Source organism: Taudactylus pleione, unplaced genomic scaffold, assembly GCF_031769625.1.
Source record: "Taudactylus pleione unplaced genomic scaffold, aTauple2 ptg000314l, whole genome shotgun sequence".
NCBI lineage: Eukaryota > Metazoa > Chordata > Amphibia > Anura > Myobatrachidae > Taudactylus > Taudactylus pleione.
Window position 1 is genome coordinate 17,992,435 of NW_028284715.1, and position 135,296 is coordinate 18,127,730.

The following is a 135,296-nucleotide window of genomic DNA, read 5'->3' on the forward strand; positions in this document are numbered from 1 at the left end:
AGGGTGCTCAGACCCCTAGAGCCAGCCCTGGACAGCACTACCAAAAGCAGAAGACCGGACTGCATCACTGGATACTGGATCGCATCACAGGATAGGTTAGTATACGTGAATTGTCCTTATCTAAGCTATAGATCACAATAAACTGATAAGTAACATTTCACCACTGCTGATCTGGAATGGGTATGTAATGCCAGCTGTCGGGTTGCCTCCTCCAACAGCGGCATCCCCATGGTTGATATCCCAACAGGGGTCGGATAAGTATACTTACCCTTCCCTCCCTAACCCTCCCTTCTTGTACCCTAAACCTAACCCCCCCCCTTCGTGCCTAAACCTAACTCTCCCCCTTGGTGCCTAACCGTAGTCCCCCCCCCCAGTGGTCCCTAACCCTAACCTCCCCCCCAAAAAAACTAACCCTAACCCCGCTACGCTCCCTAAACCTAACCCCCCCCCTCCGCGGCTAAGGGCACCCCGGACTTACCTTGTTTGGTCTGGCGCCCTTTGGCATTCCGGCGTTAGGATTAAGATAGGTGTCAGTGTATCGACACCTAATTTAAGTTACTTGCCGGGATTTCAGTGTAGGTATTAAGACCGGCGGCATCGCGGCCGCCGGTCTCAGAACTACATCCCCGCAGATCTACATAAATAGACCCTTTAATGCAGAGATGTATCAAATCTTGGATAGAAATAAAGTGGACGTAGATAAACTACCAACCAATCAGCTCCTAACTGTCAGTTTACAGGCTCTGTTTGAAAAATAACAGGAGCTAATTGGTTTGTACTTTATCTTTCTCCACTTTATCTCTCTCCAAGGCTTAGTACATCTCCCCCTTTTGGTCTTTAAAAAATAAATAAGAAAATTATTTGATTATATTGAAATTTACAGTTGGATAATTTACTGTCTTGAACATAAAAGTTTTCAACATTTGTTTTAAAGCTGGACATGAAGAAAATAAAATAATAACTATTGTAGTGTTGGAAGTCCTAGGTTTAGTCAACTTTTAAGTTTGAGAAGTTACAAAGAAGATTTCTGCTTGTAAATCTGACTACAAATTATGCTGTTTTCAAAAGACTGTTATAGTGCAATTTATAGGACACTTACATCTTAAATGCACAAAACACTACCACATTATTATTCTATTTTAATTTGAAATAAATTTTAAAACATAACCCTAAACATTACCGTTTGCCCAAAGACTAGTTTCTATATTATTTCTTTGTATCTACAATTATGTTAGCATTTCTTTAGCGTTATTTCAAGCATTCTGTTCACAAGGCTGAATGATGAAATTCTAATGGCTCACTTATGTCAATTATCATGCAAACCAAACACCAACTTCAGCCATACTCACAGGATCATTCCATTAACCTTGTGCCCCATCATGATCTCTGTTTTCTTACCTTACAATGCGATTCTGCCGGCAGAGGTTTACAAGTAACTCTCTACACGTAATTACACTCCAGAAAGAAAAATGAGAAGCACACTAACTATAAGAGCGCTATTATTTTTAAACGCTGCTCGCTCCACAGCATTGTGGTCACAATATCACAGCTTTGTCTTCACACTAGGTCATCGTCACTTCACAGCAGTACAAGGGCTGTGCCTGAGTATCAATTTATAAAGATATTTAATTATGATCTTTATTTTAGTGGAAATGACAGAAAATCGAGCCTGATGTCATTAATTGTTATTTAATACATATTAAGGACTCAATACAGCCTACTAAGAAAGCAGATTTGAAATAAACAGATAAAAAGTTTCTATTCCAGGTAATTTAAGGGAACTAAGCTAGTCCGATATGCACAACTACAATATTGTTATGAATCCCTAAGTAGATTCACTGTGTATGAATGGTTTAAGACAAGTAATCAGAAAAGAGGAACACAAAGGAGCTGAAGAAGACAGGGTCAGAAAGAAGCCTAAAGGCCTGCAGTAGTCAGAAAGGTCAGAAAATAACAAGGTAGGAGATGCGGACCTATGGCCAAGTAGTAGGCTCGAGTGCTGATGTGTACAAGGTTTGAGATGTGAGAAAACGATAATTATAGCCCAGAGGTTGATATATACTTGGTTGAGGTGTGGCCTTGTGGCCAAGTTGCAACCTTGAGAGCTGATAAGTACTTGGCTGGGTTGCAGCCTTGAGGGCTGATGTGTATTTGGCTGGGATGCGGCCTTGAGGCCGAGTTGCAGCCTTGAGGGCTGATGTGTACTTGGCTGAGGTGCGACCTTGTGGCCGAGTTGCAGCCTTGAGGGCCCTTATACAGAGCCCCCAGTATTGGTCCCCCCTATTCAGTGCTCCCTGTAGTGATAAGGTATCCCCTATACAGTGCCCCCAGCCAGTAGTGCCCCTTACATATATAACACACACACAGACATACATACTCAAAACACTTACCTGAATCCCATCTCCTGCCGCACCCTCCGCTGTCTGCTCCTCCGTCCTCCCGCTCGGTACTATGGGAGAGACGTCATGACGTCTCTCCCATTACCCACTGCAGGAGCCGGAAGGCAGAGCTCATGAGTGAGCTCCAGCCCAGCTCTGGCAGTGGGTGCAGCAACAGCAGCCAATGAGAGTATGTCTGACTCCCATTGGCTGCTGAAACACACACACCGCCACCAGGTAGTACGAGTGTACTAGCCAGCGGCGGCGGCGGTGTGTGTGTTACTGTGTAGTGCGGACCGCCCCCACGCATGCGCAGGTCCGACGGTGCCTGCCTGGAAGGAGTATTGCATCCCAAGATCATGAACTGCAAGAACTACTGCCTCCATTGTTGCTCATCACAGATGTATTCCCTTGTGTTTGACTCCTGAAAGTGGAGGAAGAATTGGAGTGTGGCAATGCCAGGCTGGCAGAGGGAGAAGTGGAGTTCCTAAGATCCCTTAGGAGTGCAGGAACCCTCATGGGTGACCTGTCTGACTGCGGGGAAGTGGTGCATATATATTGCTGTACATACACCGCTTCTGTGTTCTTGGGATAGAGTAAGCACTACATGGAGAAGAGGACTAACCAGTGCCAGAGAGTAGGTAAGTATGTAGTGTGAGTTCAGGTGAGTGAAAGTAATAAAAGACTACAACATTCAGTGTGTCATGTCATTCTTTTATATTTTCTTCACAGTGGGGTTCAGGTGCCAGCGGTCCGCTGGCATTTGTGGTTCTACAAATGCTGTAGGGCAGGCTGGCTGGGATCTGTAGTCCAACTGTGAAGAATATTATTATTACCAAATGTAACCCATTACCTCTGCACCCACGGACACCAGGTGTGCAGGGTAGAGCCCTGGGATCTTCTCTGCACCCATTTTTTGAGGGGTCCAACTTTCTGAAGATTGCCAGTCCTGGGCTGACCAGTTTGGAGCTGGTTTACATTATGGCAGGGGGAGCCCACGCTTTATGTCTCCTTTTTAAAGTGTAAGCCCTCCGGCCGGTTATAGGAAGACAGGGGGAACACCACATCTGTTTTCCCCCTGATTTTCCTGTACCAGAATGGGCTCAGAGGTCCAGGGCTGGTTACGGTTTGGGGAGGGGGAATCCCACACTATTTTTTTTATGTTATTTTTTTTACTCTTTCATTAACTTTAACACACAGAGCACTGCACAGATCACACTGATCTGTGCATGCTTCTGCTGAACACGCTGCTCATTAGGCAGTTTATTTTAAACTTTTATTATGACCCAAGTTCGCTCCATTCACGATCATGTTTGCAAACACAATTCATGGTAAATCCCTGTGTTGTATCCCTGTGTATGGAAAGTACTTGCGAGTTGTTTGGATGGTATATTTACTTGTATTCGTGTGTTTGTACATGTTTTGCAGATCCAATTGTGTTGCTACACCCATGTTTGCCTTTGGTAAATTTCCGTGTTTGAAAATCAGGTGGCGCTACCGGACAACCGGAAAAGTAGTCAAGTCTCCCGCACTGCCCGGACCCTCCTGCGGCCTCCATCCATCTGCTCGCACCCACCCCCCGCGGCAGCACAAGTGGGCAGTCCCCTTGCGTCATTGTAGGCCCGCCCCCGCTATACAATGCCTATTTCCTCGGCACTGACGCATTCATGCCGTCACGCCCCCAGCACCGCCCAGTATGAAAAGTGAAGTATGAACACCAACGCATGATTTTCTCCACAAAGCACTCGTGTAAATTCAGTTGTTTTATAAAAATACTTTGAGCCCTCTGCCAATGAAAGTAATAAGCAGAAAATGTATTTGCAAAATGTACTCTGAATATCTGCTCCTGAAATGTCCACCCTGCGTTATCCTTGAGGTAAATACTTTCAGCAAAGAACCCATGCAGTGCACATTGAAAGAAATCAGTAATCCGTGTGTTTGTACTGTATTGATTACTTTGCAGCATACTGGACATATACCTAGACTGCATTGGAAATATATATGTATAGCGCATACCCTCCAACATTTTCCAGTAAGAACCTGGTAGATGGGGGGGTGGCCACAGATAAAGGGGCGTCATCATGGATAAAGGGGCATGTCCATGGGGGCTGCAGGTATCGGGCGCTGGCTGGTTTTGAACTTGCAGTAAGTGTTATACTGCATGTTCTGTATGCCGTCACTGGCGACGGTCAGGGCAGAGAAGCACGAAGGTCGGAGAAGATCCGGCTGTCACTCAGCAGCGCTGCGGGAGTTCTGTGTCCCAGCAGCGCTGCTTAACTGCTTAAGAAATCTGGTGAGTGTACCAACATGGTACAAAATGGTACAGCCCTGTTTGCCGGTACAGAGCATTAAAAAAATGGTACTGTACCGGCTAAAACGGTGTAGTTGGATGGTATGATACCGGACATGTCTCACAAATGAGAAAGGTGAAATGTCTGCGTAGGTGAGAAGTTGGGTTCTGATAACCATCGGTCAGAGTGCTATAAGAAAAAGGTAGCATTAAAGCAGAAAGAAGCCATAAACAAAGATATTACATTTAAGGGAGGCTGACTATAGTAAAATCAGAAATAATTAACGTGTTTCTCTGTCAGGCTGGGAATTGAGTCGCTGAGTGCAGGAAGAGTGGAATAAACTAAAAAAAATGCATTATTAAATGCAAAAGAGCTTTGTGCCAGATATGTAACACAAATTGAAGACAAGTTAATATGGTTCTCCAAGGAAGCGGAAGTTGTTGTAACTGCTAAGAAAAGTGTGATTAAGAGATATAGGGGACTATTTACTATGCCTTGGATAGAGATAAAGTGAACGGAGATAAAGTACCAGCCAATCAGCTACTAACTGCCATGTCACAGGCTGTGTTTGAAAAATTGCAGTTAGGAGCTGGTTGGTTGGTACTTTTACTCCATCCACTTTATCTCCATCCTAGGCTTAGTAAATAGAGCCCTTAGTGGGAGATGCACTAAGCCTTGGAGAGAGATAAAGTGGAGAGAGATAAAGTACCAACCAATTAGCTGCTGTCATGTTATGTTATGTTATGTCATGTGCTTGAAAAATGACAGTTAGGACCTTTATCTCTCTCCACTTTATCACACTCCAAGGCTTAGTACATCTCCCCCATAGGGGCCTATTCATCATGATAAAAAATTATCATGTGATATGCATGTTTTGAACTCGCAGCGAGTTCAATGTAGTATTGGAGGCATTCATCTTGTCTTCTTTACTTCATAATCATTTCCGAAAAGCTGGTCTTTTTGCGGAGACAGCTTTACTTTGCTCCTGCTTCTCCTGTGCTCTATTACAATGAACCAACGCTGATCTCTCCCCTGTATGCAGGGAAAGTTCCCTCTTATGCTGCTTCTCCCAGATGACATTGTTCGCCCCCACTGTGGCTACGGTCACAGCGTCTCCAATGTCCCCAGTCCTTCCCCACATCTTCTGCGCCCAGTGTCTGCTGTCTCCCGGTGTCTGCTCCCTCTCACACCCTATCATTGTTCACCCCTGCGGCAGCTCCAGTCACAGCATCCCCAATGCCCCCTATCCTTCCCCACATCCTCTGCCACCAGTGTCTGCTGTCCCCCGGTGTCTGCTCCCTCTCGCACCCTAACATTATTCACCCTCGCGGCAGCTCTCCCTCTCCTTCTCAACATTCTCTTCCCCAGTGTCTGCTTTCACCCGGTGTCTGCTCCCTCTCGCACCGTAACATTATTCACCCTCGCGGCAGCTCTCCCTCTCCTTCTCAACATTCTCTGCCCCCAGTGTCTGCTGTCCCCCGGTGTCTGCTCCCTCTCGCATCCTAACATTGTTCACCATCGCAGCAGCTCTCCCTCTCCTTCTCAACATCCTCTGCCCCCAGTGTCTGCTATCCCCTGGTGTCTGCTCCCTCTCGCATCCTAACATTGTTCACCATCACAGCAGCTCTCCCTCTCTTTCTCAACATTCTCTGCCATCAGTGTCTGCTGTCCCCCGATGTCTGCTCCCTCCCGTATCCAGTCGCCAGAATCTCGCTGCCATTTAAGGCAAATTTTAAACTCGATGGAAATTTGCAAACTGCTATATTAACCCTTTTGCTTTTTTTAATAAGCAAATGAGACTCTATACCTTCATCATGGGAAGTGACTTAAATCAGTTTCAGGAAAACTAAAAAGTGACAATGAAAGGAAGTAGAGATAAAAACGAAAGAGATAGTACAGAACAAAGTTACAGGAAAGTAACAGTTAAGGTGAGTACACACTGCACAGCTATATCTGCAGATGATCGTCGTTCATTCATACACACTGAATAACCGCCCACCCCACGGCCTCTGCTGCATGCGTATGGGCAGTCGGCAAACCGCCCATACACACTGTCCGATGGACAGAAATTTTTGCCATCGGCTGTGCAGCAGAGCCGACACGATATGTCTGTGAACAATGTAACTCACAGACACATCGCTGGTACACACTGGCCGACGGGCACCAGATATATTGGCCTTATCAACTGATCGACCAATATATCTGTCAGTGTGCACCCAGCTTTAGTGGAAGTGGAAAGATATAATAGAGTGCGACATGGAAGTCAGAAAATAAAAAGAGATAAGGGAAGCAATTGAAAAGCACAACTGTAACAGGAATTAGACGCAGGCATGAGTCTACAGTAATGGAAATAAGGTGAATGTAAATATAAAAAAATAAAGCACCTTCTTATTTACAACTGACATTCACAAAGCAATGACTTAATTACATGTAAATACATTAACACAAGCAATTAAATAGAGGAAGAAATCATGTATTTTCTATTCCCCCGTGCTACTCAAAAATAAAATGGGCTATTGGTTGTATAAATTAAGACATAAAACGTATTTGTTAATCCACTCATATTATTCAATATAGTTGATGCAAGTACAGGGACCTTGTAGCTTATATGACTGCTAATCTCAATTTCAGGTTAGTTAAATTGATAATATATTATACAAAAGACATCTATTAAATTAATTCAATAAAATTGTAATTTAATATATTTAAAATGTATTTACTAAGTTTAAAATAGTTATCCTCTGTATATTGCTTAATGTTAATTCATATCTATTAGGGTGGTTAAATAATTGCTGGCACAAGCCAATGTATGTTTTGCTAATATAGTTCTCATTTATATCTGGTGGGTTACACTATGGGGTCAATTCAATTAGACAAGAGGGAGGCGAGTTGCCATTGCAAAGACACAAACACTGGCAACGGTAGCTGCACTCACCTCCCTCGTGGCCTGATCTCGTGGATTTTTGTACACAGCACTAAATTCTGCAAGTCCAGTGGCACTGTAAGTGCAGCATATAGCTGCACTAATGCTGGGTATTCACTTGCATTTGTCCTGTCAATACTCTGATGGTGTTCGAGTCTCCGCTCTTTGTTTAGACAGTGGCAATGTATGCTGGTTGAGCCACGTCATGAAGGAGGCGCAGCCCAATGACGTCAGTCAGTGGGCCCCTTGTGTTCTGCTATGGTAGTGTACAGATCCCTTTCAGTATTTGTACCTGGAAGTGACGCGGAGTGAGGGCGGAAGTGCAGCTCCATGACCATAAAGGCCACCACAATAAGAAACTTGTCCCCTCGCAGGCACGCTGCGCTCGCCATGCTTCGGGCTCGGTTGCTCGCTACAGGATTATATTCTCCCTCTATGTCCACGTGGATAGTAGGGAATGACGTTCCACAGTAAATGATAACGTCAGGGTACATCTACGGAAGGGGATCTATCCACTACCGTTCTGCTATAAAGGTAAACTGATTTTGGTTATTTCTTTGTCCCTGAGGAAAGATTATTAAATCTGAAACATCAGACATAACATTGCTGTGACAAGCATTTTTTTCAAGATCTAAAAGTCCAAAGAGTGCCACCTTAATTTGCAGATTTCATATACATATATCTCAAAAGTATTAATATAAATAAGCGGGCAATATTTTTAAAAAATAAGAGGATTTTTAGAACTTGTAAAATCAGGCTGAAAGAAGAATATTTTCACAGGACGTTATACAGTCATGGAATAGCCTCTCAACAGTTTCTGGAATGCATAGGTCAAACATATTGCTATGGTTAAGACTTGCATAGAAAATAATTAAAACAAAATTTACAATAAATAAAAAAAAAAACTTACAAAAAACCTCAATCCCCTCCCCTCTTCAAATAAATAAATAAATAAATGGAGCAAATGACACAGAGAAAAGTGCAGACTAGATGATGTATCTGTGGGTTATTTTCTGTCATCACATTTTATGTTTCTTTTGTTGGGGCATAAAACCGTGTTATATAACAGCACTCGCTATCTGAGCACTCCCACACACTCACAGACACTTCCTTGTATTTGAAGAACTGGGTTGTCACATTTTAACTCTTCAGCTTCCAAACAGAAGTATAATGTGTTGTTTAACCTGATTATTAAATACATGCTGTACCAATTTGTAGCTTTGAACCATATTTGCTATAAACTAGCATTAATTAGGAGAAAAAAAAAAGAAGTTGGTAGCGGTCAAGTTGCAGGTTTGGTCTGCCATATAACTGGCTGCACTTGAAGCAGAAGCAACACTAATCTTTTAGAAAGTGCTCATGGTTCTGTGAGTAACAGCAAGGAATGGTTCTAAAAGAAACATTAATTTCTTATTACAGATTAATGTCTCTAATTCAAAGCCTTGAATTGTTAACTAGTTGGATACCATAAGGATGTATGAACATTTTGGATAAAAAATACTTTTTGTTTATATTAAAAAAAAATTGAAAAAAATAACAATGATCAAATTATTACTTTGTTTTTAATTTTCATAGGTGGCAAATTGCAATTTTAACGTTATCTAAAAATCATAACATTAACATGATAAAGACATTGTTATCCTACAAATAAAGTATGACATTAAGCAAATTTTAATTCATTATACAAGATGGAAAACAGCAGAACCTGACTATGTTTTGCTGATTATATTATAATAGCGATCCACCCCATCTTCGCACAAGAGAAATTTTGAGTTTACGACGATAGACTTTTTTTAACAGATGTCTTATAAGATTGCCTTGTAGACGACATTAGTCATTTTTCCTCCTGACGTCAACACGAAAAAGATTTTGCTTTGATGTGACATGCAGAATCGCTACGTAAAGTTGTCCGTGAGAAGACAGTCTCCACTTAGGTCACATTAAGTATTTGTCCCTGTGCTTTATTTATTGTCATGCCAAAGTAGACTCTTACCGTGAATTGAACTATTTTGAAATTAAAGAATCGTTTTTCAAATAAATGAAGTAGGAACGGTTAAAGAAAGAAAAAAAATAATTTTTGGATCAGTAAACAGGGCTTTCATCAATTTTCCTGGAGAAACCGGATAATACCCTTCAATCTCTACATGGTATAAAATAAAGTCCATCATTATGATCGGTCTATTGGTATATAACAGTTTAGGCAGCGTAAGCCAAAAACACGCTCAGGCATCTATTTTTTCATTGACTTGCTTCTTTAAAATCGTCACTGCTCGGCTCCTTTTTGTCACACATAAATGTTTCATACACCTAAACCTTCCTCAACAATTGCTCTTTAGAATAGTCAAAATGACATCAAAATCTGTCCAGTGGTTCTCGTGATTAGACCGTACAGACAGACACCTACCAGGGACTGTATTTTATACTATGGATTGATATATGGTAGATATTTTATTTATTTTTATTGAAGCATCATATGAATTGTATAAAGATAACACAATATTGATGTAAAATCAATACAGTTGAAACACAGAATATAAAAAAGTTACCACATACAAAAAAATAAAAAAAATGCATGGCTGAATATTATATCTAGAAGTCATAATCACAGACATATATATATATATAAAAAAATATATTCTTGGGTCCATCACAGAGTAAATAAAATAAATTCACACCAATACAATTAAATAAATAAAGAATTGAATAAATAACACAAAAAACAAAAAAAACAAAGTCTCTCTCCTCCACCCTCCTTCCCTGGGAGAACACCACACCCACCACTTCTTTAAACAACATTTGAATCAAGATCAATAGGCAGATCATTATCAATATTATGTAATAAATACCAGGAGGTATTATGGAGACCATGATGGATTTGGTAGATATTTTAATATAATAGTGATCAGTCTTTGGGGTCTAATAACAACTTAACTGACAATTTTTATTCCTACAAAATGGCTCAAAAATTGTAGAGGTTTTTTTATTATTTAATAAAGTTTAAAAGGTATTTTCAATAATATATTGAAATATTTTATTTAAAAAAATATATCCAGGTAGTGTTTTACATGGAATCGGTATGCAATACCACCGGCTGCAAGGCCGGCAGTTTGAATCCCGGCAGCGTCAGGCCGACAAAGGAAGAGATCCCGGCAGCGGCAGCCCGACAGCGCTGGAAATCTTGATCGTCCCCAGGTAAGTACTAGCTAACCTAACCTACCCCCCTAACCATCCCTTAGGGGTGCCTACCCCTAACCTGCCCCCCAAGTGCCTAACCCTAATCCCCCCTCTAAGTGTCTAAACCTAACCCCCACCTTCCCCGCTGCCTAACCCTCCAGGGGGGGGCGCCTAACCCTAAGTCCCCCCCGGGAGCCCTAAACCTAACCCTCCCTCCCCCCCGCGGCTGTACGCTCACGGCGCCCGGCATCCCTTCGATCGGATGCCGGGGATTTCCCTAAAAGCTACCTTAACCTTCAGTGGTAAAGTCTATATTTGCTGCTAAATTATCAATCTGGGGACAGATAAAAGATATAATTTTCCTTCCAACCAATCAATTGTTACAGGAGTGGACTACATGGTGTCTTTTATGCATGCTTTTAATTTTTTTATATTTTTTCTAATATGTGTATTTTTGAGATGCATCTATACTGTCATATTCTCAATATATGATATGATAGATTATATGAAGTCTTTTATGTCTTATTAAATATTTGTTTATTCATTTTAAAATCGTCCATCATCCTTTAACTGTTCTCTAGCGCTGGTTATACACTTTAGTTTTCCTATTTGATATGCTTAGGGACTGCCAACCCTTTACTTTTATTTATTTATTAAGTTTCTTATATAGCGCAGCAAATTCTGTTGCACTTTACAATTTGAATCAACATTAACATTATACTGGGTTGTAAAAGACATACATACATACATACATACATGACATACATAAGGGTAAGAGGGCCCTGCTCGCAAGCTTACAATCTATAGGGAAATAGGTGTTGATACACAAGGATAGGTGCTACATATTGCAAATAGGTCCAGCCCGATTGCAGATGTTCTTGGTGGGCTGTATAATCCAATCACACTGGAAAGTTGGCCTAGGGTTAGGAGGATGTTAAATTGAAGAAAGAGAAGATGTGATAGGTGTTTACTATAAGAAGAGAGTTAGATAAAGAGCTATAAAAGGTTAGGTGGGCGGTCCTGGAATCTGATAAGCTTGTCTGAAGAGGTGAGTTTTCAGAGAACGCATGACTGTCTGGAAACTAGTGGAAAGGCTTATTGTGCATGGGAGGGCATTCCACAGGGTGGGTGCAGCCCGAAAAAAGTCCTGTAACCGTGCATGGGAACAAGTAATGCGCGGGGATGAGAGACGCAGATCTTGTGCAGAGCGGAGATGTCAGGTTTGAAGATATTTTGAGATAAGTGAAGAGATGTATGTTGGTGTGGTTTGGTTAATAGTGTTATGTGTGAGTGTAAGTATTTTAAATTGAATATGGTAGAAGACCGGCAGCCAATGGAGGGACTGACAGAGTGGATCAGCAGACACTTAACGTTTGGTGAGAAAGATCAACCTCGCAGCTGCATTCAAAATGGATTGTAGTGGGGAGAGGCTGATTTTGGAAAGACCAATAAGGAGACTATTGCAATAGTCAATGCGTGAAATTATGAGTGCGTGTATTAGAGTTTTTGCAGTGTCTTGCGTAAGATATGGTCGAATTTTGGCTATGTTTTTTAGATGTATGTAACGGGATTTAGAGACAGATTGAATGTGGGGAATATAAGACAGTTCAGAGTCAAGGATGACACCTAGGCAGCGAGCTTGTGGGGTGGGGTTGATTGTCGAGTTGTCAACAGTAATAGAGATATCAGGTTGGTAACTGCTATTGGCCAGTGGAAATATAATTAATCTGTTTTGGATATATTAAGTTTGAGGTGGCGAGATGACATGCAAGATGAAATGGCAGAGAGACATTCAGTGACACGGACCAGCACAGAAGGTGACAAATCTGGGGAGGATAGGTAAATTTGAGTATCATCCATGTACAGATGATACTGAAAACCAAAAGAGCTGATTAGCTTGCCAAGAGAGGTGGTATATATTGAGAAAAGCAGAGGACCTAATACTGAACCTTGTGGTACTCCAACTGATAGAGGTAACAAAGTGGAGGTAGAATCAGAAAAGCGAACAGTGAAAGAGCGATTAGATAGGTAGGATGAGAACCAAGAAAGGGCTGTGTCTTGAAGACCTATGGATTGTAGTGTTTGTATGAGAAGAGAGTGGTCAACAGTGTCAAAGGCAGCTGAGAGATCTAGAAAAATTAGAAGTGGATAATGGCCTTTAGCCTTGGCAGTGACCAGATCATTTACTACCTTAGTCAGTGCTGTCTCAGTGGAGTGTTGGGAACGAAAGCCTGACTGAAGTGGATCCAATAAGTTGTGGGTGTTAAGAAAGTGTGTGAGGCGAGTGTAGGCAAGTCTCTCCAGTAGCTAGGAGGGGCAAAGTAGCTGGGAGATAGGGTCAGAATTTTGTTTTTTCAAAATGGGAGTCATCACTGCATGCTTGAACAGTGATGGAAAGATACCAGTAGAGAAAGAGAGGTTACAGATTGTGGAATGAGCACAGGAGACAGAGCTTTACTGATTTGTGAGGGTATAGGATCAAGAGGAGAGGTAGTAGAGTAGGAGGATGAGAAGAGTGTAGCTACATCATCTTCATTAGTGAGGTCAAATGATGAGAACGTGCCACTGGGTTCAGGTAGGGAATTGAACAAGACCCTGGCTGAGGAAGTGCATACCATTTCATTTCAGATATTATCAATCTTGTTTTTGAAATAGGAAGCAAGATCTTGTGCACTGATAGTAGCAGGTGGGTTGGGTGACGGAGGGGTAAGAAGTGATTTAAGTGTATTAAAAAGTTGCTTTGGTTAGAGGCTTGGGCAGAGATAACAGATTGGAAATATGTCTGTTTGGCATTATCCAGTGCATTACGATAAGAGTGGTGGATAGTCTTATATGTGAGGAAGTCACTTGGAGTATGAGACTTTCGCCACTGACGTTCTACTTTACGTGAAGTTTTTATAGGTGTCTTGTGAATTTGGAATGCCACGGTTGACGTCTAAGTCTACGCGGAATGTGATTGGTAGCTGGAGCTAGTTCATCAAGGGCTAGTTCTAGGGTCTGGTTCAGGTGTGATACAGCAGTCTCAGGAGAAGTGAAATTAGAAATAGGTAAGAGTGATTGTTGTAGAGAGGTGGATAGTTGTTCAAAATTAATAGCATTAATATCTCTGCGGGTTTGAGTAGGTTTGCTTGATTTGCTTGGCATTGAGGTTGATGTAATGGAGGAGAGTGTGCAGGTGATAAGGTTATGATCTGAGAGAAGGAAAGGAGAATTAGTGAAATCAGAGACTGAGCATAGTCTGGTAAATACAAGATCAAGGCAGTGGCCATCTTGATGAGTAGAGGAGTCAGTCCATTGGGAGTTGAAAAGAGAGGATGTTAAGGAGAGAAGTTTGGAGGCATGAGGGGATTGTGGACTGTCAATGGGATATTAAAATCACCCATAATAATGGTGGAGATGTCAGAGGATAGGAAGTTTGGGAGCCAGGCAGAAAAATGTTCCAGAAATTGATTGGGTGGTCCAGGTGGACGATAGATAGCAGCAATGCGCAGACAGAAAGGAGTGAAAGTCCTAATAGAATGTACTTCAAATGATGTAAATGTAAGGGATGGTACCTGTGGAATAACTGTGTATGTAAAAGATTGGGACAGCAGTATTCCTACTCCACCTCCTTTACTATTACCAGGCCTGGATGTGTGTGAAGTGTAGGCCACCATGTGAGAGCGCTGCAGGGGAGGAAGTGTCTGTTTGTGTGAGCCATGTTTCTGTTAATGCCAGAAGATTGAGGTTATTTGAAATAAAGAGGTCATGGGTGGATGTTAGTTTGTTGCAGACAGAACGTACATTCTATAAGGCACATTTCAGTGTTTTGGAGGGTGATGGGAGGTATTTGATGTGTCTGAGGTTTGCTGGATTTATATTCCATTGTGAGTAGGACATGTGTGTAGGGCCTGGATTTGGTGATATGTCACCAGCTAATAGAAGTAGGAGAGAGATATAAATATAGTTCTGGGTTTTGTATGAAAGTTTTTTATGGCGACAGGTTGTGGATGTTATGGTCAATTTAGAAAGATAAGTAAATAACTCATGTGTGTTCACAAGAGGGGAGCAGATTATTGAGGCTGCAATGTGTACAGAGAGAGTAAAGGATGTAATAGCCTTAGAGAACATGCCATGGAGTGAAATAAGAATGAATAATATTTGGTACATGATTATTTAGAATAAAAAGAGAAAATCCTTAGAAAACAAATACTTATAGTTTGCATTTAGATATTACCTGCTTTATGATGTTGTTCAATGTTTGTTCAACTGTTTTTTAACTGTTCATTTTTGATACTTCATGCATGGGATGCCCAGCTCAATCGAGCCCAGCTCTCTTAGATCTGACTAGTAAGATATACTGTGGCTGATTAACAGAGGCATCTGAGACATGTCCAGCTGACCTAAGGTGTTAAATTGCCTTATGTTTGACTATGTAAACAACAGCCCAGTATGCCATCATAAACTATGCTTCACTAACAACATCACAAAAATAGGGAATGACTATTGCAACAATTTAAGAGATCACATACATTTAAATAAGTTGAATGAATAAAGTTCAGAGTATGATTGCAGGAGGGTGGAGATCACATACCTGAGAGATGAGAAAATTTTATCCAGCAGCTTTTGTGACAGCGGGTATTCTTTTCTTCTAGTGCAGATCAGTTAAGTAGTGCACGGAGGGCAACTAAGTTGCCCTCCGAGCACTACTTGTCTGCACTTGGATCTCCAGCTCTTGGATCTCCAGCGCATGCGCCCTGGAGTGCTGTTCGCACGGCATTCTGTAGCACAATTCCGGCAGTGATATCAGCAGTCAAAGAGTGCCGCATCACTGCCGGTGGGTCTGGGGAGTCAGAGGAGATCCGTTCTGCTCTTGTGCAGAACAGATCTCCTCTTCTTAAGCCGGGGGACACAGCAGTATGGCGCAGTCGCATATGGTACAACCTTGCCAGCTGAAGCACTTCTGGCTGTGGTTGCATCACATGCAACGTCGCCAGTTAAGTGGTTAAAGAATTTTCTCTTTTTTTGTATGTAAAGGGGAATTTTTCCTCCCTTGAAGTTCCTTGCGCACACGGTATGCGTACAAGACAGTCTAGCCAATCATGGAAGGCTCATGCGTGGTCTTACCTACTCGCACATGTGCAAAAACCCAAAATATACATAAAAATATATTTAAAAAAAATATTTCAAAAATGTTTACCATTGAAAAAAATAGTTTATTCAAACATATAAAGCATTTTTTTCCATACATTTTCTTGGCAAATCTGACCGCTGGTGGGTTTTATCTCTGGCTATGGAACAGCTATCATCCTGTCCTTTAGATGAATGTGAAGAAAACTTATATCCAGCATAAACACCTGTTTTGGAATTAATAATACTAATCTAATCAATTGTGTACTAAACTATAATCAATCTCTAGATAAACACACATGACTGAGGACAAAAATAAAGTTATATAAAACATATTTATATGTATAAATATATAAATATAAAATACGTAGGAGGAGTTTCAATTGTTTCTTTGCACATCTAAAACCAAAAATAATGGGCGGCAGCTATTCAATTGTTCTCCGAACAGGAGCTAGTACCACAGACACCCAGTTTTCTGCTAGCACCCTTCTGAGTTGGCGAGCAAAATGTGCAAAAAAAGTCAGCCATTTGTGCTCCCAAACAGCCGTTTCAGCAGTGTGCCCAATGGTTTAGAAAGGTTTAACCGCTTTACGCAGCCAAACACCGTGCATTTGAGCACAACAAGAGTGATAGGTAATGGGCGTCCCCCGGCACTCTCACCCGCCGGAACAACAATTGAATAGCTCCGTTGGGTGCCAATTACTTTTGAACGTGCAAAAACAATGAAATCTCCCCCATATATTTATAAAGGGATGTAGTTATGAGACCGGCGGCCGCGATGCCGCCCGTCTCAATACTGACAGCTGAATCCCGACAAGGAACTTAAGATAGGCGTCGAAATACTGATGCCTATCTTATTCCCGATGCCGGAACGCCAAAGGATTCCAGCCCAAACGAGGTAAGTCCAGGGCACCCTTAGCATTAGCCACGGGGGGGAGGGTTAGGTTTATGAAGCATAGCGGGTTTAGGGTTAGGTTTTTTGGGGGGAGGTTAGGGTTAGGCACCTCTAGGGGGGAGGGTCAGGCACCACTGTGGGGGGGCCATGGTTAGGCGCTAAGGGGGGAGGGTTAGGTTTAGGCACGAAGGGGGGAGGGTTAGGTTTAGGCACTAACGGGGAGGGTTAGGGTGCGGGGTGGGGAGGGTTAGGCTACAAAAAGGGAGGGTTATGGTTAGGGGGGAAGGGTAAGTATACTTACCTGACCATTGTCAGCATACCAACCATTGGGATGCCGTTATCGGTATTCTCACAGGAGGCATTCCGACAGCCGGCATTACATACCCATTCCTTTATAAATACTGTTACTTTTAAATTACAGTTCCTGGATGAAAGCAACACTCGCTTTTCTCACAATGATTTGCATTGTTTAATCAACTTTAGCCTGAGAACATTTAATACAAATAATGGAAAAAATTACACAAAATTCTATGATCCTCAAATTGTTTTCATGCATTCTCTTCACATCTATGAGAATAAACTTCTTCTTGACAAAGCTGCTTGTCAAATGCCTTTCACAATACCCACGTGTATACTATGCTCCTTTATTTCCCAGAGAGGCAATGATGAAGAGCTGTAGGTTGCAGCAATGATGCAGTTAGAGAAGTCATTTTTGGAGAATACAAATGTATCAATTATCTCATCATAGATTAAATCTCCTGTACTGCTCCTCTCAGTATTAGGCAGCAGAAGCTAGAAGCTATTGTAAACACTGCTTAACCGATTACAGGTTGAGTCTCCCATATCCAAAATGCTTGGGACCAGGGGTATTTTGGATAACGGAATATTCCGTATTTTGGAATAATTACATACCATAAAGAAATATCTTGGGTATAGGACCCAAATATACACACAGAATGCATTTATGTTCTATATACACCTTATACACACAGCCTGCAGGTCATTTTATACAATATTTTTAATAATTTTGAGCATCAAAAAAAGTTTGTGTACATACATGAAATTCATTTATGTTTCATATACACCTTATACACACAGCCTGAATGTTATTGTATACTGTATTTTAATGATTTTGTGCTTTAAAAAAAAGTTTGTGTACATTGAACCATCAGAAAGCAAAGGTTTCACATTCTCAGTCATACTAAAAATATTCCGTAATTCGGAATATTCCGTATTTCGGAATATTTGGATATGGGAGACTCAACCTGTATTACTCTCACGTGATTTCTTCTAGTCACCTGAGTACAAGCTAATGTGAGTATAGTTTTGCACACTGCCAACAGATTAGTACAAGCAAATGTTATAGAAATAGGAGAAGAACAAGATTTAGAAATCCTGCTTAAGGGATATAAAGCCATAAAATTTCGTACACCATACCGTAAATGGAGCGGTGAAAAAAATGGAGTTCGCCATATGGTTGCGAAAACAATAAATGGGTTAATCCTAGAACGTATCCGAAATATCACCAGGATATACCAAGACATAATATAAGAAACAGAGATGATGATGTAAATAAACGAAGAGGGGTGAAACATGATATACTAAAACCGAATACCATCAGCAAGACAGATGGAAAAATGTAGGGGGTAGGAATAGATGGAACAAAAGAAATGATTATAGAAACAAAATGATAAGACGACACACACCCGAGAGGTTTTTAATAAAAGGTTTTTATGGAAAAGACGAATAATATATTAACCAACATTCCCCTACACAGGATTTTATCACAAGACATAGATGTAAAATCCTCAATGAGGATCATTTTTAGACAGGTTCTGGAGAAAGAGAACCAGAAATTGAAATTTAAGGGAAAAAAAAGGAAATACGAAAAGAGGAAAAGAGGGAAGGGAAATACAAAAAAAAAAATCACACACTACACAAATCCCCTTAAGCTGGCCATACCCATACACCAGACCAACGTTCCTCCAACTTGTCTATCTAACTAAAACTTTACCCCACACACCTAACCAACTTTTTCATCAGACCAGTCAACTTCTCTCCAACTCGTGGTGTCACAGAAGTAGGCGGACAGTGTCTGACTACTTCTGTAAGTTTTGATAACATGGAGAAGGCTCTGCTCATCCACTGTCTGCAACTCTGCTACAGGTGAAAGCAGGAGGGGAGGTGGGTGAGGCTGGGGCACAGACAGAGAGAGAGAGAGACAGAGAGGTCAGGAGGAGGTAGGTGAGTCTGGGGCACAAAGAGAGGTCAGGAGGAGATGGGTGAGGCTGGGGCATAGAGAGAGGTCAGGAGGAGGTGGGTGAGGCTGGGGCACAGAGAGTGAGAGGTCAGGATGAGGTGGGTGAGGCTGGGGCACAGAGAGAGAGAGAGGTCAGGAGGAGATGGGTGAGGCTGGGGCACAAAGAGAGAGGTCAGGAGGAGATGGGTGAGGCTGGGACACAGAGAGAGGTCAGGAGGAGGTGGGTGAGGCTGGGGCAGAGAGAGATAGAGGTCAGGAGGATGTGGGTGAGGCTGGGGCAGAGAGAGAGAGGTCAGGAGGAGGTGGGTGAGGCTGGGGCAGAGAGAGAGAGGTCAGGAGGAGGTGGGTGAGGCTGGGGCAGAGAGAGAGAGGTCAGGAGGAGGTGGGTGAGGCTGGGGCACAGAGAGAGAGAGGTCAGGAGGAGATGGGTGAGGCTGGGACACAGAGAGAGGTCAGGAGGAGGTGGGTGAGGCTGGGGCACAGAGAGAGAGAAGTCAGGAGGAGGTGGGTGAGGCTGGGGCACAGAGAGAGAGAGGTCAGGAGATGGGTGAGGCTGGGGCACAGAGAGAGAGAGAGGTCAGGAGGAGGTGGGTGAGGCTGGGGCAGAGAGAGAGAGAGGTCAGGAGGAGGTAGGTGAGGTTGGAGCACAGAGAGAGAGAGAGAGAGGTCAGGAGGAGGTTGTTGAGGCTGGGGCACAAAGAGAGAGAGGTCAGGAGGAGGTTGTGAGGTTAAGTTGCAGTGAAAGGGATCAGGAGGAGGTGGGTTAGGTTAGGGTGCAGTCACTGAGAGGTCAGGGGAGGTGCAGTACCGCTTGTACTGGGTCTGAGGTGCAGTGCAGACTGTGCTGCTGTTCTGAGGGTGGGGAGGTGCAGGCAGAGGAGACTGTGCTGCTGTTCTGGGGGAGGGGGTGCGGGCAGAGGAGACTGTGCTGCTGTTCTGGGGGGTGGGGAGGTGCAGGCAGGGGAGACTGTGCTGCTGTTCTGGGGGGTGGGGAGGTGCAGGCAGGGGAGACTGTGCTGCTGTTCTGGGGGGAGGGGGGTACAGGCAGGGGAGACTGCTGCTGTTCTGGGGGAGGGGTGCGGGCAGGGGAGACTGTACTACTGTACTGGGGGGTTCTGCTGCTGTTCACTTGGTGTAGAAACAATGTATCAAATTATGTATCTAAATGGTATAGTTCAGCATGGCAAAGTATTGCTGCTCTTTGTAATACTGGTATTAACTTAATACAAATATCTATGCCCGTCTCTATAATCCAGTTTAATGCTAGATCTCTGTATTCTGTATGTCAAGTTTCTTTTCACACTATCAAATTATAAATCCCAAGTAACTACAGTAACCCCCCCCCCCCCCTCCCCCTTTATCTGGCAGGAGAAGAGCAGATCCCCATCCAGTGCTGAGCTTGTAGCTGGGACTCCAGGGAAGGGAAGAAGTGGGACATCACATACCATAAACTCCCCTCACATCCAGCCTGCACCCCTCTTGTGCCCTGCTGCTGCTGGGGAAACACCGGTCATTATTATGCAGGATACGGTGGGTGCAGTATTAGGGACCTGGGACTTACAGCCATAGGGACATAATTCAGCAGACAGGGGCCTACTCTCCCCACAGCAGCATCCTGCCCCCTAAACTCAGCTGCTCAGTCCACACTTACAGGAGGTTCATCATGTCCCTGCCTGACACCCTTTCCTGCAGCTGCTGCACGCTACAGTCAGGCTTCAGAATACATGCTGCTAATCCATGGCAAGAGGGAGGGCACCAGAGCGTCACATGCAGGCTGGCTGGAGCTTGTTCGGGTCTGTTGGGTGTCCAGAATGCCGGACCATACTGGTGCTATCACAGTGCTGCTCTCTCTGTCCGTAAGCATCAGCAGTGAGTTAGGAGGCTGTCATGTCTCCCTGCACAGGGCTGACAGTCTGCTTTCAGTTCAGCAGCAGCAACTTTGTACAGGGTGGCTGTAATCTCTCCTTCTGCAGGTGACAGCAGCCACAAACCTCCCCCTCAGGTTTTATTTTCCCAACTAGTTGGAACAACCGTTTTTGCCCGTTTTTCTGCATGTGGGAGCAAACCAGGGGAGCATTTATAATGGGTGCAGCGTGTGCGGTGCACACGGGCCCCCTGGTTCAGGGGGGGCCCGCATGGCACACCTCTGCGGAGTCCCAAGTCGGCGCCGGTGTCAGCTCTGTAAAAATGCCTGAAATTTGTCTATCAGTGCGCTGCCGGCCTCTGGACTGAGAGGAGGGGTCCCCCACCTCTCTGTAAACGCCACAGGAGCAAACAAATGTTTAGCGTTTGCTCCCATACCCTACACCAGTAGTTCTCAAACTTGGTCCTCAGGACCCCACACAGGTCACGTTTTGCAGGTCACCCAGCAGGTGCAGAGGTGTATTCATTACTCACATATTCATTTGACACATTTTAGAAAGATCCACAGGAGGAGCTGATTATTTCTCTTGTGATTCTGTGAGGAGACCTGGAAAACATGCACTGTTTGGGGTCCTGAGGACCGAGTTTGAGAACCTGTGCACTAGACGATTATCATTCCAACCAGCCAACTAGTTGGCTGGTTGGAATAATATCGTTCTGGTGTATGGACAGCATTAAGCTGGCCACACATCAGACCAACTTTCCTCGAGCCATCCAACTAAACAACCGTCCAACGTGTATGTCCAAGTAAAACTGTTCCCCACACATCTAACCAAATGTTCATCCAACCAGCAAACATTTTATCATCAGACCAGGCACTACTTCTGCATGTTTTGAATAAATAAAAATATTGAACACCTGCACATACATATATATATATATATATATACATATAGATATACATATTAATATATATATGTATACGTGTAAATATATATATATATATATATATATATATATATCTCATCATGGCAGACCCCTGAGGAAGGTGGTAGTACACCGAAACAGCTGTCGGGTTGGGACCAGCAATCATGCATCCCCCCATTGCCTGTGCTATGTTAAGTACCTTTTTCATGCGCTATTTTTGCACTTTACATGGATTACTGCATTTGATGCATTTTTGTTGCTTCATTAAAATGCATTAAGAATTGACTTTTCAATAATGCGGATCTATCTTTCTTCATGCCTCAATATGTTGAGCTGGAAAAGAGACACTATTATAAATATAATATATATATATATATATATATATATATATATATATATTTATATATATACATACATATACAGTCAGGTGCATAAATATTGGGACATTGACAGAATTTTCATGTTTTGACCTCTATTCACTACCACAATGGCTTTGAAATGAAACAAACAAGATGTGCTTTAACTGCAGACTTTCAGATTTAATTTGAGGGTAATTACATCCAAATCAGGTGAACGGTGTAGGAATTACAACGGTTTCTATAGGTGCCTCCCACTTTTTAAGGGGACAAACTAAACAATCCTAAATCTAACTTTCACTTTTTAATACTTTGTTGCAAATCCTTTGCAGGCAATTACAGCCTGAAGTCTGGAACGCATAGACATCACCAGACACTGGATTTCATCCCTAGTGATGCTCTGCCAGGCCTCTACTGCAAATGTCTTCAGTTCCTGCTTGTTCTTGGGGCATTTTCCCTTCAGTTTTTTCTTCATCAAGTGAAATGCATGCTCAATCGGATTCAGGTCAGGGGATTGACTTGGCCATTGCATAACATTCCACTTTTTAGCCTTAAAAAACTCTTTGGTTGCTTTTGCAGTATGCTTCGGGTCATTGTCCATCTGCACTTTGAAGTGCCGTCCAATGAGTTCTGAAGCATTTGACTGAATATGAGCATATAATATTGCCCGAAACACTTCAGAATTCATTCTGCTGCTTTTGTCAGCAGTCACATCATCAATAAATACAAGGGAACCAGTTCCATTGGCAGCCAGACATGCCCACGCCATGACACTACCACCACCATGCTTCACTGATGAGGTGGTATGTTTTGGATCATGAGCAGTTCCTTTCCTTCTCCATACTCTTCTCTTCCCATCACTCTGGTACAAGTTGATCTTTGTCTCATCTGTCCATAGGATGTTGTTCCAGAACTGTAATGGCTTATTTAGATGTTGTTTGGCAAACTCGAATCTGGTCTTCCTGTTTTTGTGGCTCAACAATGGTTTACATCTTGTGGTGAACCCTCTATATTCACTCTTGTGAAGTTTTCTCTTGATTGTTGACTTTGACACATATACACCTACCTCCTGAAGAGTGTTCTTGATATGGCCAACTGTTGTGAAGGGGTTTTTCTTCACAGGGAAATAATTCTTCTGTCATCCACCATAGTTGTTTTCCGTAGTCTTCCGAGTCTTTTGGTATTGCTGAGCTCTCCGGTGCGTTCTTTCTTTTTAAGAATGTTCCAAACAGCTGATTTGGCCACACCTAATGTTTTTGCTATCTCTCTGATGTGTTTGTTTTGATTTTTCAGCCTAATGATGGCTTGCTTCACTGATAGTGACAGCTCTTTGGATCTCATATTGAGAGTCGACAGCAACTGATTCCAAATGCAAATGTCACACCTAGAATCAACTCCAGACCTTTTACCTGCTTAATTGATAATGAAATAACAAGGGAATAGCCCACACCTGTCCATGAAATAGGTTTTGAGTTGATAGTCCCATTACTTTTGGCCCCTTAAAAAGTGGGAGGCACATATAGACACCGTTGTAATTCCTACACCGTTCACCTGATTTGGATGTAAGTACCCTCAAATTAAATCTGAAAGTCTGCAGTTAAAGCACATCTTGTTTATTCCATTTCAAAGCCATTATGGTGGTGAATAGAGGCCAAAATATGACATTTCTGTCAATGTCCCAATATTTATGCACCTGACTGTATATGTATACTGTATGTATATATATTTTAGGGAATTTTTTTTAACTATAAGAAGTTTTTTTCCAAAATGTACCCAAAGTGGTTGTTTTTTGTCATTATCACATTATGTAAATAATGGCTATTTAAACTTGATTTAGCATTTTTGTTAAACAAAAAAATATATATATATTGAATCAGGTTTAAATAGCTATTATGTACATAATTTGTTAATAATACAAAAAAAAAAAATTTGGGGGAAAAAAATTAGCTGCGATATAAGCTATCTAGCTCAGCATCAGGTTTAAGAGGCCGTTGTTGGTACCCTGACCCTGTTTCATCTGCTGAAACTGCCTCCGGTCAAAGTCTTTTATATCCTGAATGAGACTTATTTTTTGAAAACCTTTGGTCACTTTCTGCTTAACCTTAATACAGCACAGTGCAACTGAATTTCAAAAGCTATTAGAAGAAATCCTGTCGGTTTATATATAGAGCTAACAATCAGGTATACACAGTATTTCCTTTCGCCTTTTTTTCTGGTAGAAATTTGGAGTTTTTAGATCTTCAAGAGAACTATCAACATTTTTTTTTCATTCATTCATGAAGCCAATAAGCTTTGAAAATGAAGATCCGATCTTCCGAAGAAGACCCCTAGCAATGCCAACCATAAGCCATACCTGCTGTTATATATTCACACCATCAGTTTGCAAAAAACATGAATCTGGAGTTGCAGTTTAAAAAACTTGAATAAGCAGAAAGCATGTGCAGCATTGCAGACCGGTACCAAACTGGTATCCATCCATAAAGCTGCATACATACCTGGACAACCAGGTATTGCATTGACGTACACACTGCACGATCCGCTGTACAACAGTGCAATATATCTTTACATTAATGTAACTTCACCACTTCATTTGGTGCATCCTCCCATCTGATGTGCAACACAATTCATATGATGAATTGGGTGGTTTTAAGGGTACACACTATATGTAGGTCGTTCCTATACATCGCATGACATATCGTATAGTGTGTACTAGCAGCGGCTTCCAGGGTCTGAAATGTGCACATGTGCAGGATCACGTACCCTCACATGCACACAAATCAACAAGCAGGCTTCTAGGGACTGCATCAGCTGTAGCTCCTAGAAGCAGGGCTGTATCTACAATGGGTGCAGGGTGTGTGGGGAACACGGGCCCCTGGGTCCAGGGGGGCCCCGCACCACACACCCTGCACCCATAATATAACTTACCTCTCTGGAGTCTCACGCAGGTACAGGGGCCCGGCGCTGTAAAACGACTGGAAAATGGCCGCGACGGCCATTTTCCCATCATTTGCGCATGCGCAGTACAGGGAAAAAGACCGCCGCGGCCATTTTCCCGGTGACCTGTGCATACACTATAGACTCTGGGCACACTCTAGTGCCCAGAGTCTATAACTCCTGCGCTGGCCGCGCACAGCTCAGTGTGCTGCCGGGCGGAGAGGAGGGGGCCCATGTCGGAGACTGCACACGGGCCCCCTCCTCTCTAGAAACGCCCCTGCCTAGAAGACAGATAGGACTGCTGTTATAGTACGGGAGTGGCTTCCCACTGGAAGTGCTCTCTCTGCTAATTGCAGCCCGGGATGGCAGTCCAAGGAGGAGAAAACACCAATTCAGCTGTGAATAGCAGGGAGCGCTTTCAATGGGAAGTCACTACCACTGATAGACAGTCCCTGCAGGTGTCAGATTTTACTGGAGGGCTGCAGTCTCTAGGTATAATCTGCCATTGGAGTGTACTCAGCTCTGGGCCTCAGAGGCGGAACGTGGAAGGGGTATTCCCACATTGGCAAAGTAAGGGTGGATCCACGAAAGCACATATACGCCTATTAGGGGACATATCTTTTGCATGTGCTATAGGTCAGAGAGGTACATGTCTCCACATATGTGCAGAAATACATTATATTTTCAATTAATTTTTCTTTTGAGTAATTGTTGCCCATTTTACTTCCTACTCTGCCTCATTCCCATAGTCTATACTCACCAGCCAATATTTTCCACAAAGCAACCTTACCGGAGTAACACGTTGGGTCGGTTTCAATTAATGGTGGAAGCCGCTGAAATCCCTGTTAATTCTCAAATGGCTGATTCTGCTCGTCGCCTATGGGAGGTACAAGCGGATGCAGCCTACCGTAACTGGAGGGAAAAACAGCAACACTATTATTGTTTATTTGTAAACAAGTGGAGCCATTTTCAATATCGTCAGAGTGTGTAAGGAGAGTCCTGTACATGGATGTGATTTTTACAGTGACTGGCTTTCAGGCCCGCCAAGAGCCGCGGCAGACCCAGGTAACTGGGGGCATGACCTAATCGCGGGAGGCGTGGCAGCGCCCCCTTTGGGGAAAAAAAGATTTTGCGCGCTGGCGACGGGAGTGCTCTGAGCCCCCTCAGCCCGGTGCAAAGCCAGAGGGGGCGCGATCAGTGTGATCGCTCCTCCCCCACAGGCATAGGAGACTGCTGGCTGCTGCTCAGCAGCCACAAGCAGTCTCCCACTGCAGCTCAGCACACGCTGTGTGCTGGGATGCTGTGAGGGAGGGGGGGCAGCGTCGGACCCGGGCCCCCGCCGGGCCCCTCAGGAAGCCCAGGCCCGGGTAATTTGTACCAGCTCCCCCCCCCTCTCGGCGCCCCTGCTGGCTTTAAGGTACAGTATACTGTATTTGCAACTAACTTATGTGCACGATTGTCACAAATATAGAATTTAATTTTGGAAAAGTCCAACTAAAGTTTGGCCTGGTGATTTTTTTGGGGTCATGTTTGAGCCAGGTCCCACATATGCAAAGTGGCTCCAACATGTTCAAAAAGTGTTTGAGCTTAGATTTATACATTTAACCTGTTTTTAATGTCAAACGATGAACCTTGAACTGCGAGACTCAAACGTGACCACAGAAATGTAAATACATTAAATGAATCAGGGTCATCAAGCCAGTTTGTAATTTTCAAGCATAATTTGCGACCAGCATCCTAATTAATGTCTGGGTCGTAAAGATCCACCACGGCATTACCAAAAACTATTGAAAAATTATAATATATATTTTCGCTATACTTATTAATGTTCATAGAATCTGTTGCTTCAAAAATTATGGACAAAGCCAAATCAACTATCAATTCAAACTGGGGGGCCTATTCATTAACACAAAATTTGATGGAGGTAATTAGGTTTAGAACTCGCATGGAGTTCTAGCTAATTATAGGTGGAATTCATCATTCCTCCTCTCCATAACTATCTATTCCGAAAAGCTGTCATTTCTGCGATGACAACTTTTCGGGAAATAGACAGTTTTTCCTCACTACACTGCATTACCGCAGCTGGAATCCGTGCTGCACATGCGCTGTTACATTCATAAACCCAGCGCATGCGCAGCACTACTTAGAGCTGCGGTAATTTTGTGTACCCCCAACCCCTTCCTCCACCCTCCGCTCACCTCCCCCCCGTCCCGCACTTACCTGTCCGCGCAGCAGCCTCCGGCTCCATCCTGCTGGTCTGTCATGTGGTCTCCCAGCAGACCACAATACAGATTAGAAGAAAAATATATATATATTTTTTTTCTAATCTTTGTGTTCTGCTGGGAGAACACAGTGGGTCTCGCGCAGGACGCTCGCAAGCGGGTCGATGGTCCCCAAATGCGCAAGCGCACAACAGAGGGAGCTCCGTCGTGCGCATGCGCGAGACCCAGCGAGCGACGGGGTAGCCGTCGCTCGGGGTCTCGCTCCAAAGGGGGCGTGCTGTCGATGGTGAGTGACAGCACGCCCCCTGTGGTGGGCGTGCTGGGGGCGTGGCTGCCAGACGGAGGCGTTCCCATGGGAACGCCTACCGTCTGGGTCCGGCCCCACTGACATCACTAGTGATGTCAGTGGGAGTGATTTTGGCTCTGATAGAGCCAAAATCACTCCAGGGCTTGCGGCAGCGAGACCCTACCGCAGGGTCTCGTCGCAAGCCCGATGGTCGCGATGGTCTTGACCATCGCGACCATCATCATGGACGCTCGCATAAGCTGTGGGTGGTAACCCACAGCTATGCGAGCGTCCAAGAGGCCGCTCCATTTTTAGGTAGGAGGGCCCTGATTCAGAGCGAGTGCTCTGGTCAGAGCGTCCGGCTTTGAATCAGGCCCAGTGTCCGACCAGTCTCCGGAGCCAGAGGACGCACCAGAGCGCCGGAGGGAGATGTCGGGGGACCTGTCAAGCTGTAAGCAGGTAAGTTTCACCTGCTATTCGCTATCTCACAGTGGCGGATAGTACCTCCATCAAATTCCGAAAAATACATAATTTTCGTAATTTGATAAATACCATAATTTCCACATCCCCATACTAATGTATGGGGAGTGTGGAAATTAATGCAGGGGAACTTAACCAGGAGATATCAGTGATATCTCCTGTGTTAAGATACTTGATGAATACTAAAATAACATTATTTAAGGAAAATGTCCTTAAACACGTTCATTTAGTGTTGATGAATAGGCCCCTGGATCAGCTGTGTCTTCTGAAATGACGAAAAATTGATGTGGTGCCGAAAAATTAAATATCCACTTTCTCCAAAGACTATGGGGGAGATTTATCAAAGCTTGGAGCGGGATAAAGTGGACAGAGATAAAGTACCAACCAATCAGCTTCTAATTGCCATTTTACTAGCTGTGCTAGAAAAATTACAGAAGCTGAATGGTTGCTATGAGCAACTTCTCTACTTTATTTTTCTCCAAGATTTGATAAATCTCCCCCTATGAGAGCCACAGCGAACACTTCATGGCTTTTCATCTGTCAATGTAAAAGATTCAGAAGTATACAGGAACTCAGGTTGTTAACAAAAAGCTTCTACCTGATGGGGAACGAGAAAGTCTTGAGAAATTACCATGGGCACTAAGAGGGTAAGGACTGTGGCCCTGATTCAGACCCGCTCGCTGCCGGGAGCAGCTCGCAGGTCTGAAGGGCGTTTTTTTTTTTGGCCCGGCCTTCTGGTTGCTTGCTAAGCTGTGGGTGACCACCCACAGCCTTAGCGAGCGGCCAGGTGATGATCGCGATGGTCCCGACCATCGGGTTTGCAACGAGACCCTTGTGGTAGGGTGTCGTCTGCCACAAGCCCCAGTGAGCTTCCGGCTTTAATAGAGCCGGAAGCTCACTACTGACATCACTAGTGATGTCAGTAGGGCCGCCCCCAACGGGCAGGTGTTCCTTCGGGAACGCCTCCGTTTGGCAAGCCACCCCCCCTGACCCGCCTACAAAACGGGGCGAGCTGTCGATCAACCGCCCCATTTGTAGCGAGCCCCGGAGCGAGTGAATTTCTCACTCGCTCCGGGGCTCGCGCGCACTGCCCGGCCTTCGACCCGCTTGTGAGCGGACCCAGGCCTGCAAGGCTAGGCCCTCTTCAGCATGCAAAGGGGACAGGCCACCCCCTTCCTCCAGTACCGGGGCCTGAAAGATCTCCTGGTGTCACTGATCGGGTGAGCTGTTGGGCTAACTGCAGTAGTTTCATGCCTCCAATGACACTTCCACAGGGGGAAGCAGTGTGGGAAGATTGTTGTGTTAAAGACACCTGAATAAGACACAAGGTTCATATATACAACTTCACAGCAGCAATGTATGTTCAATTTTAATGTGCTGCAAATTTACCAGCAATTGTTAAAAAAAAGAAAAAAAGAAGGTGCTACTATACAGTTAGTCAATATTACCAAACAGGGACATTACCAGGGATACAAATCTATGGAGAGATATTTCAAAAACTATTGCTGTAAATAAAATCAACAGTAACTAAAGAAAGAATATCTGTTGGCATTTTCTTCTCCATTATAAATGTTGTCATCCACTTTGAGGGCAGCACATTTCCTTCCCCTCAGCCTGGTTTAATATTATGCTGCCTTATTACCAAGGTGACCTGAAAGATAGAAGAAGCTTGCCTCAAGGATGTTCCTGTGGTAGGATAAAACTAATGGGCATGCATCGCCTAAGACAGATAAGTGTGTCACATTGTAATCAAGCCGCAGGAACCTACAGGGAAGATCACACGAGGACAGGCATCACCGACAACATTTTGAGCTTTTAGGATTCCATAGAACATTATTTAATATAATTGAATAACTATGAGACCAGAGCAGGGGTGGTACAAGTATTTCTAACTGTAAAACAATTATACATTTTCATGATTATACTCAATATTTTCAGGTAACTCGTGCGCCCCCATAAATGTATCTACTTTTTCTCCTATTGGTTTTAATGGGATGTAGTAGGCATCCCGGTTTTAACACCTTTTCGGTGTAGTTTCCTTTAGCTAACAGAATGCGCCCGACTGTCTTGTAAACACGTTCAGACGGGATGTAGTCAGAATTTCGGCGGTCGAAATGCCGACCGCCAGAATCCCGACACTGAAAGCCCGGCATGGGACTAAAGATAGGTGTCTAAATACCGACGCCTATCATTAGCCATCCTGACGCCCGGCACTCCGAACATAGGTTAGCCGGGAGTCGTGACGTGTTAGCCGCGGGATGGGGCGGGTTAGGCTTAGGCACTCCCGGGGGGACTTAGGGTTAGTCACCCCCCCGGGAGGGTTAGGTTTAGGCTAGGAGAACGGGGGGTTAGGGTTAGTCACTACCGGGGGGAGGATACAGCAGAGGTGGATCATCCATAAGGCCCCTTAGGGCAGCGGTGACCCATACATACACACACTAATGGGCCATACTACTGCAGGAGCCAGCAGCATCTGCTATGGATACTGTGTTTTGGAGCAGAAGGTAAAGTGGGAGAGAACACTCTCCAGAGTCTCCAGATTAGGGTGGTGATCACAATAGGTGTCAGGCGGAATGTGGAAGTGGCTGTTATGCCACACAGAGCACCTGTAACCAGGATGCGGGGGCTTATTGATATCAACAGAATTACAGATAACAGTGGTATCAGAGGTAACACAGCAGTGTCAGTGGTAAGCAGAATAGCGATATTGCAGGGGTAAACAGCGGTGTTTAGGTGTCTCACCTTAGGAGCTATGTACTGTGCATCCGCACAGCAGTGTGACACAGGAAAGGTGGCGCCAGCAGCACATGCGGTCATCAGGTCAGAGGTTGCGCCTCCCTCTGACTCTGGATCCTAGTGCCCAGCATGTATAGTACATAGCAGAGACACTGCCAGAGCGCACTGCTCTCTATCATCTTCCTCTGCTGATTTAATGGGCAGAAACTCCAGCCCTTGTTAGGAGCATCAGGTTTGTGGCTACAAACAGTGGAGCTACTGATTGGACCCAGTTTTTTTTTTGTGTCCCACTGGCGCTCTCATTTTCGGAGAAAAGACACACTATAGCAGAGTTCCGGACAGCAGACTGCGGCACTCCCCCTGGTAAAGTCCCTTTATCATACTCCATCACCACTTGTGTAAAGTTGTGAAACTTCAAGCCACGCATGAATCCAGAGTTACCTTTTACCTTTCAGTCTGAGATTCCCCAGTGGCACATCTATAGTGGGTGAAGGGTGTGATCATGCACTCTTGCCCCTGGTGAAGGGGGGCTCCGCACTGCACATCCTTTTCCTAGAATAGACAAAACCTCCCTATACATATGGATATCTTATCCCAAAACAGCAATGGAGAGAAGTGGACTACATCAATGTACTGTCTATACATACAAATTGTCTGCAACAATGAATAACCCTGAGAAAGTCAGAATTATTCATTGTTACAGATAATTAATTGTTCTGGGCAGGGCTGTAGAGCGCCGGGCCTGGGTAATGAAAAGGGAGCACGACCTAATGTAAGGAGGCATGGCCACGCCTCCTTACAAAAAAATGGATCTGCGGCATTGCGAAGTGGTGCTGCGAGCTCCACAGGGGTGGCACGTTGCAATCGCTCTCCTCCTTCCTATCTGGTGCAGGCAGAGGAGACAGCAGCACCTCCCCGTACTCACTGCACTGCTGCCACTGACAAGACTAGGAAGGGAGAAGGGGGAGTTGCGGAACCAGGCCCCACTGAGCCTCTCCAGCAAGCCCTCCCTCTCAGCGCCCCTGGATCTGAGTAGAGGATGTGCAGTGTAGAGCCCCCCCTTGATCATTAGGCCTATGGAATTGTGCCCTAATTAATCTGCCAGGAATGCCATCTTCCAGGTGACATCTTCAGAATTATGGTGCCACCAAAGAAAGTAGGGTGGTAGGGCTCTATATGGAGGTTGGGGAAATGGGGTGGAGGTGAAGCCTCCTGACATTAATATGTCTCCCAGATCCCCAGATTTCTTAAGACACAGCAACCAAATGTGTGTTATGGGATATTTTGATGTCCTGGGAAGGAAACATACTCTAGGAAGAAAGGGCCATCTTGGTTATCTAGCTGTCGGGCTCCCGGCGTAGGTCTAATGAAAGGCGTCGGGATTTCGACGCCTGTCATTAGTGCCTTGCCGTGATTAGACAGCCCTGTATCCCACTAAAACTGCTCTTGCAAATCATCTGGCTGCTGAATCCAAACTTCTGGATTTATGACTATTCAACAATGTCCATTCTACACTGTTCTTCACATGGCAATAGCAATGAATGGTTAATAAGTAAATAGCTCATGAAATGTTTAGAACTACAATAAACAGTTTAGGATTTGAAGGTAGGCTAATGGTTATATTGCCTCTCACTTTCAGTGCACGGCAAATCAATATTTATCTAACCTAATGTATGGCCTATGTTGATATAACTGCACATACTTGAGCTGAGGTTTTCTAACCCAAACCCTAACATCATAAGAACGTTCTGCTGCTACCCTGTGAAAATCAGGGTGTTAATAATCTCAAATTTGTTTTTTTACTTACATTTTTATGTTTTCATAAAATACAGAAGACAACATTTTTAGAAAGTCTGTATGAAAACTCTTCAAGAGATTATTATTATTGTCAGTTATTTATATAGCACACACATATTCCGCAGCGCTTTATAGAGAACATTTGGCCATTCACATCAGTCCCTGCCCCAGTGGAGCTTACAATCTACATTCCCTACCACATGCTCACACACATACAAACTAGGGTTCATTTTTATTTAGGAGCCAATTAACCTACCAATATATTTTTGGAGAGATCTGCGAAAGATATTGTTTTAGTGAAGCACTTAAAGTTTATGCACGTTCACACAATTCTGTCTGTTCAATTCTAATAGTCATTTTTTTTTTACCTCAAGTCAGCAAGATTCAGGGTAAAATTATAAACTGAACTTTATCAGCCTGTACCAACCTGATAGTGACAGGCTAGCAATTTTCTAACACACAAACGGCTGCTGTATACTGTAAGGAGCATATCACAGTGCCGGCTTATAATTTCATGTATTTTCCCCTGATTATAGTTTACGTGACATTTTTTAGAACTTTCATAAATCAGACATTAACTTATGTTAAATAAAAAGCTACTGTACTTCAATAAGAGTCCACCTTAAGAAAAAGTAATCCTATAGTCCTGAAAAAAAGTCTATACAGTGATTTCCAAAAGTATTCAAGCCTCCCAAAAAGTCAACAGATTGGTCTGAATTATAAATGACAATTAAACTAAGTACACGCTATAAAATGATCTCTGCAATCTGGCAATGTATGGGAGCAAATGACAATCGACCATTTGTTCCCAAACAATGGAAAACAGACAAAAATGGTTGTTCAGACAAAGTGATTAAATCCGTCAGGAAATCATGGAAATTCTTCATGTTAAAAATCCCAGATTTGCCGAACCCGTTCATATTTTGGTTGGGATCAACAAATCAGGGAAATCCAGCATGTTGGTTTTCACCAATCCCCATAAACCGCCTTCTTTGGAATGGGGAATGGTGACAATCTACTGCTAATGTATGGAGGCCTTCATTTGTAATATTGACAAATCTGTTGACTTGGTATCATCCAGGGTAGCACATCTGAATTGAAACTGGCTTCCTGGGAAGGATGTTTTGTATCTTGGTAGCGTTGTTGTATTGGATGATAGTCACAGTGGAGTCCTTCATAATATCAAATCATGAAAGTGTATGGCCAAATGCTACCATGTCACGGGAATTGCCCCTGCTGGCATTATTAGGACATGCCTTCCACTGCTCACGGCTGGGATTATACGTGAAAAGTCAGTAATACGAGTCTCCTCCTGAGACATAGAAGTTTCCTCCACAGTCTGCAACGTCATGTGCTACAGCAAATGAGCCTTTTGAAAGGGAAGCTGCAAAGTTCCATTTGTTTGGCTTTGAATCATAACTTAATTGTATGCAAGCCCTTTCCTCCAATGGCATACAGGTAGCCCTCAATTGGGAGGAGCTTCAAGTGGCACCTTGGTTATATCATTGGTGCAAGTTGGCTCCATATACCATTATAAGGATCGTAACAGTATAATTGGTTGGATCATACTGAGCCTTCATGGGTGTTCTGGATGCCACTTGCAATTAATATGTAGTTGTACATAGAACAGATGAAGCACCCTATAAGATAGGCTTCCTTTGGGATACTGGTCACTCTCTTCCACAGATTTGTTTCCATGTCTAGTGAGTAGAGCTGAGCCTTGCATTGAGCTTGATCTGTCTTCATTGAATACCTCCCTAACTGGTATTACTGTCCCATTTACAACTAGGTTTTACGTTTGAGATCCTCAGGGCCTCTCGTCACCAAACCACGCTGATCCACTACATTTTTAATTGAGTTTATTTGTAGAATGTTTTTTTTTCAAAATTTACACATCACACACAAATAGAAGAAAAAAATAAAAATTGGCACAGCACATGTATCAATATGGAATCACATCATGTAAAGAAACAGTAGAATAACATTAAACAGTAATACTGTCAAAATACATTGTAAAAAAATTAGACCCAACGATGCAATGATCCCTCAGCTAGTACCAAACCAGCAGGCATCTGAACAGGAATCATAATAGTCTATGAGGATAGAATACAACCATATGAAATAGAAGCAAGCAAAGGAAGGACGTATCTGGTAAAATGTGCAAAACCCTTATGACCCGCAGTCGTGAAATCCAGAAAATTACAACCGATAAGGCAAGGGCCCGAAGGCCCCATTCCAACTCACGCCACTCAACATGGGTCTAAGAATAAATACAAATAAGCTAAAAGTACAAAAGGAGGATCGCACCAAAATAACACAAGAAACAAGGAAAAACTTAGGGAAAGGACTACCATCCCATCCCTAGCGGAAAATCAATATTGAAACACACATCCAACGTCAGGCTACACTACAAGGAGAAACCTAAATCCTAATCTAAAACAGTGCAAGTGCTGTGCAAGAAACAGAAAAATAAACCAAAAATACAAGGATAGACGCAACCAAACCGTAACTAACGAAAGACCCACCCTGTATACCTATACCCAACTGCAGTATACCTTAAAAAGCCCAAACTGCCAACCACACACTGCTACCTAGGCAAACCGTCCCCCCACCCCCTCCTCACCCCCTTCCTTTCAAAAACAGAAAAAAATAAAAACAAGACAAAAAAATAAAACCGAGAAGACAAAAACACATACACACAGGAGCAGACAAAAACACATACACACAGGAGCAAACAAAAACACATACACACAGGAGTAAATGACCTGTATAACTACAGGTCTACTAATAAGGAGAATAGTGCAGACAGGAGCGTACAACTGAAGCGGAATATGATAAGGGACCCTCCAACCAAACAGGAGCCCGATAAAAAACATTTCGGATATATAACAAATACTAAAAAAAACAGCACAATGGAGCACAGAACCGCAATACACAGAGACAAGCTGATGAGAGTGGTCCTAAGAAAAAACACACAAAGGGTACAAATTACCTGTAGAACATGTCAAATATTGTAGTATAATGGACCCTTCAGCCAAACAGTAGCCTAAGAAAAAATACACAATAAAGTGGAGCCAACAACCTTGGAAAATAATGAGAAGCTGGTGGGAACCATCATACATATGGCACAATGGCAAGGAGATCTGCAGGAGCCTAACTCCTCTACATAAAGGCAATTACAATAACAATCGCATCGGCCTGTCCAGAAATAGATAGAACTTTGCAGAGCTCTAGTAATTTTTAACTGTAGTCAGGAGATTTTGTTTAAACAATCTAAAATGCACATTCCATAAACATACTGCATAATGTAGTAAAATGAATATATAACAGTAAACTCAGTAGTTAGCTGGAGAACAGCAAAACAAGACCAGATTCAGTCGGGAGGGCGAGTCCACCTGAAAGCCAAATGTTCCAGCCAGTTGTCACGGTCTGCGATGACTCTTCGTTTGGACGGAGACAATGTAGCATAGGGTGAATTGAGGTCTCGAAGGAATCGTTGAACAAGGAGGAACTGAGCACTAGTTGTCTGGACCTTCATAACAAAATCCAAAAACATGTAAACATAAATAGGACGGTCCTGAAAGCCCCTAATGCGGACAAGTCTAAGAACAACGTCATGGTCTACACAGTGGAGCAGGTCGACAAAGAGTGTGCAGCGGAGGATACCAGGAAATAGGATCCTAGTGGGCACACGGAAAGCACGTGCAGCCACAAAGTGGGATAACCAATGTATAAGAGACTCCAAAGGGTTGACACCGTCACCCTTGTCAGACAATTGCACAAGGTTTACATTATTACTGCATATTATGCCCCTCTCCACATCCAACGACTTTTGCTGCATATTGGACACCTGGGACCCCAAAGTCTCAACTTGAAGGATAAGTGGAGAAAAAGTGTCCCCTAGGGTGGTAAGGTGAGGCATAGCTCCATCAGAACGTTCACGGATTACTTGCAAATCATGACACAGAAGTGACAAATCCGCCTGCAACTCCCTTATTTTCACCGTAATCCTTCTCTCGCTGCCATAAACTGCATCAAGTACCTGTTGCAGGGTGACTGCAGGTGAAGGCAGTGGACTCCAATCATGTAGTGCTTGTGAAGAAGACTAAGGAGGACCCAGGGTATCAGCATCCACAGGCGCCAGGGGAGCATAAGTAGAGGAACAACACTCTAGTCCAGCAGTGGCTGCAGCGTGGGATGTTGTCCCCATAATGCAGGATATGAACATTAGAATGCACGGGTGCACAGCCTCTTACAGATTCCAAATACAAATGAGGAAGGCAAAAGAGAAATAGGACTCAGCAGTGCAGAGATTAATATAAGCAGGAGCTGTGGCTGTGCGAGAAACTTATCTATCAGTAGGATGCTGATAAGCTAGTAACGAATCATTCCAGCAGTCATGGAGAGAGAGGGAGAGAAGGAGCCGGAGAGATAAGAGGACTGGAAGGAGGTAAGTGTGGTGCTCAGGCGAATCCCCCACCACAGATGGCCTCGTCAGTGCAGACTGCCAGCACTGGGACTGCTCGGTGTCACACGTAGTATGTAGAGTATACAGACCGCTGAAAATTTTTGGCTGTACAGGAGACTCCATGACTTCTAAAACCGGATCTAAGGACACCTCCGCAGTCACCGCACGTTCCCACACTGGATGACTGCAGCGATCACCGCGGGGCAGTACTCAGGATGAGGAAACAGGATTTGACTGAGAGCTTGCCACCGTGCGTGTTACTCCAAGTCCGCCCCTGATACACTACATTTAATCTGCAGCCACATGCCAGATTGCTGCAGATTGGAAGAAACCCTATGTCCCCACTCTGCCTTTCCCAAGATCTAACAAGTCTAGAAAATGGAATTTATGTCAAGCATTATCCACAATACATCATTTTATTTTAATTTTAAATGTGGGAGCCCATGACCTAATTCTTTTGTGTCCAAACTCCCTTTACTTAATTACTTGCCCTCCCTATGGTTCTTCCCTTCTGGATCTATATCCCTATTGCCCTACCCCTCTTTTGCTCCCCTCCTCCCCTGTGGATTGCCACTTCACCCCTTTGTGAACTCATATTGCAAACTTGGTACGTCATTGTCTTGTAACTGAAACGGTTTGTCATAAACTATTTAAACTTTGTCAGTTCATATGTTTGACTACTTAATGATCTTTCTTGTACTTTATTGATGATTACACCACCTCAGTGGTGTCACTATGGGGGTGCAGACCTCAACGGGTGGCGCTCTCCAAGGAGGTGATGCCAAAATACTGGCTCCTCCTCAGTGACCGAGAGCCGGGAACTGAACTCTGGGGGAGGGAGAGAGTCTCTGGGGGCAGCATGCAACATGGCGTCTCTGGGGGTGCCAGGCATGCCCCCCAAAGTGATATAACACTGGGTGTGCCGTGTGGCCAAACACCTCCTCTGAGATGCAACACCGCCTTTTTGGGTGCACGCAGGGGGACCATTTGGTGTCACCAACCCAGTGACGCCACTCAAACTCTGCTGCCATAGACAGTTCTATTATTTTGGTGTGTTGGTCCTTGGTTTTTGGTCAGTTTTGATTGTTTCTGCAACATGATGCTTAGTAAATCTGCGGTTTGCAAAATTGTCTAAGTAAAATAATTGATAGTTGGTCTGATGTTCTAAAATCAGTCATTTGGTCACTTTTTCGTCGGACTTTGTAAATGGGCAGATTGCAAAACTGACGGAAAAACGACCTTTAGTAAATATACCCCTTAAGAATCTACTCTCTTCTGAGCTTCCTACTCTACCTCTCCAGTTGATCTTATACCCTCACAAATTAGTAAATTCCTATCCACACCAAACATAAAACTCTAAGCACTCTCTGCCACTCTCTCAATGGCGTAGCGTGAGTGAAGCAGGTGGAGCTTGTGTCCAGACAACAGTGCCGGTACGGGGTATATTTATTGTTACTACACCACTGGGAAAGAAGCCGGCTTAGTAGTTCCCTATCAGACTACTCCCTGCTGTTAATGATATTATGTCATGTTACTACAGCAATCACATGGTGCACCATACTTACCTACACTTTCCATCTTCTCTTTGGGAGAAACACGCAGAGGAGACGCAGCTCTCTATTTCGGGGGGCGGGGCAGACTCAGATGCCATTAAGCCCCGCCTCTGCGGCAAAATGCCACAATTTGAGAGTCGATGGAGAGGTGGGGCTAAATGACGCAACTTTTCATTTTAGCCTCGCCCCCTCCCTGACCAGAGATTCCTTTTTTATCTCCCCTTTCTGCAATCACATGGTGCACCATACTTACCTACACTTTCCATCCTCTTTGGGAGAAACACGCAGAGGAGACGCAGCTCTCTATTTCGGGGGGCGGGGCAGACTCAGATGCCATTAAGCCCCGCCTCTCTGCGGCAAAATGCCACAATTTGAGGGTCGATGGAGAGGAGGTGGGGCTAAATGACGCAACTTTTAATTTTAGCCTCACCCCCTCCCTGACCAGAGATTCTTTTTTTATCTCCCCATTCTGCCCTCTTCACTAGGAAGTGGGCGGTATGCAGGAGATCTGGGCACTCTTCTGGGCATGCGAGGGGCTACCTGAAAAATCGGGAGCCTCCTGCAACTTCTGGGAGAGTAGGGAAGTATTTGGTACACACTGCATGGATCTGCCTCAGAGTGACTGTGCATCAATTACAGCAGCTCTCACCATATTTAGCTTGGTCATATCCGGCAGGCTCTTAGGTCCCAACTTGCGGATCTCCAAGTGCTGACATGCCCTTTATTGGGGGGGGTCCCCACTTCCTGAGGAATCCCCAGCCTAGGCTGACTAGTTGGGCCAGGGGACACAGTGAAGCATGTCCACCCCACTGTGGAATTACCCCCTGCTAGAATGAGCCCGATGCTGGTTGATGGAAATCCGGGTGAACCCTAAGCATTTTCTTCCTTGTATTTCCTGAGCAAGGACCGGCTCAGGAGCCCAGTGCTGGTTGACTAAAATAAGGGGACCCCCAAGCCGTTTCCCACTCATATTTCCTGAACCAAGGCCAGCTTAAAAAACCCAGTGCTGGCTATGCTTTTTTTTTTTTGGGGGGGGGGAACCCCACACCATTTTGTTTATTATTTTATTTACACTATACACATACAGAAGTTTGCACAGAACTCACTGATCTGTGCAGGCTTCATGTTCGGGAGTGTTTGTCTGCGGTCAGACACAGGGAACACGGGGGAGAAACATGATCTCGTACACCATTGGAAAAAACATGATTCTTGGTAAATTTGAGTGTTTTAGCTGACAAAACTCCCCCGTGTCTCTGCAATGCCGAACGTGTTTAAATTCGGGCCAGACAAAATTATTAGTAAATTTATCCCGAAGTCTGCAAAATAATACACTTATTCCTAAAGCAATCCCCACTGTGCGATAATGATAATAATTAAAAAAAACAAAGTTTGAAACTCAATGCAAAAGAATATCAAACAAAAAAATACAAAACATTTTGTACTGGAACAAAAGTTGATCACTGTGCTGTAGTCTTGAGTAAAATATGCTAAATTGGGCTTATTGTATTGCTTTTACTTTGTTCACAAAATAAAGAAAAATACATACGGTCTATTCATTGTCTAGATACAGTATGGTTATTTTCTACCCTGTTGAGTTATTTGGTGCTACAATTCCATTTGTGTTCAGTATGTGGTTGCTGAATGTGAGCTATTTAAAGTATAATTAAATCTATTAAATCTTTCAATGCTTATAAAAACAGGATTTTTTTTACCAGTAAATCAATTTTTTTGATTTCATTGGGGACACTGGAGTATAGATGGTGGTGTGCGGAGCCTGGCTCTTTAAATCTTAGTTGATATGATAGTAGCGTCTCCCCCTCCAACCCCACCTCATCTTAGTTAAATTTAACGAAGCGCAAGTAGAGATGAGAGGAGAAAAATATAGAAACATAGGAGGGAAAAAAGTCCAACTAAGTGACAGAACACGTCACAACAACAAACAGCCGGAACCCAAACAGAAGACAACTAAACACAGCAGCGCCAGGAGGGCTTCCAGTGTCCCCAATGGAATAAAATAAATAATTTTTACTCTTTTGACAAAAATCCTGTTTTCTCCCTCATCCACTGGGGGTCACTGGAGTACACTGGGAATGTCTCAAAGGTATTTAAAGTCCACTGAGCCAAGCGGTTCAAACAGATCTGACAGCAAAAATCTAAGACAAGATTCAAGTCCCACGGAGTTGTGGGAGGAAGAAAATGGGGTTTGGAGACGGTGGAACCCTTGCATACACATCTGCCGTTCAGGAACCAAGGCCAAGCAGCAATGGAAACAGGTGGACAGTGCCAAAACCAGTGCCCTCAAGGATCCTAGCTGGAGACCCACATCCCATCCAAATCTGCCTGAAGAAACATAAGATGGGAGATACAGAAGGAAGGAAGAGGTACCTCGTTCAGCTCAAACAGCGCTGCATAAGTCTGCGGTGGTAATGAGTTGTGAAGAGGCCAAGACTGGTTGTGAGCCTCCAGCATAATCAGAAAGACAGCCTCCGGAATACCCTTCACCCTTAGAATGGAGGCCTCAATAGCCATACTGTTAAATGCAGCCGAGGTAAAGCGGGATGAACGAACAACCCTTGTTGCAGCAGGCCTGGACAAAGTGAAAGATGCCACAGTTCATCTAACAGAAGATCTCGGAGGTCCAAATACAACGACTGACATGGCCAATCCGAAGCCACCAGGATCAGTCGCTTGTTCCCAAATGATGTGTTTCAGGACCAGAGAAAGAAACGGAAACAATGTGAAAAGGTAGCTCAGACGAAAGGACTATGGCAGAGTTAGAGCATCTGTTGCCAAAGCAGACAGGTCTCTCGTTCTGGGAACAGTAAAGAGGTACCTTGTGATTGAGACTGTATGCCATTATATTGACATCTGCCATGCCCCATTATGCTACCAGAGTCTGGAAAATGTCCGGGTGAAGATCCGGATAGTTGAGGTACAACACCCCTGCAGATTGTACTGACAGTGATGGGCAGCAACACTTCCTCCGAGACCAAAATCCATGAAACCAGAGCACCACTGCGTCCCTGCCTGAGAAACTGGCATCTGTGGTGACTAACGTCCAATCCCAGATTGTGTAAATGGGCTACCATCGCGAAGATGTTTGGAGGGACCCAGAGGCCTGAGGGGAAAGGTAAATTACTCTGGACAGGTGATGGTGTGAGCATCCTACTTGGAAAGCAGGTCCAATTGGAGTTCCCGGAAGTGGAACCTGCCAAACAGGACAGTCTCGAAGGAGGAGACAAGCTTCCCCAAGAGTCGCATGCACAAGTGGATGGAAAACAACCCGTTACTGATAACCAGCCTCACTAGCGACTGGATGGCCAGAATCTTTTCTGGATCAAGAAAAATCCTCTACAAGGATATGCCGAACAATATCCCTAGGAATAGCAGTCTCAGACAGGGTCAGATTGTACTTTTTGAATTTCACAATCCATCCATGAAATGAGCGTGTGATGCACCAGACAGACATAAGAGTGAAGGATGTCCGCAGTCAGAGCCTGTAACAGTAGATCATCAAAATAAGGGACGATCATTACACCCAAAGACCAAAGGTGAGCCACCATTCCCGCCATCACTTTGGTAAATAACCGTGGGGTGGAGGAGAGGCTGAAGGGAAGGGTGTCACAAGCCGCCGCGGAGTATTGTTGGACAATGGTGCTCCCGGCGATTCTCTTCGGCCTGTTGCCGGGAGACGGAGATGCCAAGCTGCCAACTCATGAAGTCCTCCCATCCGGCTGTACGTCATCCCTGCCGGGACTGGATTGGTTCTTCCTCCTTTTTCTGTCTTGCTGGTGCATTTCTCGAATGCCGGTGATAGCGTCTTACACGTGCTTCCGGTTCCATAGAGTTGGTATCTCTCATTGCGATTGTCAGAATCTCCAGTCCTGAGTCTATCGTGTCTCCTGTCGAATAACATATCAGGAGCATTATCCGCACTGCAGCGTGTGACGTTCCGGCATTACACTGTGGCTATCTCCACTGCAGAGTGCTTCCAGCCTTCCAAGTGATGTGTCATATTCCGGCAGTACAGTGCGCACTGCTGCGTCCGAGGGTCTCCAGCCTTACACCACAACCATCTCCGCAGCGAATGTACACATCCCTCCCAGTTGTTGCATCACTTACTGGCGGCATTAACAGCACTGCAGCGTGAGGTTGCAGCATAGCATCGCCACTATCTCCGCTGCAGAGTGCTTCCAGCCTTCCAAGTGCTGTGTCATATTCTGGTGACACAGTGTGCACTGCTGCTTCCGAGTCTCCAGCCTTACATGGCAACAACCTCCACAGTATGTGTACACCTCATCTCTTCACTGCCGCACCATCCTGGCGGCATTAACCGCAGTACAGTGTCTTCAGCAATCACTATTACTGCATCATTCCGGTGGCATTTACCACAGTGCCGCATCTTCAGCCAACACATTCCTGCACCATTCCGGCGGCAATAACCGCAGTGCAGCGTCTGAAGTGGACTATATTGTTTACCTTGGATATCTCCGCTGCCCTGCCTCTCGGGATACCTCCAGCCCTCAAGGCTGCTCTGTGACCATTAGGACTGGGGAGACAGATCGCAAACTATTCCTATTTTACGGTCTCTAAACCTTTTATCTCACTTCCGGCCCTTGTGGCACAGTTTTTGAGATTTATGCCAGGTACACACTAGACGATATGTAATCCGATCCTGCGGATCAGGTCGACATATTGGGCACATAGTCTAGTGTGTACCCACTATGCGCACCCCCGCCTGACATTGGGGTTGATTCTATCGTCCGCGTATGGACAAACGACGGATCGACCTAGCTGCCGACGCCGGCAAGTTCAATGGTGTTGGTGAAAGACATATCTGACGGGCGGTCGCTGGATCGTCCAGTGTGCACCGCCTGCCTGATAGGTTGTTCATTGACCACAATGTTTAGATAGAAATCACAGGGGCTCTGCACTCACCATAATAATAATAATAAACAGTGGGATTTTGGTTCATTAATTGATCAATGCATTTAAGCTTGCAGCCCCCGACAAGGGACCTCACTTAACTGCCAGTCCCTACTCTGTTGCTCAGAATTATAACATGGAAATAGCTATCACATTAGCTATTTCCATGTTATAATTCTGAGCAATAGAGTAGGGACTTGCAGTAAAGTGTGGTCCCTTGTCGAGGGCTGCAAGCTTAAATGCATTGATCAATTCATGAACCAAAACCCCACTGTTTATTATTATTATTATGGTGAGTGCAGAGCCCCTGTGATTTCTATCTAAACAATGTGGTCACATACCATGTTGCACCCCAAATCTAGGAATGGTGAGTGCCGTGGATCAGTGCTTTTTGTTTGATTCATTTTTTTAATTAATCATTTTGTGATCACATTTTCTCATGCACCCCTTTTATCCTGTTTAATCTAGCTTGTGTCAGCTGTTCTCCTAGGTGCTTTGCAACAGGTGTGCTAGGTGCCTCTCATACGTTTAAAAGCAAAGTTATCGTTCACTTTTATTCAGTGAACGACCAACGATGCGCGTTCCCGCATGAACGATAACGATATCTATGATCGTCCCTACATGCAGGCCAATCTGGACGATATCGTCAACTTTGCATGTTCAGAGATGTGGCAGGATGACTCACTGAAAGATATTTTTCATGTTCGTTGGTGGTACAGATTGTCCCATGCGTATGCACCTTTACTGTGAGCTTTAAACCTCGATAGCACACCATGAGTTTAACACTAATGTGATAGTTATTTCCATGTTATAACTCTGAGCAATAGAGTAGGGACTTACAGTAAAGTGGGGTCCCTTGTCGGGGGCAGCAAGCTTAAATGCATTGATCAATTCATGAACCAAAACCCCACTGTTTATTATTATTATTGTTATTATGGTGAGTGCAGAGCCCCTGTGATTTATATATATATATATATATATATATATATACACACATACACACACATATATATACACATATATATATATATATATACATACACACACACACACACATATATATTATATATATATATATATATATAAACACTGGTAAAAAGCTCTGGGGATGTTTTGAATTGCTGAACAATGCAGCTGACGTGTGACACAACTCAAGGCTATTTGGTTCTTTAGTCACAGCTCAATCTGTGCTCTAATGCTGGCAAAGTGTAATCTTTCAAAACGGAGGAAGATAAAGTACTTTGCCAACATTTCATAAATCTTTATCGGAGCATTCAGACCACAAGACTGAAAAGTCAAATAAATGAAGAAAAAATAAATAAAGGCCATTTTTTTTTTAGAAAAATATATTTTAATAGTTTTTTCTCCAGGACTGAATATATAATGACCATGGAAGCCAGGGATTTCGCCTCTGTAGGCTTGGGTGAAAGATGTTGAAGTCTACCTTACGGAGCCTTTTCAGATAACTGTCCAAAGGAACCTGGGGGGAAAAAAATTATAATCATCATTTTGGAAAGGATACACAATGTAATAATCTGGAGACATTTATGAAAACTATAGCAATGGAAAACTATCCTGTAACTCACAGCAAATAGATCAGCAATTGTATTTTCTTTAAACAGCTAAATGAAAAAAAGACAACATAAAACCTGATTGGTTCTAGCATCTTTTTATTGTTCATCGGTATTTAAATGATCCCCAAAGAAAGGTATTAAATATAATAGCATAAGGGGACTATAGAATAAATAAGATGCAGTTGTTATTAAATTAAAATCCCCTAATTCTTAAGAAGGTGAAGCAGTGTTACTTTCAGCTGCCTCATTATTATCATGGTCATTGATTTGTACGGCATGAAAGTGCTACACAGCACGTACAGTGGGAAAAAAAGGACATGCATAAAACAGGGACATATAGATGGAGAAAAAATACACACCTGAAAAGAAAAGGTAGGGGGATTGTCCTGCCCAAGATGGGGTTACAATTCAGTGGGAAAAGGAGATGTACGGTGTCAAAAGTATATTTTAATCATCATTTTTGCAGCTGTAGTTCTAATTGTTTTACAGACAGCTGCAACACTGCCCAAGCGAGAGACAAAAGGGAATATTCATTGCTGCCACCTACCATGAATTATTTCAGGGAGCAAGGAGGTGTGAGAGCGAGGATAATGGCTAAACATCCAGTGGCGTTCCTCCACTGGTGACACCCGGTGCACTGAGTAGTGCAGTTCGCGCTGCCCCCGGGGACCGGTGTATTTGCAGTGCCGGATCCCTCAGTGTCAGGAGCTGAGTGTTGCATGTAATGCTACAGTGCAGCACCCGGCTCCTGTCACTGAGGGGGAGTTGGCACTTTGGTGTCACCCCTCGGCGGGTAACACCCGAGTGCGGCCCACACCCCCCTTCTGACGCCACTGTAAGCATCTTCATGACTTTATATCATATTCTCTGCTTACACAGTACACCTTTGAATTGGCTGCCATTCTTTTCATCTTATAATGCTTCTCTCTCCACTTAGAACTCTCCTGACAATCTTAAGCTGGGTACACATTAAACGATGTGTGTATCCCACGAATCAATGGGCGACCCCCCGCACCGACGGGCCATCATATTGGTCGGCTGCTACACATTAGATGATCTGGTGCCCCACCAATATGTCAGGTTGAGCTGCATGTTGGGCCGAACCTGACGATGCGGCTGAAGACCCCGCGGAAGCGCGCACCGCCCGTCATAGTGGGTACACACTGCACGATTTGAATGACTTGTCGCTCCGATCTGTCGGAAATGGTCAAATCGTCCGAAATATCGACTAGTGTGTACCGAGCTTTATTCTTAAGTGAAGACAATACACAGAGTGGCCTTGGGGCAAGGGGTGGACATGACATCACTGGGGCAGAGTCAGTTACTAGAGTCTCACAAATATGACAAAGAACAGGGCAAAGCAATGACACAATCTAAGGACCTCATTCTGAGTCAGATGCATCTGCATGCTACCTTATGCTAACGCCCATCTATGCTGATTATCCATCCATCTTTGTGCAGATGGCCGGCTCATTGTTTTTCCGTCTGCAGCTGCAATCGTTAGTATTGGGACTTACACCCACTCCCTGCTGTCTGAAATAGGCGTCCCATCAGCGCCCACATGCTGCGAACGAGCACAGAAGTCATCCTACACGCACACAACACTCCCATGAGACAGAGAAGTTCAGCGCAATCACATGGTAGTTGCTCAGTTGCTGCCCAAAAACGCTCATTGCATGAAAAGAGTGATCTGTAGATGGAAGGATCAATCCATCCCCAATTTAAGTCCCTGTCCGTGTACGGGCACCTGCGCATGTGCGACGCTATCAGCCATTTAGTAATATTATGATGACACATGGGCATCCATTGGCAAATGTCTTTGGTACTTGTTTAGATTTTGCAGTAATTTAGGTTTTAGCTTATCGAACCGACTTTATTCTTTTAATTTACCATTTGTTCACTTTCACATTTTGAACTCTGGGCCTGATTCAGACCCGCTTCCAAGCGGGTCGATGTTGCCCTAGTGCGCATGCGCACGACGGAGGGAGCTCCGTCGTGCGCATGCGCGAGACCCGAATAGCGACGGCCAAGCTGTCGATATGAGTCTCGCACCAAAGGGGGCGTGCGGTCGATGGTGAGTGACAGTACGCCCCCTTTGGTGGGCGTGGCTGCCCAGACGGAGGCGTTCCCATGGGAACGCCTACCATCTGAGGCCGGCCCCACTGACATCACTAGTGATATCAGTGGGAGTGCTTTTGGCTCTGATAGAGCCAAAAGCACTCCTGGGCTTGCGGCAGCGAGACCCTACCACAGGGTCTCGTCACAAACCCGATGGTCTGGACCATCGCGACCATCTTCTTGGCCACGCGCATAAGCTGCGGGTGGTCGCCCACAGCTATGCGAGCGGCCAGGAGGCCGCTCCAATGTTAGGTAGGACGGCCCTGATTCAGAGCGAGCTCTCTGGTCAGAGCGTCCGGCTCTGAATCAGGCCCTCTATCTTTTCACTTTTAGTTCATATATATGCTATATTTTCAGCGTATAATTAGGATAGTTAAAAAAAGTTTCAATTGCGGGAGTGTTGCCTCCATATTTTTTAATATATATAAAGGTTCTTAAGCATTGTGTTGAGGGGCACTGCTCATCAGTAAAGCAAGGCATACATTATGCAATTATTGGCCAGATATAGATTGTAAGCAGGGCCTTCCTACCTCAATGTCTGTCTGTTATTACCCAGTTTTGTTCTATTAATGTTTCCAATTGTGAAGCACAATGGAATATTTTGCGTTATATAACAATATGTTAATAAATAAATTACTGGAGTGTTTGGCTGCGACCGATCTTCGATGATCAGACAGTCGGGCATGAAATATCTTACAACATGCCCAAATGATGCGATCACTGGTTGGCCCCACGTGGCAGTGTATGCGCTGCCGCTGTCTGACATTTTCCCTGTTACATGGGAACATCGGTATTGTATGGGCATACACGGTCACGTATGGCCACGGTAACTGCTGGGTTTCAGGCTGCCAGGTAAAATTAGCGTTCCCGCTAGGCTGCTTCAGCATGGTGCTGGGCCCTGCCCGATTTTAAAATGCGCCCTGCCCTTATGGAGGCAGCATCAAAAAGCTAGAATGAACACTATTAAATGTATTCCCATTATAAACTATTTTATTGGTCACCTTTCTCCTGCACAAATGCTATATACAGTGTTATGACACGATTATCCTCAAACATAGCAGCCGTTGGTCAATGACTATAGGCCTGATTCAGAGTTGCATCCAAGTCCGTTTTGTGACTGGATCTTGCAGTTTTCTCACCGCGCAGGCACCAGAGCCCAGAACGTGCAACTATGAGCAACTGCACCAGCGATTCAGAACCGCATCTACACTTGTGGCTAAATGGGTGTGACTGGCAGCAGCTGGGCACATAAACTAGCCGTCCTGAGGGTGCATCGTAGGTGTGTGCGGAATTGATGGCTATTGCTGACTTGTGTGTATGCAGAAATCCATCCACAATGTTATAGAGCTGGTGCAAATGTGCGCCCCTATTGATGATGGATAATCTCACATGCAGGAAGGGTCCATAGATGCATGCAATTTTCTAAGTACACCAGGTAATAGTTTGAAACATAAATTAACATTGGCTTAAAACATTTTTTAAAAAATCAATCACTTAATCCCCCATTGAGACTGGTGGTGGCCTTCTTCAGCCATCTATTAAGCAGGCGGCTAGGCCGCATACCATTTCCACTGCATAACTGAGGAATACACAGTCCTGGCATCTCTGAGGTTCACTTCTCGGCCAGCCTCTGCAGTCACTTGGTGTGATTCCAGCTCTGTCTCCGAATGGCCACAGCAGTAGTCCTCTGTTTCCCGCACGCAAACACAGGACCCTCCTGAGCTCCAATATGGTGGTATCCATAGGACAAGACACTATCTCCAAAGGGTCATATATATGGGCCTGCAACCTCCCTTATCTATCATAAAGAAGGCTTCCTTGTCTGTCGGAATCCAGCTCTTAGTAAATAGAGGCCTAGTTGGAGACTGCCAATCTGTTACAGGGCTCTCCTACCTCCAAGTACAGTAGGACTCTCAGTAGCGTCACACCGAGCACAATACTGACCAATTCAGTGTGGTCACACACCTTTCCAATCGTTGGGGTGGATCCTAAACTCCAGGGCACAAATTGTCCAATACTCAAACGGGAACAAAGTCATTCATTTCTGCTGTCCTATGAAAATGTCAGTCACCCAAATCATGACCATACAGTGTCCTTGTACAAGCACTGTGAGAAGCACTGCTAAACAATGTGATAGGGGAGTGTGGAGAAAAACGAAGAGGATTTATAAACGTAATATTTTAAGCAATGTACCCTAAAATACATCAAAACCCCTCAAAGCCAGTTACTGTACACGTTGGCAATACGAAAACATCAGTGATAGTGCAACTTTCTACTTTTTACATGCAGTATGTAATCAGAGTTCCCCCCTGTGGTTGGTGGCGTGTCAGCTCTGCTCCAGCCAACAGGCAAACGGTGTATGGGGTCATCAGAACCAATAGGGCCCATCTTTATACCCGTTGACTGCCTTTAAAAAAACTATCAAACGTGTTTTAATACCAGTGGATGAAAGTGTTACATTTTCCTACACGCGAATGTTCTCAAGAATGTTATTCAAGGCTTGGTAAGAGGATCCAGGTATTACCGTGAAGTGGGATTACATATTTTCCATAGATTGCACGATACACCTGACCTCCAGCTAAATGTAATGTTTACAGTATCATTTCCTGACAGAAGGCCAATAAGGCAGCGGAGGATCTATGTGGGATGTGTGCTGGAGCAGAGACATGCTGGAAATGTGTGCAGAGCCCCAGATAATCGGCGACTACAGTTACTTACTGTGATATTAAAGGCAGAAAAAGCTTTCGCTAGAACTTTGTTCTGAAAGGATCGAGCCTAAATAACAGAGAGATAGATAAGAATTAAGTGTCTTCTAATGGGTTTGTTATTAGTCAGATTAGAAATGTATCTTAATTATTTAAATGACCATTATAACATAAAATAATCACACACAGATCCTAATATAATATCACACACAGTTCATAATATCACAAACAGATCATGGTATAATATCACACAAAGATCATAATATAATATCATCACACACAGATCCGGATATATCACCATACACAGATCATGATATAATCACACACATATCATAATATAATACCACATACATATTATATTATAGCATCACACTAAGATCATAATATAATATCATCACACACAGATCCGGATATATCACCATACACAGATCATGATATAATCACACACATATCATAATATAATACCACATACATATTATATTATAGCACCACACTAAGATCATAATATAATATCATCACACACAGATCCGGATATATCACCATACACAGATCATGATATAATCACACACATATCATAATATAATACCACATACATATTATATTATAGCATCACACTAAGATCATAATATAATATCATCACACACAGATCCGGATATATCACCATACACAGATCATGATATAATCACACACACATATCATAATATAATACCACATACATATTATATTATAGCATCACACTAAGATCAAACTGTAATATCACAAATATCATAATATGAAATTATCACACACACAAATGAAAGCATGGATTATTTCCACACTAATGACAGTTTAGTTAAAATACTTTATTTTAAAATGTAAGATGAAAAATAGTAAAATCAATCAATTCCTTCGGAAGTGGGGAGCTCCCCAATCCCACACCTCTAAGGAAGGAGCCATGTCCTAGACAGCTGTCTCCCTGTTGGCCGCCTTTAGTAGTCATTAGAGAAGGTCTCCAGATTGCACAAATTAATTAATTAATATTTACATCTGCCTTCCCTTTCTCATGTCATCTCCCAGAGCCAGTTAAGATTCTGTCATATAAAATGACATTATATCTTTCTTTCAAGAATTAACTCTTATTTCTTGCAAAAAAACTAAATGACATTCAACAGAGAAACAAAATATGGGTGTAATCTATAACAAGTGGAGTACATTTCTTAGACCAGTGTTGGCTAACCTTGACACTCCAGCTGTTGTGGAACTATATATCCCAGCATGCCCTGCCACAGTTTTAGCATGCCCTAATAGCAAAACTGTAGCAGTGCATGCTGGGTTATGTAGTTCCATAACAGCTGGAGTGTCAAGGTTAGCCAACACTGTCTTAGACACTCAAAATTCAGACATTCAAAACATAGACACCATAACGTCGCCAGGTACAATATTTAGACAACCAAAATGACGACCTGGACCATATGTAGACAGTCTAAATGTTGATAGATACATAAAAATAGACATGGACATAATTTAGACATTCAATATATAGACAATTTGAAATGTCGACATTTAAAATACAGACAAATACATAAGGTCGACAGTCAAAATGTTGACATAACTAGAATAAGAACTTAAAGCGACCAGTAAACAGTAAGCCTGTCATGTCAGACTGATTGCAATTAGCACATCACATGATACGCTATATAAATAACTGGTAATAATAAATAAATAAATACTAGTTTGTATTGCACATTGCAAAGAAACTGTTGTAACAAGGCATGCTGGCATGTGTAGTTCAACAGCAGCATACACTAATTGCCGCGGATGCTAAAACCCATCAATGTAGTGCTGCTGTTAGGGCCTGCTCAAACGGTCGCAGGGCATGCTGGCATGTGTAGTTCCACAGTAGCATTACATTAAGTGCCATGGTCGTAATTGCAACAGCCGCTAATGCCATTCATAGTAACACTAAATAAATGGCAAAAAAGTAACGCTGATCCCCTGCTTAGTTGCACTAAGCAAATGACAAGCAAAGCGTGTACACCTGCCTATACTGCGACTGCTGGTTACAGTATGTACAGAGACCTAAAGCATATTGTCCATGTTGACTTTTTGACTGTCTATATTTTGAAAAGGTTAAAATGTCAACATGAAAAACATACACATGCCTATATTATAAATGCAGGGTAAGCCACCATATGTGCAATTAACTATATTGTTACTGGCACTATCTAACTGTAATGTTAACTTAATATTAATTTAATATATATATCTATTAATGCCAATCTATGTGTTTAAAAGCATGTCCGCTAATAATAAAAGTTGCTATATGTTTTTTTTTGGTGCGTGATCATTTTTTTTTCCCTTGAGACCTTAATGCAATAGGCGGTAAATAGCATAAGCTTTGTTCTAAATGTAAATAAGACGTGGGTGGCATAATCTGGGCTGTTTGATGATGAACAATGTAAAATGCTACTGTCAGTTTGTTATTGTATCCTAATAAAATAAGTGAAACATTGTTTTCATGTTCCTGCAACCTTACAACATGATTTAAAGCAACAGAACGATACTGATAAATCAGCATAAACTTGAAAAAGGCTAAAATGCATTGGGACTCACTCCTAAAAGGACAGGTCACCTACAGCACCCCACGGTACAATGTACTATCTGCCCACCCGACCAGGCGCGGTCATTATGGAGAGACACATCAACCATGCGGCACCCAGAGACTGTCTTCACCTTCGTGCCATAAGGTAACCGCCTCTCACACCGGCCAGGACATGGCCTTACTGCAGCCTGCGCCAATGATTAATCATTAAGCCAATAGACCAAACGCATGAACCGACCCACCGCAATCTCCCGGACCCATCAGCTGGTGCAGGCGGCGCTCCCTCCCATTAATGTCCCTGTCTACACACCCTCCCTCACACCTGAGTCTGTGCACAGTACTGTCACATGTTCACTGTATATCCTTTGTCCTATACCCTGGCAAGGTCACCTGTGCATCACACTGTTCTATCAGAATTACCATACCTTCATCTGACTCCATTATTCATCATCTCAAGTCCAACATATCTAACTGTAATATACTGCACTTCAGTATTATTAATAAAAGCCCACCTAATTCACCCCATCATATTAGTCAGTGTGTTCTCTCCCACTCAATGTACTGAATATTTATCACAATATTACATCCACTTCAAATGGTATTTATCTACAACCAACACTGCCTTTGTGCATCCAATTAGCCACTTTATTTTAGTTACTGTGTTCATCATCAATCAACCCACATAATGTCACCCAGTGTTAGGATCAAGATACCACAGGTGAGCGCTCGGAGCATACTTGTCTTCTCTTACATTTAGAACAAAGCCTATACTATTTACCGGCTATAACTTTTAGGTCTTGAGAAAAAAAATTGCAAAAAAAAATAATATACAGTACCAGTCAAAAGTTTGGACACACCTTTTCATTTAATGGTTTTTGTTTATTTAAATTATTTTTAGTAGAGTAATACTGAAGACAACAAAACTATGAAAGAACACATATGGAATTATGTTGCAAACAAAAAAAGTGTTTAACAGATCAAAATGTTTTATATTTTAGATTCCTCAAAGTAACCCCCTTTTGCTTGGATGACAGCTTTGCACACTCTTGGCATTCTCTCAATCAGCTTCATAAGGTAGTCTCCTGGAATGGTTTTGAATTAACAGTTGTGCCTTGTCAAGAGTCAATCTGTGGAATTACTTGCCTTCTTAATGTGTTTGAGACCATCAGTTGTGTTGTGCAGAGTTAGGGTTAGTACACAGTGGACACCACTATTTGACTACTGTTGTAATCCTTATTATAGCACCAACCACTCAACTCAGTAAAGAGAAACGACAGTCCATCATTACTTTAAGACATGAAGGTCAGTAGATATGGAAAATTTCAAGAACTTTGAATTTATCCTCAAGTGCAGTTGCAAAAACCATCAAACGCTATGATGAAACTGGCTCTCATGAGGACCGCCCCAGGAAAGGAAGACCAAGAGTTACCTCTGCTGCTGAGGATAAGTTCATTAGAGTTACCAGCCTAAAAACCGCTACTTAACAGCATCTTAGATTAGAGACCACATAAAGTCTTCACAGAGTTCAAGTAGCAGACAAATCTCAACATCAAATGTTCAGAGGAGACTACGTGAATCAGGCCTTCATGGTCATATTGCTGCGAAGAAGCCACTACTGAGGATGAACAACAAGAAGAGGAGAATTGTTTGGAACAAGAAACACAAGGAATGGACATTAGACCAGTGGAAATCTGAACTTTGGTCTGATGAGTCCAAATTTGAGATTTTTGGTTCCAAGTGCCGTCCGTGTCTTTGTGAGACGCAGAGAAGGTGAGCGGATGGTTTCTGCATGTGTGGTTCCCACTGTGAAGCATGGAGGAGGAGGTGTGATGGTGTGGGGGTGCTTTGCTGGTGACACTGTTGGTGATTTATTCAAAATTCAAGGCACACTTAACCAGCATGGCTACCACAGCATCATGCCATTCCATCTGGTTTGCGCTTACTGGGACCATCATTTGTTTTTCAACAAGACAATGACCCCAAACACACCTCCAGGCAATGTAAGGGCTACATGACCAAGAAGGAAAGTGATGGAGTGTTGCATCAGATGACCTGGCCTCCACAATCACCTGACCTAAACCCAATTGAGCTGGTTTGGGATGAGTTGGACCGCAGAGTGAAGGAGAAGCAGCCAACAAGTGCTCAGCGCCTCTGGGAACTCCTTCAAGACTGTTGGAAAACCATTCCAGGAGATACCTCATGAAGGTGTCTGAGAGAATGCCAAGAGTGTGCAAAGGTCTCATCCAAGCAAAAGGGGGCTACTTTGAGGAATCTAAAATATAAAACATATTTTGATTTGTTTAACACTTTTTTGTTTACAACATAATTCCATAGTAGATTAATGTCTTCAGTATTAATCTTGTCAAAGCTGGATAATTGGCTGAGACAAGATCAGTTTAAAATTGAAGCATGCGCGACGCCATCTTACAAATGGCAGCTAGACTCCATTTTAGAAACAAGAATCTGCAAGACGCCATTTTGTGACAAGCGTCAATTCAAGTTACAACTCAGGAGCTAAGAACAGATGGCAATGTTTTTGTTAATCTACCAAGGGCAACTGGAAGAACAAGCTTTCTGAGTAAAAGTAAATAGAATAGACAATGGGTATTTTTACATACAAATTGGGAATCCCTGGATGCAGATAAAGTATAGTTGTGGCAATTGTAATATAATCCAGGCATTGATCTACACAATTGGATTTGTCTGACTCCTAAACAGGTCTTAGCCCCACACACAGACAGGATGGCCCCAACTTCACAGCTTGATTCACAGTTCACACAAGAGTCTGGGAGAACAAAAGAGGTTTTTTCCTTTGAACACAGGACAGGTGGGGGCCTGCTGACAGAGGGCATGTGGAACTACAACCCTCAGCAATCCACACTGCTGGATGTTCACTTCGTGTATGAGAAATTATGCACTTAAATCTCACCCATTAATAACTAGCGTCCTTATATCAAACCCCGAATACCCACACATTACATATTCACACATAAGGTTCAATAAGCTCTAAAGTGTATGATTTAAGTTGGTCCAGTTAGTTAAATGCTGAGAAATAAAGATATTTGATAACTAAGGTATTATACATGCTAAACAAGTCGTGTTTGGAGTTGTACTGATGCGTATTCTTTTTACAGTATTCCGGTGTTATCGGTGAGGAGATCGCATCATGCATTCTCGAGTTATGGATCGCAGAGCCTACAAGCAACAAAATGTATATTTTAGGAACAGCTGTTAGGATGCTGCAGGGGGCGTGAAGAGGAAGATCCCCAGCTGTTAGAGGCAGGGAGAGTCTGTTTGAACCAGCCTGTTAAATGTGCTGTAACAGATGCTTCTCCCCTGGGAACCAATGATATCAGCAACAGACTTCCCTATTGTCCTGTTTATTCTGGGGGGTATAAATATGAGTGCACGAACGCTGGTTCTCACTCTTCATGCTGAACGCTGTATGACTAGGGGTCTCTTGCTGATGCCTATCTCCGGGTCCGGAAGTGCCTGCGTACGTATACTGTACTTGGGGTCTGTATAATTTCCTTTTGCGCCTAAATTGTGTCTTGATCAATTGCGTGTAACTGTCTGAACTTTTACCTGAATATCACTTGTGCTTTGGAACCACAGATTCCACGTCTAAGTCTTTATTTATGTATGACTGCTTACGCAAATTAGCGTTATCCTTAGAGGTTTATAGGAAGGGTTTTAGAAGGTACAGGCAGGGGTATAGAGAGGTTCATTTTAATATCAACAGATGGGGGCTCATCGAGTGAAGTCACTTACCTACTCACGCGGCACATACGTCTAGCGAGATCTGAGAAAAGGGTGGAGTGGCCACATACAGGGTTTTCCTGCAACCGCTTTGTGCTGAAAAATCGCTATCTGTTTTCGTGTGAGCAAAGGAAGCTGACTAGAATCCAGGGACAAGAAAGGAAAAAGTTTGTTTTCCTTTGTTGATAGAACCTAGCGTTTAAAGGGGTGCCGTAATATTATTGAGTATGCGGCTGAGTGGCAGTTTTGCGCACAGAAAAGACGCACTTTTGCGTACGCAGTTAAAAAGTCATTATACGGTTGTGTGGTAGTCGCATTATTTTTTATGTGGCTGGTCGCACAATAGCGTATACGTACTTCCGGTTGTGCTGCCATGGTGTTTAAACAAAGCCATTGAGGTTTAAATTTTTTTCCATTATCAATATCTGGGTTAACGTGTATTTTTCTGTGCAGGAAAAAAGTGTGTAACAGTGAATATTTGTTGAACAAAGTTAAGGGTATCGTATGATCCTTAAGGGCTAGGTGCAAGGGTTAGTCTAGCCGCTCGGTAAGCAGCTTTACCATTCTATACACAGTAGCAGGTGTACATGTTGTCTTTGTTGTAGAGAGGTGCGTGAGAGTAGCCGACATATAAACTCTCATAGGTGTGGAAGTTGCCTTACTAAATGTTATCCGGGTGTGGAAGTTGCCTTTTTCAAATCTTATCCAGCTGTGGAAGTTGCCTTACTAAATCTTATCCAGGTGTGTGGGCGCCGCCGACTTAAATCGTCCACAGGTAAGTGAAAGTATCTTGATTGATTGTCTTTCACCGGTTTAAATTTTTATTGAAAAGCGTAGGAGTTGTCTCAGAATGGGAGCCATGCAAACAGTAGAGATGTTAGGCAATGATGTGCTGCTAACGGAGGCGCCGATTGGATCGTCCTGTTGTATCATGCATACTAAGTACGGTACTTATGCAATAAGGTATTGTGATTTATGGTTTAATATGACGAGGAAGAGTGTTAGACCGTTTCCCAGAATTGGTAGTTTTGATAAAATGTCCAGGATCACATCAGTTTGATGCGCTCCCAAGAGAAAAAGGTTAAATATTTTGAATGTTTAAAATTGTGGCAGCATGAAGGGGATGCGTGGCTTAAAAATGTGCAAGCGACGCTAACTAGCGTCGTGAGCGCATTGCCAGAAAATACATCCACGACGCTAAATTGCAATACAGGTAAGCCGCAAATTGGCTCGCACGTGCGGCAAGGTAGCATTGTGGAGAGTATTGCCAGCAGTTCACGCTCACCTCCCCCACCTTATGTGGATGGAGGTGCAAGTACAGTTACCAAAAATACCCATAACAATGTAACAAGCAATTTTCTACCCTATCTTAAGCAACCATAAAGAAAATGTTTATGATGTGGATGATAAGCCTATTGTAATGTCTGCCATTTCCCATGCTGTGCAGATGATAGATGCTGCATCACCACAATCACGAGTGGTGCCGCCATCTCCATCGGTAACAGCAAGGGAAGTGTTAGTGCCCTCTGCACCCGTAGAGGAAGTTGTTCATACCATACGTAGCAGCAGCAGACTAAACCCCCAGCCAGGTAACCAGGTCAAAGGTAGCAGTGCTACCGGTCTGCATCCCATTCGGACAATAACTGTTTCAAATGGAAATGCAGATGCGAACGGTATAGTGCCCACGAGGGAAGTAGTAATGCATTGTCCTTGGACAAGAGCAGAACTAAATTCCATCATAAATGATTTCCCCGATCCCAAAAAGGAACTAGCCAAATGTCACAGATTTTTGAGAAATTTGGGTAGTTCTCATGAGCCAACTAATAAAGATTGGCGTGTGGTGTTAAGGGCCTGTCTGTCACGCAATACCAACGTGACAAAATTTATCACGGATTGTGTATTGGATGGCGACGTTCCCGTAACAGACCAAGTAAACCAAGGTAACATTTCCCGTATTGTAATTCAATTGGGTATATATTTTCCAGTAGTAGTTAACTGGAACAAAATTTTCACAATTAAGCAAAAGGAAAGTGAAACTACAGAAGACTATTGCGACCGGACTCTGCAGGCTATCACCCAGTACACTGGGATAGAAGATATTAAAGATAGCACTCACCACAGGGGAATGATAGTCACGGTACTCATGGACGGTCTGAAGGACGATTTAAAGATTCGGGTTCAGACCTCACAACCTGGCTGGAGGGGACTCACAATAGATAACCTCAGAGTCTGCCATAGAACATGATAAAAATATCACAAAAGTAGAGAGAGACTCAGAGCGAAAAACTAATGGCTGTCAGTATCCAAGCTCTGGAAGGAATGACAATAACATCACAGCCAACCGACACACCTGCACCCACACACACACCTGCACCTGAACAATTACACGTCCTCACCAATCCCACACCACAGCAAACACATCCTTACCCCACATATCATACACAACCACAGGTCCCATACTCATATCCCCCACAATATCCTTACCCATACCCACCACCTTTCCCTCTTGCTCAAATCCCACAACAATCTTTTCATCCACCCCGCTCAAAATTATGTTTTAACTGTCACCAAGTGGGACACGTAAGTAAGAACTGCAAAGTGAAGAACACCACACATGAACACGAGTTTCCCATGGGTTCATAGGTAACCCCAGTATCTTCTCCCAGGCCTTATATGACTGTTTACAATCTTTTCAACCTATCAATGGATCTGTTCTATTGTAAAATGTGGATGATTTATTGTTGTATTTTAGGTCATGTTTAAATGATATTAAACTGTTGTGCTTTATCTCCCACTCATAGGACACAAGGTTGATAAGGATAAACGGCAGCCATGCCAGGCTAAGGTCGACTACTCGGAATACTATCCAACCCAGTGGCACAGACATTATTTAGAGCAGTAGCTATTAATAACAAGATTTAATTGCAGGAACCTGTATGTAGATACTATATCCCTAGAATTATTAAAAATGATAGGGGGACTTATTTTACAGGTGACGTTTCCAAGAACATGTGTAAGATGATGGGTAACAACACTAAGATTATCCCAGACTGTCTTTTCCTTTATTTGCCCCCCTTTGAGATACTGTTCAAACAGGCAGCCTCGTGAAAATATGATAATGAGGTTACTGTGCAGGGTCTCACGAAGATGAATGAGAATAACCGAAATTGAAAGTGTTATTAACTAACATATTTAATGCAAACTGTCATGATGTCAAATCTGGAAGAATTTGTTATGATCCAAATTTTTTTTAGCTCAGGTCGTTTGACTGATCGGTGGAAAGGTCCGTATCTGACGATACAGCATCCTCAAAGGGTGGCCGGGGAAGATACGTGAGTCCATTCCACTCACTATAGGGAGGTTAACCAACAGGTGGAGATACAAGGCAGAGACAAGGCCGATAACGTGGACCTGTCGATTGCAAGCTTGTGCCGGAAGGATTAAAAAGGTGACGGTGAGATATCTGAGCTAAAGAAATGTGTAGATCAGTGCTTCCAGCAATGGAGTGGTCTGCTGTGGTCATCCTAGTTCTTTTTCTTTCCAGAGTTTTGTCGTGATGATCTGTTTGGGGATACTCAGTGTCTGTGATGGGGGACCGATAAAGGAAATGTGAGCTGACGGCAGAGCTGATGGAGTGGAGTCAGGAGGAGGAGTGCAATGCCAATCAGGGGAGTGTCTGACTAATTTTAGTATTGTAATTGTTATATTATTTGGGAAGAATAGTCCCAGAAGTTATGACCCTCACACATGTTGAAATGCTTGGTATACATAAAAACACACCATCACCATATCTTCACACACAGTATGAACACAGAGGCAAGAGAAATATGATACCTGGTGATGTGCATAAAGCCGTTCAGTTAGTGACACAACTGGCTTTCGAGTTTTAGTCGTACTGGATCCCACCAGAATTGCTCGGGGTACATTAAATTTTAGATATATAGTCAGGAACTTGCTAATTTGATAGATAATATCACCGAGATGTACGATGACACATTCAGGTATACAGGGAGAGAATTGCAAGCGTACAAGAAAGAACTGGTGCAACTCAGGCTAGTGTTGAATTATTTAACTGCTGTTACTGGAGGGTATTGCGTAACATTAGCCACTCAATTTGGAGTAAAATGTTGCACCTATGTCACCAATGATACCAGCGACCCTAAGGAGGTGATAGACCGGAAGATGGATGAAATTCTACAGCTAAAATGGGAATTTCGTAAGAACCATAACACTTCAGTGGCTGAAGTAGGGGAAAAGATAGAAGGATGGGTGTCATGGCTGAACCCAGTGAAATGGTTCTCAGGTCTAGGGGAATGGGTCCAGGAAGTGATCGCCAGCATAGGCAAATTCTTGATCCTTATACTGATTGTCATCATAATAATTGGCATATGCGTCCGGTGTGTTCCTATTGTGCTGAAGTGTGGAAAATGTAAAAACAGAGTGAAACGAAAGAATGAAACTATGATGGTGGTCAGAAATGACAATATGTATACCGAGGTAGACACAGAACTGCATTACAACCCTGAGCTAGGAAATACCATCATTTAATGTATTATATTTAGACATGCATAGAATGTATTATTGAAATGTTATTTTTAAAACACCTCAGATAATGTAAAGTCTAAATTCCCCCTCAAGACTGCTTTTATAAGACTGGTGCATCCCCACACCTTTCACATGATCTTCCAAGATCCTCGGTGTGCGTATAATAGTAGTTTTATGTCCCCACTCAGAGACACATTATCGATGGATTAAGAACCACCTTGTGCCATCCCATAATAACACTAAATAATATATAAATGTAAGCCTAAATTAAAAATTCTAATAGCAGACTGTGATAGCATGTTGTTCGCTATCAAAGGGTGGACTGTCAAATCTGGATAATTGGCTGAGACAAGATCAGTTTAAAATTGAAGCGTGCGTGACGCCATCTTACAAATGGCAGCTAGACTCCATTTTAGAAACAAGAATCTGCAAGACGCCATTTTGGGACCAGCGTCAATTCAAGTTACAACTCAGGAGCTAAGAACAGATGGCAATGTTTTTGTTAATCTACCAGGGGCAACTGGAAGAACAAGCTCCCTGAGTAAAAGTAAATAGAATAGACAATGGGTATTTTTACATACAAATTGGGAATCCCTGGATGCAGATAAAGTATAGTTGTGGCAATTGTAATATAATCCAGGCATTGATCTACATAATTGGATTTATCTGACTCCTAAACAGGTCTTAGCCCCACACACAGACAGGATGGCCCCAACTTCACAGCTTGATTCACAGTTCACACAAGAGTCTGGGAGAACAAAAGAGGTTTTTTCCTTTGAACACAGGACAGGTGGGGGCCTGCTGACAGAGGGCATGTGGAACTACAACCCTCAGCAATCCACACAGCTGGATGTTCACTTCGTGTATGAGAAATTATGCACTTAAATCTCACCCATTAATAACTAGCGTCCTTATATCAAACCCCGAATACCCACACATTACATATTCACACATAAGGTTCAATAAGCTCTAAAGTGTATGATTTAAGTAGGTCCAGTTAGTTATCAAATATCTTTATTTCTCAGCATTTAACTAAGGTATTATACATGCTAAACAAGTACTGATGCGTATTCTTTTTACAGTATTCCGGTGTTATCAGTGAGGAGATCGCATCATGCATTCTCGAGTTATGGATCGCAGAGCCTACAAGCAACAAAATGTATATTTTAGGAACAGCTGTTATGATGTTGCAGGGGGCGTGAAGAGGAAGATCCCCAGCTGTTAGAGGCAGGGAGAGTCTGTTTGAACCAGCCTGTTAAATGTGCTGTAACCGATGCTTCTCCCCTGGGAACCAATGATATCAGCAACAGACTTCCCTATTGTCCTGTTTATTCTGGGGGGGTATAAATTTGAGTGCACGAACGCTGGTTCTCAGTCTTCATGCTGAACGCTGTATGACTAGGGGTCTCTTGCTGATGCCTATCTCCGGGTCCGGAAGCGCCCGCGTATGTATACTGTACTTGGGGTCTGTATAATTTCCTTTTGCGCCTAAATTGTGTCTTGATCAATTGCGTGTAACTGTCTGAACTTTACCTGAATATCACTTGTGCTTTGGAACCACAGATTCCACGTCTAAGTCTTTATTTACGGTATGACTGCGTACGCAAATTAGCGTCATCCCTAGAGGTTTATAGGAAGGGTTTTAGAAGGTACAGGCAGGGGTATATAGAGGTTCTTTTTAATATCAACAATCTACTATGGTGAAAATAATTTAAATAAACAAAAACCACTGAATGAGAAGGTGTGTCCAAACTTTTGACTGGTACTGTATATATATAGCGAGTTATTATATTAACGGACATATAATTAAACACAGAATAGCATATATAGGCATATATTAACCTAATGTAGGTGTGATTTAATTAGCCATTGAAGTATTAAAATTTTTTTTATAACAAAGTGATTTAAACAAATACATCACCTACCACCACCATCTGACAATGCTTAGATTATTCTATTGACCAATAAACAATGCAGAAACCATTATAATGATCGATATACAATGCAGGGACCATTTTACTCTATGAGGTGGTATCCAATTAGCCCCGAACATTGTTCGTGCGCTAAAGGATAATAATAATAATGGATCCCCCAGGGTTATAAAATTATCCCCGAAGTCCCCCCGTCGCCGGCACTTATCGGGGCTTCTTTTTCAAGACCTAATGTGTCTCGAGAAAAAATCCACGAAAAGTGCAGTTTTTTCGCCCCCGAAATGGTTAAAACACATAGGTCCGTGAATTTATCCTATCTGTTTTTGCCCAAATTACCCTATTATTTCAGATGAAATAATAGAATAGGGAGAAAAAAAACATCTGCGAAAAATGGGGACAACCTGCGAAAAATCCCCGTTTTTCTCTTAAAAAATATATATTACTGACTTGACGTAAAAGCATTTATTTTCACCTTAAAAACAACAATCTACTAGATATAGAGCAAAAATTTCAGCATAAATTAGTTACAACCTTACATAGGTGTAATAAATACTAAGGCCGGTATCCCTTTAGCTGCAAAAAAATTTCGGACGCAAAAAACTTTTTTTTGATGATTTTCGTGTCTTTTTGGCCAATGTTTTTCTCATGGTATCCAATTAAACCCCATTTTTTACGACCAAAACTTTCTGTTTTTATCACGAAAACACATAGGATCCGTGAAAATTTGCAGACCTATGTATTTTCACTGCCGTGATAGGGAGAAAAATGGCTTCATATCACAAAATCCCAGTTGAGTGCCAGCATCGGGGCTAATTCATCATTACCACTAGTTTTCTTCTAATTGTTTGAAATTAGACTCCAAATCTGCATCCGCCCCCCTTACGCATTTAAAATTAAATGCCAGATCTATAGTATGTAATCTTGCAAGCAGGGCCCTCTTTCCTTTATGCCTATCTGTTATTGCCCAGTCTTGTTCTATTACTGTTTGTTTCCAATTGTAGAGTGCAATGGAATATGCTGCGCTATATAAATAACTAATAAATAAAAGACGCTAGGTCTGATCCTCTCCTGCCTCAAGAAATATCATAGTCCAGATATGAGTTCCCCACACACCCTGTTAAAAATATCCTATACCCCAGATCTGGCCAAACTAAAAATATAAACAAATGAAGAATCTAGAAGTGGAAAATCCCTCTTATAGACAAACTGTTGCCTGCTTCCACTACACATGAATATATATTATACCTATACTCACATATGTACACACACTATAACATAATATTAATATTTTAGAAATAGTCACCACTGCAGAAGGTTACAAATATTTGAAAAAGAGCAAGGGTTGGGCCCGGGGCGCACTGAGGCTATACCTTTACTAGTGTGTGTGTATATATATATATATATATATATATATATATATATATGACACACACATATTATAAACTAAACCCCACATGGTTGTTGGTCATCACATACACACACACACACACACTGGGAGCCAGGAGAGGAGGGGCCAATCTGTAATGGAGCTCAGCTCATTGGCTGCTGGACTCAGGGGAGGGTCCAGCCACTGTAAAGCACAGTACTTGCTAATAGGGGCTGGCTCCAGTAATCCCGGACTGCTACACCCCCCAAAACTCTGCATCTGCGGCCCCACTCAGCATGAGTGTGGGTCTTAAGGTGCACGTCCACTAGGCGATATTAATGTGCGATTACACATCGTTCAGTGTAGGTACTGCAGGGAATGGGGATCAACGGTACGATTATGATGTTGTAATCGTACTATCTTTCCTTAGTCGCCTAGTGATGTGCGGCTTTGTGACATATACTGATTGAATGAAAGCACCATCAGAGCGGCCCGGAGCACACTCTGCATGTCTCCTAGCCACAATCTCAGAGCAAGCACAGCGCGTCTGTGACCTGAATAGCAACATTCTACCGGCACGGGGGCTGATGGCACCTTGCACCCCTGACCCAGTCCGCCCCTGTTTACCCTGCATTTATAATATACTGTAGACATGTCATCATTTTGACCTTTTCAAATTATATACAAATTGTCGACATAGACAATTAGGTCACTGCACATACTGCAACCTGCAGTCGCAATATAGGCAGGTGTACAACCTTTGCTTACCATTTAGTGCAACTAAGCAGGGGATTAGCGCTACTGTTATTGTCATTTGTTTAACGTTACTATGAATGGCATTAGCGCCCACGGCAATTCATGTTTGCTGCTGTGGAACTACACATGCCAGCATGCCCTACTACAGTTTGAGCAGGCCCTAACAGCAGCGCTACAGTGATGGGGTTTAGTGGCCGTGGCAATTAGTGAATGCTGCTGTGGAACTGCACATACCAGCATGCCCTGTTCCAACAGTTTAAATGAAAATACAGTCAGGTGCATAAATATTGGGACATTGACAGAATTTTCATATTTTGGCCTCTAGTCACCACCACAATGGCTTTGAGATGAAACAAACAAGATGTGCTTTAATTACAGACTTTCAGATTTAATTTGAGGGTAATTACATCCAAATCAGGTAAACGGTGTAGGAATTACAACGGTTTCTATATGTACCTCCAACTTTTTAAGGGGCCAAAAGTAATGGGACTATAAATGCAAAAGCTATTTCATGGACAGGTGTGGGCTATTCCCTCGTTATTTAATTATCAATTAAGCAGGTAAAAGGTCTGGAGTTGATTCTAGGTATGACATTTGCATTTGGAATCAGTTGCTGTCGACTCTCAATATGAGATCCAAAGAGCTGTCACTATCAGAGAGGCAAGCCATCATTAGGCTGAAATATCAAAACAAACCCATCAGAGAGATAGCAAAAACATTAGGTGTGGCCAAATCAACTGTTTGGAACATTCTTAAAAAGAAAGAATGCACCGGAGAGCTCAGCAACACCAAAAGACCTGGAAGACCACGGAAAACAACTGTGGTGGATGACAGAAGAATTATTTCCCTGGTGAAGAAAAACCCCTTCACAACAGTTGGCCAAATCAAGAACACTCTCCAGGAGGTACGTGTATATGTGTCAAAGTCAACAATCAAGAGAATACTTCACAAGAGTGAATATAGAGGGTTCACCACAAGATGTAAACCATTGGTGAGCCACAAAAACAGGAAGACCAGATTAGAGTTTGCCAAACAACATCTAAAAAAGCCATTACAGTTCTGGAACAACATCCTATGGACAGATGAGACAAAGATCAACTTGTACCAAAGTGATGGGAAGAGAAGAGTATGGAGAAGGAAAGGAACTGCTCATGATCCTAAACATACCACCTCATCAGTGAAGCATGGTGGTGGTAGTGGCATGGTGTGGGCATGTATGGCTGCCAATGGAACTGGTTCCCTTGTATTTATTGATGATGTGACTGCTGACAAAAGCAGCAGAATGAATTCTGAAGTGTTTCGGGCAATATTATATACTCAAATTCAGTCAAATACTTCAGAACTCATTGGACGGCGCTTCACAGTAGATGGACAATAACCCAAAGCATACTGCAAAAGCAACCAAAGAGTTTTTTAAGGCTAAAAAGTGGAATGTTATGCAATGGCCAAGTCAATCCCCTGACCTGAATCCAATTGAGCATGCATTTCACTTGACGAAGACAAAACTGAAGGGAAAATTCCCCAAGAACAAGCAGGAACTGAAGACATTTGCAGTAGAGGCCTGGCAGAGCATCACCAGGGATGAAACCCAGCGTCTGGTGATGTCTATGCGTTCCAGACTTCAGGCTGTAATTGCCTGCAAAGGATTTGCAACAAAGTATTAAAAAGTGAAAGTTAGATTTAGGATTGTTTAGTTTGTCCCATTACTTTTGGCCCCTTAAAAAGTGGGAGGCACATATAGAAACCGTTGTAATTCCTACACAGTTCACCTGATTTGGATGTAATTACCCTCAAATTAAATCTCAAAGTCTGCAGTTAAATCACACTGTTTGTTTCATTTCAAAGCCATTGTGGTGGTGAATAGAGAACAAAATATGAAAATTCTGTCAATGTCCCAATATTTATGGACCTGACTGTAGCATTACAATGGAGGGTAGTATCATCTGAGTTGCTAACTGCAATCAGTCTGACATGACAGGCTCACTACGTACCGGTCACCAATAGTTCTTATTTTTGCAATGTCGACATTCTGTCTATATTTTGGTTGTCGACCTTGTGATTTGTCTATATTTGGCTGTCAACTTTTTGACCCTGTTCACAACTAATTTTTTCACTGTCAAACTGCTGACATGTTGGGGTATATTTACTAAAGTGAGAGTTTTTAGAAGTGATGTTACCCATAGCAACCAATCAGATTCTAGCTATTATCTTCTAGAAGGTGCTAGAGAAATTGTAAGTAGAATTTGATTGGTTGCTATGTGCAACAATTACACTTCTAAAAACCCGCACCTTAGTAAATATACCCCGTTGATTGTCGACCTTATGCCTGTGTCGACCTTTTGATAGTCTAAGTTTTGACTGTCTGAATTTTGGCTGCATCCAATGACTCTGATATAACCATAGAATAGCTGATCACAGGATGTATAGATATAGACAGCAAGCAACCACTTTTGTGGTACAAACCTATGTGCCTTACTAGCAAAAATATTGACTTATTTCTGGGCAAACTGTGTCATATAGTCATGAGATTATGTTAAAGGTAACTGCGGCTAGACGCTAACATACAGAATAGTAAACATGTGTATTATTTGTTTCAATGACCATTCAGTCATTTGTCATCAAAAGACATTGAAGTGCCAAAAGTCATAGGATGGCAGTATGTAAAAGGTAATGGTAGGTGTGACATCTTGGTAGGTAATGGTAGGCCCAGACCCACATCAGTCTATACACTGGCTAGGCTGCTCATGGCAAGGAGATGTGAATTATTGGAGTTCAAACGGGGCACGATAGTGGGTTCCCAATGGATGGGACATTCCTTTCTGAAGCTCACATTCGACATTCTTCGATCTACAGAGCCACGTGTGTACCGGGAATACCTCATGAAAGGCATTACCACCCACCGTGGAAGTTGCAGTGGCCGAACACGGGTACTTAATGATCGTGACCAGCGGTGGCTGGCCAGAATTGTCTGTGGTAACAGACAAGCGACACTGGCTCAAGTCACATCCACATTCAACGTGGGACGTACCAGACGCACTGGACACAGCACCTCACCTGAGCTTCTGACATCGCTAATTGGACCCTGGAGGACTGGCAATTTGTGGCGCGATCCTATGAGTCACAGTTCCAGTTGTTTTGGGCTGATGGTAAGTGTCAGATTTGGCGCAGACCCCTTGAGGCAATGTACCCCAGTTGGCAACAAGGCACCGTACAGGCTGGTGGTGGTTCCATAATGGTGTGGAGTGTGGTCACGTGACATGGATTGGGTCGGCTGGTCTGCCTGAACACGTCATTGACCGGTAACCGCTGCGTTTATTTGCTTGATTATCATTTTCAGCCCTTCGTGGACTTCATTTACCCCCACAACGGTGGAATGTTCCAGCAGGATGATAGACCGAGTCATAGATCCCAAGTTGTCCAGATTTGGTTCTAGGAGCATTCTTTTGCCCAACATGAACCCAATAGAGCATTTATGGGACGTGGTAGAGAGGTCCATTCGCACCCAAGATCCTGCACCTACAAATATCACAGAGCTGTGTGAAGCTATCCAGACGGCATGGGTAACCAACTCTCCAGAGGTCTAGAATCGATGCCAAGTCAAGTTACTGCACTTCGCCAGGCTAGAGTGGGTGCTACACGATACTAGGCATCTATCCCATGACTTTTGGCACTTCAGTGTATATCAGTGTGTGTATATTATGTAGCCAAAAAATATATATGACATAACAGGAGTTTATACTTAAATACATAAATCTGTCATGTGCTTTTCACTCCTCTGCAGCAGATTGCCAAGATAGAAGGAAGGTGGTTATTTTTTCTTTTAACACAGTAGGCACACAATGGCTGATACTGTAGCTTTGCAGACTAACTTTGCAGAAATACAAATTGTGGATTGGTTGATTCATACACAGAGGGAGATGGCAAGTAATGGAAGAGCAAATCATTCTCAGTATTTTTACATGTACTGTTACATATCCCACCAGGACACAGTTCTATCGATGTGGGAGGGGTGGTAGACATCTGTAATGGGTTGGGAATGTAATACTTTACTGGAAGATCAGATTAACACCAAGCAATGTACTCTAAATGAACAGGTTATATCCGCATATTGTATTTTAGTTTCATGGTTAACATTCCGTCGAGAGTGGTGACAGGCCCGGGTTACGTCGGAGGGCGGGGGCGTGGCCATGTTCTCTACAAAAAAAATGTTTTCAAAAAACTTTACGCAACGCCGTATGCTGCACAGGGGGGCGCCAGTCCAGCACATGCTGCTGGTAGAAGAGAGGCTGCTTCTTGGCTTCTTGGATAGTGGGACATCTGTACTTCGACATGTAAGCTGCTGAGTAAATACTAAACTGCACTAGCCCATGGCTGGTTATATATAGATCATTATCCTGCTGTTCACATCAGATAACAGCACAAGAAGGTTTTGTACAAATTATCTAACCCTTACAGCCACTTTATAAAACTTTGAGTAAATAAACAGATAAAGGTGAGGTTCTCATGTATGAAATGCTCCAGGCTCGGGAGCAGGTTCAGGGTGTAGGCGATTCCCACAGAATTACATCGCAAAGCAGCGATTAAGTTCTATTATGGTACGAAGGCTGAATGAGTCACTGAATGTTTCTTTAATGGAGAACTCAGCAGCAGCCTTGAACATGTTATAGTGTATTCAGTATAACACAGCCATGTTCTCTAATGAGCGTGCCAAAGAAAAACTGTCTACATATTGTGATTTTCATCTCCCAAACCTAGCTATGAATGTGTGCTATGATGTATACTACTGTATGCTGCTCGGCTTGGGGAGATGTTTTTGAAAGTATTCTATGTACAGTATAATCAAACCTCAAAATTCTCTCACCTGAACAAGGTTCAAGATCTGTGATATACCTGCATGCACTGCACATTGAGGATACAGCACACAATAACAAATATATACAAGTTTCACAAGCATAGCTACTACAGTTCCTTTGTTTTGCTATTGGTCACTGTATACTTTGGTCCTCTTGTGTGTACTTGTACCAAACATTTGCATATTATATTCTGTACATTATGGACTAAGGGCCTGATTCAGACCCACTCGCGAGCGGACAGCCGCTCGCAAGTGGGTCGATGGTGCGCATGCGCGAGACGCGACGAGCGAAGGACTTTCCTTCGCTCGTTGTGTCTGATCAAAGGGGGCGTGCTGTCGATGTTGATTGACAGCACGCCCCCTTTGGTGGGCGTGCCGGGGGCGTGCCTGCCAGACGTCAGAAACCGGCCCCACTGACATCACTAGTGATGTCAGTGGGAGTGATTTTTTCTCTGATAGAGCCAAAATCACTCCTGGCCTTGCGGTTGAGAAACTCAACCGCAGGCTTCTACTCGCACTGGCAATGGTCAAGACCATCGCGACCATCATCCTGCACGCTCGTATAGGCTGTGGGTGGTGACCCACAGCTATACGAGCGTCCAGGAGGACGCTCCATATTTATGGAGGTGGGCCCTGATTCAGAGCGAGCGCTCTGGTCAGAGCGTCCGGCTCTGAATCAGGGCCTAACTGTGTAAGCAGGAATCCCACCTAGGGGCGGAGCAAGTACTCTGGGCACCGGCAGTGGGCGGAGACACTCATTGACAAAGGGCCGCTATTAGTGGTGATAACTAAATGTTACGTATCGCCATAACAGGGGCTGATCATGATAAATAGGTCCCTATATCACAGCACAGCAGGTCCTGTCAGAGAGCAACCTTGAGCTTACAATTACAAAATAGTTGAGGAGCCGTAGGTTACATTAGTATACGGCCAGCCACAGAAAATACTGGAACGGCTATTCTATGCATGGTACCTAAAACCATCTTAAGAGTAAGGCTACCGCTCATGCAGTGCTTCACCTACAAATCTGACAGTATCTTGTGGTAGGTGCACTATAGTTGCCTAAATACTGCCGGCTCTGCTCAATTATATGTGCTCTCAGCCAGCTGCTCTTCCCCCTTCACCAGCATTGCTTCATGGGCATTGCCCTAGTAGACCATTCACGCCTCAGTCCGACACTGTGAAAGATGAGGTTTTTTCACTTGAACTTTCACCCTCATGCTGGCTTTGACTCCTCCCCATGTGCACTTCTATATCGGGAAGGAAGGGGAATTAGGGTGCAGTAGCCAGCACTTGTCCCAGGCTCCACGCTACACCTTTGATCCCACCATTGTAAAACTAAAATCCAGGACAGTACTGGGGTCCAAGCAGAGGAATTAATAATTCTGATTATACACAATGAAATCATACTTCCTTGCCCTGTCTGGAATATCTGCATGCCCATATACCCAGAGTCATTACACTTTGGCCCCAGAGTCCTCTCTAACTGCCAAGCTATAACATTATTTCATACCTTTAGTTTAGCACTTGCATGTCTGGTCAGTCTGGGACCACACTCTGCCTTTGCCCTTCTTACTTCCCCCTCCCTGCATTGAATTGTCTCCTGCTCCCCCTCATTTAAAGCGCTAACACTGCACAGTCCTCACGTCATGAACCTTGTATTTTTTACTTATGCGGATGAATGGTTCCATATGTTTCGCACAGTATGTAATTTAGATCAGTTTTTTTTCCCTGGAATATTGTTTTCAATCACACCTAAATCCTTTTCCCAAAATCTAAAGCTATACCAAATCTAGAATTTGGCACAAACGTCAATCATTCTGCAGGCCATAGACCTGGATGGATAAATGGGATAATATACAATCAGTCATTTATTAAGTTGCACCAAAAAGCCCCTCTTGGCTCGTTAGGTCCCATGGGGAGTCTGCTAGCCTGGGGGGGGGGAGAGGGGCTTATTGCCAGAAATGAGTTTTAAGTCGCAATGTGATGTACTAGGATACACCAGCAGACAGTGCTAATTAAATTGATATGTGACACTTGTATATCTGTGTGCGACTGAGTCTCTAGATCTGTGTAGGAAGTGCTGCAATGTAGCGGTCGCTGCTTTTTTCATTCCAAGTTCTGTTGTGCGTCATATACGGACTGTGGTGCACACAGATATACAAGTGTCTCATATCAAATTAATCAGCTCAGTCTGCTGGTGTGTCCCAGTCGCACCACATTGCCACTTACACGTGTTTCATGCAAGAAGAGACGCCCAAGCAGAGTTGTGAGGGACCTGGCGGCTCACTCACACCAGGCAAGTCGCGCTTCATGGCCTTTAGGCAGAACTCCACCTTTCGGTCCGTAGCATCCTTCACAGGGAAGACATGGAGGGCATGGGCAATGTGGCACTACGGACTAGGCGTGTCACATGAGAATCCACCGGAGGATCTTCGTCCTCAATCACTAAAGCTGTGCGGACTGCCCGAATAAGTCCAGGAATATATACCTTGGACCTAGCGTCCGACTCTTTAGTACGGAGAGGTTCCTGGTCCGAAAGATCCAGAATCTCCCCATCATCAGACGTCACGTCATCATCCTCATAAGGAGCAGACAGAGACGCCACTGGCCGCTTATGAGGACGCAACACAGACTCCCCTTGTAAAACGTCCGACAAGTGCTGTACAGAACTTGTCAGCGAATTAACCCACGCAGGCTCCTGAGAGACTGTGGGGTACCATCAATTGTCTCGGGAAACCCTGCATGGGTGACAACACCACTGACTGCTGGGACAATCCCATCTGTGAGAACGCAGGTTGCAGAGTTAACTGGCCCACCAGGGTTGTAAGCGCTTTGGCGAAACAAGCCCAGGGCGGCTTCTATACCGGTGCCGTGACAGTAATTGGCAGCGCCAATAAATAACACTGCCAACATAGCACCTCCGCGTTACCCTCCCCCTCCGCTATTGGTACCTTGCACGTAGTACACAGAAGCTGGAGAGGAAAGTCACTCTCAGACATGATGGTAAGTATGTGACCCCTCTCACTGATACTTGTTAGTATAGTGTGAGACCACCCTGCAATCACCGCACCGCAAGGGCTTTAGCAGAAAAGATCAGGGACAGTGAAAAGGCTGACAGAAGAAAATGAAAGTACAGGCAGCAGCGCTAGCAGAAGTCACATACAATGCAAAGAAAATAATTCCTGCACTATCAGCGCTGATTATCAACTACGCAGACACAGAGCCTGGTAGGACACAGTGCTGCATACACAGACCTGACCAAGCGGAGGAGAGGTATGCCAGGGGACCCAGACCGCGATGCCTCCATTCCAAGCATCCAGCAGCGTTCACCATGTGTTTCTCAAAGATGGCCACTGAGGAGCATAGAGGAGGCTGGCCTGGGGGAGAAGCGCTGCCACAGGGCCAGTCAGCGTGTGCAGATAGGGCTGTGTGCAGCGGGGGAGGCGCCGGCTGTGAGACAGGGAAGGCGCGCTCCCCTGGCATGCATTTAACCCCTGGGACGCCGCAGCGCTACCGCTCAGCCGCGGTCCGCTGTCCCAGGGGGGTAGTGGAAGCGCAGGTTAGTACCTGGCCCCACGCTGCAGCCAGTCCCCAGGGAGCCCCCTGCCTGGGGACTCTGAACCATGTTCTGCAGGGTCCCACCGCGGGACCCCGCTGCTTACCTTGTCCCCCTTAGATCCGGCCATGGTCCCAAACATCTGGGGTCACCGCTAGCTGTGACCCCAGATGCTTACCAGCATCCCCGGATCGGTACCGGCGTTCTGGTACCGGCGGGGGTGTAGGGAAGACAGCATGGACGTCAGTACTGACTGTCCATGCTATACTTCTAGATGTGCAACAGCTGCATAGAAGAAAACTTCAGGGGCTCTTCTTTAGCTCCCCTCTAACAGGTGCATCCGACTCCGGCCGGGCACCAGACGAAACTGAGATGCCTTGGCTCGGGGGCGAGGTATAGGAGGGAGACCCTAGTGCATCCTGGGAGGCTGAAAACTTTAACTCTATGGTGCCCGATGCTTGACGTCATCACCTATACCCCAAGGTATCCTGTGGATACCCTATGGACCCTGATGTAGAAAGAGGAGCATACTCTTGGAAAAAACAGACCCCACTGGAAGGGACCGCTGCCGGAAGAAAAGTGTTTTCTCAACCTGTGGGGAACACGGTATCCAGTACTGGCAAAAAAAAGAACGTTCCTACCAAACCGAAAATATTGTAAGGAACATTCTGGTATAAGTGCCAAAAGGCCCTTCGAGCCCAAACAGCCATAGCTGAAGTCCCTCAGCTATCTGTCTTGCATGGCTTCCCACACAGAGTCTACCGCGAAATTGCCCACCAAACCGGCAGGCAATTCCTGGGTGTACTATTGTAAATTCCTTGGACAAGTCTGTCAGCCGAAGTGACCATAGTAGACGCCAATTATGCCAAGGCTCGCCAAGCCTGGGTCTTGTCCCCCGAGCATATGAAAATAGACAGGAGACAACCCTCCAAGGGTTAGCTAGCAGATCCCTAAAAAGATGTTGCATGCGTTGAGCCAAAGGTCTGTCGCAGCGAGAACAGTGGGATGTGCTTCCACCTGGGTACATAATTAGTTGGAAGCAAATGTGCAAGGAATGATGACCTCGTAATCTGACATCTCCTCGGCCTCAGGACGCAGATGCCTGCGCGTCACCGGGCCCTATGCCCCATAGGCTCCTGAGGGCCACTGCCCGTTACCTGTGCATGAGGCCAACTAGCAATATCCCTGCCAACGAACCCCGGATAATTAGGGTGGTGGCGGGAATAGAACCCACAATGCGGTGAGGCAACAATGCTAACCACTACACCGTCCATGCCGCACCTTGTAACAGAAGACAGTCGTCTGATTTACTTAGTGCACATTAGCATGTGACCTAATACATAGGCAGCTAATAGTGTGACATGGGCAGTCAATATGACTAAGCAACACAAGACATGTAAATTTTGTGACAGTGTACATACTTAGGCTCCACAAGTATAGGGTACATACAGAGGCCCCACACGTATAGTGTACATACAGAGGCCCCACACGTATAGTGTACATACAGAGGCCCCACACGTATAGGGTACATACAGAGGCCCCACACGTATAGGGTACATACAGAGGCCCCACAAGTACAGTATACACACATAGGCCCCACCAGTATAATGTACATACATAGGCCCCACAAGTATAGTGTACATACATAGGCCCCACCAGTATAATGTACATACATAGGCCCCACCAGTATAATGTACATACATAGGCCCCACAAGTATACTGTACATACATAGGCCCCACAAGTATAATGTACATACATAGGTCTAACAAGTATAGTGCAGGCTTGCCTACCCTCCCGATTTGGCCGGGAGCCTCCCGATTTTCGGGTGCTGCTCCCGGGCCCCCCGGAGAGGCAGGCAAGCCTCCCGGAAGCCTCCGACCCTCCCGTCCTCCCCCCTGAAAAGATTAGAAACCCCCGCAGCTGGGGAGCCGGTGACGCGATTCGCGCTGAATCGCGTCATCGCGGCCCCACCCCCTGCTTCACACTGCCGAAAATAACGGCATTGTGAAGAGGGGCGGAGCCACGATGACGCGATCATGCGGCTCCGCCCCCAGCTCCAACCCCAATATACCACCTTCTGGCTGGCCCGCCCCCCGCTGTTAGCCGACAATCAGCTCCCTCCCGGAAGGCTGGAGCTGATTGTCGGCAAGTATGGTATAGTGTACATACAAAGGCCCCAATAGTGTACTTGCATAGGTGTCCAGTACTTAGCTTTATTGAAGCTGCAGGGGAGAAGTGGAGCCATCCTGTGAAGGGCAGGAGAAATGCCAATGGATGACGCACTGTGCATCCCCTGCTGAAGGCAGGGCGCGTCGGATATGCTGCTCCTGGAGAGAGAGTGCAGCACTGTAAGCTCCGCCCCCTCCATGTCCACGCTCCCCAGACCTAGAGTAATTCTCTTGAGGAAAACTCTGGTCAAGCCCGCTGCACCCAGGCAGCCTGTCAGCGTGCGCGCACCCCCTGCATGCATGGGAGCCGCCATTAAAGCCCCGAAAAATGGCTGCTGCCATCCAGGACCGCTCCCTCCGCCGGCACCCTCTAACAGGGTGACCGCGAGTGCCGGTCCCCGGGCCCAGGTGGTTTCAAACGGAGACCAGAGTGCTGTGGGGGCGGTCACTGCTAAACGCGCCCGCCCCCCCCCCCCCCCCCTGACATCGAGCAGCGGCCGCACTCAGGCGCACAGCTCACCTAATTGAAAAGAAAAATAAATATTACAAATCGAATGAAAAACTAAGTTACAATAAAGAGCTGCGTAGTAGCCCCATAAAATCGTGCCCTTACTCCTCAGGCACTTAAAGAACACTGAAATTGTGGGATTGCAGGGGAAAGGAGCGTAGGATTTAAAGCTACAGTTTTATTAAGTGCCAGCTCCAGCCCCAACCTACAATCCCATGGTCCAGTGTTCCCCAGCCTTGCTGCAAGAGAAAATGTTATTACCCCTTATAACATTTCATTTTACTTTCAAACCGGAAATAATATGCATTTAGAATGCAAGTTAAGCGCATGTAATGACAAAACGGACGGATTAAGAGCTTAATGCAAAGAAAGTTCCCATTGGTGCAACAAGCCACAGCTAGATTTATTATTACAATTATTATTATCTATTATGACATAGGCAGATTAGGACTCCCTATTACAAAACATATGTATTTATGTATATTTTAAAGACATAAAATCAGCTCTGCTTTATATTTAAACTTCTCTCTAAAATGATAATGCTGAAGAGCCATTATCGTAGGAAAGGATGCACTCTACACAACATAATTGAACAATGTAGATTTCCTACAAGGAATAATATATATATATATATATATATATATATATATATATATATATAGATATATATATACACACACATATACTGTACATACACACACACACACACACATATATATATATATATATATATATATATATATATAAAATGTAATATTGTATAAAAGAAGAATTTTGTTTGTTTCTTTGTTGGCGAATATCTTCCACAGCTCTCGAGGTACATCTGACAAATCTGACATAATATAAAAAAAGTAAGCTATTAGACCACATAGCGACAACGCGACAAATCTTATATGTAAAATTAATTGGTCTGTTTGTCTGTCTGTCCGGTTATGCATTGGGACAGCCCTACACTGATTGGGATGAAACCAATGCGAGGTGATCTAGTTGGATTCTGGCCAGCTTTTAGGGGGGTTACGGTCCTGGGACGCTGGGCAGAACTTTGAGCCAGGGAGCCTGTTCGGACCCGGGCAGCCTGTTCTGAGCCTTCCACTGGATGGATTTGGATGACATCACATAATAAAACTTAATTACTTGAAGATTTAAACCCGGGAAACATTGGATACTTTAGCTAGTGATGAGAAGAAAAGATAAATAAAATAAAAAGGAAACTTACATGTTCCAGGTGTACGTGGCCCTGACTAGCAATATCGAATATAACATCTTTGACATTTCTCTCCTGGCTGCCTCTGATGAAATCCTCCTGTGAAGCCCCGTGCTGCGGAGGAAAGTAAATTCACTGTAAATAAAATCAAACATCTCAATCCACCAGGGAGAACAATAAATTTTCCCCTAACATCTCTTTATTTGTTAAGAATGAAAACATTGCACAATAAACAACACATAAATGTGGAAGAGGACATGGACCATCAGTATTGCTATGGCAATGAGATCACTTCACACTCCAAAACCCAGAGTGAAAAGGACAGGAATAATAACTGCTATGGAGCTATAAATACAATAGAAGTCTAAAAAAAGGGATTTTATGTTACACCATAGAAAAGATGTGTTTGAAGCTACAGTACCTATATGGCCACATTCCCTGCATCACCGGTTGGACGTGGCAGGGTAGATTATGTATAGTGCTCCGGGACCAGATACCATCTGGTAAGATTTACGTAGAAATTTTCTTTATGGCATTTTCTATATGGTATCTCATCCTGTAGGGGATTTCTGTTTCCCAAGTTAACATGTGAGCATTGGAGTCACACTGCAGTGTGCAAGAATAGTGTCATATAGTGTAAGACAGGAGGGTGATGGCAGCCTTGCAGGTGGGATTGTAGGTGCATGTCGGCTCTATTTGGGTGACCTGTCTCATTCATCATCGAGTGATATTCTTGTTATCACTCGTTACTAACCTTAAATGGTGCTTCAGCCAATCAGCTCCTGTCATTTTTCAAACACTGGCTGTTAGGAGCTGATTGGCTGGAGCACTATTTAAAAATAGTAATGAGTGATAACAAGACTATCACTCGTTGATAAATGAGGCCCTGAGTCGGATGCACTGCCGATGTTGGCTGCAGTTCAGCGATTCATTTTAACTGCACATATGTCTAGAGCAGTGGCGGAACTATAGAGTGGTGGGCCCAGGTGCAAGTATATGCTTTGGGCCACCCTATGCAGTGCCGCCAGCATTGCCCCTCATACTGGGCCACCCTATGCAGTGCCTCCAGCATTGCCCCTCATACAGTGCCCCCAGTAGTTGTCACCCTATGCAGTGCCTCCAGCAATGCCCCTCAATCAGTGCCCCCAGAAGTGGTCCCCCTATGCAGTGCCTAGAGTAGTAGTCCCCCCTATGCAGTGCCCCCCAGTAGTAGTCCCCCCTATACAGTGCCCCAGTAGCGACCACCCCCTCTATACAGCTCCCCCTGTAGCAGCCCCTCCATACAGTGCCCCTAGTAGCGGCCAACCCCCTATACACTGCCCCCAGTAGCGCCCCGCCAATGCAGTGCCCCTTACACACACGAAAAAAAAACACACAGTGCCCCTTACACACACGAAAAAAAACCACACAACTTACCTGAATCCCCACTCCTGCCGCGACCGCCGCTGTCCGCTCCTCCCGGCCTGCTCTCCACTATGGGAGAGATGTCATGACGTCTCTCCCATCACCCACTGCGGGGGCAGCCAGAAGGCGGAGCTCATGAGTGAGCTCAAGCCGGCTCCCTCCGTGGACTCAGCAGCCAAAGACAGTCTGACTCTCATTGGCTGCTATAACAAACCCACTGCTTGTTACTGTGGTCTGCACTACACTTAAATATTGTGGGGCCTGGGGGACACTGGCGGTGGCTGCACCGCCGCTAGTTACGCCATTGGTCTAGAGCCCGTGCGCACAGAATCGCAGTTGTGATTAAGACATACAGAATAAGAAATTAATTGAAAATGTAATGGGCGCTCCTGGGCGGTGGCTATTCAGAGGCACAGAGACAGTCCGTCTTCTGGGTACGCAATGGAAAGTGTTCCAGGCGTGTCGCAGAAGTGGCTGTAGGCTCATAAGCGCAATTGTGTACACTGGAGGCCATGCTCTGACAGATTCTGCACCTTGCATGGGACTGGTGCAAGGTTTGATAATGCGATCGATGGTTGCGTCTCAAGATTCTAGAAGTGGGCGTGTCAGTCCTTGCACGGGCAGACGTACACCAGGGAAGGGCTTGTAAAGGTATTCGCATAGAGTCGCACAATTCTGACCTCCAAAAGACACAGACACGGATTCCTCCATCTAAGGGGCCTATTTATTAAGCCATGGATGGAGATAAAGTGAATGGAGATAAAGTGCCAGCCAATCAGCTCCTAACGGCCATGTCACAGGCTGTGTTTGAAAAATAACAGTTAGGAGCCGGTTGGTACTTTATCTCTGTCCACTTTATCTCCATCCAAGGCTTAGCAAATAGACCCCTAAGAATCAGGTCCTAAGAGATGTTCGTACGAAATGGCAAATCTAAAGAAATTTTAAACTTGTGGAGATGTGACATCGTTCCTGTGTTTCTGCAGGAGACTGTGGAGCAAACTTTCCTATTGTCTGGTGGAAGAAAACAGTATTTTGCTGGTAAATAACATTCCAGTGTATAATAAAGGACATTACACTGCAGAATACATTCCAGTGTGTAGAGAACACAATGTTTGCTTTCAAGCAGTCTATGGGTAACTAGATTCCTAGAAAAGGTACCACCTACACCCCCATATGACCACACACTTATTCACCCCCCCCCCCCCCCCCCAACCCACCACATCAATTTTTTTCTTTCATGATTTATAATGTTATAAAGAAAACATTACAGGAGATGGAACAGTGGCAGCCTCTATACTGGAAGTTATTCTATGGTTTGAATTGTTTGTACCTAGTTTAGTGAATCGACATGCTGGACCTGTGTTTGTTTTCTTATGTTGAAATAATAAAAATCGTTGTTTGAAAAACATTTTTTTCCTTTTCCCAGGGCATATTGTGGGAAATGGCTTATTGCTGCTCGGTGAGGTTTCTATATACTGTGCACTCCATGGCTTTTATCCACACAATAGGGTGAATACATAACCTGAACAGAAAAAGAGTGCAATCAGCACGTGGTAAATACCAACAGGCAGAAGCCATCACATACAGACTCCTTTATGTTACACAAGGTGCATATTATAAACATCTTTTCATCTATAAAGGAACAAAATATAACCACAATATAGAAGATATTGAAAGTACACTGTCCTCTCATGGGACCCTGACATAAGGGAAGCAGGGGTACAGCAGGGTTTAGATTTGTACCAAGATTGTGGTTTAACACAACACAAATCATTGCCCGTCAGAGTCACAGATGCACAAAAGTCCCTTTAGCGGGTGGATCTTGCAGACCCCTGCGCATGCTATGTAGTAGAGTGCACCCATTTACGGGTGATCCAGAGTACATTTAATCTGTGTCTCACCTGGTGAAAGAGGGATGTAGTTATGTGACCCTGTTAGCAGCACAGTGAATTCACTTACAGGATCGGAAGTGGCCAAACTGGATGAGATCCAGCCTGCTTGTGCTCGGGCTGAGAAGCCGGTTATCTTTCAATGTCAGAGGCGCTTCTTAGTACGAATAGAGGAGTACACACAGGCCTATAGAGATAGTCAGTCGTCATCTTCAGCCGCAGTTACTAACAGGTCCACTAATAATATCATGCATTTTTTATGTCTCCTGAATATTAGGACTGTGCGTGGATGTGCTGTGTCTGCCCAAGTGTTACCGTATAAAGCTGGGTACACAATATAAGATACATCATACAATATACGGGGTAGTAACAATATATTGTGCGGATCGTATACAGTGTGTGCGCCCGATTTTGCACGCATGGCGGGGTGTTCATCGCATCGTCCCACTACTGTGTTGCACAGCAGATGGGACGATGCAAGGAAAGACGCCGTGCTGCTACATGCAGCATGTAACGATATATCACACCGTCGTTCACCGGATCGTGTAGTGTGTACTGCGCACGATATATCGTCACATCCCTCGCTCGGTACACACAACGTATAGTGTGTACTCAGCAGAAGCAGACAGCGGGATGTTGCAATTTCCTATTCAATAGAACAGAGGTTCTCAAACTCGGCCCAGCAGGTGCACAGGTGCAGTCATTACTCACTGACGCATTTTAAAAGATCCACTGCTGGAGCTAATTGTTTCACTTGTGATTCTCTGAGAAGACCTGGAAAACATGCACTGTTTGGGGTCCTGAGGACTGAGTTTGAGAACCTGTGTATTAGAGCCAACAAACAGAAAATTCCCCCAGCACACTGCTGAGAGGCAGTAAGTAAGCTGTGATTTTATCTGGACATAGAGAGGCCTGATGCAGAATTAAACACACGTTTACCATAATTGCCAACAGGGCCGGCCCAAGCCCAATTTTTTTGGTATGCGAATATATATTTCTGCACCCCCTGGCGCACTTTTGAGCTTGCCGAAGGTGCATGCCTAAAAAAAAAAATGAAGGGGGCGTGGTCTTGTAGGAAAAGCTGTACCCACGAGCCACACCCCTTCTGTCACGGTGGAGGAATGCCCAGCACCCAAGGAGAGAGAAGGAAGCCAAAAAGGGCCAACAAAGTGGTTCCCAAACGGTGTGCTGTGGTACCATGGGGTGTCTCGGGGCAGGGCCATAACTAGGGTGGTGTGATATGTGCCATGGCACAGGGCACTGCAGGGCAAAGGGCGCTGTTTGGGCCTGTCAATTTTCTGTCTATGACCATTCTTACCTCCACTTTTTTTTGTTCCCCGGCATCTCCTGGTTGCCCCAATCCCCTCCCTGACCGACTCCCCCTCCACCTGGCCATCTCCCCAAGCACCCTCAGCCACATCCTCTTTTATTTAACACGCACATTTCAAAATACGGTTATATTTGCTGCATATACACTACAAGCAGCGCTCTCTCAGTACCTTCAGTCAGTGATGTACACTGCCGGCTCCAGGCTTGTGCACGGCTGTTCTCATGGGCAAATCCTGCTGCAGGTCCAGCTTCCCCAGCGCTCTCCAATATCTACAGCTGGTGAGTTATACTGCATAATTATTGTGTATCATCACTGCAGCCATTGGATTCACATCCCGGATAACAGTGGTACAACGAAATTGGTACGCCTTTATCATTGTACAGGACCTATCAGATTTGTCATGGCCCTACTTGTCACTGATGCAAAAGGTTGGTGCAGAGCCTGCAATTCTGTTGATACGCCCTCACGGACCGTTGCCTACATGAGCAGCCCCTGTTTCGCATCCTCCATGGCTGTGGTCTCAGAACAAACCTTCAGCTCTGACGCTTCTTTTTGTATTAACTACAGTCCGTCTCCATACATGGCAAATGTATAGATTGACCATTTCTGCCCACAAGTAATTGATTACTTATTAGTTACTGGAGAGTATAAGAAAGTAATGTAAATAAATGCAATAAATGCCTTCACTGCCATGTATTCTACAGTAACGAATGTACAATGCTGCTAATCCTCACCCCTGCTGTGCCAACATTTAGTTCTCCTCGCCAATGGTGTTGGCAGCTCTGTATCAGCCCCAAAATATATCAGTCTTTCAAACACATCTGAAAATTATAATAAGCCCCTGGCTACCTTCAGGTGCTTTTCCTTAGGGAGGGTCAATACATTTGGTCACATATTAATGCATTTTTAAAATGAGAGCCAACTAACCTCGGAGGTATCCCGAAGCCCTCTAACAGGACAATAGAAGGAATCATGTCAGCTGATGAGCTCACAAAATAAATGCTGCAAATACATAAGTCGTGGAAAAAACATTTCTAGTACTAAAAAGAAAGCAATGTTCTTATATAAGAAAGTATTGGAAGTAATAGGGCAGAAGAGAGTGTTCCATTTTTTACAATCTATCAGGGCATAGCCAATCATTAAGGGATAGAGCAAGACATATAACAAGGAAATCACGCTAGCAAAGAAGCCGAGATTAAGGACTGTAAGAGATGGCTGACCCCAAAGCATTTACAGAGAAGCAGGCAGAAATATAAAACTGACAACATTTGGCTGATAGAGGATAATGTAAAACATACATTTAAATGTTTTTTTTTCCCCCATCTTTATTACGAAAGCATACATAATCCTAAACATGCATATAAATACATACACACACACTGTTCTCCCCAGGCTGCTTTTTTTCTGGCGGTCCGCCTGGCAAGAAACGCAGTCGCCCAGCTTCTCCTTGTCCGGCCCCCTCAATAACGCACCCCCTGCAGCCGGCACTCAGACTCACCCAGCGGACCCTCACCAATGTGTCCTTGTTGCCAGCAGTCAGCTAACGGAGGGGATTGAAGATGGCACTGTGATGTCGGTGCAGCTCAACTTTTGGCTGTGTCACAGCGCAGGGCGGCGTCAGGCTTGAGGGCAGAGAGCCCGCCCCCTAAGTAAAAGCAAAGGCTCACTATACGGCGGGAACAGTCACCTGTGTACAATGAATAGAGTGGTCCTATTGCGTCCACTCTCTCACGTCTGTGTAGCCAGCAATTGGGGGACGGTATCTGGGAGCTGTTAAAAAATCTTTGTAGCCAGCAAGTGGGGACAGTATTTGGAAGCTGTTAAAATATAAATAATAACATCCACAAAGCAATTGGGCAGTATCTGGGCACTTAAAAAAACGTATTTGTGCCCGTGACACACACACACAAAAAAAAAAAATATATATATATAAAAAAATATATATATTTTAAAACACAATTTTTTTATATATTTGGGCAATTTTTATCTACAGACCTGCGGGACTGCAATGGGGACAGTCTTTGCACCTAGCTTTGCTAATTTACACATGGGCAGTTGGGAAAATCGATTTATCTATGGTGTAACTCCTTTTAGTGCAAATATTGTTCTTTACAAAAGGTATATAGACGACATTTTAATTGTCTGGAGGGGGCCAAAATGTACTTTTTGAAGACAATATAATGAGTTACAAACAAAGAGTTTTGTCAAACCAGTCGATACTATTTCTTATGTGCACTACAAGAGTGGCCATGCTAAAAAATGGAAAACTAATATACCATATTCTCAATTCTGCAGGGTAAAAAGGAACTGTAGTATTCAAGAACATTGTGAAGTTTAATTGGAAGAATATATGAATAAATTCAGGGACAGGGGCTATCCAGAAGATCTTATTAGGGATTCCGTTATCAAAACAAGGAATACGGAACGTATAGATCTGTTGCAATACAAGACTAAAACTAAAGATAAGAGTGAGGAGGTATTATTTATTACTCCCTTTAATAGGGATTTAAATTAAAAAAAAAAAAAAAAAGAGTACGAAAGGTGCTAAGTAAACATTGGAGTATTCTACAGATGGATACAGTACTTAACACTATCCTACCAGAGAAACCAAAGGTAGTTTATAGAAGGGCTAAAAATTTAAAGGATATTCTGGCCCCTAGCCAATTGCGACAGATTGTCCCCAAAAATAAGGTCCCTTGGGAGAACCAATGTAAAGGTTTCCATAAATGTGGTCATTGTACCATCTGTAAATACACTCATCCCAATAGTCGTGTTTTTGGGAATTACAATGATTCTAAAAGTTATGAAATAAAAGAATTCATTAATTGTACGACCACATGGGTCATTTATGTTCTTGAATGTCCATGTACTTAAATATATTGGTAAAACTAAACGTGTACTGAAAATAAGGATACAGGAGCATGTTCTGAGTATTAAGAATAGATTAGAAACACATAGTGTCCTGAGACACTTTAATCTGTTCCATAACTCTAATGTAGAAAGCCTCATATTTAATGCCAATGAACATGTGATATTAGGTGAACGAGGGGGGGGATCATGATAATAAGCTGTAAAAACGAGAAATGTCTTGGATTTATGAGCTAAATACCCTTGTCCCTCTAGGTCTTAATGATAACTATGAAATTGACCGATTTTTATGATTTTTTTATGAATTTATAGATTTTTCTTTTAAAAATAATTTTTACATTTTATGTTAATTTACTGATCTTATACTGTTATTGTAGTCATGTTGTTTTAAGATTTTTAGAGATCATATTATCTTTGCAATTTTTTACACAACCTTCTCTTATGTTTTTAGTATTTAGTAGTAGTAGTAGTTAGTATTTCTTTTATATAATTATGATGATTCATTATTCTAAAGTATGCATTAGCACTTTATCTCTGTTTAATCTTATAGTAAATGTGTAGGATTTACTATGTATCATGCGTTATAGGAACCAGAAAAAGGGTTACATTTGAGATATTGGAGACAATAATAACAACAAAATGGCCGCAGTAATGGAAATGTAACCACTAGGAGTATGAGACTCTGAAAAAATGGCCACCGGGATTCTCGCGTGAACTGAGCCTGGATACCCGTGACCAGTGGAGCTGGCGGCAGTGTGACCGCTCCATACAGATCCACTTGGCGCGGGTATAATGGGTGCAGGACGCTGTGTATTCACTGTGATATTTAATTATGATGCGGATGTTAGCCGCGAGTATTGAAAGGTTCTTTGGGTCCCAGGAAGTGAGATCACTTTCGGGACACTTCCGGTATATGGAACGCAAACCGCGTTTTCGCGGCACACACGCCTATCAATTAGGCTGATAGATAATGGTATGCTTATGCACCTAGAAATACCCTTAAGTCATTCCTCCTGATGAAGTCCAAGGGTTACGACACAAGGACGAAACACGTTGAGGTAGCAAAGTCATATATTATATCCTCTACCGATTGGGAGACGATAAACTTCAGATAAGATTTTATTGAATTTATTTCATGTACGGGCATTTGATATTGGATGTGATTTGTGAATAAATTTGTGTGTGTGGAATTACACTATGTTGTTCTACATTTCTTTCGTGCTTGATCTGAAACCTATTGGATGATTAATCACAGCACTGTGCCAAAGGGATAAGGATCTGATGATTTGCTCCTGGAGTCATTACATGTGAATTATCAAGTGGTGTAGTCCTCCATATAAGGTACACTTCCAGCACATAGAGGGTGATAAGTCTTGGTGAAGGATTTTTACTTGTACCTAAAAATTACTGCACCAGGAGGCGCTGTTTTCCACATTTTTTCAGATTACTATTGGAACTGGTTGAACTACAACCGTTTGGGAAGAAGAGCAGCCACCCCTTTTATACAGGGGAGTGCATTTAAAGTGGGCTGAAATATTGAACAGACTATTGTCTAAACAGACATTTGAAAACAACTGATCTAGGATAAGACTAGCGCTGTATACCACCATTTTGTGTGTATATATATATATATATATATATATATATATTATATACACACACATATACATATGCACAGTGGTGGCCAAAATTGTGGACACTTTTTGAAATGTGAATGTTTTTCGACTTCGAATGCTTATAAAAATGGTTACACTTCATGCAATGCAATGATTCATATATCAAATGAAAGGAAATTTTATGTTGAATTCAACACAATAAACAGAGGTCAAATATTTGCATTACAAGGGATGTTATGCAGTGAAAACAACACTTAGGGTGAAAATCCCTGTGTACTTATGATGTTACTGTCCTATCAGTATGTCGTTGGGTATCTTTTATTTTTCAAGACAGCAGCACAGCGACGTGGCATTGAACCAACCAATGTCTGGAGCTCTTCCTTCTTTATTATGTGGTGCCATGAGACAATTATAGCCTCAATTAATTGTCTTTTATTGGATGGACGCCTCATATGTACCAGTTTTTTCAAACAAAACCACAAATGTTCTATGGGGTTCAGGTCTGGGCGGTTTCCTGGCCATCCCAGCACCTATATGTCATTCTCTGTGAACCACTGTTTGCATATCCATGCAGTGTGGCAGGGAGCTGAATCCTGATGGGAAAAAAAGATCTGGGAAAAGATCCCTAATAGAAGGTAGAAGTTTTGGTAGTAGGATGTGTCAATGTACTTTCTGCTGTTCAGTGTGCCATCTATGACATAATGGCGGCCTACAGCATCTGCTGTCATACATGCCCAGATCATAACACGTGTAGGATTCTTTGTTGGCGCTTGAATGCAATCTGGATGTACCTCTTCCCCGATGCGATGTCTCCGATATTTTCTCCCATCACTGCCTAATATCGATATCTTAGTTTCATCACTCTATATCACTTGTTTCCACTGACCTTCTGTCCATGTAATGTGTTCTTTTGCCCACTGTATTCATTTCTGCCGCTGCTTTTTATTCAGCAATGGCTTTTTTCTGATAATCCTACCTTTTAGGCCAACCTCCGTTAGTCTTCTCCGTACCGTTCTTGCACTGACAAAAACACTAGTTGCACTCAAGTCACTGCTAATGGCCGCAGATGACATCCATCTGTCCCTGACGTAAATTTGTTTTATTCTCCTATCATCAACAGCTGTTGTGCACTTTTTCCGACCTTTTCCTTCTTTGTTTTGTATCGATTGTGTTACCTGATGGCGTAAACAAAACTTTGGTACTCCTGATGTTGTCACATTCCCACCAACTTCTCTCGCAATTGCTGCGTACGAAAGACCATTTTCACGTAACACCACAATCCTGGATCTCTTCCTGGGTGACCAGTCACCACTTTGCCTGGACGACATTGTTGTATTTATTTTTTACACCGTCGTTAGCACTAAACAATGCACACAAACATCCAACCGTAATTGCACTTCAGTAACCAACTTTATTCTGCAAAATGAAACCGGCAAACTGACCTTTCCCACCTTTGAACATGACCTTGCACCTGCTCATAAACAACTGCTGATTGGTCCTCAGAACAACGATTCCGATTGGCTGGTAGTAGCTGTTACTACAATCCGCTTATTGAATCTCACGCATCTGTGCTTCTTTGTCTGACTGAAAGTAGCATAACTTCCCTTGTTGTAATGCAAATATTTGACCTCCTTTTTATTGTGTTGAATTCAGCATTAAATTTCCTCTCATTTGATATATGAATCATTGCACTGCGTGAAGTGAAACAGTTCTTATAAGCATTCAAAGTTGAAAAACATTCAAATTTCAAAAAGTGTCCGTAATTTTGGCCACCAGTGTGTTTGTGGTGGAGGGAGAGGGAGAGGGAGGGGGAGAGGGAGAGGGAGAGGGAGAGGGGGAGAGAGAGAGGGAGAGGGAGAGAGAGAGAGAGAGAGCGAGCTGCGGCACTCATCCGGATTTCACAGTGGAAATAACGATAGAAACATATTTGTCTTCAAAGTTTCTTCCTGATGATGGAATAAATCCCGAAACGTTGAAGACAAATATGTTTCTATCGTTATTTCCACTGTGAAATCCAGATGAGTGCCGCAGATCCTGTTCTCTACATACCTGTTTGTTGCTGTGCACCACGGTGTTCATGCTTCTCTTTAGGAGTGCTATTCTTATGGACTATATATATATATACACACACGTATCCACAAAAACAGGATTTTGGTACTTACCGTTAAATCCATTTCTCCGATTCCACAGGGGACACTGGAGCTTCATGACAGTGGGGTATAGACGGTGGGTTGAGTTGAGCCTGGCACTTTAAAAATCTACAAGTGTGACTGGCTCCTCCCCCTCTATGCCCCATCAACCCCAGTTTTAAAGAACTGAGCCCGAGAGGAGACGGAGAACAGACTGAAGAACAGAGAAGGAGAACAGGAAAAGAAACATCCAACATACTGACACACTGCAAAAACACAGCAGGCTGCAGTGATAAACAGTCACACAATAAAAACAGACAAAACTGCAACAGAACTGAAGCAGAACAAGCAACTGAGAACAGGCAAGAAGCACTGGGTGGGCGTCCAGTGTCCCCTGTGGAATCGGAGAAATGGATTTAACGGTAAGTACCAAAATCCTGTTTTCTCCTTCATCCACTAGGGGACACTGGAGCTTCATGACAGTGGGGACGTCCCAAAGCTACCCTCCTGGGAGGGAGAGAGCTGAACGCCCTGCAAGACACTACGACCAAAATTTGAAGCAGAAGCCGCAAAAGTGTCAAATCTGTAGAAACGTACAAAAGTATGAACCGAAGACCACGTCGCTGCCCTACAAAGCTGTGAAGCCGAGACACCTCTACGTGCCGCCCAAGAAGTACCCACAGAGCGCGTAGAATGCGCAGAAATGGATACCGGCGGTGGTCGAGCAGAAGCAACATATGCCTGACGAATAGTCAGACGAATCCACCTGGCCAAAGTTTGTTTAGACGCAGGCCAGCCACGCCGATTAGCATCATAAAGGACGAATAGAGCCTCTGGTTTACGTAGCCCCTCAGTACGGGACACATAAATGCGAAGTGCCCAAACCACATCCAAGGAGTGAGAATCCCCAGAAGAGTCCGACAACGCTGGCACTACAATCGGCTGATTCAGATGAAAACCCGAGACCACCTTGGGCAAAAAGGAAGGCCGGGTACGAAGTTCCGCCCGATCTTCGTGAAAAATCAAGTAAGGGGAACGGCAGGACAAGGCTCCAAGTTCAGACACACGTCTGGCCGAAGCCAGGGCCAATAAAAGGATCATCTTCCAAGTCAAATACTTCAATTCTACCTCCTGCAAAGGCTCAAAGGTGGATGACTGAAGAAAAGATAAAACAAGATTCAGGTCCCAAGGAGCCGTGGGTGGCACAAAGGGGGTCTGAATTCTAAGTACCCCTTGAAAAAAGGTCTGAACCTCCGGAATCAGAGCTAGGCGATGCTGGAAAAAAATAGAAAGAGCAGAAATCTGCACTTTAAGCGATCCCAAGCGTAACCCCGCATCGAGGCCTTTTTGAAGAAAAAGAAGAAGACGTGGTAAATGAAAAGAGGAAGTGGAGGATCCACGACCTTCACACCAGGAGATATAAGCCCTCCAAATGCGATGATAATGCACTGATGTTACCGGTTTTCTAGCCCTAAGCATGGTAGGAATGACCGACCTAGGAACTCCATGGCTTCTTAAGATGGCGGTCTCAATAGCCACGCCGTTAAACGAAGCCGCCGTAAATCCGGGTACACACATGGACCCTGTTGTAGAAGGTCCGATCGTAGCGGAAGAGGCCAAGGTTCGTCTGCCAGAAGGAATAAAAGATCGGAGTACCAAACCCGACGAGGCCAATCCGGAGCCACTAGGATGACTGTGGACGACTCTCGTTTGATCCGCTTGAGAATCCGAGGGAGGAGCGGAAACGGTGGGAACAGGTACACAAGGCTGTACGGCCAAGGGATCAGTAAAGCATCCGCTCCCACCGCTGCCGGATCCATGGTCCTGGAGCAGTAAAGGGGTAGTTGATGATTTATCCGAGATGCCATCAGGTCTATCTGTGGCTTCCCCCATCTGCAAACCAGTTGATGAAAGACCTCGGGATGAAGGGACCACTCCCCGGGATGAAGATCCTGACGACTGAGGTAGTCCGCTTCCCAGTTGTCGACCCCCGGAATAAACACTGCGGAAATGACCTCTACGTGTCTTTCTGCCCACAGAAGGATGCGACTGGCTTCTCTCATTGCCATCCGACTGCGGGTTCCCCCTTGGCGATTTATGTATGCCACTGCCGTGGCGTTGTCGGATTGTATCCGAACCGGAAGTCCTCGTAACAGAGGAGCAGCCTGTATCAAAGCTCTGTAGACTGCCCGCAGTTCGAGAACATTGATTGGTAAGAGGGACTCCTGCTGCGACCAAAGCCCCTGGAAGTGATTGTCCAGAACCACCGCTCCCCATCCGCGGAGGCTGGCGTCCGTGGTGACCAAGGTCCAATTCCAAATTCCGAAGCGCCGACCCGCTAACAGATGCTCCGTCCGAAGCCACCAGAGCAAGGATATGCGGGTCCGGGGAGACAGACGCACCAGCCGATGCATCTGTAGGTGGGACCCGGACCACTGAGACAGAAGATCCAGTTGAAATATTCTGGAGTGAAATCTGCCGAATTGGATGGCCTCGAAGGAAGCAACCATTTTCCCCAGGAGACGGATGCAAAGATGCACAGATACTTTCCTGGGTCTGAGCACTAGACGAACCAGCTCCTGTATGGCTAGGGCCTTGTCCCTTGGCAAGAATATACGAAGCAGAACAGTGTCTAGAATCAAGTCTCTGGGACGGCATCAACTGAGACTTCTGGAAGTTCACAATCCATCCATGTTGAATGAGAATCTGATGTGTAAGGGACACTTGGTGTAAAAGGACTTCTGCCGTCGGAGCCTTGATGAGTAAATCGTCTAGGTACGGAACTATCGTCACCCCCCGAGAGCGCAAGTGACGGCCATCACTTTGGTGAATACCCTGGGAGCTGACGAGAGACCGAATGGCAGGGCCTGAAACTGGAAATGAGCTTCCCTGATGGCAAATCTGAGGAAAGCCTGGTGAGGAACCCAAATTGGGACATGCAGATAGGCGTCCTTGATATCTATCGACACCAGAAACTCTTCTGCCTCTAGTCCCGCAATGACAGAATGGAGAGATTCCATCTTGAACCTGTGAAATGAAAGATACTGGTTCAAGGATTTCAGATTCAGAATGGGTCTGACTGACCCATCTGGTTTCGGAACCACAAAAAGGTTTGAGTAAAACCCTTGTTGTCTTTGTGCAGTGGGAACCGCCACAAGGACCTCGGCCAGCAAAAGTTTCTCGATCGCTTGACGCAAAATTAGTTGCTTCAAGGGATCGACGGGCAAACCTGTTGTAAAATAACGCCCAGGAGGAGTGAAAGCGAACTCGATCTTGTACCCTTGAGATACCAGATTTCGAACCCAAGTGTCTGGAGAAGTCCGTCTCCAAACCTCCGAGAAACGCTGGAGGCGAGCCCCCACCTTCGGATTTCCGAGATGGGATGGGAGCCCGTCATGCCACAGGCTTGTCTGCTGGCTTGGGATCTGGACGGCGGCCAATATTTGCTTGACGTCCTCTAGCACGGCCTCCTTGCCCCGCTGAAGACGAACCTCGCGATCGTCCCTGAAATCTTGCCGATGCTCGAAAGGAACGAAAGGAAGGTCCCCTAAACGAGCGACGCGGAGGAGGTGCTGATGAAGGTAGAAAAGTACTCTTACCTCCAGTGGCCAGCGAGATCCATTTGTCCAGCTCTGGACCAAATAAAATATCGCCTGTGAAAGGAAGAGCTTCCACTGCTCTTTTTGACTCCGTATCCGCTTGCCAGGCACGAAGCCAAAGTGCCCGGCGAGCAGAGACCGCCGAAGCAGAAATCCTAGCGCCTACCTGGCCGATATCTCTGGAGGCGTCTCCTAAGTATACAGCAGACTCCTGAATATGTTCTGCCAAGGTAATCAGATCTGCCCGCGGAGTGCTGGATCTAAGACCCTCAGTCAATTGTTCCGCCCACTTTTCCACAGCCTTGTTGACCCAAGATCCTACCAAGGCCGGCCGGAGAAGTGCACCTGCGGCCGTATAAATGGATTTCAAAGTGGTTTCTAATCTCCGCTCTGAGGTTTCCTTCAATGTAGTAGCTCCTGGAACAGGTAACGTGGTCTTCTTTGACAACCGAGAAACCGAAGAATCCACAGGTGGCGGGGTCTCCCACCTCTTCCTATTTTCCGCAGGAAATGGGTAAAGAGAGAAAAAGCGCTTAGGAATCTGGAATTTACGGTCCGGATTCTGCCAGGCTGCCGTCATCTGTTCGTCCAACTGGAGAGAAACAGGGAATGTGACGGCCATCTTCTGTGACCTGGCAAATAAGGAGTCTTCTAACGATTCTGGAGCTTCCTGGCCAGAAATCTTAAGAACTTCTCTTACCGCTAGAATGAGTGCGTCAATACCTTGCAATGCCTCAGGTTCTTGTGAGTAAGTCTCTACGTCTGATTCGTCCAGCATCTCCCCTTCCTCCTGAGACGAGTGATCCGCTGCCGAATCCTCATCCGACTGGAGAACCGCCGGAAGAGCCCTCTTTTTAGATGAGCGACTTACCGTAGCTTCAGACGCAGAACCCATCGCTTGAGCAAGGCTATTCACCGAGCGGACTAAATTCTGAGCCCACGCTGGTTCTGCTAGAAAAGAAGGGTGAGATGTGCCAGGTAGATCTCTGGCAGACTCCCGTTCCCTACGGGAAGCGGCTAATTCAGAAGAAAGGTCCGCCATGACCCCGGCCAAACTATTTATGAAGGAGGGAGTGACAGACTGCGTGTTAGCACTGTCTGCTTCACACGTCTCGCACAGGGAAGACCCTTCGGAGCGAGCATGGGTAAATTTCTTCCTGCACTTAGTGCAGGCAAACAGCTTTTGTGATGCAGTTTTTTCTGCCCTGGATGTCATCATGTACTCACAGACAAGCACCACATACAATTCAGGAATGCAGAAGAAGTATAGGGAGAAGCAGAATTACAATAATAATGCTACACAAGTATGGGAGCAGACAGAGCAATAAGGGAGGAGCAGAATTTCAATAATAATGCTACTCAAATTGCAGGCAGAGCAGTATAGGAGGAGCAGAATTTCAAGAATAATGCAACTCAGTAACAGGGGCAGACAGGCATATAAGGGAGGAGCAGTCAATAGTACCAGAAAGCAGTTAAAAACACCCTCTGTATTTACAGACCCCTGTAGAAGCTGTCCACTGCTCTCAGTTTTCTCCTCTCCCCCTCCGCTCAGTGCCTTCTGTCTCTCTGAGGCGCCACTCCCGTTCAGAGCGCGCCAAACTAGCCCAGGCAGTGAAGGAGGAAGAGGAGGGACCCATAAGCTCCTCCTCCTAATGGCCGCCGCTTTGTATGCGCGCGGCATACACTTATACAGTGGGGACGTTCTCACCTCTGTGTCCCCGCACTGACAGCGGGGGCCAGCGGCACGACCGCCGCCAGTGATAACCGTGCCGGTGCCTTTTACACAAGCACCGGCACGCAGAGGTAGGAATGCTGCTCCGAGCCTACCTAACAGCCAGCGCCGGTGTTCTATCACAACACCAGCGTGGCACTGACAGCCGCGCGCTGTTACCAGACCCAGCCGTTATTTTCACCTCTCCTGCTAGTCAGGAGAGGTGTGCTACTCACCGGGCTGCTGCGGCCAGAGCGCTGGGCAGTGAGGGGAGAGCGGGGACCCGGACACAAGCCAGTGGTAGCTGTGGCGGGCCCCGCTGAGTCTGATGACTCCTAACTGCCTAAAGCAGCCTCCCCTCCATAGGGTGACCGGACACAGGCTGCAGTAGCCGTGTGGTCCCCTCTCTGGCGGCTCCCACGATGCAGGCAGACTGTCACAGCTAACAGTCTGCCTGTCCTCTTGCTGATGACTCTTTGGTTCTTTTACATTTATATAAAAATTAATATAAGGGCTGGAGACAGCCCCTGTGCACCGGCTCTACTCGGGCACATTCTAAAAACTGGGGTTGATGGGGCATAGAGGGGGAGGAGCCAGTCACACTTGTAGATTTTTAAAGTGCCAGGCTCAACTCAACCCACCGTCTATACCCCACTGTCATGAAGCTCCAGTGTCCCCTATTGGATGAAGGAGAAATATACCTTTACCCTGCGCCTATACTTACAAGTCAGCTGTTCCACTCTATTAGACCGTTAGTTAGGGCCTACCATAATGACATTCACAAACAACCACTGGAGGGCGCTTAACAATAGGACTGGTATTCTCTGTTCCTAGCTGATTATCTGAAGATTTTCAGGTGACTGACAAGGATGAAATTGTTCTAGGGGGCATCTAGTGTTTAGAAGTTACAAATCTGCCCCAACAAACAATATACCAATGATGCTATACCCAAAATACAGTAGATAATACCATAGGGCTTTAAACCCCAATTAGATTTTTTTTTGTAACATTTGTATAAAACACTTCTCGCAATACAAATTACATCACAGTTAGTTGCAAACGTTCCACTCTCAAGGTATAAGATTCTCCCCCCCCCCCTATTCTAGGGTTCAGAAATCGATTGTGCATCCATATAGTGGATCTCAAGAGTCTCTTTACCATACGTGTTTCTTCTCCTTATGAGAGTTCATCAGGGGGTGTCTCAATTCTCAGTACATTATTGAAATAGGGTGATATAAATCACCAATCATTGTCCACAGATTGGAGTGTTATACAAAAGATTAGCAGAAATAAATCCCATCTCTATATAGGTGTGTTTGCAACTTGAACCCGTCCAATGTAATGACAGAGAAAAGGATCTTACACCTGGTAACTTTACCATTTGCCACTGTGATCCAAGTTGTGACTCCGTAAGCTCTAGGAAAAAGTGTTTATTGAAACATAAAGAAAAAGCTTTGTCGGTCCCACCTGGTCAATTACTAGAGTCTTACGGAAAGTCAGAGAATAAAACAGAGTCACAATTCCTTGGATTAATCATTATAATCCATTAAGCACACATTTCAATAAGCAAATAAAAAAAGTACTGGCCCATTATTACCACAGACCCAGAATTAAATTTAAGACTAAATCCATCATGCAAACCTTTATTAGAGGGAAGAATCTTAAAGATCTATTAGTGAGAGCAGACATCACTGATCCCGCCAATGTAAAATCTAATTAACTACGTCCAAAAAAGGCAGGTTGCTTTACATGTGCATACTGTTTAACATGTAGATAATTGACTAGTGGTGATAGTTTCCCTCATCCTCAAACAGGCAGGAAATATAAGTTAAACACTTTGTTACTTTCTCTACATGATCACCTGCCCTTACAGCCTGAATTAAATTGGTAAGACTACCCATATGTTCAAGGAACAAATGCTCTCCATCGAAGCACCATATGAGCAGCACTGCAGAAATGCAGCAGTGATAAGCCAGTGGCTAAACATTTTGTACAAGTGGGTCATGGTTTAGCCCAGGGATGGGGAACCTTAGGCCAAGGGGCCATATAAGGCCCCCGGAATCATTTGGTCTGGCCCTCATCTGGCTAGCAGGGTGCCTAGAAAGGCAGCCATAATCTATGCAGCAGTGCCGCCTGGATCGTCCTTAGGACACTTGAGACGGACACACCGATGCCCTTACAGCTCCCTGGAGCATCCTCAGGGTTCTCCGGACATTGCTGTAATCACCTTCAATTGTGGCCCCACCCCTGTGTGACATCACGCGGAGGGGGCATGGCTTGCACCGGGCCCACGAATAATGTTATATATATCAAAATGGCCCTCGGCAGAAAAAAGGTTCCCCACCCATGGTTTAGCCACTCTTAGATATAAAATTATAGACCATGTTCCACCATTCCAAAGGGGAGGTGATAGGTCACGCTGCTTATTGCGAATCTAAATGGATTCATCTGCTTAACACTCCGTCCCCATCAGGTTTAAATGAACAGCTGGGGATACAGTGTTTTCTTTAAGTTGGAAATATGGTACAGAACATCATTCTCTAAATGACTAGCGTTGATCTTGGAGCTTACATGGCTGAATATGAATAACTGGCGTTAACACTGCCATGGATTACCGAGGTTGGTGTTTATCATCATTGGTACTCTGTCAATGTAATTGTTTTAGTACCTGAAGAAATCTGATACCATATATATATATATATATATATATATATATATATTATATGCTGCCTTCAGGTTAGCGATTTTAACAGCATATTATCTTTGAAATATAATTTGTTTTTACCATTGATGTTGGATTAGCACATGATTGGTACTTTAAAAAGTTTGTTTTGGATCGTCTGGTACTTAAAGCAGAGAGACTATGTATCGATAAGAGTTAGCATTTAACATAGTAACATAATATGTAATATCGCAACACAGTTGCTGATCAAATTGTAGTTTGAGGTCTGTAATGTGTTCTCTGGATATTAGGATCATCCTTGCTCAGTCCTAGTATTCAAAATATCGTCCGCTGCCTCCGTGACAGCGGCTTTAACAGTATATTAACTTTAAAATACTAACTATTCTTACCATCAATGTTGGATTAGAATATTATTGGTACTTTAAGAATGTTTTCATCGATCTTCTGGTACTTAAGGCAGAGAGACTACTTATAGCTAGGGGTGGGTATTTGATGTGGCAACATAATATTTCATGCTGTAAGATAGTTTCTCAGCAAATCGTAGTTTCGTGATTTCTGCAATGGTTTTTTTCAGATCATAGGATTTTCTTCGATCAGTCCTTACTATAAATGCTTTTTATGTGCAATTTGGTATTGTATGGTGAAGGGTGACACACGTGACGTCAGAGGACTTCCCAGGCAGGCGGAACATCCGATGTTTGTTCACAGGGTGAAGTCTCTAAAAGGTATGTGCATTTATGTATCCTGACAAAAGTAAAGAGTTCTGAAATGTTGATGTGAACTTGAGTGGTCCAGAGTGAAGTCTTTACAGTCACCTGAGTGACGCCTATCTGCGGGTCACCTCAGTACAGCTCTGCTCCATGCCTCCCCCCCAACAAATGTTATTCCCATTGCGAGGGTAAAACGGCATCTGTCACTTTTTTGAACTTCACCCCTTGCATAAAATGTCAAACAGTTTAGGGTCGTATTCAATTAGTCGTGATAAGTCAGTTTCTGCGGAAAAGTATCGCCGGTGACGTAATTTCGCCATACGAAAAGTTTCCTCTGTAGTCAATTCCAAAGACTTTTCGCCGGTATGGAAACTCAATGCAATGGGACCTGTGATAAATTTTCGCCTATGAATAGGTGTCGAAAAAAAGTGCAGAATTGGGGTTTTGGGGTGCAAAGCTGCAGGAACCCCCCTGATCACCCCCAAAAAACTACTTTCGTTTTGGGGCGAAAAAGTCCAAAGTTGGGGGCTAAACGATAGCAAAATAGACTCCAGGAGGGTCCCCAAGTATGCCCCAGGTGTTTTTAAGTTTGCAGGTGCTTGCGGAAGGTGAATTTTTTACGATTTGTAAAACTTCCCTTTAGCAACTTAAAAATATGCTTGCACCCATTTTCATGTACCCCAAATTTGCTGGGACTACTTATTTTCTTAAAAAAAAACCCTGCAAAATTCTATTCTTCACCACTTCTGCAAAGGCGCTAAATAGCAGCTATTGAGACCATTTAAGTACCCCAAATACCTTCAGCAGGGCTATTCGGGGGTAACTAGAGTTAACCCTAATGTCAGTGCATCTTTTGGGTGGTGTCAGGCTGATTTCCCCAAATCAGCACTTTTCGCATATTACAGTTTCGCCGGGTCCTGTTTTCGCCGATTTGTAATTGAATACGGGGATAAGCGGGGACGCGCACGATACTTTCTCACATTGAAAACCAACGATGTCGGCGAAAAGTACGGGACTTTTCACGGCTAATTGAATATGCCCCTTAATTGGGAAAGTGTGTTTATTTACATCCTGAAATCAGTGATTTCAAAAACAAAAACCACCGTGACTCATTGGGGGGAATTCAATGTGGCTGCACACACATATCTGCCAGTTATGGCCAAAATATGTACAGACATAGGAAGTCTTCCTACGCAATTTTATGGAGTGCGAGGCAAAACTTGCTACATGGATGGACGCGATGTACTGCTCTTGAGCGGCACAGCCCACTGAATTGATTTCCCCCCCAATTGGATGGAAGCCCCACAATTTCTGTCGTGGACCAAATGTGGCTTTTTAGTGCACCAGTTGGACACTAGCATTTTCGGGGGACGCAGTAAGACCTAAATTAATAAAAGAACAATCATAAAATAATGTGTGTAGCTAATGAACACAGTCACAAATCAATAAGTAATATAAAATATTTGGTTGTAGAGCTTTGCAATTCAGATGGCATAAAAAATAGAATAGAAATACATTACAAAAAATGCCATAGATCGTTCAGGGTTAGTGACTGTATGGATCTTACATAGAACAATAAATTATAATTATGGTTTATTTATACAGCGCCTCAGTAATACACTGCCCTTCATAGAGAATATTACTCATTCGCATCAGCTCCTGACCGCGTTGGAGCTTACAGTCTAAGTTCTGCGTTTTTGGATTGTGGAAGGAAACTGGAGAACCTAGGGGAAATCTATGCAAACTCGGAGATAACATACAACGCCAGACAGAATCTAACCCATGGCCCCAGTGTTGCGAGAGCGCAATGCTAAGCACTGAGCCACACAAAGAGATGTCTTAGGGCTGATTCAGCTTTGGGAATAGAGTGAGAAATAGCACGTAACTGTGAACCAGGACAAACCATGTTGCAATGCAAGGGCTGCAAACACATACACTTTATTTTGCATGTAGAGTAAATACTGGCTGCTTTTGCATGTAGCCCACAACTGCACAACTTTATTATTACACTGCAATTTAGATGTCAGTTTGGACACCTCCCTCCCAAATCTAAATCTCTCTGCACATATTATATCTGCCCCACCTGCAGTGCAGCATGGTTTCACCAAGATGATCAGTTTCATGCTGTTTCTTACACTATTCCCCAAGCTGAATCAGGCCCTTAGTTGCTAAGAATCTGACAGCTTTCTTCTGTTGTGCAGCCCCCGCGATCAGAACAAACCGATATCCAGATCTCAGAGTCAGAATTTTCCCATTATTTACACAGATCTGTACATAGATGAAACGCTATAAATAAATCATAACAGGGGAACTAAAAGTAACAAACAGGCAGGGCCAGATATGTCATGTTACTGCAGACTGTGAGATGATTAAATATATATTCATTCAGTAGTATAAAGCTTTTAAAAAGTAACCCAGCAAAAAAATGCATTATGACAGTTCTTTTTAATCAATATATTATGTCAAATCTGCATCCGTATTGTTTTTCTATGCTCACCTTCATCATGTGAACTAAAATTAGGCGCTGGGTTAGAAATTATAAAGGCTGGAAGGTCTCCTTTTGATGTTTGCACTCAGGTCCTGATTCAGAGCCGGACGCTCTGACAGAGCGCTCGCTCTGAATCAGGGCCATCCTTCTTGATTTTTAGAGCGGCCTCCTGTCCGCTCGTATAACTGTGGGTGACCACCCACAGCTATAGCGAGCGGCCAGGAAGATGGTCGCGATGGTCAAGACCATCGCGACCATTGGGCTTGCGACGAGACCCTTGTGGTAGGGTCTCGTTGCCGCAAGCCCTAGAGTGCTTTCGGCTCAAACAGAGCCGAAAGCACTCCCACTGACATCACTTGTGATGTCAGTGGGGCCAGCCCCAGACAGTAGGCGTTCCCCTGGGAACGCCTCCGTCTGGGAAGCCAGGCCCCCGGCACGCCCACCAAAGGTGGCGTGCTGTCACTCAACATCGACAGCACACCCCCTTTGGTGCGAGACCCGGAGCGACGGTTTGCCCGTCGCTATCCGGGTCTCGCGCATGTGCACGACGGAGCCGGCTCCGTCGTGCGCATGCGCACTGGGCCAACTTTCAGAACCCTTTGGACATGCCCCCTAATGAACCCCCCCAAAAAATTTGTGAGTTGTGCACTTTGGCAAAAAACAACCGCGTAAATTTTGGGAAAAAAATCAAACTTGGAAATGGTTTTAATGTATTAGGTCTGATGTTTCGGGGGGCGATATGGATGTGTGAAGTGTTTTAAACATCGCACGTGGTCGCAGCAGGCAGTTTTGTTACGGTTTTTAAATTTGCGGTTTAACGACACGAAAATATACTTGCACCCATTTTAACATACCCCAATTTACGTGGAACAGTAATTTCCTGGAAAAAAATAGCTTCCTATCATTTTCAACGGTTATTTTTTTCATCCACAATTGCGCAGTCGTTTTTTTGCCAAAGTGCACAACAATTTTTTGGGGGGGTAATTTATCATTAGGGGGGGTGTCCAAAGGGTTCTGAAAGAAATCCCCACATTTTTAGCCAAAAATAAGGATTTTGCATTTTTTTTCGCCTGGTCTGGGATGCAGAAAACTTTTCTCCAGTCTTTTTTCGCCAATTGCGTTTTCGCCTGTTTTTTGGTGAAAATATCAGTTTTTTTGGCGAAAAACGTCCGTATTCGCCTATGGCGAAAAAAACTTCAGTTTTCGCCGCTAATTGAATACGGCCCATAGTTCGAAAAGGTATAGGAATGCACTTACGCTAACTCCTCATTACACCTCCATCCCAGACCAGGAAAAAGCCATGCCCTAAGATTACAGTGCCACCCAAGCAGTGCCTCTAGTCACAGCTGAGGATCACGCTGCATAAGTAGCCCACGGCTTAAGCATTTATTTTTTGGGGGAAAGGGAAGGGCTTAGAGAAAATAGTCGTGTGTGCCTTAACTTTTCCAGTTTGCTCTTGGTACTGGTGCCATGAAGTCTGGTTTATCACGCCATGGTGCGTAAACGATGTGGTCTGGATTAATGTCTGTATAATAATGTATCATAAGTGCCACGGATTGTGTGAAGTGAAATCTGTGTGCAATTGCCAGGTGGTGCGCCGAGCTAAGGCACTTGTGATGTAGGCTATGCAATAAAATTCTGTGTGCAAAACATATGTGGTCTGTGCAGTGGAGGCTTGAACTGGAGTGGGACCCGGAGATAACCGTAGGTAAGCCGGACTGGGACCGGTGCTTGAACACAGGATGGTAGGTGCAGGCTGGGAGCAGGATAGAGCACAAAGCTGCAGGAATCCAGTAGCGCAGGTTCAGGCAGTGGATCGGAGGTAGTACTCACTAGTGAGTAAGATGGCTGAGAAGTGAAGAAGCACACAGGAGTATTGAACTACACATTGTTCCTTGGTGCTAGTGTCAGGTGCAGGTTTAAATAGGGCGCTCTTGTCAGGGATAGGATGAGGCGCATAAGTGACTGCAGGAGACCGGATACTAGTATATACCTGACTAGAGCCAACATGGCTGCGCCCATGACCTTAGGATTAAAGCGATAGCGCTCTGGGACAGAGTGACCCACTTTGATGAAGCACCGCCGGACAGGACAAGAGTGACTAAGTCCTGGTTTTGTGACAGAGAACTGTTCAATCAGCACGGTCCTGGACCACCTAGGAAGTCTGTTCCATCCTTCCAAGCCAGCTGACACAAAAACCTCAGGCTTCGTTACCTTGTATAAGGTAATCATTCTGTTTTTTAATTCCTTTTAATTTTACAATTACTTTTGCATTTTGTAGATCTATTTTGTAACTTTTATATTTATTATTTTATCTTTAAAGCAATATACTTTTTTGGTTACTAAATTCCAAATGACTAAGTTGATGCCTTTATTGTTCCCAATGGATCCATAGCCTGTGTAGAAGACTGAGATTGCTACCGTCACCTTATGAATAGTGGATGAGGAAAAAACTAACTGGTTAGATCAGTGGTTCGTAAACTGGGTGCTGTGGTGAGGGGCATTTGTAGGTGTGCCACAGGTCAATGGTCCTGGACCAGATCAATTATTTATGATCAATGTGATGGGCAAAACCAGTGCTGGTGGCTGCCATCAAAAACTATATGGACAAACATAAGTGCAACTCTATCCACCACCGCACAACTAAACCTAAGCATGACACGTAAACACAATTTCCTTCATTTTAATTTTTTTTCTGAATCTCTCAATAAGAATGTTTTGGCCTTGAAGTGCAATGACAAAAATGCTGACACTCTAGGGCGCCATGATTCAAGAAAGTTTCGGAACCACTGAGTTAGCTAATGAAGTGTTGCATCATTTTGCACTTACGGTATAAGTTCATAGTGGCCTTCTTCACCACATGGTGCCAGTTACCAGGTTAGAGAGTAAAACCTAGATAAGGGTGTACTATAATCAAAGAAATCAACCAATTATGGATTAAGTGTGTAATTATCCCGTATATCAAGAACCAGAGTTTATTTATAGTAACCCTGACAAGGGCACTTATGTAATAGGGTGCGATCTGGAACTGCTCCAGGAACTCCTGCGAGTCTTCTCAAATTTTTAAAGCGGCAATCATTTTAAAGGCACAACCAAGCTGGTTTTGACTTTAAAATGATCGCCGCTTTAAAAATACGGAGAGACTCGCAGGAGTTCCCACAGCGGCACCAGATCGCACCCAATTACATAAGCCCCCAGTTGTGTTCTGCCTTTTCTGTATGTATATAGAAGATAGGGCCGTATTCAATTAGCATAAAAAACAGCCGTTTCTTTTGCCATTGGCGAGAACGTCCGTTTTTGCTAAAAAACTGCAACATTTTCACCAAAAAACAGGCGAAAACAGCAACAGGCGAAAAAAAAACTGAAGAAAAGTTTTCTCCATCCCAGACCAGGTGAAAAAAAATGCAAGATAGCTATTTTTGGCTAAAAATGTTGGGATTTCTTTCAGAACCCTTTGGACACCCCCCTAATGATAAATTACCGGGAAAAAAATTCGTAAGTTGCGTACTTTAACGATAAAATGACCGCGCAGATTTTGGGTAAAAAAAAAAAATCGTTGAAAATGGTTTTATCGTATTGGGTCTGATTTTTCATTGGGCTATATGGATGCGTCAAGTGTTTTAAACATCGCACGCGGTCGCAGCAGGTGTTTTTTAAAATTGTGTTTTACGACACGAAAATATACTTGCACCCATTTTAACGTACCCCCAATTTATGTGGACAGTAATTTCCTGGAAAAAAAAATTGCTTTCTATCTTTTTTCAACGTTTTTTGTCGCCCAAAATTTGAGCGGCCGCTTTTCGCCAAAGTACCCAACTTACGATTTTTTGCCCCCGGTAATTGATCATTAGGGGAGTTGTCCAAAGGGTTCTGAAAGAAATCCCCACATTTTTAGACGAAAATATGGATTTTGCATTTTTTTTCACCTGGTCTGAGATTGAGAAAACTTTTCTCCAGTTTTTTTTCGCCTGTTGCCGTTTTCTCCTATTTTTTGGCGAAAACGGCTATTTTCGCCAATAGCGAAAAAAACGTCAGTTTTCGCCGCTGATTGAATACGGCCCATAGTTGGATGCTGCTAACCGCTAAGAGCTTGATTTGTGCTTTCACTATATAAAAAATAAAATCTTAAAAATCTGTGCACATCTCCAAATTTAAAAATCCATTCCTTATAAATGAATATATAAATATTTTATCTTTACCACTACCGATCAGCAATTCTCCACGCTTCTTTATCCGGCTGCTGCGTAGAAACTGATGGCACAATTCTGCATGATGATGAGCAAGAATGTCCAGATGCGCGGATCAAAACTGTAAAAACTGGGGACCAATCCCGGCCCATTATAAACATGCACTGGGTTTAGCGCGCACTGGCACAAGTGAAGCTGATTTTCTACAGCCAAGCATGGGTTAACAAATTAGTCTAGGCGGGACAGAGGATTATACAATCTGGCCAGAGCACGCAGTAATGAACACAGTGTTGTCATTCTTAAAGCCGTTTTACAAATTACGGCATGTAAGCGCTCTCCCTTGTTTATTTATTTATTTTCTCTCCTCTCAATGAAATCCCTCGATGTTGCCAAGACAACCACTTTCTAAAAAGGACAAACTGATTGAGGCAAATGTGTAATGCACCATTTCATTAAAGTCACGGAAGCAAATAAAAAATATCAAACCATACAATAAACTGGCGTTAGAGTAGAAGAGACGTATTACAGTTTAAGGTGACACTTTTTTTTGTTTCTTTTTACTAGTGTTTGAAGGTAAATAATCAGAATCTTGCATTCTATGTTCTATGTCCATGACCAACCTTTATAGCAATTACAGAGCTTGGTGAACGGGTGCCTGCGCTTACCAGAATGCAGATGTCGACAGGAAGGAAGACCTGACGCCTACTGCTGTGAAAGGGAACGGCTCTGAGACAGGTGATGATGCCTTGTGCTTTCCCTAGGTGACTGGCAGCATGATCTGCATGAACATCCCGGACATCTGCAGAGGAGGGGAAGGAGGTGAGTGATCATCTAATGGATGCGAGAGCAAACCTGAGGTCACTATAATAGACAGACGTAGACGTCAGGGTGGCCCAGACAGGTTTATGAGACACATTACAAAAAAGCTTCTTGCAATATTAATTAAAGTGGCCTAAAGCCATTCAATGGAACCACTTAGGGCCTGATTCACTGTTAGCGGCAAATTAAAGAAAGAAAAGCAAAACAAGGAGCAAATTTGGTCCCAATAATTGTACATTTCTCATCACAGCATTAGGATTTTGTTCAATTACACAGAGAGCATCAGCCCTTTATCAAATGGTTCTTTGCAGGCAAAACTTTCCAGGAGATAAAATAAAAGGGAATACAGTAAGTGTCTCTGGGCCGTTCTGTCCGTAGCCAGTACCACACCGTTATTTTTAGGGGAACTAGTGTTGCTCAGCCCATACAGAATAAGGAACTCAGGGCCTGATTCAGAGCCGCTCGTAAGCGGCAGCTCGTTCGCTCCGAGCGATGTTTGCCCAACTGCGCATGCGTACGGATCGTAATACGCATGCGCGAACCAGTCAGTGCGGCCAAAAATCGTTTGTTCGCTAAATAGCGAATGCCTGCTATTTTGAGTGACAGGAGGAGGCGTATGTGGGTGGTAACAGGGGAAGGTGCTTGAAAACGGGGAGTGGAGATCCGAACGCAAGGGTGCTTAAAGGTCAAAACTGCGTTTTATGGGTGTGCATAATTAATACAGCAGCGTCATTGACCACTTCACTGGGTTATTTTATAGCCAGAACTGCTCGCAAAATTGTGGTAGCAAAAACCAACCACAAGAATAGCGAGCAGTTCATACCCTGGTCGATGTACTCTAATAAATAGCGGACATGACGTAGGATGCGAGCGGCCAGGGGGCGTTTTTTTCAAAATTACGTTCGCATGTTTTGTTCGCTCGTTCAGACCTAGAGGCGTGAACAGACCGCAAAGAGCGAACAGTTCATTTGAATAGCAACCCCTATTTTCTGGACGAGCGAGCGCTAATTGCGTCCGGCTCTGAATCAGGCCCTCAGTGTGTATCAGTGTTCTCCCCAGGCTGTTTTTGCGGGTGCACCACCCGGCACTTTGGGAGCCTGCAAGTAGGGACAGTGGGCCTGATTCAGAGCCGGACGCTATTTGCGCTCGCTCGTTCAGAAAAAGGGGCCGGCTATTTAAATTGAGCGCTCGCTCTTTGCGGTTTGTTGACGCCTCTATGTCTGAGCGAGCGAACGAAACATGCGCTCGCTATTTAGTAAAGACGCCCCCTGGCCGCTGGCATCCTACGTCATCTCCGCTATTTATTTGATTAATCGAGTACATCGAAAAGCGTCTGAACTGCTCGCAGTGCTTGTGGTAGGATTATCCTACCGCAATCATGCGAACAGTTCAGGCTAAGAAACAACCAAGTGATGTGGTCGATGACGCTGCTTTGTTAATTAAGCACACCATTAAAACGCCAGTTTTGACCGTCTGGCACGCCTGCGTTCGGATCTCCACTCACAGTTTTCAAGCACCTTCCCCTGTTACCACCCATAAACGCCTCATCCTGTCACTCAAATTAGCAGGCACTCGCTATTTTGCGAGCGCTCGATTTCCGACCGCAATGAATGGTTGGCGCATGCGCATTACGACCCATACGCATGCGCAGATGTGCGAACATCGCTCGGAGCGAACGAGCGGCCGCTTACGAGCGGCTCTGAATCAGGCTCAGTATCTGGGAGCCGTATAAAAAGGACCAGATCCTACAGACTTTGCAGCTTTTTCATAATCAGACGACTGGGCCTCTAATAAGAGGAGGCGAATATATAAAATGTAATTTCAAGTTTAAATCATTATAAGGTCAGGGTTTAAAACATTTTATTATTGCGGAGGCCCCCACCCGGCTGGAAACATTTTCTGGGGAGAACACTGGTATATGTACAATTATTCAGGCAAAAATCACATGCATTCTGTGGCTAATATACCAGCCCTAGATAACTTATCAGGATGCTTAATAATGAAGTACAGTGTGTTATCACAACTCATACATTTGTATCAAAGGTGCAATACGCACTGGGAAGACCTTCTGGTCCCTCTGCAAGCGTGGCTGCCTCTGCAGCATTACCAGATCACTGATGGCCACAGTGATCGGGCACCGTCGGCAGCCACCCCTCCCATAGAGGGAGCAGTGCTGCTGCTGTGACCCGATCACTGTGGCCAGCAGTGATAGGGCAGCCATCTCCACCCCCTTCTTTAGCAAACAGCAGTAGCGGTGGCTCTGCTAGCCGCCGCCGCTGCTATGTATCCGGGCCGCCAACGGGACACCTTCCCGCTGCGGCTCCGGAACTACAGTGATCACATAGTGATCACTGTGTGTGAAGGAGCAGCGGCGGCGGCGGCAGCTCTGGTAGCCGCCGCCGCTGCTATATATCCAGGCCGCCAGCGGGAGACGCTCCCGCTGCGGCTCCGGCACTACAGTGATCACTAGGTGATCACTGTGTAGGAGCAGCAGCAGCAGCGGCTCTGGTAGCCGCCGCCGCTATGTTCCCGGGCCGCTAGCGGGACACCCTCCCGCTGTGGCTTCGGAACAGTGATCAGTAAAATCACTGTAGGAGCAGCAGCGGCTCTGGTAGCCTCGGCTGCTGCCATGTTGCCCCGGCGCTCCCGCCCACTCCTTTCCGGCCCCAGCTCCGCCTCCCCGTCCTCATGTGCCCGATCACTGCTGCAATAAATAATTGAACAATTATAAAATATATATTTGTGTGTGTGTATATATATATATATATATATACGTATGTATATATATATGTATGTATATATACGTATGTATATGTATGTATATATGTATATACGTGTGTGTGTATATATATGTCTATACATATATATAATGTTCAATCGATATATATATATAAATATATATATATATCGAACGATATCGCAGAGCCTCTGATTAGAAATGGCAACTGACCATCGATGGTTTGCAAACCATCGATGGTCTGGCTGAAAACAAGTGGTTTTGCCATTGCTGGTGGCCATCTATGTTGCACCATCGATGTCAAACCTCAATTGATGTTTAGGAAACATCGACAATTGTGGTGTACACAGATCTCCTTGACCAATCGCAAAACAATTGATGGCTTCTAACGATGGTTGAACCATCGATGGTACAGCCATCAATGGCCATCACTACAGTATAATATAAAAATTGCTATTTTTATGGTATACTGTGTTTTAAAAAAATATTTTTTTCAAATAAAATAGTGATGGATAAGTTTAAAATTATGTTCGTGACCTAATTCAATAAAAAAAGAAACCGACAATTTTGGAGCGGTTTTTGGAAAAAGAATTCGTCAGTTAAGTGGTTAAACACAGTCGATGTCAGATATCGTTATTTGACATGCGGGAACGTGCATTGTTGGTCGATGCATGCCCTACATGTCAAAGATATGAACAATTTTTACAATCGTTATTGTTCAGATCTTTAACAAAATCTGACTGTGTGTATGCAGCATAAGAAAATAGTCTGTATGCTTTCCTGCAGAGTTTTCTCTTCATTCTATATTAATTGGCACACATAATAATAAAAAAAGATTAATACTATTATTAAGGACTGTGGAGAATGTAATGTAGGCTTCTCAGTTCATCCCTTTAATTTGGGACACATGTGAATTACCGAGGTTCTGTGGCTGATTAGAACCATAGAAGCAATAACAGTCGCACAAGAATGATAATATCCTTTCTCAAAATTAGAAATTTACAGAGGCCCTCCTAATATATCATCCAAAAGTATTATTGAGGGGTGCTACCACTGACAACTGTATTATACATATAAACACAAAAAGAGAAGGAAAATGAACTGTCATGGGTGGTGCACTATGAAAACATAACTTTTAATAAATTATAGTCAAATACCAATTATATAGAAAAGACAACAGCGAAAATTGGTAAAATATAGAGATGTGTAATAAAGATAGAAAATGTGATTTAAAAATAAGTGGCAGCGCATGTACCTGCCTCCATTAAGTCATAATAAAGATTGGCTGGTAATAAGTAATATATATATCTGTATTTACGCTCCAATATGTTTGGGATATAAATTTCCCTATATTATAGTAATAGTGTATCAAGATTTATTGATTATAGAATACTACAGAAATGTATAGTTCATAGCACTGATATTAAACTTTATTATGATACAGCCAAACAATAAGTGTGTTTGTGTTTACTGTTTTCAATAGCACATGTACAGACACAAATTCTATTGTTTTATATTTGCATCAACATCAGGTGTTAATTAACCAAGAGAATTAAGGATCACGTTGGGGTAGTGATCACTAGGAAATGTCCTTCTCTGATGTATTGGAAATAAGGGCCTGATTCAGAGCCGCACGCTATTTGCGCTCGCTCGTTCAGAAAAAGGGGCCGGCTATTTAAATTGAGCGCTCGCTCTTTGCGGTCGGTTGACGCCTCTATGTCTGAGCGAGCGAACGAAACATGCGCTCACTATTTTGTAAAGACGCCCCCTGGCCGCTCGCATCCTACGGCATCTCCGCTATTTATTTGATTAATCGAGTACATCGAAAGGCATCTGAACTGCTCGCAGTGCTTGTGGCGCTGCTTTGTTAATTATGTACACCCTTAAAACGCCCATTTTGACCTTTTGGCCCCACTCCCCGTTTTCAAGCACCTTCCCCTGTTACCACCCACAAACGCCTCATCCTGTCACTCAAATTAGCAGGCACTCGCTATTTTGCGAGCGCTCGATTTCCAACAGCAATGACTGGTTGGCGCATGCGTATTACGACCCATACGCATGCGCAGATGTGCGAACATCGCTCGGAGCGAACGAGCGGCCGCTTCCCAGCGGCTCTGAATCAGGCGCTAAGTCTGTTCTTAAAACAGCACATCATTGTACTATCTCAGGGGGTGATTGTCATTATATATTAAGATAGTTATGGCAAATATAATTTCACTGTTAGTTAACTCTCCCAACAGCACGTTATTCCTTAAGACATCAAGGAATGTGTCTTATATCAGAGTTTCCCGGTTATGGAATCATATATCAACTTTAATAGCATACATAGCGATTTACGCTTATTACAGCAAGTGTATCTGGGAAATATGCAGATAGGACACGATCAACATGTGACCAAGTATAATTCTGTACTGATCGCTACATTACAGGCATGAAATTTGCACTGTCCCTATCAGCTATTTCTCCAAGGTTACACAAACACAAACATTACATAAGTACTACATATAATGAGACATGAGGTCAGGTTACACGCGCCGCTAACCGACGCGGCGTTTCGCTACACTGGCTTTGTCAAGGCAAGCCGAATCTGACATCGGGGTATCCTCATATACCCGGATGTCTAGCCCTTGTCCAATCAGGAGATGTCCTAAGTCTGGGTAACCAATCGCGCTAAGTTGCGTCATGCTGGCACCGCCCATCTGATCTTGTTGGACTGTACTGCTCTACTGAGGAGACCAATAGTGTCTATTCAGGATTAGGTAATCGAGTTTAGAGTTCACTGATCCCAGTGAGACTCAAGTAGCTGCAAACCTATTAGCATATTCTCTAATAGATAGAAACGCGTATCATAACTCAGTAACTACATTTACAATTATCAAACAGTTAAAGAAAGATCTTTATTAAATCGATCTAATTATTTAGTTAACCATTATAACTGATAATACTAGTTAAATTATCTCTGTTTAATGTCCAGTTTAGAGACCAAATAAGACCAAAGTAATGGATAAAAAGGTCATGGATCAGATTCTGAAAAAAATAATCAGGTATCTATATAGTAAATAATTTTGAAATCCACATCATATATCCATCTGTAATTAATGGATCTATATGGATTTCTCTGCACAACTGCATAAATAGTAATAGGCATTACAATCAGTGATGTTTATCTTAAATTAATGAATCCACATATCAACAACTATATTATTTAATGGATATTCCATATTCATTATACATATAAAACTACTTCAATAGTGAAATAATGATATGTGAATTGAATAATGTGATGGATATATGTGAAAAATGTGAGACTATAAAGAAAAATAAAAAATAAAATGATGAATTTAATTTTTTTTTTTTTAAAGAGTAACCCATTGTATGAATAGCTTAAATTGATTTATTCCGCAACCTATAATGGTCCCTATAAATAATATTTGTGATAAACACTGACCCTAATTGAGATGATTATACATATGTGTTAATAAAAATACCACCAAACAAAATCATATGTATGGGTGCCAATGTAAATTGTATGACAATTAAAAAGGAAAAAGAAGAAAAAACCGTGTGAACATTTAAAAAAACGTGAAGTGAAAATAAAGTTAGAAAAAAAAAAAGAAAATGGGTGGAAAGTGATTAAAGTGATATATATATATATATCTTATCAAAAAATAGATAATGAGTGAAGGTGACTGTGAAATTTAATAATTATTAGTGTCTTGGTACCATTGAAACATGGGCATATAAAATACATGAATATAAAATACATAAATATATATAACATACACACAAGCACAGATATATATATATACACATTTATATATATTAATACAAACATACACATACATGATTCAAAAAATTAGAATCAGTATGTGTCTACAATACGCATAAATACACATGTGTAATTCAAGGACATACAAATATATTAGTCCCCAATCAATTATTATAAATAAAACCAATAATCTCTAAAAGCAATAATATTCCAATTGCTGGTGCCTATATATCATTGTGGGAATCTTATACAAAAATAGAAAAAATGAGAAGGAGGGGGAAAAAACATTCAGGTGCCCATCAAAAGACAACAAGAATGTATAAACCAAAATATAAAAAATAAAGTGAATCAAATGTGTTTGTATATAATAAAATTTGTTGGGATTCATAATTTAGTGAAAGGGAAGAAATGGAAATTATATGATAATTTATCCATTCGAGGTATATTATTTAAAAAAAGGTGTATAATTATTTTCTTCATTTAAACCTCTAGGTACTAGAGTATACCTAGAGGTTTAAATGAAGATAATACACATTCCTTGATGTCTTAAGGAATAACAGGGGCTGTTGGGAGAGTTAACTAACAGTGAAATTATATTTGCCATAACTATCTTAATATATTATGACAATCACCCCCTGAGATAGTACAATGATGTGCTGTTTTAAGAACAGACTTAATTCCAATACATCAGAGAAGGACATTTCCTAGAGATCACTACCCCAACGTGATCCTTAATTCTCTTGGTTAATTAACACCTGATGATGATGCAAATATAAAACAGTAGAATTTGTGTCTGTACATGTGCTATTGAAAACAGTAAACACAAACACACTTATTGTTTGGCTGTATCATAATAAAGTTTAATATCAGTGGTATGAACTATACATTTCTGTAGTATTCTATAATCAATAAATCTTGAAACACTATTACTATAATATAGGGAAATTTATATCCCAAACATATTGGAGCGTAAATACAGATATATATTACTTATTACCAGCCAATCTTTATTATGACTTAATGGAGGCAGGTACATGCGCTGCCACTTATTTTTAAATCACATTTTCTATCTTTATTACACATCTCTATATTTTACCAATTTTCGCTGTTGTCTTTTCTATATAATTGGTATTTAACTATAATTTATTAAAAGTTATGTTTTAATGCATAGTGCACCACCCATGACAGTTCATTTTCCTTCTCTTTTTGTGCTGATTAGAACCAGCCTAACTTAATGACTGTTTACCTGGACAGGACACGTAGAGGCCACTCTAGGCATAAATACTTAGTTGCTTTAAGTACTTATCTGTCCTAGAGACAGGCTACACAATTGGCTCAGTCACTATAAGTATTTATCTGTCCTAGAGACAGGCTACACAATTGGCTCAGTCACTATAAGTATTTATCTGTCCTAGAGACAGGCTACACAATTGGCCCAGTCACTATAAATATTTATCTGTCCTAGAGACAGGCTACACAATTGGCTCAGTCACTATAAGTATTTATCTGTCCTAGAGACAGGCTACACAGTTGGCTCAGTCACTATAAGTACTTATCTGTCCTAGAGACAGGCTACACAGTTGGCTCAGTCACTATAAGTACTTATCTGTCCTAGAGACAGGCTACACAGTTGGCTCAGTCACTATAAGTACTTATCTGTCTGGGAGACAGGCTACACAATTGGCTCAGTCACTTTAAGTACTTATCTGTCTGGGAGACGGTCTATAACAGTGATGGGTAGTAGGTGGCCCTGAGGTCCCCTCAGCCTTCACTTTCAGCCTCCTTGGGTAGCCAATCACTGATCCACACAAGTGGCTCGGTGGCTTTATGTATGTGGAGAGCTCCTGCAATCTTAGCTGCTAGCTGACACTAACTTTCCTAAAGTGAATAAAATAAGACCCCTTTATATAAATGTATTCCGCTTTTACATCTTTTTTATGTTAACGGATGAGCATTATCCTATTTTCTCCTACTTTATTGTACAGATTCTTTACATCACATCCATCGCCACTTATACTGTCACACTTCCATCTCCCAGTTCTCCCATACTCACTGTCTCATCAGCTATCACTGTCATTGGTTGAGCTCTTGTTTTTCTCTATGTCAGTGGGGTTTGTCCTTGGCTTATTGTTACTCCCTTTCCCACCAGTATTATTGTTATTTTTCTTCCCTTGTAATAGTTTCTATCAGTCTCAGAATCCCAATATGTTTATATTTGTTATTTGGTCTATATTGGATGCACATATTGAACTAAAATATAACTTTCATTAATTAGTATTAAAATATTCAATATACATAAATAGCGAAATATAAAATAATAGTAATAATGTGCAAAAAATATAAATAAGTGTATATATAAATCGGAATGTCTCGCTGTGTGTCTATGCCTGTTTTAAATTGATTTGATTAGCCCATACTAATCTATTGTTCTGTGCGATAGAATCCTCTTTTTTTATATTTGTTACTTCCCTCATTGATCCAGTTCCTTTCATGTGACTCTTCTTTATGTCTTGTTCACATCTCTAAATTCCTATATTGCCCTGCTCAGTCCTCTAACAGACTACCTTGTGGCTGGTTGCTATAAGCAACTTCACCTGTCCTCTTTAGGTTTGATACATCCCCTCCTAAGCCCATATCAGACTCTACTTTGACTGACACTTTGCCCTTAATAAAAAATATGATGTGTACTTGTTCTGCGCTACCTATCTCCACCTGTAACCCAATGAATAAAAAATGGAAATGACAGTACTCCGAGTCCAATCAGAGTCCTTCTCTACAGATAAGTCCACCTTGTTACAGGATATTCCACTGATGTTTTGGATCCTTGTTTCTGAAACAACCGTTGTACCTCCCAAATAATGGGCAAATACAAGAACAGAAAGAAAAAATAGTGCAAAACCTTAAGATAAAAGGTATATTTTAATAAACAATTGCACTTACAGGATACAGGAATAAAAACAGCATATAACAGGTCTCATATGGCTGAGCAGCAATGTCCTCCTTGGATCACCCAGATGGAATTCAAATAAATAGCGAGGATACAGGTCCGGACTGTGGCCCTGATTCAGAGCCGGACACTCTGACAGAGCGCTCGCTCTGAACCAGGGCCGTCTTTCTGAATTTGTGACCACCCACAGCTATAGCGAGCGGCCAGGAAGATGGTCACGATGGTCAAGACCATCGCGACCATCGGGCTTGCGTCGAGACCGGGTCTGAATTAGGCCCTGTGTTTCCCCAATAAGCAGAGGTGATGGACAGCAATGATCACAACAGCCACAGAGAATATAAAGCCAAGCTTGTCATTTCCATTTTTTATTCATTGGTTACATGTGGAGATAGGTAGCGCAGAACAAGTACACATCATATTTTTTATTACTTGCTTATGGGTTGTGGATGTACATCCTTTTGTGTATAATTCAGCAGCATATCCAATTCTCTTTACATCGTAGTCTTTATTAGCATTTTTTTCACCAGTTATCTGACACTTTGCCCTTATCAGAATCCCCTCTGACCACATTGTTCCCCTCCTCAGGACTGCTGCATCCATCCCCTCCCTCAGACCTCTTTAATAAGCTGGCCATACATCAGAGAGCTTCTCAGACAACACGACTGTCTGAACAATACAACGATCTTGAAGTGACCTCCTTACAGCGAGTCTTCGTCTGATGTGACAATATAATAATCTGTCTCAAGTGGTTGATACAGTCACAGATTATCACGTGTTTATTGAGTGAAACATCAATATAAAGCCGCATACACACTTGCTGATCTTTTGAATGATTGAACAATAACGATATTGTTCACAATATCGGCAAGTGTGTGTGCGAAAAACGACCAACGATGCGCGCTCCTGCTGGTCGTTTACGATATCCCCAGTCGGCTGGACAAGTAGCCCAATCTGGGGACATCATGAGCGATGCCAAGCTGCTGAATGGCCCCGTCCCATCATCCGTCCCTGGTCGGCATCGGCCAGTGCGTATACACTGGCCGATGCCGGCACCCCCTGCATACTCACATCGTCTAGTGTGTACGCGGCTTACGTTAAATAAGGGGCTTAAAATCACGAGAAACAAAAGGTAGAGGAAATAGTCATTCTCCACTTCTGTGTAGAAAAAAACAAAAAGGCATGAAGATTCCCTTACACAGGCACCTCAGAATCGCCCTCTTGCATTACTTCCCTCCATCGGTTTAACCACATACCAAATATGTAATTGCCTATATCCTTGTAGCTACGAGAGCGGCCTTGGCCCATTATTGGAAATGGTTTCCCCCCTCCCCCCCTTGCCTAAAATGATTTCTAATATCCAAGGCAACTTTAAAATGGAGACTCTTGGGATTAAATACTCCATGGCCACCTCTTCCCCCTTGATTAAGTGGAGCCTTTGGTCCGATTACTATGCTGCCCATTTCACCCCGCCCTCCATAATTCCCACATTACCATTACATTTCTTATATGTGTGTATTGTTATCAGCTGTTTCTTGGTCCCCCTGTAAGGTGTATAACCATGTTTATGTTGGTGTATTGCATACACTTCTCTTTTGTGTTCTTCCGTTCCCCCTTCCCTCTCTCCCCTTGAGTTCTTTTCCTGAGTTATACCGTAAGCCGTACACCTTGAATTGTATGTGTTCATGTGTCTCAAGTCTCACGGGACTTGTACTGCTATCATTTTCAATAAAAATTTATTGATTTAAGATTTGGCATACTGCTCCAGTATTGATTGCCCGGCCAACGCGCCCTGTTTGGCTTGAATAGCTGTCAGCTGGTGTACTGCGAAAAGATAGCGATGACCCCACCTGCTGTATTTCATATTGCATTAAAATAAAGATGTTATATTTAATCTTGAGCGCTATTTATTGAGGTTCATAGTTATTTCACACTGCCCGTACATGTCACATAAGAGGTCAGTGCTTAGTTCACCATCAGTTTATTTTGTGAGCACTATGGCCCTCATTCAGAGGCGGTCGCTCGGGAGCGATTGGTCGCACCCAAAGTGATGGAGAATATGCAAAACGAACGCTCAATCGCAACGCACATCGTAAGCGCGGAAACACCTACAACAATGGAAGCACACCTCCTATCTCTACGGCCTAATTCAGAGTCGGTCGCAGGCGGCAACCTACGTCTGCACGATTAACACCTGTTACATTGTTAATTGCCTACAGACATCGATTGAGGCAGAAACCATTGCCTGCACTCGCAATGCTTAAGGTAGACCCTGGGCTACCTTTAGCACTACGAGCAGTAGCATCGTTATTGCAACGAGATGACGTGTGTGATGACTCGCTCAGTAATATATGCACGCCCTTAAAACGCCCTTTTTAAGGTCAACCACGCCTGCGTGCGCACCACCACACCCCCGTTCACAAGCACCTTCCCCTGTAACCACCCACAAATGGCACGAAATGTCAATCACAGCTACGACCTCGTAGTGACTAACGAGCAAGAGGATTGCGGTCGGAAAGACAGGCTTGCGCACGCGCACTGCCATGTACACGCATGCGCAGTTGAAAAAACATCGCTCGCTACGTCCAATCGCTCCGTGCGACCGCCTCTGAATGAGGTCCTATGTGCCGTCTAATCTCTCTCTTCACATGTTACACACTCTGGAACTGATGCTGAAGCCATCATATCACTGACTCTCTACTCTCTGGCTTGCACCAGCAGAATTGTTCCTTTGTGGGCTTATTAAATTCCAACAGTGTTTTAAACACTTTTACTTTATTTAATTGTCCAGACACAGTAAAGAAAAAACAATTAGCATAATTCCACATGTTTATATATAGGCTTGACACATCGTCCCTTTAATTGGGGCCACATATGAATTACACAGATTGTGTGGCTGGATGGCTTCAAGTCTCCTGTTCACCTGGTTTGAATCAGTCACATGTGTAATTCACATCTATCCTGAATTAACGGGATGATCCGGCAAGCCTATATATATGGCAATAGACCACATGAATATCACGGATGTCCACAAATATTTTTAATATACTGAAATAAATCATTACAAAAAATTAGGCATGAAATAATAGTGTGCAGTGCCTGATCTTATATCATTAATGAGTCAGCAGAGGTCAAGTGGCATCTTGAGAACTTGCTGGTAGGTTTGTACACAGGGGAAAGGTAAGTCACAGCCGCTTAACAACCTACAATAGCTGCATACCTCTCACCATTTAAGCTGCCCACACACATAGCGATATTTTACCCGATTTGGCCGATTTCGACGAATCGTGACGACAAATAGTGTAAAATATGGCCAAATCGTGAGTGTCCACTCACGATCACACTGCCAATGCGCGTCCTTGCTCGTCGTACATCGCATCTTCAGATCTGCCGTGCTGTAGGGCAGATTTGCCAATCTGGGACACAATGCACTGGATGCACGATAGATCTTAAGTCAGATTGGACATTTTTTTTACTCCAAATCTGCCTAAACCCAGCTCTAATAGACCCATGTAATAAAACTTTTGGATGAAACTCCGCACCTTGGGCCTGATTCAGACCCACTCGCAAGCGGCTGTCCGCTCGCAAGTGGGTCGATGTTGTGCTCTGCGCATGTGCACGACGGCGGGAGCTCCGTCGTGCGCATGCGCCAGACGCGACGAGCGAAGGACTTTCCTTCGCTCGTTGTGTCTGATCAAAGGGGGCGTGCTGTCGATGTTGATTGACAGCACGCCCCCTTTGGTGGGCGTGCCTCCCTGACGGGGGCGTTCCCACGGGAACGCCTCCCGTCAGATGCCGGCCCACTGACATCACTAGTGATGTCAGTGGGAGTGATTTTGGCTCTGATAGATCCAAAATCACTCCGGGGCTTGCGGTTGAAAACCTCAACCGCAGGCTCCGGCTCGCAGTTTCGATGGTCGTGATGGTCACGACCATCGCGGCTATCAAACTGCACGCTCGTATAGGCTGTGGGTGGTGACCCACAGCTATACGAGCGTCCAGGAGGACGCTCCATTTTTATGGAGGGCGGCCCTCATTCAGAGTGTGCGCTCTGCTCAGAGCGTACGGCTCTGAATGAGGGCCCTTGTTACTGTCCCACCACAATCAGGTAGGTGGGGAGGCATGTTGTTGGACATGGTCATATAAAACAGGTCTTTTACAATTGTGAGGGAACGGTTACAGAACCTCATACGCCCACTGATCACAGATTGTACAGTGACTAATGCATAGACAGAGGTGAGGCACTAGATTAGCCTAAACCAAGCAGGGGCATTTTCAGTACCTACCGAGAGTTTCCAATGTTAGGTACAGCAATGAGCTTTGTGTATTTTCTGCATAGGTTTCCATCTCTTTTATGTTCCTATATGCTCGGTCATCCAGATTCTTTTCCTAGCAGTAAAAGAAAACCTAAATAGATTATACAGTCTGGGCTGAATGAAGTTTATAGAAATTTGCATATATAATGTCCTAAATCAGAAGTACTCAGGGGAAACCCATCTCTGGGGGCCGCAGAAAAATGTAAGGACTGTGCATGTACTCAGGAAGGTGAGGAACGCACCATGTTATGCCCAGGTCCACAATGCTAGGAAATATACAGCGAGTAGAGAAAGATCCTCCGCAGTGACTGTGTGCTAAGCAAGTCTCCCCGCAGTGACTGTGTGCTAAGCAAGTCTCCCCGCAGTGACTGTGTGCTAAGCAAGTCTCCCCGCAGTGACTGTGTGCTAAGCAAGTCTCCCCGCAGTGACTGTGTGCTAAGCAAGTCTCCCCGCAGTGACTGTGTGCTAAGCAAGTCTCCCCGCAGTGACTGTGTGCTAAGCAAGTCTCCTCGCAGTGACTGTGTGCTAAGCAAGTCTCCTCGCAGTGACTGTGTGCTAAGCAAGTCTCCTCGCAGTGACTGTGTGCTAAGCAAGTCTCCCCGCAGTGACTGTGTGCTAAGCAAGTCTCCCCGCAGTGACTGTGTGCTAAGCAAGTCTCCCCGCAGTGACTGTGTGCTAAGCAAGTCTCCCCGCAGTGACTGTGTGCTAAGCAAGTCTCCCCGCAGTGACTGTGTGCTAAGCAAGTCTCCCCGCAGTGACCGTGTGCTAAGCAAGTCTCCCCGCAGTGACCGTGTGCTAAGCAAGTCTCCTCGCAGTGACCGTGTGCTGAGCAAGTCTCCTCGCAGTGACCGTGTGCTAAGCAAGTCTCCCCGCAGTGACCGTGTGCTAAGCAAGTCTCCCCGCAGTGACCGTGTGCTAAGCAAGTCTCCCCGCAGTGACCGTGTGCTAAGCAAGTCTCCCCGCAGTGACCGTGTGCTAAGCAAGTCTCCCCGCAGTGACCGTGTGCTAAGCAAGTCTCCCCGCAGTGACCGTGTGCTAAGCAAGTCTCACCGCAGTGACTGTGTGCTAAGCAAGTCTCCCCGCAGTGACTGTGTGCTAAGCAAGTCTCACCGCAGTGACTGTGTGCTAAGCAAGTCTCCCCGCAGTGACTGTGTGCTAAGCAAGTCTTCCCGCAGTGACTGTGTGCTAAGCAAGTCTTCCCGCAGTGACCGTGTGCTAAGCAAGTCTTCCCGCAGTGACCGTGTGCTAAGCAAGTCTCCCCGCAGTGACCGTGTGCTAAGCAAGTCTCCCCGCAGTGACCGTGTGCTAAGCAAGTCTCCCCGCAGTGACCGTGTGCTAAGCAAGTCTCCCCGCAGTGACTGTGTGCTAAGCAAGTCTCACCGCAGTGACTGTGTGCTAAGCAAGTCTCCCCGCAGTGACTGTGTGCTAAGCAAGTCTCCCCGCAGTGACTGTGTGCTAAGCAAGTCTCACCGCAGTGACTGTGTGCTAAGCAAGTCTCCCCGCAGTGACTGTGTGCTAAGCAAGTCTTCCCGCAGTGACTGTGTGCTAAGCAAGTCTTCCCACAGTGACTGTGTGCTAAGCAAGTCTCCCCGCAGTGACTGTGTGCTAAGCAAGTCTCCCCGCAGTGACCGTGTGCTAAGCAAGTCTCCCCGCAGTGACCGTGTGCTAAGCAAGTCTCCCCGCAGTGACCGTGTGCTAAGCAAGTCTCCCCGCAGTGACTGTGTGCTAAGCAAGTCTCACCGCAGTGACTGTGTGCTAAGCAAGTCTCCCCGCAGTGACTGTGTGCTAAGCAAGTCTCCCCGCAGTGACTGTGTGCTAAGCAAGTCTCCCCACAGTGACTGTGGGCCTGATTCAGAGCCGCTCGTTGCGGCCGCTCGTTCGCTCCGGGCGATGTTCGCACAACTGCGCATGCGTCGTAATGCGCATGCGCCAACCAGTCAGTGCGATCGGAAATCGAGCGCTCGCAAAATAGCGAGGGCCTGCTAATTTCAGTGACAGGATGAGGCATTTGTGGGTGGTAACAGGGGAAGGTGCTTGAAAACGGGGAGTGGTGATCCAAACGCAGGCGTGCCAAACGGTCAAAACGGGCGTTTTAAGGGTGTGCATAATTAACAAAGCAGCGTCATCGACCACGTCACTTGGTTGTCTCTTAGCCTGAACTGTTCGCATGATTACGGTAGGATAAACCTACCACAAGCACTGCGAGCAGTTCAGATGCCTTTCGATGTACTCGATTAATCAAATAAATAGTGGAGATGAAGTAGGATGCGAGCGGCCAGGGGGCGTCTTTACAAAATAGCGAGCGCATGTTTCGTTCGCTCGCTCGCTCAGACATAGAGGCGTCAACAGACCGCAAAGAGCGAGCGCTCAATTTAAATAGCCGGCCCCTTTTTCTGACCGAGCGAGCGCAAATAGCGTGCGGCTCTGAATCAGGCCCTGTGTGCTAAGTAATATGACAACATAATTGTTATTAAACACTATTTACAGGGGTGTTTTAAGAGAAGAGGGGAACGGTGTGCAGACTCAGCGAAGGCCCCCTCCTCTCTCTAGAGTCTACTGCGCATGCTTGGGTCTCAGGGAAAATGGTGTCTGTGCAGTTTTCCCGGGATCAGCAGTGCTGCGCATGTGCGAGTCACCAGGAAAATGGCTGCCGCCATTTTCCCAGTGATTTTTGCTGTTCTGCAGCACCGGCTTGCCGCATAGCACACCCTGCACCCATTATATATACGCCCCTGACTATTTACATGAAATAAAAGATACATTACGTACTTATCTAGATTAATTGTTGAAAGTATTGCCCCTCTCTAGCCTCCCATGGATGCAGAGGAGACCTGCAGCCACAGACCGTGGTCATTGCAGAGGGACTTTTTGAACTCACTGTACAATACAGGGCCCATCTCACTAGCAAAAAGACTCCAATTAAAAAACAAATACAGTACCCAACTGATTAATTATCATCAATAGCATAAAAATAATAATAGCGCTCTCGTCCTATGTGAAGCTCAGCATGAGATAAACATTAGAGACTGGAACCGGATACATTAGAGACTCTCACTCCTGCTTCCTGTCCTGAGCTCCCCGTACACTGGCTCACTCCTTATGTTATCCCTTCTTATGTTATCCCTTACACTGGCCCACTTCTTATGTTATCCCTTCTTATGTTATCCCTTACACTGGCCCACTCCTTATGTTATCCCTTACACTGGCCCACTCCTTATGTTATCCCTTACACTGGCTCACTCCTTATGTTATCCCTTCTTATGTTATCCCTTACACTGGCCCACTCCTTATGTTATCCCTTCTTATGTTATCCCTTACACTGGCCCACTCCTTATGTTATCCCTTCTTATGTTATCCCTTACACTGGCCCACTCCTTATGTTATCCCTTACACTGGCCCACTCCTTATGTTATCCCTTCTTATGTTATCCCTTACACTGGCCCACTCCTTATGTAATCCCTTACACTGGCCCACTCCTTATGTTATCCCTTCTTATGTTATCCCTTACACTGGCCCACTCCTTATGTAATCCCTTACACTGGCCCACTCCTTATGTTATCCCTTCTTATGTTATCCCTTACACTGGCCCACTCCTTATGTTATCCCTTCTTATGTTATCCCTTACACTGGCCCACTCCTTATGTTATCCCTTCTTATGTTATCCCTTACACTGGCCCACTCCTTATGTTATCCCTTCTTATGTTATCCCTTACACTGGCCCACTCCTTATGTTATCCCTTCTTATGTTATCCCTTACACTGGCCCACTCCTTATGTTATCCCTTCTTATGTTATCCCTTACACTGGCCCACTCCTTATGTTATCCCTTACACTGGCTCACTCCTTATGTTATCCCTTCTTATGTTATCCCTTACACTGGCCCACTCCTTATGTTATCCCTTACACTGGCCCACTCCTTATGTTATCCCTTCTTATGTTATCCCTTACACTGGCCCACTCCTTATGTTATCCCTTCTTATGGTATCCCTTATACTGGCCCACTCCTTATGTTATCCCTTACACTGGCCCACTCCTTATGTTATCCCTTCTTATGTTATCCCTTACACTGGCCCACTCCTTATGTTATCCCTTACACTGGCCCACTCCTTATGTTATCCCTTCTTATGTTATCCCTTACACTGGCCCACTCCTTATGTAATCCCTTACACTGGCCCACTCCTTATGTTATCCCTTCGTATGTTATCCCTTACACTGGCCCACTCCTTATGTTATCCCTTCTTATATTATCCCTTACACTGGCCCACTCCTTATGTAATCCCTTACACTGGCCCACTCCTTATGTTATCCCTTTCTTATGTTATCCCTTACACTGGCCCACTCCTTATGTTATCCCTTCTTATGTTATCCCTTACATTGGCCCACTCCTTATGTTATCCCTTCTTATGTTATCCCTTACACTGGCCCACTCCTTATGTTATCCCTTCTTATGTTATCCCTTACACTGGCCCACTCCTTATGTTATCCCTTACACTGGCCCACTCCTTATGTTATCCCTTCTTATGTTATCCCTTACACTGGCCCACTCCTTATGTTATCCCTTACACTGGCCCACTCCTTATGTTATCCCTTCTTATGTTATCCCTTACACTGGCCCACTCCTTATGTAATCCCTTACACTGGCCCACTCCTTATGTTATCCCTTCTTCTGTTATCCCTTACACTGGCCCACTCCTTATGTTATCCCTTCTTATGTTATCCCTTACACTGGCCCACTCCTTATGTAATCCCTTACACTGGCCCACTCCTTATGTTATCCTTTCTTATGTTATCCCTTACACTGGCCCACTCCTTATGTTATCCCTTCTTATGTTATCCCTCACACTGGCCCACTCCTTATGTTATCCCTTCTTATGTTATCCCTTACACTGGCCCACTCCTTATGTTATCCCTTCTTATGTTATCCCTTACACTGGCCCACTCCTTATGTTATCCCTTTCTTATGTTATCCCTTACACTGGCCCACTCCTTATGTTATCCCTTCTTATGTTATCCCTTACATTGGCCCACTCCTTATGTTATCCCTTCTTATGTTATCCCTTACACTGGCCCACTCCTTATGTTATCCCTTCTTATGTTATCCCTTACACTGGCCCACTCCTTATGTTATCCCTTACACTGGCCCACTCCTTATGTTATCCCTTCTTATGTTATCCCTTACACTGGCCCACTCCTTATGTTATCCCTTACACTGGCCCACTCCTTATGTTATCCCTTCTTATGTTATCCCTTACACTGGCCCACTCCTTATGTAATCCCTTACACTGGCCCACTCCTTATGTTATCCCTTCTTATGTTATCCCTTACACTGGCCCACTCCTTATGTTATCCCTTCTTATGTTATCCCTTACACTGGCCCACTCCTTATGTAATCCCTTACACTGGCCCACTCCTTATGTTATCCTTTCTTATGTTATCCCTTACACTGGCCCACTCCTTATGTTATCCCTTCTTATGTTATCCCTTACACTGGCCCACTCCTTATGTTATCCCTTCTTATGTTATCCCTTACACTGGCCCACTCCTTATGTTATCCCTTCTTATGTTATCCCTTACACTGGCCCACTCCTTATGTTATCCCTTACACTGGCTCAATCCTTATGTTATCCCTTCTTATGTTATCCCTTACACTGGCCCACTCCTTATGTTATCCCTTACACTGGCCCACTCCTTATGTTATCCCTTCTTATGTTATCCCTTACACTGGCCCACTCCTTATGTTATCCCTTCTTATGTTATCCCTTACACTGGCCCACTACTTATGTTATCCCTTCTTATGTTATCCCTTACACTGGCCCACTCCTTATGTTATCCCTTCTTATGTTATCCCTTACACTGGCCCACTCCTTATGTAATCCCTTACACTGGCCCACTCCTTATGTTATCCCTTCTTATGTTATCCCTTACACTGGCCCACTCCTTATGTTATCCCTTCTTATGTTATCCCTTACACTGGCCCACTCCTTATGTTATCCCTTCTTATGTTATCCCTTACACTGGCCCACTCCTTATGTTATCCCTTACACTGGCCCACTCCTTATGTTATCCCTTCTTATGTTATCCCTTACACTGGCCCACTCCTTATGTTATCCCTTCTTATGTTATCCCTTACACTGGCCCACTCCTTATGTTATCCCTTCTTATGTTATCCCTTACACTGGCCACTCCTTATGTTATCCCTTACACTGGCTCACTCATTATGTTATCCCTTCTTATGTTATCCCTTACACTGGCCCACTTCTTATGTTATCCCTTACACTGGCCCACTCCTTATGTTATCCCTTCTTATGTTATCCCTTACACTGGCCCACTCCTTATGTTATCCCTTACACTGGCCCACTCCTTATGTTATCCCTTACACTGGCCAAATCCTTATGTTATCCCTTACACTGGCTCACTCCTTATGTTATCCCTTCTTATGTTATCCCTTACACTGGCCCACTCCTTATGTTATCCCTTCTTATGTTATCCCTTACACTGGCCCACTCCTTATGTTATCCCTTACACTGGCCCACTCCTTATGTTATCCCTTCTTATGTTATCCCTTACACTGGCCCACTCCTTATGTTATCCCTTACACTGGCCCACTCCTTATGTTATCCCTTCTTATGTTATCCCTTACACTGGCCCACTCCTTATGTAATCCCTTACACTGGCCCACTCCTTATGTTATCCCTTCTTCTGTTATCCCTTACACTGGCCCACTCCTTATGTTATCCCTTCTTATGTTATCCCTTACACTGGCCCACTCCTTATGTAATCCCTTACACTGGCCCACTCCTTATGTTATCCTTTCTTATGTTATCCCTTACACTGGCCCACTCCTTATGTTATCCCTTCTTATGTTATCCCTCACACTGGCCCACTCCTTATGTTATCCCTTCTTATGTTATCCCTTACACTGGCCCACTCCTTATGTTATCCCTTCTTATGTTATCCCTTACACTGGCCCACTCCTTATGTTATCCCTTTCTTATGTTATCCCTTACACTGGCCCACTCCTTATGTTATCCCTTCTTATGTTATCCCTTACATTGGCCCACTCCTTATGTTATCCCTTCTTATGTTATCCCTTACACTGGCCCACTCCTTATGTTATCCCTTCTTATGTTATCCCTTACACTGGCCCACTCCTTATGTTATCCCTTACACTGGCCCACTCCTTATGTTATCCCTTCTTATGTTATCCCTTACACTGGCCCACTCCTTATGTTATCCCTTACACTGGCCCACTCCTTATGTTATCCCTTCTTATGTTATCCCTTACACTGGCCCACTCCTTATGTAATCCCTTACACTGGCCCACTCCTTATGTTATCCCTTCTTATGTTATCCCTTACACTGGCCCACTCCTTATGTTATCCCTTCTTATGTTATCCCTTACACTGGCCCACTCCTTATGTAATCCCTTACACTGGCCCACTCCTTATGTTATCCTTTCTTATGTTATCCCTTACACTGGCCCACTCCTTATGTTATCCCTTCTTATGTTATCCCTTACACTGGCCCACTCCTTATGTTATCCCTTCTTATGTTATCCCTTACACTGGCCCACTCCTTATGTTATCCCTTCTTATGTTATCCCTTACACTGGCCCACTCCTTATGTTATCCCTTACACTGGCTCAATCCTTATGTTATCCCTTCTTATGTTATCCCTTACACTGGCCCACTCCTTATGTTATCCCTTACACTGGCCCACTCCTTATGTTATCCCTTCTTATGTTATCCCTTACACTGGCCCACTCCTTATGTTATCCCTTCTTATGTTATCCCTTACACTGGCCCACTACTTATGTTATCCCTTCTTATGTTATCCCTTACACTGGCCCACTCCTTATGTTATCCCTTCTTATGTTATCCCTTACACTGGCCCACTCCTTATGTAATCCCTTACACTGGCCCACTCCTTATGTTATCCCTTCTTATGTTATCCCTTACACTGGCCCACTCCTTATGTTATCCCTTCTTATGTTATCCCTTACACTGGCCCACTCCTTATGTTATCCCTTCTTATGTTATCCCTTACACTGGCCCACTCCTTATGTTATCCCTTACACTGGCCCACTCCTTATGTTATCCCTTCTTATGTTATCCCTTACACTGGCCCACTCCTTATGTTATCCCTTCTTATGTTATCCCTTACACTGGCCCACTCCTTATGTTATCCCTTCTTATGTTATCCCTTACACTGGCCACTCCTTATGTTATCCCTTACACTGGCTCACTCATTATGTTATCCCTTCTTATGTTATCCCTTACACTGGCCCACTTCTTATGTTATCCCTTACACTGGCCCACTCCTTATGTTATCCCTTCTTATGTTATCCCTTACACTGGCCCACTCCTTATGTTATCCCTTACACTGGCCCACTCCTTATGTTATCCCTTACACTGGCCAAATCCTTATGTTATCCCTTACACTGGCTCACTCCTTATGTTATCCCTTCTTATGTTATCCCTTACACTGGCCCACTCCTTATGTTATCCCTTCTTATGTTATCCCTTACACTGGCCCACTCCTTATGTTATCCCTTCTTATGTTATCCCTTACACTGGCCCACTCCTTATGTTATCCCTTCTTATGTTATCCCTTACACTGGCCCACTCCTTATGTTATCCCTTACACTGGCCCACTCCTTATGTTATCCCTTACACTGGCTAACTCCTTATGTTATCCCTTCTTATGTTATCCCTTACACTGGCCCACTCCTTATGTTATCCCTTCTTATGTTATCCCTTACACTGGCCCACTCCTTATGTTATCCCTTCTTATGTTATCCCTTACACTGGCCCACTCCTTATGTTATCCCTTAAACTGGCCCACTCCTTATGTTATCCCTTCTTATGTTATCCCTTACACTGGCCCACTCCTTATGTAATCCCTTACACTGGCCCACTCCTTATGTTATCCCTTCTTATGTTATCCCTTACACTGGCCCACTCCTTATGTAATCCCTTACACTGGCCCACTCCTTATGTTATCCCTTCTTATGTTATCCCTTACACTGGCCCACTCCTTATGTTATCCCTTCTTATGTTATCCCTTACACTGGCCCACTCCTTATGTTATCCCTTCTTATGTTATCCCTTACACTGGCCCACTCCTTATGTTATCCCTTCTTATGTTATCCCTTACACTGGCCCACTCCTTATGTTATCCCTTCTTATGTTATCCCTTACACTGGCCCACTCCTTATGTTATCCCTTCTTATGTTATCCCTTACACTGGCCCACTCCTTATGTTATCCCTTACACTGGCTCACTCCTTATGTTATCCCTTCTTATGTTATCCCTTACACTGGCCCACTCCTTATGTTATCCCTTACACTGGCCCACTCCTTATGTTATCCCTTCTTATGTTATCCCTTACACTGGCCCACTCCTTATGTTATCCCTTCTTATGTTATCCCTTACACTGGCCCACTCCTTATGTTATCCCTTACACTGGCCCACTCCTTATGTTATCCCTTCTTATGTTATCCCTTACACTGGCCCACTCCTTATGTTATCCCTTCTTATGTTATCCCTTACACTGGCCCACTCCTTATGTTATCCCTTCTTATGTTATCCCTTACACTGGCCCACTCCTTATGTTATCCCTTACACTGGCTCACTCCTTATGTTATCCCTTCTTATGTTATCCCTTACACTGGCCCACTCCTTATGTTATCCCTTACACTGGCCTACTCCTTATGTTATCCCTTCTTATGTTATCCCTTACACTGGCCCACTCCTTATGTTATCCCTTCTTATGTTATCCCTTATACTGGCCCACTCCTTATGTTATCCCTTACACTGGCCCACTCCTTATGTTATCCCTTCTTATGTTATCCCTTACACTGGCCCACTCCTTATGTTATCCCTTACACTGGCCCACTCCTTATGTTATCCCTTCTTATGTTATCCCTTACACTGGCCCACTCCTTATGTAATCCCTTACACTGGCCCACTCCTTATGTTATCCCTTCGTATGTTATCCCTTACACTGGCCCACTCCTTATGTTATCCCTTCTTATGTTATCCCTTACACTGGCCCACTCCTTATGTAATCCCTTACACTGGCCCACTCCTTATGTTATCCCTTTCTTATGTTATCCCTTACACTGGCCCACTCCTTATGTTATCCCTTCTTATGTTATCCCTTACATTGGCCCACTCCTTATGTTATCCCTTCTTATGTTATCCCTTACACTGGCCCACTCCTTATGTTATCCCTTACACTGGCCCACTCCTTATGTTATCCCTTACACTGGCCCACTCCTTATGTTATCCCTTCTTATGTTATCCCTTACACTGGCCCACTCCTTATGTTATCCCTTACACTGGCCCACTCCTTATGTTATCCCTTCTTATGTTATCCCTTACACTGGCCCACTCCTTATGTAATCCCTTACACTGGCCCACTCCTTATGTTATCCCTTCTTATGTTATCCCTTACACTGGCCCACTCCTTATGTTATCCCTTCTTATGTTATCCCTTACACTGGCCCACTCCTTATGTAATCCCTTACACTGGCCCACTCCTTATGTTATCCTTTCTTATGTTATCCCTTACACTGGCCCACTCCTTATGTTATCCCTTCTTATGTTATCCCTTACACTGGCCCACTCCTTATGTTATCCCTTCTTATGTTATCCCTTACACTGGCCCACTCCTTATGTTATCCCTTCTTATGTTATCCCTTACACTGGCCCACTCCTTATGTTATCCCTTTCTTATGTTATCCCTTACACTGGCCCACTCCTTATGTTATCCCTTCTTATGTTATCCCTTACATTGGCCCACTCCTTATGTTATCCCTTCTTATGTTATCCCTTACACTGGCCCACTCCTTATGTTATCCCTTCTTATGTTATCCCTTACACTGGCCCACTCCTTATGTTATCCCTTACAGTGGCCCACTCCTTATGTTATCCCTTCTTATGTTATCCCTTACACTGGCCCACTCCTTATGTTATCCCTTACACTGGCCCACTCCTTATGTTATCCCTTCTTATGTTATCACTTACACTGGCCCACTCCTTATGTAATCCCTTACACTGGCCCACTCCTTATGTTATCCCTTCTTATGTTATCCCTTACACTGGCCCACTCCTTATGTTATCCCTTCTTATGTTATCCCTTACACTGGCCCACTCCTTATGTAATCCCTTACACTGGCCCACTCCTTATGTTATCCTTTCTTATGTTATCCCTTACACTGGCCCACTCCTTATGTTATCCCTTCTTATGTTATCCCTTACACTGGCCCACTCCTTATGTTATCCCTTCTTATGTTATCCCTTACACTGGCCCACTCCTTATGTTATCCCTTCTTATGTTATCCCTTACACTGGCCCACTCCTTATGTTATCCCTTACACTGGCTCAATCCTTATGTTATCCCTTCTTATGTTATCCCTTACACTGGCCCACTCCTTATGTTATCCCTTACACTGGCCCACTCCTTATGTTATCCCTTCTTATGTTATCCCTTACACTGGCCCACTCCTTATGTTATCCCTTCTTATGTTATCCCTTACACTGGCCCACTACTTATGTTATCCCTTCTTATGTTATCCCTTACACTGGCCCACTCCTTATGTTATCCCTTCTTATGTTATCCCTTACACTGGCCCACTCCTTATGTAATCCCTTACACTGGCCCACTCCTTATGTTATCCCTTCTTATGTTATCCCTTACACTGGCCCACTCCTTATGTTATCCCTTCTTATGTTATCCCTTACACTGGCCCACTCCTTATGTTATCCCTTACACTGGCCCACTCCTTATGTTATCCCTTCTTATGTTATCCCTTACACTGGCTCACTCCTTATGTTATCCCTTACACTGGCCCACTCCTTATGTTATCCCTTCTTATGTTATCCCTTACACTGGCCCACTCCTTATGTTATCCCTTCTTATGTTATCCCTTACACTGGCCCACTCCTTATGTTATCCCTTCTTATGTTATCCCTTACACTGGCCACTCCTTATGTTATCCCTTACACTGGCTCACTCATTATGTTATCCCTTCTTATGTTATCCCTTACACTGGCCCACTTCTTATGTTATCCCTTCTTATGTTATCCCTTACACTGGCCCACTCCTTATGTTATCCCTTCTTATGTTATCCCTTACACTGGCCCACTCCTTATGTTATCCCTTACACTGGCCCACTCCTTATGTTATCCCTTACACTGGCTCACTCCTTATGTTATCCCTTCTTATGTTATCCCTTACACTGGCCCACTCCTTATGTTATCCCTTACACTGGCCCACTCCTTATGTTATCCCTTACACTGGCTCACTCCTTATGTTATCCCTTCTTATGTTATCCCTTACACTGGCCCACTCCTTATGTTATCCCTTCTTATGTTATCCCTTACACTGGCCCACTCCTTATGTTATCCCTTCTTATGTTATCCCTTACACTGGCCCACTCCTTATGTTATCCCTTCTTATGTTATCCCTTACACTGGCCCACTCCTTATGTTATCCCTTACACTGGCCCACTCCTTATGTTATCCCTTACACTGGCTAACTCCTTATGTTATCCCTTCTTATGTTATCCCTTACACTGGCCCACTCCTTATGTTATCCCTTCTTATGTTATCCCTTACACTGGCCCACTCCTTATGTTATCCCTTCTTATGTTATCCCTTACACTGGCCCACTCCTTATGTTATCCCTTAAACTGGCCCACTCCTTATGTTATCCCTTCTTATGTTATCCCTTACACTGGCCCACTCCTTATGTAATCCCTTACACTGGCCCACTCCTTATGTTATCCCTTCTTATGTTATCCCTTACACTGGCCCACTCCTTATGTAATCCCTTACACTGGCCCACTCCTTATGTTATCCCTTCTTATGTTATCCCTTACACTGGCCCACTCCTTATGTTATCCCTTCTTATGTTATCCCTTACACTGGCCCACTCCTTATGTTATCCCTTCTTATGTTATCCCTTACACTGGCCCACTCCTTATGTTATCCCTTCTTATGTTATCCCTTACACTGGCCCACTCCTTATGTTATCCCTTCTTATGTTATCCCTTACACTGGCCCACTCCTTATGTTATCCCTTCTTATGTTATCCCTTACACTGGCCCACTCCTTATGTTATCCCTTACACTGGCTCACTCCTTATGTTATCCCTTCTTATGTTATCCCTTACACTGGCCCACTCCTTATGTTATCCCTTACACTGGCCCACTCCTTATGTTATCCCTTCTTATGTTATCCCTTACACTGGCCCACTCCTTATGTTATCCCTTCTTATGTTATCCCTTACACTGGCCCACTCCTTATGTTATCCCTTACACTGGCCCACTCCTTATGTTATCCCTTCTTATGTTATCCCTTACACTGGCCCACTCCTTATGTTATCCCTTACACTGGCCCACTCCTTATGTTATCCCTTCTTATGTTATCCCTTACACTGGCCCACTCCTTATGTTATCCCTTCTTATGTTATCCCTTACACTGGCCCACTCCTTATGTTATCCCTTCTTATGTTATCCCTTACACTGGCCACTCCTTATGTTATCCCTTACACTGGCTCACTCATTATGTTATCCCTTCTTATGTTATCCCTTACACTGGCCCACTTCTTATGTTATCCCTTCTTATGTTATCCCTTACACTGGCCCACTCCTTATGTTATCCCTTCTTATGTTATCCCTTACACTGGCCCACTCCTTATGTTATCCCTTACACTGGCCCACTCCTTATGTTATCCTTACACTGGCCCACTCCTTATGTTATCCCTTACACTGGCTCACTCCTTATGTTATCCCTTCTTATGTTATCCCTTACACTGGCCCACTCCTTATGTTATCCCTTCTTATGTTATCCCTTACACTGGCCCACTCCTTATGTTATCCCTTCTTATGTTATCCCTTACACTGGCCCACTCCTTATGTTATCCCTTCTTATGTTATCCCTTACACTGGCCCACTCCTTATGTTATCCCTTACACTGGCCCACTCCTTATGTTATCCCTTACACTGGCTAACTCCTTATGTTATCCCTTCTTATGTTATCCCTTACACTGGCCCACTCCTTATGTTATCCCTTCTTATGTTATCCCTTACACTGGCCCACTCCTTATGTTATCCCTTCTTATGTTATCCCTTACACTGGCCCACTCCTTATGTTATCCTTAAACTGGCCCACTCCTTATGTTATCCCTTCTTATGTTATCCCTTACACTGGCCCACTCCTTATGTAATCCCTTACACTGGCCCACTCCTTATGTTATCCCTTCTTATGTTATCCCTTACACTGGCCCACTCCTTATGTAATCCCTTACACTGGCCCACTCCTTCTGTTATCCCTTCTTATGTTATCCCTTACACTGGCCCACTCCTTATGTTATCCCTTCTTATGTTATCCCTTACACTGGCCCACTCCTTATGTTATCCCTTCTTATGTTATCCCCTTACACTGGCCCACTCCTTATGTTATCCCTTCTTATGTTATCCCTTACACTGGCCCACTCCTTATGTTATCCCTTCTTATGTTATCCCTTACACTGGCCCACTCCTTATGTTATCCCTTCTTATGTTATCCCTTACACTGGCCCACTCCTTATGTTATCCCTTACACTGGCTCACTCCTTATGTTATCCCTTCTTATGTTATCCCTTACACTGGCCCACTCCTTATGTTATCCCTTACAATGGCCCACTCCTTATGTTATCCCTTCTTATGTTATCCCTTACACTGGCCCACTCCTTATGTTATCCCTTCTTATGTTATCCCTTACACTGGCCCACTCTTTATGTTATCCCTTCTTATGTTATCCCTTATACTGGCCCACTCCTTATGTTATCCCTTACACTGGCCCACTCCTTATGTTATCCCTTCTTATGTTATCCCTTACACTGGCCCACTCCTTATGTTATCCCTTACACTGGCCCACTCCTTATGTTATCCCTTCTTATGGTATCCCTTACACTGGCCCACTCCTTATGTAATCCCTTACACTGGCCCACTCCTTATGTTATCCCTTCTTATGTTATCCCTTACACTGGCCCACTCCTTATGTTATCCCTTCTTATGTTATCCCTTACACTGGCCCACTCCTTATGTAATCCCTTACACTGGCCCACTCCTTATGTTATCCCTTTCTTATGTTATCCCTTACACTGGCCCACTCCTTATGTTATCCCTTCTTATGTTATCCCTTACACTGGCCCACTCCTTATGTTATCCCTTCTTATGTTATCCCTTACACTGGCCCACTCCTTATGTTATCCCTTACACTGGCTCACTCCTTATGTTATCCCTTCTTATGTTATCCCTTACACTGGCCCACTCCTTATGTTATCCCTTACACTGGCCCACTCCTTATGTTATCCCTTCTTATGTTATCCCTTACACTGGCCCACTCCTTATGTTATCCCTTCTTATGTTATCCCTTACACTGGCCCACTCCTTATGTTATCCCTTCTTATGTTATCCCTTACACTGGCCCACTCCTTATGTTATCCCTTACACTGGCCCACTCCTTATGTTATCCCTTCTTATGTTATCCCTTACACTGGCCCACTCCTTATGTTATCCCTTACACTGGCCCACTCCTTATGTTATCCCTTCTTATGTTATCCCTTACACTGGCCCACTCCTTATGTAATCCCTTACACTGGCCCACTCCTTATGTTATCCCTTCTTATGTTATCCCTTACACTGGCCCACTCCTTATGTTATCCCTTCTTATGTTATCCCTTACACTGGCCCACTCCTTATGTAATCCCTTACACTGGCCCACTCCTTATGTTATCCCTTCTTATGTTATCCCTTACACTGGCCCACTCCTTATGTTATCCCTTCTTATGTTATCCCTTACACTGGCCCACTCCTTATGTTATCCCTTACACTGGCCCACTCCTTATGTTATCCCTTCTTATGTTATCCCTTACACTGGCTCACTCCTTATGTTATCCCTTACACTGGCCCACTCCTTATGTTATCCCTTCTTATGTTATCCCTTACACTGGCCCACTCCTTATGTTATCCCTTCTTATGTTATCCCTTACACTGGCCCACTCCTTATGTTATCCCTTCTTATGTTATCCCTTACACTGGCCACTCCTTATGTTATCCCTTACACTGGCTCACTCATTATGTTATCCCTTCTTATGTTATCCCTTACACTGGCCCACTTCTTATGTTATCCCTTCTTATGTTATCCCTTACACTGGCCCACTCCTTATGTTATCCCTTCTTATGTTATCCCTTACACTGGCCCACTCCTTATGTTATCCCTTACACTGGCCCACTCCTTATGTTATCCCTTACACTGGCTCACTCCTTATGTTATCCCTTCTTATGTTATCCCTTACACTGGCCCACTCCTTATGTTATCCCTTACACTGCCCACTCCTTATGTTATCCCTTACACTGGCTCACTCCTTATGTTATCCCTTCTTATGTTATCCCTTACACTGGCCCACTCCTTATGTTATCCCTTCTTATGTATCCCTTACACTGGCCCACTCCTTATGTTATCCCTTCTTATGTTATCCCTTACACTGGCCCACTCCTTATGTTATCCCTTCTTATGTATCCCTTACACTGGCCCACTCCTTATGTTATCCCTTACACTGCCCACTCCTTATGTTATCCCTTACACTGGCTAACTCCTTATGTTATCCCTTCTTATGTTATCCCTTACACTGGCCCACTCCTTATGTTATCCCTTCTTATGTTATCCCTTACACTGGCCCACTCCTTATGTTATCCCTTCTTATGTTATCCCTTACACTGGCCCACTCCTTATGTTATCCCTTAAACTGGCCCACTCCTTATGTTATCCTTCTTATGTTATCCCTTACACTGGCCCACTCCTTATGTAATCCCTTACACTGGCCCACTCCTTATGTTAT

The 135,296-nt window shown here is 43.9% G+C and overlaps 1 protein-coding gene across 1 annotated transcript; it reads right to left on the minus strand.

The window, feature by feature from the left end:
- Window positions 1-44,929: 44,929 nt before the first annotated feature.
- LOC148510679 (NADH dehydrogenase (ubiquinone) complex I, assembly factor 6-like) lies at window positions 44,930-118,471 on the minus strand. Its single transcript, XM_088442626.1, has 5 exons — window positions 118,375-118,471; window positions 104,485-104,618; window positions 77,218-77,319; window positions 49,989-50,045; window positions 44,930-45,058 (listed from the first exon to the last, which is right to left on the minus strand). Exons 1-5 carry the CDS (start codon window positions 118,433-118,435, stop codon window positions 44,930-44,932), a joined length of 483 nt encoding a protein of 160 aa, XP_088298752.1. The 5' UTR covers window positions 118,436-118,471.
- Window positions 118,472-135,296: the final 16,825 nt, after the last annotated feature.

Bases quoted from the DNA above. Each gene is read 5' to 3' on its own strand.
- LOC148510679 (XM_088442626.1), bottom strand. From the start codon at position 118,435: ATGGAAACCTATGCAGAAAATACACAAAGCTCATTGCTGTACCTAACA. The intron at 104,619-118,374 runs GTAGGTACTGAA...CCTCCTCTGCAG, and splicing joins CCTAACATTGGAAACTCTCG to ATGTCCGGGATGTTCATGCA. The intron at 50,046-77,217 runs GTAAGTTTCCTT...TCTGTTATTTAG, and splicing joins GCCACGTACACCTGGAACAT to GCTCGATCCTTTCAGAACAA.